This window comes from Plecotus auritus (assembly GCF_963455305.1).
Source record: "Plecotus auritus genome assembly, chromosome: 2".
Classification (NCBI taxonomy): Eukaryota; Metazoa; Chordata; class Mammalia; order Chiroptera; family Vespertilionidae; genus Plecotus; species Plecotus auritus.
This window is the reverse complement of record NC_137771.1, coordinates 221,163,689-221,303,212: the sequence shown is the minus strand read 5'-3', so window position 1 is coordinate 221,303,212 and position 139,524 is coordinate 221,163,689. Positions and strand designations below refer to the sequence as shown.

Here is a 139,524-nt window from a genome sequence, read left to right as displayed (position 1 = left end):
CCCGCTGTGCTCCGAGGCTCCTCCCAGCATCACCCATCACCGCTGTCTGGAAGCCCCCACTCGGGGTTCTCGTAGTGCATGTGTCTTCTTGTGGACGTCTGCACCTTATTCTCGGTGCAAAGTGTTTTCTTTAACTGATTAAAAAACAATGTCTTACAAACCACATTCCTGCCTTTCATTTGAGATTTGAGCTCACCACACAATGTGTTCATTCTGTTTGTAAGACAGAACTCAGTGAATACTGTCAGGTCTGACTTAGGGGATATTTTAAAGCTATATTAGCGGGGGGCTCTTCCTAGAATTGTCTTTTTAAATGCTGGCAGAGGAAACGGGTCTTTTAAAAGCGTTTCCGCTGTCCAAGCCACGCGGAGCCTGTGCTGCAGCGAGGCCTCTACCAGCGTCACTGTGGTCATGGTGAACGGAGCCCCAGCCTGCCGCCTCGCCTCCGCCCCAGCCCACCACCACGACGGGAAGGTTCTGATCTTCGTGCGGCAGGAAGCCCATTCTGCAGGAGGCTCCTTTCCGAGGCTGTGGGGCGCTCGCCGTGGCTGGGACATCGTGGCCTGCAGGTCAGCCGCTGGAGAGCGAGGGCCAGCCCTTCCCAGTGGCACCACCCGAGCCCGCACTGCCAGCCCTGTCCTGGTAATGGAGGTGTAGATGTTAGCATTTAGGGAACTGGAAAGGAATTCCGATTTCCATGTGGACCGGGTGGTGTTTTGAATGTTTTAAGCTTATAGCTGTGCACCTGCTAATCTAGAGCTGTAGTTGGCATTTGAATCAATGATTGCAAAACCGGCCCAGCAGGACGGAGCTACTGACTGGGAGCCCAGCCGACGCTGCCCTTGGCCTTCCAGGAAAGGAGCTTGGATCCGGAGGCTTCTCGGGGGGTGTGGTCAGCCGGGGAGCGAAGCACAGACCCCGGGTCCAGCTGTGAGGGGACGATCTCTGTGAGATTCAGACAGTGGCTGCATTGGCCCCGCGGTGACCAGCCCTGCCCACTGTGAGAGTGGGCACGTGTTTGTAAGTGTAAAACGCAGCTCACCATTGTAGAGGCCTGTCTGTGTGCTGCTCCTGTTGACTTATGATTCTCCACAAATAAATATTTTCATGCAATCGTGGTGAAGCGTGAGGAATTCTTCTCCACAGGATTCCCTTTTGTTAATCATCAGTGCAGTGCCTACGCTGCGTTAACAAGCCGTGGTCGCTGCTCTCCCTTCAACATCTCCCTCTTTGAAAATATATATATATCTATATAATAATAAAAGGGTAATATGGTAATTAGACCGGACGTCATTCCGGATGGCCTTCCTGATGAAGGCAGGGCCAGAGGGCAGCCAGCCTGGTCCTGGGTGCCTGCAGGCAGCCCGAGGGAAGCCATCCTGGGCAGGGGGAAGCACTGCAGGAGGTTCGCTGGCCAGCCCTGCCCCCTATTGGGGTTGGGGGATGCAATCAGGGATGGGCTGGCTGGGGGGAGGGGCTGCGGGCCTATTGTGGGGCGGGCTGATCGGGTGTGGGGCTGGCGGGGGCAGGAGGGAAGGGAGAGGGCATTTGGCTGGCAGCCCTGCTCTTGATCAGGGTGGGAGAGTCAGATCAGGGGCAGGCTGGCAGGGGGGAGGGGCCGTGAGGTTGGCCGGCCGACCCCGTTCCCTGATCAGGCCAGTTCACTGGCCATAGTGGGCGTCATAGCGACTGGTCATTATGGTTGTTATGGCTATTACGGTCACTGGCTTTTTATATATATAGATATTTAATATCTATATCCTATCTAATAAAAGAGAAACATGCAAATTGACCATACCTCTGCTACATTCACAAGCCACGCCCACCAGCCAATCAGGAGCGAGTATGCAAATTAACCCAACAAATATGGAGGTGGCCACGGAGCTGGAGCAAGCAGGAGGCTTGGGTTGCCCCCAGTGATGGAGGAAGCCAAGCTTCCCGCCCACCCTGGCCAGCCATGGCCTCTGCTCAAGGCTACAAAGTTTCAATTATAGAAGATAAATAAATCCCAGATACCAGGGTCTCTGCTTGAGTCGCTGGGGGCATGGCAGGCCTGCAAACGACCACAGGCCCCTAGCCCAGCCGCCCCACGCCCCAAGGGAACCCCCACTCTGATCCAGGGCACCCTTCAGGGCAAACCAGCCGGCCCCTACCCATGCACCAGGCCTCTAGCCTATCTAATAAAAGAGTAATATGCAAATTGACCATCACTCCAACACACAAAGATGGCTGCCCCCATGTGGTCAAAGATCCTGCCCCCATGTGGACACAAGATGGCCACCACAAGATGGCCAGCAGGGGAGGGCAGTTGGGAGGGACCAGACCTGTAAGGGAGGGCAGTTGTGGGTGATCAGGCCAGCAGGGGAGGGCAGTTGGGAGGGACCAGGCCTGCAAGGGAGGGCAGTTGGGGGTGATCAAGCCTGCAGGGGAGGGCAGTTAGGGGTGACCAAGCCGGCAGAGGAGGGAAGTTGGGGGCGACCAGGCCTGCAGGGAAAGGCAGTTGGGAGGGACCCAGGCCTGCAGGGGAGGGCAGTTAAGGGTGACCAGGCCTGCAGGGGAGGGCAGTTGTGGGGGACCCAGGCCTGCAGAGGAGGGCAGTTAGGGGCAATCAGGCTGGCAGGGGAGCAGTTAGGCATCAATCAGGAAGGCAGGCAGGTGGGCATTTGGGAGCCAGCAGCCCTGGATTGTGAGAGGGATGTCCGACTGCCCGTTTAGGCCTGATCCTACTGGCCCCTATTGGAGAGGGTGCAGGCTGGGCTGAGTGACACACCCCCCCGTGCACTAATTTCATGCACTGGGCCTCTAGTGTGTGTGTGTGTGTGTGTGTGTGTGTGTGTGTGTGTATTGATTTCAGAGAGGAAGGAAGAGGGAGAGAGAGATAGAAACATCAATGATGAGAATCATCGATTGGCTGCCTCCTGCATGCCCCCACCACTGGGGATGGAGCCTGTAACCTGGGCATGAGCCCTGACCGGGAATCAAACTGATCTCCTGGTTCATAGGTCGATGCTCAACCACTGAGCCATGCTGGGGAGGCAAACATCTCCCTCTTAAAGAAAGGGCCTGCCCTGCCCTGCCCTGCCCTGCTCACCGTGGTCCAAGTCCCCTCCCTGCCAACACACTCTGGTGTCCTACCCACTCAGGGTTCCTGCAAGACCTGCCCTGGGATCAGGGGGGTGGGGCTCCCTTTCTTGGCCCATCCCTGCTAGATTCAGAGGATAATCTCTGGTCATTGATCAGGTGTCACTGCCCCTTCTGGGTTCCAATTCCTTCACACCTGGGTGGGGACAGCTCCGGTCCTACTAGCCAAGCAGGTACTATACACCCTCCCACATCTTTGTAGATAAATCCTCAGGTCATCCCCAAGTAACAGGCTTTATGAGAAAGGCACCTGTCTCTGCCTCTCAAACCCACTATGACCGCCCTGTGCTGCTCAGCTGTTCCTGCCTGGACAGCTGGAGAATTAGGGCCCGTGACTCTCAAGGGTGGGCGGGTCCCTTGATCGCTGTCTTCTTGGTGCTGGGGAAATGGAAGGCACTGACCATTGACTTGAGTGCTTAGTAAAAGGGATGGGGTGTCAGCACCCCAGGGGGGACATGGAGGGAAGGGGCACTATTACCAGCTTAGCCTGAAGGGCTAACTGGCAGGCCAAGTACCAGAATCTAAAAAGCATCCTGTAAAAGGGAGGTCACTGCCAGGAGACCCCAGGTGGTCCCTGGGGAACGAATGGTGAGGGCGTCCCCACAGGTCAGCACCCAGAGCCCAGGGTGGGCAGAGGAGAGGCTGGGCCTGGTGGGCAGATGGAAGAGCTCAAGCCCAGCATTTGTTCCCCAAATCCTCTGCCAAAGGGTTCCCCCAGACTGGCTCTGGTTTCCTGTCTTGTGCTATGTTTTTAGTGAGGTGAAATTCACAGGAAGTACACTTAAGTATCTTCAACTGCACAGCCCAGGGCATTTGTACCTCCCAGCGTTGTGTAACTGTCACCTCTTTTTTAAAAAAAATGTATTTTATTGATTTTTTTTTACAGAGAGGAAGGGAGAGGGATAGAGAGTTAGAAACATCGATCAGCTGCCTCCTGCACACCCCGGATTGGGGATGTGCCTGCAACCAAAGTACATGCCCTTGACCGGAATCGAACCTGGGACCCTTCAGTCCGTAGGCCGACGCTCTATCCACTGAGCCAAACCGGTTAGGGCTGTCACCTCTTTCCTGTCACAGATGCCTCATCACCCTGGCACAACCCACACCCATTAAGCAATCCCCCATTAATCAGGCAGAGCAGGGCATGGCTGTCAGCTCTGCTTAGCACCCTAAATGCCATCTCCCCCACCGGTCCCGGAAAGTCCCCAGGTGGGAACTGTGTTCGGTCTTCTGTTCAGTGCAAAATTGCTTGACTCTAAGAGGGTGTCATGAAAGCTTTATTCTTCCAGTTCATGGAGGGACGGGGACGCACACAGCTCACTATGCAGATTTCTCACTGCCGCTCTCCAGGCTCCGCATGCTCACCATCCCGCCCTTCCACGCTCCTCATGACCTCAGGACGCAGACAGCCTGACCGTGGCACAAAACGCCACACACCCCCGGGGAGCCAAGTGGGGCTCAGGAATGTCAGACTGACATTAACCCTCAGGAACACACACTGAGTGGCCAGATTATTATGACCACCTGACGTTTGTAGGCAAATTAGCAGTACACTGCATCATATGGGATATGGAAGCTGAACGACTGTTCAAACACCATTGCTGTCTGCAGTTACCAAGATAAAACGTCTCCAATTCGCACAGGAACACAAGGATTGTACAGTTGAGCATTGGAAAAAAGTCATGTGGTCCAATGAATCACATTTCCAGTTGCATCATGCAGATGGCAGAGTGAGAATTTCGCGGAAACAGCATGAAAGCATGCACCCCACATGCATGAGTACAACCCTTCAAGCTGGTGGGGGCAGTGTTATGGTTTGGGGCATGTTTTCCTGGCATGATTTGGGCCCTTTAATTCGTGTGGAATAACGTCTGAATACCATACCTAAGTATCGTTGCTGATCAAGTTCATCCTATCATGTTGATGGCGTATCCCAATGGAGATGGCTTCTTCCAACAAGACAATGCACCATGCCATGGTGCTCGTATTGTGCAGGAGTGGTTTCAAGAACATGAGGGAGACTTTACCTTGCTTAGGTGGCCCCCACAATCACCAGTTCTCAATCCAATTGAGCATTTGTGGGACGAAGTTAAAAGAGCCGTCAGGCAGCTGGTTCCACAACCATCAAATCTCACAGAACTGGACAGTGCTATTCATCAGGCATGGTGTCAGATTCCTCGCATCACCTTTCAACATCTTGTGGAGTCAATGCCAAGAAGAATCGCCGCAGTATTGAAGGCAAAAGGTGTCCCAATGAAGAACTGATGGGGTGGTCATAATAATCTGGCCACTCAGTGTGTGTTCAGTGCATGAATTTGTGCATGGGTGGGGTCCGGCCAGCCTGGCCAGGGGGAGGGGACATGGGCGGTTGGCCGGCCTGCCTGCTGGTCGAACCCCTGGTCAAGGGGACAATTTGCATATTAGCCTTTTATTATATAGGATATACACTGAGTGGCCAGATTATTATGCGTTCAGAGATCATAATAATCTGGCCACTCTGTGTATTCTACCTTGACCCTGAGCCACACAGATAGAAATCTCACCAAACTGTCATTACTCTTATGATGTCAGGGGCACTCTTTAATTCTATTTCACACAAACACGGGGCAAACCAACCAGGTACTGGCTGCACTGATGGGCAGGACCCCTGTTCAAACAGGCAGGCCCTCCCAGATGCTCAGGCTTTGAGCAGGTGCTGCACAGCCCCCCAGGCCGCCAGTGCTCAGGGCAGCTGCACAGCAGGTTTGCACAACACTCTGGTCCCTGCTGCTACGGAAACAGTGTGACTGTCTGAGCACATCTAGAACTCATGGTCTAGAATCGCGTTTCCTCGAATCTTTTTACTTCTGGGGGGCAACCGAGGCCTGGAGATAGGGTGCAGAGTCCAGGCAGCAGGGTGCAGAGCTGTAGTTGGAACAGACTCCTGGGGCCCTGGGTCTACCACCCACTTGCTGGGACCTGGGGCAACCCCACTGGGCTCTCCTCCTCAGGTGGAGGGGTGGCTCAGGCTGGCACGTGGCCGTGAAAGACCTTTGTAAACACGTCCGGACACGTCCATATGGTGGTTATGGTTTCAGATAAAGAAAAAAATCCACAACAAAGGAAATTTGCAAAAACTTAAAAATGTATTTATTTAGAGATCACCTAAGCCCTCTTGGAAAGCAATTTAAGATCATTGATTGGGAGGAAAATCACGCTATTACAGTCAGAAGCAGAGACACCAGATTGGTGCAGAGCAGCCCCTCCATCGAAAGTGGCACAGCACAGAGACGTCGCTCATTTATGACCCCGGCACGCGAACACGTGACAGAGAACCACGTGGCAAAGGTTCAGTTCAAAATCCAGAACTAGAAATAGGTCAGCTCGTCCTGCTTGGTCTTGTTGGTCTGATAATCGTGCAAGGCCAAGGCCTTGTTTTCATGAGGGAGACTTTCAAACACTCGAATGTGCACGAAGTCATCATCTTCAACTTGAACCTGCAAAGAGAGAGTCGAGTGAGGGGGGCAGGTGCTGCCTCTGACCCCAAGTCCCTGTGCCTGGCAGACTGTGTGAAAAAGGTCCCGAGAGCCTGGAGGCCGAGTCCCTTCAAGGCATCAGCAACTAGGGTGGTGACGTTCCCATCTTCCTCCTTCGGGCGCAGCAGACGCCCATCACCCCAGCCAGCACCCTTGGCACGCTACATTCGCTCCTCAGAGCCCTTAGTTGCCTGAAAGGCTCAGTCCTCTCCTCCATGGAGGCCTGCATGAGTGCATGCACACTCATTTATTTTATTATTTTAAAAACGTTTTTATTGATTTTGAGAGAGAAAGAGAGAGGGAGAGATACATCGATGTGAGAGAGACACATCGACTGATTAGCTCCTGCATGTGCCTCAACTGAGGCCAGGGATCGAACCTGCAACCCAGGTACCCGCCCTTAACCAGGAATCAAACCCGAGGCCCTTTGGTGTGCAGGCTGATGCTCTATCCATTGAGCCACACCAGCCAGGGCTACAGGAACCCCCTTAAGCACCCCTGTCTTGGCCCCTAGAGGTCCTCCCTCCCCTCACGTCTGCATGAGCTCCCCTGTAGCTGATACTCCACCTTGATGAAGTAGTTAGTCCCCGCGACCAGCTGGCTCTTGTACTCTGTGGCCTTGAAAGTGGGGTACTTCTTGTTTTCCTTCTCCTCCAGCTGGGACTTCACCTAGGGGGCAGGAAAGAGGGGAAACCAGTGACTTCCTTTCTGCAAGAGTGACTGACACGGGAGCTGCGGGCTCATGTCAGATGTTACAAACTGACCTCTAAGGCCCGCCCTTTACAGATTATTCCTGGCAATGCAGGACCAAGCATGTCAAACACATGGCCGGCCCGAGGCATGTTTCTCACCAGCCGCACGTTTGACATGCTTGTGACTGTTCGCGCTAATGATAAAGTGCAGCAAACAATTCCTTAATTCCACCGAAGTTACAAAGGTATGATTTCAGCATCTCACTTGCCCTTTCTTTTCTAGGTGCGGGAAGTTTTTTTATCTTCATCATTATGACACTACCTACAAGTTTATACCCTGCTTTTCTTTTTTACTTAAGACAAACAATTCATTTGAACACTGTATATAATTTCTAATGACTCTTTTAAAATGAAAAACTTAAAAGTTTACAATTTTAAACTAAAGTTAATTTTAATTTTAGATTTAATCTTCCATCTTATAGATGTGCCTGAACCCTCTTAACTTTCCCCTCCTGGGCCCTGAGGCTGTTCCTAAGTTCTTTTGAAGCAGATGAGGCAGCAGAGAAAGTGCTTTGCAGGTAAAGGTGTTTCCTGCATTTTTAGGTCATTTCCTGAGGATGCCATGCCTTTGGGCAGATGCTGATCCTGATCTGAGTCTCCAACAGGAATCAAACTTTGGGTTCAATCCTGTCTCCCGGGATCTTGGCCTCTTATTAACGGAGTATATTCATGGAGGAAGGAGAGAGCAGGTTTGTTTGTTTTTCTTTTTCTTTTTTTTTTTTTAAATGTATTTTATTGATTTTTTACAGAGAGGAAGGGAGAGGGATAGAGAGTTAGAAACATCGATGAGAGAGAAACATCGATCAGCTGCCTCCTGCACACTCCCCACCGGGTATGTGCCAGCAACCAAGGTACATGCCCTTGACCGGCATCGAACCTGGGACCCTTGAGTCCGCAGGCCGACGCTCTATCCACTGAGCCAAACCGGTTAGGGCTGTTTGTTTTTCTTACTGTAAAATCAAACCTGGTTGCAAGGTCTCTGGCTGCTCTCTAGACTACCTGGTAGGCACTGGAGCATGCTGACTTTGGCTGGAGTGACTAGACTCGGTGTAGAAAGTTAAGAGGACTTTCCTTAACGCAGCTGCAGGAAGCCGGTGAGCTGTGGGAGCCGAGGGGGATGACTCTCATGACATGCCAGTGAGTCACTGGCCAATGGAACAAAGGCTGCATGGCCGCCCTGCGCCGTCAGGGAGGGGCCTCAACTAGGGATAAGAAAGGAGGGGGAATGGAGTCAGCGGCTAAGGACAGGAGGGAGGGTCAGGAAGGGAGAAGGCAGGCCCCTCCTGCCGCTCCTCTGCCCTCTGCATGCGGCCGGCAGGGTTCTCACTGCAGGCCTACCTGTCTCGGTGCTTACCTGTCCTGCAAGGTGCCATGTTTGGTCTGCAGGGATCTGACCCTGCAGACCGTGGACAAGCCTAAGGGGATGAGTGACACACACAAACCCACAGGGGAGTCTGGGAAGGAATCGCTTCCCTCTTGGCCTGTTTCAGGAGTGGAGGCAGGAAAGCAAGGAATGGTGAGACAACCCAAATGTAGGCGATGGGACTGGCCCTGCCCGTGGTGACGGTTCACTGATTTACTGTTGGCCAGGAGAAAGGTGGGCTGTGCTAGAGCCGAGGCGAGCATGAAAGGCCTGGGGATGGTTAGGAAGTTGCCAGTGACTAGCCCTCAAGGGGCCAGGAGACAGCAGAGGGCCAGGGAAGGCCAAGGTTGGGACTGGTGGGTGCTACTTGAGGAGGCTGAGCCAGAATTTGGGACTCTGACATCCTTCTGGCCAGGGCTCCCTCTCTGACCTCTGTTCTCCTCACCTGCAGCCCAGAGAGCTTGGGGAGGAGTCAGTACAGGAGGCAGCAAGACGCTGTCCCTGCCCTGCCCTCTAGGAGCCACAGGCAAAGCCCCGCCCTCAAGAACTGCCTCCCAGCGGCAATGGTGACTGCCCTCTTGTCACTTTCAAGGGACCCACACCACATTAAGGAACCCCGAGACAGCAACCCCTCTCCTGAGGGAGCTGATGCACATTCCAAGTTCAGGAAGTGAGGAATTCCTTAGGCCTGGGAAACCGGGAACCGCAGCAGAGGCTGGGCTCCGGGAGGGAGCCGTGTGGGAGAGGAACCCTGCCCAAGCTGGCTCCCTTCGCAGTCTCTACAAATTCCTCAATTTCAAAGTCTCATGGGACTGACTCACCACGCTTTACTGTGGTCAGATGGTCTACCACCTGAGCAAAGGGAGCGGGGTGGGGGGAGGGGCACTATCGGGTTAGGGAAGGAGCAGGTTTGTTTGACTTTGTGTCGTCTCAGAACCTGAGCCTTCCTGTGGCCCCACCATCTCACCTTCCCCAGAACCTTCGGTGAAGGCACCCCAGTGATGCCCACTTTACAGAAGAGAAAACTGAGGCACAGGAGTCAAGCACTGCCCAGGGTCTGAACCAGGCTCTGCCTCTGCATCCCAGCCTGGTTTCTGGTTCTTTTTCTTTCTTTTTTTTTTTTTTAACATTTACTTGGAGATGACTTCAAACTTACACAAGGAGTACTGGAATAAGGAAGGGTAGAAGTTTAGGACCCCTGCATACCCTTCCCCAGGTTCACTGACCGCTAACTTCCATCGCACCTGCTCTATCTCCCGGTCCCTCGGATTCCCCCCTGAACCGCCCGAGGACAAACACACCAGGCCCTTCCCTCTAAGCCTCGGCGCGCAGTGCCCAGAAGCCGAGGCCCGGGGTTCATGTCTCAGCGTCAAGAATCTCCGCGGCCCGGCGGGCGCTGCCCCTCTGCGGACAGGGCGGGACCCGACCCGGCCTCGGGAGGACCCGACCCGGCCTCGGGAGGACCCGGGCCGCCTACCTTGTCGGCGATGGCCTGGATCTCGGCCGTGGCGGGCCGGGTGGCGGAGGTCCCACCGCACATCATCCTGGTAGCGCTCGTGGCGGAGCAGCGGGCACGGAGGTGGGAGCAGCGAGCACAGAGGAGCAGCAGGCACGGAAGAGCAGCGGGCACAGAGCAACGGCCTGCGAGTGCGATTAGCAGCGAAGACAGAGCGAGTGGTTAGCTGCGAGCACGGCCCTCCGTCTTAAGTCCGCCGGTCAGGTGACGCGGGGCGGAACCACGCGGGGGCGGGGAGGAGGGCGGTCCGGTGGGAGGGGCGGGGCGCCCACGCCGGTTAAGGGTGGGGTGGAGTGTGGGTGGGGTCGGAGTGCGGGGCGTCCAGTGAGGTAGGGCGGGGGGAGCTGGGTGAGGGACGGGCGCCTTGCACAATCTGGTACCCCAGGAGGGCGCCGCCTGGGGACCACTGGCGTGTGCTGCAGTGCGTGTACCATGTTTGGTGTTGGTCTTACTGGCCTCGGAGACACGCTGGGGACCAATCGGCTCTGCACGCCTCCAAAATGTGCCACTTTTGCCTAAACCGGTTTGGCTCAGTGGATAGAGCGTCGGCCTGCGGACTGGGGGGTCCCAGGTTCGATTCAGGTCTAGAGCACATACGTTGGTTGCGGGCACATCCCCAGTAGGCAGCTGATCGATGTTTCTAACTCTCTATCCTTCTCCCTTCCTCTCTGTAAAAAATCAATAAAATATATTTAAAAAAAAACAAACAAAATGTGCCACTTTCGCAGGTTGATTATGTTGAGCAGAGGGCAATCAAGACCCAGCCATTGGGGTGGGGAGAACTTTCCCCTCTCCCTTCATAGCATTTAGGTAAGGCCCTGGCCCGTGTGGCTCAGTCCTTTGTAGCTTTCTCCTGTGCACCAAAGGGTCGTGGGTTCAACTTCGGGTTCCATATCCCCCGTGGGGCCCTAAACTGGAGACAACTGATCAATGTTTCTCTTTCACATTGATGTTTCTCTCTTGCTCTCCCTCTCCCTTCCTCTCTCTAAAATAAAGGGGGGGGGGACAAAAAATAAAATGATTATATTAAAATCATGTAGGTAGGGAGCCTGGTCCAGAAAGAGAGCAAAGATCAGAGGTAATTTATTTTTAAATGTGAGGCTCACCTGCATGGCAGGGCAGACAACTGGTTACCAAACATCTGCTCTTCCCATCTTCCTGCGATTTGTCCTGCTCCCCTTTGAAGCTGAGACTACGACCTCCGCTGCTACACTGCCTGCAGGACAGGTACCAGGTGGGAGAGACCCAGAGATGAGTGGGAGCGGGACCTCAGAGTCCCCAAGAGCAGTAGGGAGAGAAGTCTGTGCTCCAGAAGTAGCTGGGGGACAGAGACGGCCAGGACATCCTGGAGTCCAGGACCAGGCCCTGCCTGGCCTCACTCCCCAGTGCATTGGACTGCTTTGCACTTCTCATCTGCAGGACCTGGTCCAGCACCCAGCTTGCACCAGCCAGGCTGGAGGTCACCAACGTGTGACCCAGGGACATAGTGAAGGGCTGATGTGTGTGAGCAGAGGAGGCACACAGGAGTCCAGTGATGAGATGCCTCCCAGGGCCTCAGGTTGGAGAGGGAGTAGCATTCCAGCGGCACCCTCTTTCCCACTCCAGGGCTGCACCTCAGGGGATGCTGGGCCTCTCCCACCACTGGGTGCTGACTGCAGGAGCAGGCCCAGCCTTGCCTTCTGTAGGGCTCAGTGTGGAACCTCAATGGGAGTGGCCCATGAGCAGGTAAGTGGGAGAGGCAAGCTTTTCTGGTACCTGCCAGGGAGGAGCCTGGTTTGTAATTCAAGGAAGGGTGGGAGGCCAGGTGTGGAGGGCAAGGAGAGACCCCTACAATCCAGTCATAATTGAATGACTGAATGAATGAATGTGTGAATGAAAAAGGGGCTACATAGCAGACCGGACAAGCTCTGGGCGCTGCATGGTGAGCCTGAAAGTAACCACAAAGGTGACTCAATCATAAATTCCTAGCTGGGCAGGTCATGCGGGTAATCACATCCCACACCTATAGCTTCCTGGTAAAAGATCAATCTTTACCTTAAACAAGCCCTGCCCATTGTTCTTATGCATCTAGGAAAGATACCTTTGATAAGTCAGGGTGAATTTCTTTTCCAAACCCCTTGAAGGCATAACCACACTGGCACTGTTGTGGAGCAAGCGCGAGTGAACAACCACTGGAGTCCAGACCAAATTAACATTTAGGGAGCCTTTATTAGCCAGCCGGCGACTACTTTGCCTTTCTCCATGCAGGGAGTCCAGAGAGCAGCCCCTACCCTTTGTGCAGGACCACTTTTAAGCACATTAACCACATCCTGTTTTTGCAGAGCAAGTAACCCAAGACAAAACAGTTTTTCCTAAGCAACGTCAGGATCATGCCATTGACGACCATGTTATTCACAGGGTCATCCTGTTCTTCAGAAAGCTGACAGTGTTCTATGAAAGAAGGCCTACGTGCTGGGAAGGGGCCATGAGATCATATCTCAAGGCCTGGCCTGGTGTCAGCACTGACAACTCCATCTGGGGCATAGTCCACGGCCTCTCTGGAATGGTAGTAGTAAGCGTGCTCAAAAATTCCCACTCTCCAATAGCACCAGTTGCGTTGTTGCCCACATATCATCTCTACGTACTATAGATGTTAACTACCCTGTACTCACCAATGTAAAAGAAGTGGGTGTTTTTCCATTTTGCTTCCTGGTAGTCGACACCTCTCATGTGTTGTCACAGCTCCTTGCTGGGGAGGTACGTGTGGCCTGTGTGACTTCACCTGGAGAGGATTCTGGAAGCCTCCTGCCGGTGTCTCCTGGACTCACTCTATATGACCTCTTCCTGTGCTGATTTGCTGTGTGTCCGTTTGCCATCATAAATCATAGCCCTCCATCCTCGTAGCCTCGTAGATCAACAGGCTTGGGGTTCCCTGGCACATGGCCCTTTACAGAAAAAAATCTGGTGAGTCCATTCTGCACGAACATAAACACTACATTGTCACACCTAAGAAAATAAACAATTATTCTGCACTATAATCCAACATCTAGACTATATGCAAGCTTTCCCAATTGACCCCCAAATGTCTTATAGAGCTTTTTCTTTGAACCAGGACCCAATCAAGATTTGTATATGCAAATATGTAAATGAGTATATCCCCTCCTTTATATAGGCATTCATTCCTTCCTTCATCCATGACTTTAACTCTGTGAAGATATTAGGATGGTTGTCTTGCGAACTGTCCCAGACTAGGGTCGTGATTGTCTTCTTGTGCACCCTGCTCAGCCTTCCTGTGTCCTGAAAGCCGGGGTGCAGCCCTGAAGGCTGGATGAGAGTCAGCTGGATGAGAGTCAGCCTTGACTGCCCACAGGTGCTGCTGCTGCGTGGGAGGGGCCACCCGCCCACAGTGGCAGGCCATTTGGGGCGGGGACTGATAGCTGAGACCACCTTTCTTTAGCCCTTGTGCCATTTTCTGATGACTTTTGCCCTGAATCAAAGATTCACTGGGGGCTGCACAGATTTTTTCTCCAATTCTACCATTCCTTCTATCTGTGCTCGCTGGCATTCTTTGCTAAAGAACCTTCTGTCATCAACCAGGTTAAACTACCGCCCCCCTAAAAGGCGGGCACACGTTTAGTGACCTTTTAATTACAACTGTCTAGTGCTGTCATTGCGGTGTCCTGCCACTACGGGGCGATGGCGTGCGGCCGGGGAGAGGCCCTCCTAGGCGCCTGTAACCAGAGAGCGCGCCCGGGCCAGGCCGGCGCGGTCGTGTGACGTCACACCGCGCGACCAGGCGAAGCGCAGCAGCTCGGTCGCTGGTACCACGGGCACTTAGTGCGATCGCCATGGTTCCGCAGCTCCCCCCTGAGATCCAGCTGGCGCAGCGCCTGGCAGGGAACGAGCAGGTGACCCGGGACCGGGCGGTGAGGAAGCTCCGGAAATACATCGTCGCCAGGACTCAGCGGGCTGCAGGTTGGCGGGTGGCCAGCGGGGCCGCCTTGGGAATGGGCCTGCCGGGTGGGGGCGCGGCGCAGCCGGGCGGGGCGGGGGCGGCAGCGGTCCCGGCTGGGTGGCCTCCGAACCACGTGGTCCGGCGAGCCTACGGGGGTATTTTCCACGGCCCCTCCCCGCGGCATTTGTCATTTGTCATTTGTCACTAATGCTCCTTGTGTAACTATTGGGTTGTCATTTGAGTTTCACAGTAGCGTACGCTCCGCGAGAGCAGAGAACATGCTTGTTAACTGGTCTCGTTGTAACAGTGGTTCTCAAAGTGTGGTACCCCATCGGCAACGTCAGCGTCACCGGGACGTTTGTTGGAAGTGCAATTTCTTGGTCACATCCCAGCCTTGCTGAATCAGAAACTGCCGTAGGGTCAGCGATCCGTGTGTTACGAAGCCCCCGAGTGATTCTAACACTAGTGCTCAGGTCTGAGAACCACTGCTCATTAAACACAGTGCCAGACACAGGAACTCAGTAAATATTTTGAGTGATTTTATGTGTCTTCGTCCCGTACTAGCCTGATGACTTAACCTTTTCTTTTGAAATTTGAAATATGCAGAAAAGTGCGCAAACCCCAAGTGTAACGCTGGATGAATTATCCCCCTAAAATTCACCTGGGTAGCCAGCCACCATCCAACTCAGGACATAGTGACTCACTCAGTTTTGAATCTCCAAAAATGTACAGTGCCTGATACTTGGAGATTCTCAGTTTTTATTGAAAGAATGAAATGGCAGTTACCTGGGGGAGTCCCTGCAGGCCCAGGCCCAGTGGATTCCGAGTTAGGAGGATGTCTTGAGAGGAGAGGGAAGGTACCTTTGTTCCTGGTACTAAAAGGCTGGGGTCCACTTAGTCTGAGTATTGCCGTTTTGATGCAGGTGGTTTCACTCATGACGAGCTGCTGAAGGTGTGGAAAGGACTGTTTTATTGCATGTGGATGCAGGACAAGCCGCTCCTCCAGGTGAGTGAGTGGGAAGGCAGAAGAAGCTGGAGCAGCAGTGTCAGTAGGAGGCCAGATGGGCGTGTGGTTGACTCTGGGCGAAGTTTACAGCTTTTTTCTTTTTTCTTTAGCATTTATTTATTTATGGCAGGAAGGTGAGGGCCTTCGTTTAGAGAGGGCCTTGTACGCGTTGAGTTGAGCACCATAGCCACACAGGTGCTCACCAGTGCAAGTCAGCGCACGGGTGAAGCCTGGGTTATCTGGTGTTTGTGAGAGATCACAAACTGAGCCCTAAATGATGGAAACCAAGGGAGAGGGTCTAAGTTCTCTGAGACACAAATTTCTCCTGAAGGCTTTTTAACTTGTCTTTTTATTTATTTATTTAAAATATATTTTATTGATATTTTACAGAGAGGAAGGGAGAGGGACAGAGAGCCAGAAACATCGATGAGAGAGAAACATCGATCAGCTGCCTCCTGCACACCTCCCACTGGGGATGTGCCCGCAACCAAGGTACATGCCCTTGACCGGAATCGAACCTGGGACCCTTCAGTCCGTAGGCAGACGCCCTATCCACTGAGCCAAATCGGTTTCGGCTTAACTTGTCTTTTTAAAAAGAAAACTATTTTTTAGAGCAGTTTTAATTTATAGACAAATTGAGAGGAAGGTACAGAAATTTCCCATTATCTTCTGCCCCCCTCACATGCACAGCTGCCTTTGTTGTCAACATCGCCCACCAGATTACATTTGTTATAATCGATGAACTAACACTTGACACATCATCATTATCCACAGTCCATAATTTACCTGAGGGTTCACCCCTGGTGTATGGTCTGTGGGTTTGGACAAATGTATAATGACATGTATTCATCACTATGGTATCTTATAGAGTAGTTTCATTGCCCTAAAATGCTAGCCTTTGTAAAACAGTGTTTATTAGAATATGAATTGTTTACTCTTCTTCAAGATCCCTTGGGTGGTGGGGCAGTATTTAAAGTGCAGAATCCTGCACTGTATTCCATGCCTACTAAACTAGAGTCTCAGGGAAGGTTCTGGAATTATCCATTTAGAAAGTGCACTGAGTGCTGCTTGGCCAGTGACACAGGCAGGCAGTGAGAAAGTTACAGGGGTCTGGTTGGCTCCCTCTTTCTGCTGGTCAGGTGGCTGCATGTCCTGCGGCTCCCTGCTCTGGCCTGCCTTCTCTTATTCTCTCCTTTGATGGCCAATCTCTGTTGCTCAGGGCTCAGCCGGATCATGGCCCCAGCTGTAGAGTGAAGCCCTTCACAGCAGGGATGTAGCTTCAGCCCAGATGTCACGCACACTGGGCTGAAGCAGCCGGTGAAGCCTGTCTCATGACGGGTGGCAGTTGAGTGTGTTGCTTGTTGTGAGACTGCATTTCTTCAGGGGCTGGAGGAGATTATTTTACTGTTTCCTGCACAGGAGGAACTAGGAAGGACCATTTCCCAGCTTGTCCATGCTTTTCAAACCACAGAGGCACGTGAGTATCCTTACCCCTTGGGAAGGCCAGAACCACTGAGTCAGTAGCTTCCACGCACAGAAGTCTGGGTTCTAAGATCTAGAGCAAGAGAGAAGTCCCCATTGTAGCTGGTGTCTGCTGGTGCTTATGTGTGAAACACTTCAACTCGTATAAACTCATTTACCTAAAATACACTCAGCTCAAAAGTCTAAAGGGCTAAAACCCTACATTTTAAAATTAAAGTGGCAAGCTAGTGTGGTATTACCAAGCTGCTGGACTGAATCTCATCCGATCGTTGTGAAGTTCCTCAGTGAGCTTTTTCTCTTCTGACCACGATCAGCAGTTGTCAACACTGCCGCTTGCCCATGGGTCACTTGGGAGTCTTGATGTCCAGACCCTGCTGTCCTTACGTGGAATTCTGAGGGGGGTGCCTAGGCACCAGCATTTTGCCTCCCTCTGCTGCCCTAAGGGTGGCCAGGGCCGGGGAGCATCACTGGCATAGGCACTAGGACCATTGCTAGTGGGTTTAGTTCAGACTTAAATAGGCAAAGGATCAAAATTTGCTGGGGGAGGGGGGGCGTGCACAGAAATCACAGAAACTACTTTCTCAACTTGGCAGAGTCTAACTGCATTGGAGTCATTAGTGGAGGAGAATATCTACCTTCTGTACTTTTTACCTTCTAAGAACCTGCAGAAGAGTCTGCTCAGCAAAAGGCAAAGTATAGAGTGTTCATCTAGTGACACTGGAATGAGTCAGTGAACGCAGGCCCGTCCATTGCTGAACCATCTGATCACCCCTTTGCTGTTGGAGAAGCCTGTGAGGGGGGATAAGAGATGCCCCTTTGTGTCCTGATGTCAGGGTGTGGGCAGGGCTGGTTTTTCCTGAGGCCTCTTTCTTTGGCACGTAGATGCTGTCTTCTCCCTGTGTCCTCACGTGATTGTCCCTCTGTGTCTGTGTCCTGATCCCATCTTATAAGGACAGCAGCCTGATTGGATGAGGGCCCACACCAGTGACCTTATTTTATCTTAACTACCTCTTTAAAGACCATATCTATAATAATCTATAATAATAAAAGCATAATAGGCTAATTAGACCGGACGTCCAGCCAGGGCTGCAAGGGAAGCCTGAGTCCCAGGTGCCTGCCGGCGGCCGGAGGGAAGCCAGTGCTGGCAGCCAGGGGAAGGAAGGCCTACTCTTGCACGAATTTCGTGCATCAGGCCTCTAGTATTCAAATAAAGTCCTATTTCTAGGTATGGGGGTTAGAGCTTCAACACAGGCATCTGAAGGGCATAGGTCAGCCCCTAGTACTCTGGCATAGCCATTATCAGCAGGGTTTTGTGTTTGATTGGTTAGTTCGGCTAGTGGGGCAAGTGGCGAGGTCCTGCATGGGTGTCAGACAGGGCCTCAGCCGAGCCACAGGGAGGCTGAGGGCCTGGGGAGGAAGTGGCCTGAGCGGCCTCCTTTCTTGCTGGTGGCTTTGCATGCTCTTTGCACCTGTTCTTCAGAGAATGTGGCTGCCGCTCGGAGTTGTAGGTGAGCTCTGCTTTTCTTTCTGAGGTTCCTCATAGCTCCATTTCTAAGCCAGATTCACAGCTCAGCAAACTCAGACTGAGAATGGCACAGGTTGGTTGCACACAGCGCCCTGACCAGGTTTCTTCATGTTCTGTCTCTTTACTTTCCAAAGTGGCTTCTGTATTCCTCCATGATTCTCTTGTGGCCTGTTTTCCTCCCCAGAGCACCTGTTCCTTCAAACCTTCTGGCAGACCATGAATCGCGAGTGGACGGGCATAGACAGACTGCGCCTGGATAAGTTCTACATGGTGAGGAAGCAGCCTGCGCCCCTCGGCCAGGTCCCCTGCAGTGCCAGAGTGGCGTTGGGGAGCAGGTCTGAGCACCCAGAGAGTTGGGGAGGGAGGGCTTGGGGTGCAGCATAGAGTGGTCTGGCCTTTGAGCCTCCCACCCCAACAGGGCAGAGCTAAAGGCTTCTGGTCAGTGCAGCCACCCTGACCACTGACCCATAAGCCTGGTGGTGTACAGGGAGCCTAGGTCTTGTTCGGGGTGCACCTGCCTAGGATTATGCAGTACTTGACCCATCTCTCAAGGTTGGCAGGTAGGCACAGAGTTCAGTCCTTGAAACACCGTACAGACTCAGTTCAGAGGAGGAGGGTTACAGTTGCCCTCCTGGAGAGTTGTGGGGAAGCCGTGGATGCCAGCGGAGCTGTGGAGCTCGTGCCTCAGTGGAGGCCCTTGGGATGCCTGGGTGCCAGCACTTGAAGTTGGCTTCTTCCAGGTGGGGGCAGCGATACAGCTGTTGTGTGCAGGATCCCCTTTCCCCCTCCTGTGAATTTATGTTACTGATTTGCCTTTAGAAACGGCTCCCCGCCCCCATCCTGTGTTGAACTATGGTGTTGTTACTACAGTGGTGTTCACTGGGACTTGGGACAGTCCCCAGATGAAGGGACAGGGCAGTGGCCGAGCCTCACTGAGGACGTGTCCCCTCAGGGCAGCAGTTCATGTGTGATTCTGTCACTCAGATCAGCTCAGACTTGGCCCAGGGTTACGTGGACACCGCCTGGCAGATATTAAAGTGGACCAGCTGGTGGGCCAGGCAGAGAGCTGAGGAGGGAGGGTGGACACGAAGGCAATGGGCAGGGGAGCAGGGCCGGGGCCAGGCTTTGCACTTTTATAAAATACACGTTTGTCAGGCGGAGGAGCTCTAGGTGAGTCAGCACACCTGGCCTGAGGTGCAGGCGCTTAGGGAGGATGGATTCGGTTGCTTTTTGAGGCCCATTTCCCAGGTCCCCCCTTGTGACCATGTCTAGCAGCACAGCCCCCTTTTGATGGCACTGCAGGTAGGGAATGATGTAGGACAGGTCTCCATTGTCCTGGGGACAGGCATCCTGGCTGCTGGGTGTGCTCTGTACTGTCCTCTCACCTCTGACCGTGACTGGACCCTCTGCGGGATTTGGGGTCAATATGTGGAAGGCAGGAAAACTGGGCCAGAAATGCTGTGAGCAATGTACTGGGGAACTGGGGGGTTCGGGGGCAGGGATTGGGGCTTGATTTAAATGATGAGGTTTAAGGGGAGAGTTTACTGCATGGAGATCAGAAAGAAAGTAAGCCTTTCGCTCTGTTGAGGGAAGATGTTCTCAGGTGTCGGACCCAGTTTTTACAGGGCCTCTGCCGCCTCTGGGGACCTGTGCTTCATTCCCGTTCTTACTCCTGAAAGAGGGCCCAGTCCACCTCAGCTGTTGTTCATGGTACCTCAGTTGCTATCCAGGTATCCTCTATGAGCCTGACTTCCTGGTGCGCTTGGAAAGTTGGGGCATCTCAGCCCTGGGTTCTGAGGGCTTGGTGTTCTGTCCACCTACAACTCTGGGGCCTGCTGTGTGTTTGGGGCTCGCAGACGACCCCGGGGCAGAGGGGCTGTCTGGGCAAGTCTGGGTTGCGCTGCCACTAACGGGGCCTCCTTTTGTGCCACAGCTCATGCGGATGGTCCTGAAGGAGTCCCTGAAGGCCCTGAAAATGCGGGCATGGGAGGAAAGGTCAGTACTCACAGCACGTCCTGAGTCTGCTTCTCGCAGCCAGTCCAGATTTCTGTCGGGGGGATTGGGTTCACGGGTTCTCTCTTAGTTGTTTGTTGTAAAGGAGACGTCAGCCTTAACATTAAAGAGTGACCCGATGGCACTTACAATGAAGGTGTTTTAAAAATTATAGTTTGCGTGTGTTCGTGTAAATGTTTGTTTTCAACCTTGATGGTAAGTTGTGAATTAGAATTGAGTTCTCACATAAAAAATACTGTGTGTTCATGTTTAGCTCTTTTATCTATGATCATTGCTCCCGATTCTAGAAATATGTCATTTGTCCAGACTCCTCACTTTGCCAGCAGCGCTTGTAGTGGGGCAATCTGTGTCCGCTAACCTGCAAGGGGCCTCCATTCCTGCTGGCACCAGCAGAGCTGCTCTGCTGCAGTGGGCGACCTGGGCTCTGCTGGGGCTCTGCTCTTCCCAGCCCCTCTTGGGACCAGGCAGGGCCGGGTCCTGCCACCTGGCCTGGAGCTGTGCGTCCAGCTGATGGGGAGCAGGTTTCTAACCTCGGGGGTGGGGGCAGACTGAGATCCACCACACAAAGTGGGTTTCTGAATGTTCACATTAAAATTTTTTTAAATTAATTTAAAATTTGTTTTTTTTATAATTGTTTTCTAATTTTGAGAGTGATACATGTTCAGAATAAAGAACTCAGAATTCATAAGACATTAAAAAGCGATTTTAACTCCAACAGACACTTTTTAAGATGTTGCATTGCTTTGTGCACACGGTATGAACGTGGTATCATTCAAACATGACATTTGCAGACTGCTTTTTATTTTACTGAGGATGCACCAGAAACATGCTGCACGATTTTAGGGCAGGGGTGGGGAAGACAGGAGGAAAGGGGCTTAGAAATAGTGTATTTTGAATTGACTTATAATTTAAAAGTGTACATTAAAGGAGTTCATTTCAAGTATGTGGATACTAAAACCGGTCCCCAGATGTTAGAATAGCTACTGAACCAGAGGCTTCAGCTTACAGCCCCAGGTATGCGAGGATTTTTTACCTTTGGAAAACAAAGTTAGCAAAACCTTGGCCCTGCCCACTTTTTCCTCATGTAAAAAAGATCAGGAGGAGTTGGACTATAGTTAGCTGATTTTTGTTTGTTTGTTTGTTGAGAGGCCTTGTGGGTGACTTTATGTGGGGGCAGGAGTCCTTTGGATTTGAGTGGTGTCATCCCTAAGTCCCCATGAGGACCTTGAGGCCTGGGGTCTCACTCATGTCAGGACCTTGGGCTGCGGGTTCCCCAGGAGTAGCTAGTGACTGAAGCGGAATTCAGTGTTAAAGGGACGGTTGTACTTCAGTTAACTTCCTGTTGGTTTGTGATTACGGAGGTAGTTTCGTCCTCATTGTTGCTAGTGGTTCAGTGCAGGGATCATGTTGAAGCACTTGGCCTCCCGTTGCCTGGGTGACCAGTGCTGGTGTGCCCTCTTCTACCCTTCTCTGTCCTGACGCAGCATCTGTGACCAGTTTGTATTTTGGTAAGGGTTCGTTAGTGTGATCAGCAGCCCTGGGAGGAGGGCTCTTGCACCTGCTCTGGCTCGACTCCTTTTCCCCACTTTTCCTTCCCTAACGGTGAATCCCTCCTGTTGCCACACACCCACGTCATCCGCGCAGCCCCTTAAAGAACGCCCGTTTTCCAGCTCAGGTGTAGAGATCTGTGTGTCATCAGGTGCCCTGGATGCATGTAGACCCTGAAGATGGGTTTCCGAGCTCTCCGACCGGGGAGCCCAGGCCTCTGTGGTCACTGAAACCAACGTGCCAGGCATGCGGTCTGGTGTGACCTTCACGGGCCATGTACTTGGTGAAGCAGCACCTGGGAGCAAGCTCATCCCCGTCTGTGGCCTCATCTCCTTCCTTGGCATTTGCTGTGCCTTCCTGAGCCGTTCCCAGCGTGGACAGCAGGGAGGGGTGCGGACAGCAGGTGGTGCTAGCCTCCTGTCGCCCCGAGCCTCTCCCTGCACTCAGGACAGGAGGGCCTGTGAGTGCTCACACATCTTGAACTTTGTAGCTGAGCTTGAGTCAGGCCGTATGTTCTGGTGCTGGGAAGGTCACGTGAATCGGTAATTGCCAGGGTCCTTTGTCCTGGAGGACCGCGTGCGGCCACAGGTTGGCGTGCTGGAGGCCTGGGTGTCTGTGTGATAAAAGTAGAGGACACCATGCCCTGGGCCTGTCACGGCTGCTGCGGTATGTGCTCGTTTCTTTCTTCAGGCAGATTGAGCAGCTGTTGGAGCTGCTGACGACCGAGATCCTGCTCCCCGATAGCCAGGCCCCCAACGGGGTGAAGAGTCACTTCATCGAGATCTTCCTGGAGGAGCTGGCTAAAGTGGGCGCCAGCGAGGTGAGGGGGCGGGGGCGGTGGGCTGGGCAGGGTTGGCAGCTGAGCTCCTCCCTGGGTGTTGGTGAATGAGGGCCTGAGGCAGCTCCTGCTTAACTTCCCCTGCAGCTGACGGCAGACCAGAACCTCAAGTTCATCGATCCCTTCTGCAGAATCGCTGCCCAGACTAAGGAGTAAGTGGCAGGGGCTCCCTCCTGCCGGCTCTTCTTTTGCACTGAGTTCTTCAGGGGACTGTCTTTGGGAAGTTGCTGTTCCCTTTTGGGAAGAGGGTACGAGTTGTGTCCACATGACAAATTCACCAGAGGGGCCGTTGGCCGGCGGTTTGGGAGAGATGGTCACAGGAGGCAGCAGGTCTCTTCCTTGCGGATCCTGCCTAACACCTGCCTTCGTGTCTGCCTCCCATTCAGCTCCCTGGTTTTACATAATATCAATCGAGGCATCTTTGAAACGATTGTGGAACAGGCCCCGCTCGCCATTGAAGACCTAATGAATGAAATGGAGGAGGAGGAGGAGGGGGAGATGTCAGAGGATGATGGGCAGGAACAGGGTGTGCCGCCCAAGAAGCTGTTTGAGGAGCCACCTGAAGGTGAGGCTTACAGTGTGTTCAGTACGACGGGTCCGCCCCCTCTGCGCCACCTGCCCTGGGCCTGTCTGATCTCCTCGTTTCTGCCTTTGCCCCCAAAGTCTGTTCTTGGCCCGATGGCCAACGTGTCCTTTAAAAACAAGCACCGTGTCACTCACTCTCCTGGCCCTTACACCATGTGTGCCATCCTGACTCCCCCGGCCCTCTCTCCCACCGGCCTCCACCCTCTGTCACTCCAGGGGCCCTCCCCTGACCACCCTGCCTGAAGCGAAGCCTCCCAGCCCTCACCCTTCCTCACTTGCTGTCTCACTTCCTGGCATAACCCACTCCTAGTTACACAAATCACTTGTGCATTGTTCCCTGGCCCCTCTTTCCCATTGGATGTCGACTCCACCAGGACAGGGAGCTCTATTGACCATTGATGTGGTAGCCTGTGTCAGGATTTGCCCCTTTTTAAGGTCGAATAGTGTTCTGCTGTGTGCATGGACCACATGTTGCTTATCCAGTCATCTGTGGATGGACACTTTGTGTTTTTTTAAAAATATATTTTATTGATTTTTTACTGAGAGGAAGGGAGAAGGATAGGGAGTTAGAAACATCAATGAGAGAGAAACATCGATCAGATGCCCCCTGCACACCCCCTACTGGGGATGTGCCTGCAGCTAAGGTACATGCCCTTGACCAGAATCAATCCTGGGACCCTTGAGTCCGCAAGCCGACGCTCTATCCACTGAGCCAAACTGGTTAGGGCTGAATGGACACTTTAATTCCTTCCAGGTTTTATCTGTTGTGAACATGGGTGTACAGTGTAGCTTTTTTTTTCTAATGAAGTTGAATGTTTTGTTACTAAATGTTATTTTTTCCTGTAAGGCTGTTGCTTCATTGTATAGAAATAGCACGGCGGGGGGGGGGGGGGGGGGGCGGGGCGCGCAGCACCAGCAAACTCAGTATATTGCAAAATTAAGATAGTATTGTTCGTCATCTGACACTAATAACTTTTCTCCACTGCCAGTTATTTCCAGTGGAAGGATCATTAAGTATTTTGATCCAAATGTAGAGAGGAATGTAAGCAGATTACAATATTATATAAGGTAACAATGTTATCTTTGAATCACATACTTTTTATAACTAGGTTTTACCACAGAAAGTGTCAGTAATTCTGATATTTTAATTGTAGCCTAGTCTAAAAACGATAGGGTGCTGTGGAAAAGATGCACATTGTGTGTATCTGCAAGCATTAGAAAGTTAGGGGTATTTTCTTCCAATAGCATTGCTGTAGTTTCTTTTTTCATGGTGTTACTAAAAGTTGCTATTAAAAATCTTCTGTCTACCATTAACTTAAGACAAGACAACTATGTTAGATAAAGTTGTCTCATGCTACTTTATTTAGGGGGTTTTATTTTCATCCTCAGTAGATTTATATTTTTCTCATATGCTTCTTCACTCATTAGTTCTCTAGTTCTGAAGGGTTACTCAGTGTCATCTTGATCACCCAACCATCTTCATGACAAGATTTGTTGACAAGTCCTGGATTTTCTGCAAGAGCTTCATTAATTTCAATTACTTCTAATAGAGGAGAATAGAGTTCACTAGCAGTTTTCACACTCTCCAAAGCACCAAACTCACCTTTTTTATTTATAAAATAAATTATTGATTTGAGAGAGAGGGAGGGCGGGGAAAGGGTGTGAGAGAAACATGGATTTGTTGTTTCACTTATGTACACATTCATTGGTTGATCCTTGTATGTGCCCCGACTGGGGATCAAACCCTCAACCTTATCGGGATGATGCTCTAACCATCTGAGCTCCCCAGGAACAAACTCATCTTGTTTGTTCAGTTTTGTCCTGACTTCAGGCAGGCTGCAGTAAACATTTTCCAAAGCTTCCCGTACAGCATGGCTGTTTCCCATTGTTTCATTACCCTTTTCTGTTGTTACCCATTCATGTTTCTCTGAATTCACCCACCAACATCAGATTAGGGCGGGGCCTACAGTGTATTTCTTTGAGACCTTGCTTTCAATTATTTTGGGTTTATACCCAAAAGTGGGATCACTGGATCATACGGTAATTCTATTTTTTTAAAATACATTTTGTTGATTTTTTACAGAGAGGAAAGGAAGAGGGAGAGAGAGTTAGAAACATCGGTGAGAGAGAAACATCAATCAGCTGCCTCCTGCACACCCCTTACTGGGGGTGTGCCCGCAACCAAGGTACATGCCCTTGACTGGAATCGAACCTGGGACCCTTGAGTCTGCAGGCTGACGCTCTATCCACTGAGCCAAACAGGTTAGGGTGGTAATTCCATTTTTAATTTTTTGAGAAACCACTGTACTTTTTCCACAGTTGCTGCACCATTTTACATTCCCACCAACATTGCACACGGGTTCACTTATCCCACATCCTCGCCAACCCTTGTCATTTTCTGGGTTTTTTGATAGCCGTCCTCATGGGTGTGAGGTGGTGTCTGGTTGTGGTTTTGAGTTGCATTTCCCTAATGATGAGTGATGTTGAGCATCCTTTTATGTGCTAGTTGGCCATTTGTATGTCTTTGGAGAAGAGTCTGTTCAAGTCCTGTGTGCATTCTTCAATGGATTGTTTTATTGAATTTTAGGAGTCCTCTATATATTCTGGATACTAACCCCTTACCAGATGTATGATTTGGAGATAGCTGCTCCCATTCTGAGTTGTTTTTACTCTATCGATAGTCTCTTTTGATGCACAACATTGAAAAATTTTCATTAAGTCCATTTTGTCTATATTTTCTCTTGTTACCTGTGCCTTTTGTGTAACTCAATGCCACATCCAATGTTGTGAAGCTTTTGTCCTGCTTTTCTTCCTAGGAGTTTTATTAGTTTAGGTTTATATGTAGGTCGTGGGTCCATTTGAGCTAATTTTTGTATGTGGTGTTAGGGAAGACCTAGCTTCTCGCTTTCGCTTGTGATGGCCGACTTCCTGGCACCATTCCCTGAAGAGACTGTCCTTCCCCATGGATGGGGCCCTGGCGCCCTTGTGGAACGTCATTTGACCATAAATTAAGGGTTAACGTCTCCCTCCTCCGACTCTTAATGCCCTTGCTGGCCTGCTCCTTGGCTTTCTTGTTAGTCAGCCCTCCCCTTTCCGCCCCTAGCATGTTCTCTGGCCATCCTGCGCGTCTCACCTGCCCCTCCCTTTCTCTCTCACTCTAAGCACCTGAGTGGCCCTGGCCCAGGCAGACCCAGGAGTCTCCTGACAGGCCTGCCCGTGCCCACCTGTGCCTGCTTACAGCCTCGCTGTCTTCATCTGCCACACACACCTGCCCTCATGGCCACCTGTGGTCCAGAGGTTTTCTCTGTAGGCAGTGATGTGAAAGCCCCAAACGGTCTGAAACATCGTCTCCATAGGCCCGCCCTGTGGCTGGACTAGCTGCCCTTCTCCCTGGCGCCCAGAACTCTGGCACCGCATGTACCTAAGACGCCACTCATAATTCCCTCTGAATTTCCCTCCTCAAGGACCTGTCAGGCCTTCACGTCCTCTAGGGCGTCTCCCTTGTTTCCAGGCCTGTGGTGGCCCCACTTCCCTCAGCGTGAGGCTGTCGGGTCCTCCACTGTCTTGTGCTGTGGGCTCCCACAGCCACACCTGTGCACTCTGTGGGCCCTGGCACAGAGGGCTGGTTCCCAGTTGTTTGAGTTGATGCAGCTCTTTTATTCTAGGCTCCTGTGGGGCTACCCCGGGCCTGAGTGAGGAGCAGGGCGAGGACGATGAGGACAGCACTGGCGCCGTCCTTCAGGTGAGTGGCCTGGGCTCGTGGGCTGAGCTCAGCCTCTATCCTCGGCTTTAAAGCTGACTCGGAGCTGGCAGAGCTGGAGGGGAGGAGGCGCTAGGAACGGGGTGGGCAGGCGTTGGCTGAGACTTGGGGGACCCTGCGTCTGCCAGAGCACGAGTCCTTGAAAACGGGTTGGGGGCTGGGCACCTGGAGACGGGGTTCAGAGACTTCACCGTTGTCAGCCGCCCAGCCCCAGGACTGCCCACCGCCTCCTGGGGCTGGGGCCAGTGAGGACCTGTGATTTCAGGTGAATTGGGAATGTGGGATACTTACAACTTTTCAATATTGATTACTGGGGAAATTAGTCAGATTTTAGATATCTTGATTTAAATAAAATTGATCAAAATTAATTTTACTTGTTTTCATGTGGCTACCAGAGGATTTAAATTTACGGAGAGGCTCCCCTCTTGCACTCCCTCCCCCCATTTCTTTTGGGGGAGGCACTGTCCTGGAGTGAGCTGTACAGTCACCTTTGCTGAGGGGACAGAGGGGCTTCTCTCTGCTTGCTCACATTCTGGCAGCACCTGGCACTGACCGACTCTTTGTCTCCATGGTGTCTCCTATGAAACAGTTTGACTACGAGGCTGTTGCTAACAGGCTGTTTGAAATGGCCAGTCAGCAGAGCACCCCTTCTCAGAACAGGAAGCGTCTCTACAAAGTGATCCGAAAGTGAGTGTTTCTCTGAAGGTGGCCGGCCTGTTCTTCCCACTGCCCTAGGTTGCCCCTTCCCTCTCAGGCGGCCTCAGCTAGGGGGCACGGGGGGCAGGACTCCGCTTCAGAGTTCAGGTGGCGAGGGTCCTCACTGAGGGCCACCGTGCTGCCCGCACAGGAAGCAGGAGTCTGGAGGTTTTGGGGCTGCCTTCTCCGTACCGCCTCCTTTCTCCTCCGGGAGCTACAGCCATGGGGAGTGACTGTCTCTTGTTCTTGCAGGTTGCAGGACCTCGCTGAAGGTGAGCACTGGGCCGAGCACTGAGACCGGCCCCAGGGAGAAGGCATCTGTCCCCTTCTCTCAGGAGAGCGTTGGACCTCGTAGGTTCGCCCTCGCAGCATGAATAGTCTGCAGAGAGGGCGGCTGGGGTTCTGCAGCGCGTCTTAGTTCAGTGTGGGGCCCGGGGAAGCGTGGGGCCCAGGAACCTGCATTTCTAGTAAGTTCCCAGCATGCTAAGGCTGCTGGTCTGCAGCAGACCTCTCCACGTCCTGGTGTGTGGCTGATGGAACTGGTACGGTTTATTCAGGCAGTTTTCTGGGAGGTTTATGATTGGAGATGTAGCATTTTCCCCGCCAACATTTCATTACAAAAATATTTACACATATAGCAGAGTTTAAAGGATTTTATCCTGAAGGCCTGCATATCCATCACCTCGACTCTGTCATCGTCATTTCACTGTCCTTGTCCTATCACGAATCTGCCCATTGAGCCCTCCCTCCGTCACCCTCAAATACTTCATGCCCGTTGTGAATTAAAGTCCAGTGTTTCTTAGGTGAAATTTACATACAGTGAAAGGCATGAGTACTGGGCACCTGTGGGCTTTGACTGGTGCAAAACCTTTCATCCAGCTGTGGAGCATCATCGTTGCCCAGGAAGCTCTCCCGAGCGCCTCCCAGCATAAGCATTTTAAAGAAGTAGGCCTGGCATCCTACATGCTCCAAGAACGGGCTCTTCCCTGTTGTGCCGACTAGGGTTTCAGGCTGGCTGAGCTGTGGTGGGCGTGGAGCAGGGCCTCCTGGCACAAGCTTGGGGAGGGGCTGCTTGCTGGGTCATAGGGAGCAGAGAACTCACAAACGGAACAGGCCTGCTTCAGCCCCTGACCTCTGTCTGCCTTGGTCCTCAGGCCTCTTCCCTGAGGAGGACGTCCCAGAAGAAGCCTACAGGAAATTGCAGGAAGGGAGGAAGGGGAGGAAGGCGAAGAAGCGTTTGCCCAAATCCCAGCTGCAGAACAAGACAGGTAGGACTAGTGCCCGCTGACGGTGGAGGGGCTTACCCACTTGTTGTAATGGGAACACCCCTGTCACTGTCTCCGGGGGGCTGGCCTCCAGGTGTGACCCCTCTTGCCTGCCCTGGCTGCCCCAGCACCATGAGTGCCCTGGGCCAGATGCCCTGCAGCAGCAGACTGCCCTGTGCAGCCGGGACTCGGCTTGTCTGGCTTCCGGGCCACTTGCCATCTTTCCCGCTCTCCTTGTCTGCAGTTTCAATCTGTGCTGCTGCTTCCTGATCCTTTTCATCTTTGATCTGTGTGCGTCTGTGGGTTCTGACCCATCCACTCCTCATCCTCGGTGTCCTCCCGAGACCAGTTTGCCTCACCCCTCTCCTTATTCTAGAGGCTTTCCTTCCCCTCCCGCCTCCCTTCTCCCTCCTCAGCTGTCCACACAATTGTGGTGAGAATGCGACAGCCTCACTAAGGACGGCTCTGTGCTGCTGTCACCCCAGGCCCTGCGCCCACTGCAGACCACCAGGCATGGGGCTGCCTGTTGCAGTGAAATGGGCCGTGCCCTTTGAAGGGTCTCTCGATTCACCACTGCTCTGGCCAAGGCCCCGCCATTCATACCGTTTCACATCTGGGCCTTGCGGTAGGCACAGGCCCCACTCGAGCACCTACTCCAGCGGCCCCCAAATGCCATCTCATACCTCTGGTGCACCAGGCTGAGTCCCTGCTCCCGGCCCTGCTTCCGAGCCTGTCCCTTCTGACCAGCATCACCTCCAGCCCCAGTGCACTGAGCCTGGGCCCGCCCGCCCTCTATCATGTCTTTGCCTTGATCCTGTGCTCACCGTTCTTTCTGAGGCTGCCTCTCTGTTGGCAGGAGCCAGCATGTCCACGCTGGTGCGGGCCCGGCTGCTGGTGCGTGTCTGCTCCTGAGGCTGTCGGTGCTTCTGTGCCAGGTGCTCTGTGTCCTCTGCTGCCCTGGGCTGGCACCTTCGGTCAGCATTGCAGTGAAGTAGCCCAGGCCTTCACGCACCTCATTATGTGGCCTTGCTGTTTTAGGGAAAGGTGAACAGGAGGACCCGTGTGCAGACCTGAGTTCCAGATTAGAGAGAAAGCGGCGGCATCAGGGCCCCGGGGCTGACCCCGCAGCGCCCCAGGAACAGCCCAGGGGCCGTGGCAGGAGAGGAGTGCGCAAGAGGCGGCGGCAGCCCCAGGCAGGGGCCAGAGCAAAGGTGCCTGGGTGCCAGGAGCCAGGCATGAAAAAGAAGTGGACACGGGGGAGCAAGAAATGACGTGGCCAGGCCCAGCCCTGGTAGGACAGCGCTGTCTCCGCCACTCCTCCCGGTCTGCGCTGTGTCGAATGAGCAAACAGGACAGGTGGGCCATGCTCCCAAGACTCCAGACATGGTCCGAAGGTCAGCGCTAAATGAGGTTGGCTCTCACTCAGCCATGCCCCAGAGAGCGCTGCTGCTGTGCTGACCCCGGGCAGAGCAGGGGACTAGCCACGCAGCGGGCGGCTGTAAATAAAATGCTACGCGTTCTTAGAAATGGGAGTCCTGCCCTGTGTGCTTAAGCTGGAAGGTTTCCCGTGGGGTGAAATGACAGGTGCCAGCTCCTGAATAGTGCACCGGTGGGGTCCCTCGGCGTAGCCTGTGGGGAATTGGGCTGAAACCAGCAGTCCAATGCCGCCTGCCACTCCTGCCTGCCGCTCCTGCTCATCTTGGCCCCGATATGCCTGCCACCACCATTGCTCTGTAGGCTTGCTGCCGCTCCACTGCGGACTCCAGGCTGCGGCAGCCAGCCATGAGCCCTGTGTCTGGCACCCATTGGTCAGCTGAGCAGCGCTCCCACTGTGGAAGCGCACTGACCACCAGGGGCAGCTCCTGCGTTGAGCGTCTGTTCCCTGGTGGTCAGTGCGTCATAGCGACTGGTCGTTCGGTTGTTTGGTCACTTAGGCTTTTATATGTATAGATACCCATTTTTGTGGGTAAAAAATACATTTCTCAAAATCTGGAAGAGGATGCCACGTGCTGGTAGTGGGTTTCTGGACAGGCTGCTACTGTCCACATTATATATAGACTTGTATTTAGTGCTTGGGGTTGATGTGCCTGAGGCAGGCAGAGCAGCTCCTCTGCCCACCTTCGTCTCTGTGACTCGGAGGTAGAACCTGATCTGGCAGCCAGTGGGCAGACCTGCCCGTTCCCCATACTTCTTTCTTTTATAATTTTTATTGATTTGAGAGAGGGGAAGGTGGAGAGAGAGAGAAAGATGAGGAAGAACCATCAATCACCTGTTTCCTGCACGCCCCCTACTGGGGATTGAGCCCACAACCCAGGCATGTGCCCTGACCGGGAATCTAGCTGGTAACCTCTTGGTGCCTGGGACAAACTCAACCAACTGAGCCACACTGGCCAGAGCTGTTCCCCATACTTCCCTTCAGTGCCTTCAGATTGTCCCAGAGGTCCATCCAGGAGGGTCTGAGCGGCTGTATGTTTGCTGGACCCTGACCAGAGTACCGTGAAGGGAACCTACCGGGATGGTTTGCGCTTTGACAAGCCCTGGCTCCTGAATACCTATTAGAGGGGAAATAGGGATGTGAAATAGTGCTGTGTGGCTCCCAGTGGCCTCTGGGCCGTGCTACAGCCATCACCGCAGACTGTCACGTGGGCACTATCTTGGATTCAGTGCACATCCTGTGTTCCGCTGGCATCCAGGCCAATTGGGCCACTGCTGGGCCGAGGTGTGTGGGTGAGCCCAGCAAGAGGCCCGCCCTGGGGAAGACCCACCGAGGCTTGAACTGAACCACAGTTTACAAAGCCCTGCTGCATGAGCACATTGCCCACCCGTGGGAGCCAGGGCCATGTGGATCCCCTTCCATTCTGGCTGCTGGGCAGGTGAGGTTGGATAGGGGAGCAGGTTCAGGGGACAGGAAGAGGCAGCACACAGCGAAGTCATCAGTTCACAGTTCCCTGTCCCCAAAGAAACTCACAATTTTGTTGTTTCTGTTGAAATCCCTTTTGTCAAAGTAAGGGAACAGTGCGGCTGGAGTTGCTCAGCGGTTGAGTGTCCACCCATGCCCAAAGAGGATTTCCGGGCCCGGCAGGATTTCTCTCCCTCTCCCTTCCTCTCTCTCTAAAAATCAATAAAAACATTTAAAAAAAAGAAAAAAGTAAGGGAACCAGCCATACTATAGATATATCTGATTGCAGGTCCTACACCAGAGCCCTTCCTTGCTGCATCACCACCATGGTTTGTTACTGTCCCCCCGAGAATTTACAACATTGTGCTCCTGGCATAATGGCATCACTGTTAGAGTGCCAGCGGCTGCTGATTGACAATGGGCACTTCTCCCCGTCAGGAAAAGTTCTCATTGGGCAAAGTGGCGAAACCCTGAGAGGAAGTTGAATGTGACCACCAACCACTGTCCCCCAGGAAAGCTTGTGTTCAGAAGTTGGCATTGATTTTTTTTTCCTGTTCTTTTAAAAACGTTTTAATGAGAAATCGTTTACGTACCATGCAGTTCCCCCACCCAAAGTGGACAGTTGGTGCTTTTAGTATATTCAGAGTCACCGCAGTCAATTTTAGGACATTTTCACCCCAGAGGACATCGTTAGCTGTCACCCTCCCAGTCCCTGGCTACCACTGATCTTTCTGTCTGCAGATTCCCTGATTTGGACTTTGAAATAATTGGGGTCGTATGGCGTGGTGTTCTGTGTCTGGCTTCCTTCACTCAGCACGTTTTCAGCGTTCATCCACATTGTATGTGTCAGAATCTCATTTCCCCAATGGCTGGATGACATTCCATTGTGGAGATGGGCCACGCGTTTGTTTATTCATTTGTCCACAGGGATTGCCCCTCATCCTTTCCCTGCCCCTGGGAATAATGCTGCTGCGAGCGCTCACGCACAGGTTTCTGCGTGGCCTTGCATGTCTCGCTGTATATCTGGGAGTGGAGTTGCTGGGCCAGGAGGTAGGAGGTGACCATGTTTAGTGTGAAGAAATGCCAGACTGTCACATGCCCACACCAATTTATGTTTCCACCCTGGGGTTGGGGGTCCCTCTCCAGGTGTGACCTGCTCATGGGCGCAGCCTCAGGTGAGCACTTGCTGGTGCTCCTTAACCTGTAAGCCTGTGGTGTGGCCGCCACAGTGGCACAGCTGGCCGGAGCACTGGTGCCCAGCAGAGCCCTCTGCTCACCCGCAGGGATCACCCCCGAGTAGGGATGCACACTGAGGAGGCCCACCCCGGCTCCTCCCATCTCTGCCCCAACCTGGTGCCTTTTAGGACCCCATGAGGTGACTCTTCTCAGGAGACTTGGCTCAATCAAGTGTGTGACCTTGGGCCTGCAACCACTGAATCTTCACTTCCTGACCAGTGAAATGGGGATAATGGGGCTGTGATGAGGGTTGTGTTGCTTTTCTTTTTGAAACATAAACTTACAGGAAAGTTGCAAGTACAGAGAGGTTCCCACCCCTCCCCCAACCGTCACAGTATGTGCTGCCTTGATGTGCATCACCCCAAAGGCTTAAGGTGAGTTTCCTACAACAGGGACATACTGCTAACCACAAAACAACCATCAGGTCAGAATAGCACAGGCCCCTCATTGATGCCTAACCCACAGGCCTGTTCAGGGGCCTTTTTCAGCCAGTCTTTTCCCCGTTAGGAATGGGTCTCGTGTCTTTAGTCCCCTGCCATCTGGACCAGTTCCTCTGTCTTTGACATTTGAGACCAGATAGCGGTTACATCTCAGGCCCATGATGCAGCACCCCCTGCTGTGGGTCTCTGAAGGTACCCCTTGTCTGGACTCGAGAACTCCTCTTGGCCGGGAGCACCACGGGAAGCGATGAGGGCCCCGTGTCCTGCCTGGGCTGCGTCCTGCAGAAGGTCTTGGGGAAGTGGTTGAGTGGTGGTCTGGGGTTGTTTCTCATCAACTTCTCATTTAGTCATTGACCTCCATCGTGGCTGTGGTTTCTTGTTTATTCAGTAGGTTACAGTCCATTACTGTCACTTACTTGACTACTCAGATTGTACCGGTTTGGCCATGGGAGCCTTCAGGCTGGCTCTGTTCTCTTTAAGGAGTCCCACCATGCCCCGAGCATTCCTTGCTTTTATTAGGGTAAGAAGCCCAGGCCCATCTAGACTCTAGTCTGGAGGCAGGCTGACCACTTTGATTCCACAGTGAGGCCCGGGGTGGGAGTGGCAAAGCAGGGAGCAGCTGGGCCCAGGCTGCATGGGAGGGGGTCATTAGGGGAGAGGGGTGGGGAGGTGGGGAAGGTCCTGTGTGCCGGGCAGGGAGTGAACCAGGTGGTTTGGACCCAACCCTCCAGTAGTTGGTTGGAGGGTGGAACCGGGGACAGTCCTGCCAGCAGCCCCAGTGGGGTACTCAGACCAATGTTTTGGGGAGCTCCAGCTTTTTCACAAACTGCCTTACAAAAATAGCCTCTTAATTACTTAGGGCCAGGCAGCAGGAGACTCCCCTCACCCTTGGCTGGAAGTTAAATGGGCAGCAAGACTCAAGACCCAGCGTCCAGGTGGTCCATGTCGAGGCCTGGACTACGGAGGCAGCAGGGGCGGGGCAGGTAAAGGAGAGACACCACTCCCCATCCAGTGCCCTGCACCAGCTGGAGGGAGAGGTGCCCTAGTGGGAATCCACGTCAGGTGGCCAGCTTCAGCCCGAATGCAAGGACCGAGGCAGGGGGCCCAGTGCCATCTGAGTCCTCCGGGTCCCAGCCTGCAGTCCGGAAGGACCAGTTAAATCTCGGATGGGAACATTCCCCAGTGGACTTTCATGCTGCGAAAAGAACAGGCCAGTCAGCTGACCTGCTGGGTCAGGCTTGGAGACTAGATTGTAATGGGCCACTTAGCCTGTAAACCGGGCCAAATGTGTTTCCCACACTGGCTTTGGCTGGAAGGAGCTGTATCCGGAGGTGCCACGTCTCCTTCCCGCAGCAGCCGTCCGGGGAGTTTGGAGGGTTCCCTCTGAGATCCGGCCTCCTGGCGCTAGGATTTCTTTGGCACCGGCTCCTGAGCTGTTTCTTTGCCTTGAGCTGGTTGGTGACTAGCCAGACATGTCCACTCAGGTTGTGTTGCAGATTGTCTGTCCCCACAAAACCGTGTGTGGGCGTGTTTGCAAATGAACACCCAGTGACATCGCTATCTGTCTATCCATTCGTCCACCTCTCTAGCTGCCCACCTACTCACTTATCCTCTCTTCCTACCTGCCATTCATCGATCATCTCTGCTACCTGCTTATCACCGTCCACCTCACCCCCCCCCCCCCCACCGCCGCCTCCTCCTCACCTTAGAGAAGAGGTAACTGAGTGAGAACTGCGGTAACTTTATCTTCAAAGTAGCCCATCCCCCTCAACAGTGTCATTCCCCCTGGGTGCCATCTCCGCGTTACCCCCACAATGGCGTCCTCTGTGGAGATGCCTTATTTGTGGGGAGCCCTCCACTCTTGCTGTGGATGGGGGCAGGGTGGAGGTCCAGGGGGCCACCCAGCCCTCTCTGGCCCTGATCCTGGAGATGTTGTTGCCTCTCCCCACCCCTTCCCTTGTCACCTCCCTCATCCACTCCCATCTGGGTCTGGCCCCAGGGAGCAGGTGCAGTCCCACCATTGGCCTCTGGGGGGCGGCCGTGGCATCTCCATTCCCTCTCTTCAGGGTCAGAATGCCATCCCACCCCTGCCAGTGGCCAACTCCACACTCCACCACACCTCCGCCTTATTCTTTTCCTCAAGCGCAGCCTCCGAAGGCACCTCCCAGGGTCTGAACCCCGCAGCCATGGCCCTCCCAGAGCTGTCCATCCCTATGCCCCATGGGTGACCAGGGCTCTTGAGTGTGTGGTGGGCACGGGCTGCTTGGTCACTCATCCAGCCTGGCACAGGCCTGGGGGTCCTTGGAGCCGGGTTCAGCTCTTGGGCAGCCCATGTCACATGGCTGGCTCGGAGGACTTGGCTTCTCACCACCAGCCTGGCTGGCTCACAGGTGCGGCTCAAGGGGCTTCCTTCCTGAGGGGTCTCAGGGTCTCAAGGCCCCTCCCCAGCTGTCCAGGCCCCTCCCTCCAGGGACCACCAGGGGAGTCTGGGAAAGCTCCAGGCTGCTGTGATCCACCCTCCAAGTCCCTCATTTCCCACTGCTTGGAAGATAGGACCCAGGAAGACACTGCACCCCTGGCCTCAGGCCAGGCCAGCCCAGCCCCAGCTGCCCGGGGCCCTCAGCCACTGCCCCCACCTGGGGCTCCTCTGTGCAGTTCAGGGGACTCCCAGGGGTTGCTGTACTAGGGTCTCATGCAGACAAACGCCTGTCCCCACCAGGGCCTGGCACATAGGGAGTGACACGGGTCCATTCAGCACACCCTCATGTATCTCACCCAGGAGCCTGGACTGAGGATTTTGAGTTAAGACAGTCGGTTGTTTGCGGTGCCCAGCTACACCCTGGGCCTTCCATGCCCCATGCCCCTGGCAGCCCAGCTCACACCTCTCCCTGCAGTGAACGCTTCTCCCTCCTGTTCCCTTCCCTCTTCTCTCTCCTTTCCTTCCTAAGTGATTATTCAGTCCCGTGTTAGATGTCAGCTGCGTAACCAGTGACTAAACACCAGGCTCTGCTTAGGGTCTCAGGCCAAAGTCCAGGTGTCAGCTGGGCTGCCATCATGTGAGACTCAGGGTCCCCTTCTCAGCTCACCAGTTACTGGCAGAATTCAGTTTCTTGCAGCTGTAGGCTCAAAGTTCCTGTTTCCTGGCTGGTTGGCACCCAGGGTCACTCTGAGCTCCTCTGGCCACCCACAGTTCCCTGCCTCGTGCCGAGGCCAGCAGGAGACATCCTCTACTGCCGTCTCGTCTCTGAGCTCCAGCTCGCCTGCAGCTCATCTGGTTAGGTCTGGCCCACCTGGGGGGTGGGGATCGCGTGGGCTGCAGCAGGGCAGGCATCTTGGGTCCCCCAGAGAGTCTGGCCCCCACGGTTCTCCTCTCTCTCTTCTGAGTCTTACACCTCAGGGCTTGACCCAGAGTGGAGATCCGGGGGCCCCTTCCCTCTTCTGCCCCTGGACAGTTCCCTGCTCTAAAAGGTTTGCCAGAGAGTTAAAGGAGGAGAAAACACTGGAATGTTGGGGGGCGGCGTTGGGGTCAACTAAGCCAGAAAGTGGCCCCCAACTCCTTGGATGCCCAAGCTGGTCTGCCTTGCTGATTTCCTTGGCCAGGGGCCAGGGCAGTGAGGCAGGGGTGGGGAGGGATATTCGAGGTCACCCCACTTTACCCACAGCCTCAAAGCCACCATCTCAGAGTCAGCGCTTCCCTGCTCACCCTCAACTGCAGTACCCCCAGGTCCGCCCTGCCCGCCTGGCCTGCCTGCCATCCCCAGAGCCCGGGGCCGGCGGATGGGCTGACAAAGCAGTTGGGCATCCAGCCCTGGCTGGATCAGCGGGGAGCATTGGAGCTCATGGAGTGTAGGACAAATGGTGCTGGGTCCGGTTTGGCACCTGACTTGGTCGTGGCCCTGCAGCCCAGTCTCCTGCGTGCGGCTCACATCACCACCACGCTGTGCGTGGCCGGCTCTGTCCTTTCCTGGGAGGGTGCAAGGTGGACTCCTGTGCTGGTGCTTCTATCACTGCCCTTGACCTGAGCTTCCTGGGGTGGATCCTGCCTCCAGGCCGGAGGGCCAGGCCACGCACAGGACTGTGCCCAGCACCCTCAGTCCTCCCTGCTCCACCCTGTGGCCCCAGGGCCTCGCACCCCATTTGCTTTGAGGCACTTGAGCTGCCTGAGCCTTCTGGGGTGTTTCCTCCCCAGGTGGGAAGGCGGTGTGGACTGTCTGGTCAGTGCCCATCTTGGCAGCCCTCGCACTCTGAGAACAGAATGTCCCCCTGTCCCCGGAGGTCTGCATGCCCCACAGCTCCATCCCAGGGCACCCATGGGAGCAGGTTTCCCACCCACTGGCCAGGGCCAGGCCCCTTCCCTTCCACTTCTCTCAGCTTCCTGGTTTCCAAGCCAACAACTTTCTCACAGCCCTTCACTTTGTGCCAGTCATTCAGATTTATCTGGAACCACCAACCCCCCTCCCCATACCACCCCATTCCCAACCCTGCGATTCCACTCCCCCGTTCTCCCTTCCTGGGGACCAAGGAGCAGGCTGCTGTTCTCAGTGGTGATCGGTGGGCTTCTGATGTCACGACTTTGTGTCCTTTTTCCCGGGGCGGGTGGGCAGCCTGGGAGAGAAGGAGCAGCCATACCCTCTGCTTTGCAGCCAGACCTCTATAGCCTCTTGTTGGACAATTGATGGTTTATTTTCATGAAAATCTATATATATAAAAGCCTAAGCGACCGTTCGACCGGTAGCTATGACATGCACTGAACATCAGGGGGCAGATGCTCAACGCACAGACATGGAAACATGGAACAGATTGATGAATCTCAGAGGGAAGCGGGGAGAGGGGAGGGCAGGAAGAGATTAACCGAAGATCTTATATGTATACTAGAGGCCCGGTGCACGGATTCATGCACTGGTGGGGTCCCTCGGTCTGGCCTGTGGGGATCGGGCTGAAACTGGCAGTCCAACATCCTCCAAGGGGTCCTGGATTGTGAGAGGGTACAGGCCAGGCCAAGGGACCCCACCAGTGCATGAATCTGTGCACCAGGACTCTAGCAGTTATTTTTTTATTATTTTTTATTTTTTAAATATATTTTATTGATTTTTTACAGAGAGGAAGAGAGAGGGATAGAAAGTTAGAAACATCGATGAAAGAGAGACATCAATCAGCTGCCTCCTGCACGCCCCCTATTGGGGATGTGCCCACAACCCAGGTACATGCCCTTGACCGGAATCGAACCTGGGACTCTTGAATCCACAGGCTGACGCTCTATCCACTGAGCCAAACCGGTTAGGGCTCTAGCAGTTATTAAAATAATAAGTTCTGCTCTGATACAAATCCAAGATGTGCTTGAATTTCAAAAATGGGGCCAGTGTGAATCTGAAGGACAGAATTCACCGGCTCTTGGCCCCGAAGACTTCTGGAAGCACCGGCCTCAGGTGAGGTCCCTTTTCCACCTACGGAACAGCAGCTCCAGGGCTCCCATGTCCTCGGTCACCCCCTCTGAGAAGTTCACCTGGACGGGGCCACCCTGCCCTGACCAAGCAGGAACCCAAGTCTTCACCTTTTCTTGGGGTAAAACTCCTGGCAAAGTGGAGACATGTCTTAACACTAAGAAGCACCATGGTCACAGCCTCAATGGCCACCTTTCACCCCAACCCCTTCCCTGGATGCCCTCACACTGCGTGACATCCCACTTGGGTAGCCAGGGGACCTGGGTGCTGAGGGGCTCCTCAGGCTCTGGGCACAAAGATGAGCATTTCTGCCCACCCCTCCCCTGCCTGGGTAACCCTGTGTCCCTCAGCGCTGCACCCACCGGGCTGGGGCCTGGGCAGGACGCCCAGGTTCCTCACTGGCTGCTTCCTGCTGGTCCAGATCACAGGTCAGCCTCCCCACCTCTCAGAGGCCCCACCTGGGCGTCTTGGGACCCCCAGCTCCACCCCGACTCTAAAGACTCCAGTCTCCAACTCCTAGGCCTGAAGCTGCCTCCTGCCACCTGACCTCCCCATCACGGGTCCTCAGCAGCTCCTCCTGGGCCAGGCCTTGACCTTGAGAGGAAAACCGCACAGCTTATGTACTTACCTATTAGGTGACCAGACACCCCGTTACTTCATGTGATTGACTTGAGAAAGAGCCGGAGTTCAGGCCTCAGCACATTTCTCTCCAGGCCCGAGCTGAGGGCTGCTGGCCCCGAGCTGTCTGTAGGGCGCCAGGCCGTGAGAGGGAGCCAGACAGCCGTGCCTCAGCTTCCCCCTCTGTCACACAGGGATCAGCAGTAGGTCCTGCCTCAGAGACTGAAGATTCAATAAATCAATGTGTGTCGAGTATTTGGGAGCAGCCAGAACAGAGCAGCTGTGGGAAATCGCTAGCCATCTGATTTTTTATCCTGTTTTCCACTCTGCCTGTGCTGGACAAAGGCCACCCCCAGGCGTTAGGAGGACATCGGGGAGCGGACAGGGAATGGGAGACTCTGGGCAAGTGGGAAAGGCCGGGATACTGTAAACCTGTGTGTGGAGAACGACCTTGCCCGCCTGGCTGACGGTGACCAGAACAGAGCCACATGCCTGCCCACCCGCAGGGAAAGGGCAATTGGCGGTTTACTTCAAGGAAGTGATATTTTTGGAGAAGCCTCTTGCAACATAAAAGTACACACATTGCTTAAGAGAAAAGAGGCCGTTTTACTGCCTAACCTGCCAGAGACGGAGGCCCATTAGCCCACGTTCCAGGCCTGTCGGTAGCGCTCTCTCGGAATGTAAAGGTCACGTTACGGGAGTAATTGGTGTCTTAAATAGTCACCTATAAATAGGACAGATGGAGTCGGAAGCAGCAAGGAACGAGGAAAGGTGCTGGGAACAGCAATTACCCTCGAGTGAATCACGTTCGAGGTGATGGACGCTGCTGGAGGAGAAGGGGGCGCAAGGCCATGGTCCCTGCCGCCAGCCCTGCAAGAACCAGGTGCTCCCGCCAGGCGGCTGCAGGGGCTGACCCCGCGGGGTCCATGGAGCTGCCTTTGCTCTCTAGATGGTCCCTGCCTGCGGGCTGGTGGGGGCGGTTCTGGCCCCAGAGCCCACCTGCCCTCCCCATGGCCCTGAAGAGCCAGGTGACCAAGCTCTGTACAGACCACAGTCCACCCAACGAGGTGGGGCTTCTCAGGGACGATGCACAGCAAAGGGTCACCTCTGCTTGAGCAAAGGGGTGAGCCCTGACCCACCTGGGGAGCCTGACCCCTTCTTCCTCCCCTCTTAAGGGGTCAAGCTGCCCACGAGCTGGGCGGGGTCGGGGGGAGGTGAGTGAGACGAGTAGGCAAGCTCAGGACCAGATTTTGAATTTATTTAAAATTTTGACATTTTGTTTTTGTTGTCGATTTTCTGGCATCAGTTTTGATTTGGTAAAATATTGTGTTAAAGCCCTAGCCGGTTTGGCTCAGTGGGTAGAGCGTTGGCCCACAGACGGAAGGGTCCCGGGTTTGATTCCGGTCAAGGGCACAAGCCTCGGTTGCAGGCTCGATCCCTGGCCCCTGTCAGGGCACGTGTGGGAGGCAACCAATCAATGTGTCTCTCTCAGGTTGATGTTTCTCTCCCCTCCTTTCACTTTCTCTAAAAATCAATGAAGCCCAGCTGGCGTGGCTCAGCGGTTGAGTTCTAGGTCAGGGCACATGTCCAAGTTGCAGGCTCGATCCCCAGTGCAGGAGGCAGCTGATCGATGCTTCTCTCTTATCGATATTTCTATCTCTCTATCCCTCTCCCTTCCTCTCTCAGAAATCAATAAAAATATAAATAAATATTTATTTATAAAAAATAAAATTAAAAAAAGTGTTAAAGTTCTATTGAATTGACCTCAATTGCTGAGTTTTTGGTGCCTCTTAAATTTTTTGCCCAAATGAGCAAGGCCCCTCCTTCCCCACACCTGGCCCTGGGGGACACCAGCCCAGTCCACCCTCCCTCACTCCCTCCCTAGCACGAGAGTTTCGGTTCTTTATACACACAGTTTGATGGTGACACAGTCACACCCTTGGGCTTAGTGAGATGGGAGGGATAAGAAGAAAGGGCCCTGCCCTGGCTGGTTTGGTTCAGTGGCTAGAGCATAGGCCTGGGGACTGAAGGGTTCTTGGTTCAATTCCAGTCAAGGGCACATGCCCAGGGGCTCGGTCCCCAATAGGGGGTGTGCAGGAGGCAGCTGATCAATGATTCTCATTATTGAAGTATCTCTCTCGCTCCCTCTCCCTTCCTCTCTGAAATCAATAAAAATATATTAAAAAAAAAAAAAAAGAGAGGACCCTGCAGTGGGGGTGGGGCTGGACCCTGCAATCACCCCCCACCCTGCTGGCGAAGGGTGATGACTCCTGCTGTCCTCACATGCCTGCGCCCCCCTCCCCCTGCTTCAGTGGTGGGCCAATCAGTTCTATTTCCTACAAAGTGAAGTAAAACAAAAACCGCATGAATGCCTTGTCAGGGTGACAAGCAGAAGCAGCAAAGATTGAGCAGTTCAACAGCAGGTGGAGAACAGACTTTATTTTATTTTTCTGCCTCAAGTTCATCTTTGAGTATCAAAGCCAAGGAGCATAAAGGGCCAGAGGGTGAGCTCAGACCCTGAGTGTGCATGTGTGAGTGTGAGTGTGCAAATGTGAGCATGTGCGTGTGCACTTGAGTGTGAGTGAGCATGCAAGTGTATGTTTGTATTGTGTGAGTATGTGTGAGCATGTGAGTGTGAAAATTGTGTATGTGTGCGTGAGCATGTGAGTGTGTTTGTGAGCATTGTGTGAGTATGTGTGAGTGAGCATGTGAATGTGTGAGTGTGTGAGTGAGTGTGAGAAAGACAGCTGAGAGGAGCCCAGAGGAGAACCCACAGTGAGATGCTGTCTCCATGGGGAACGTTTCTCAGTTCTAGTTTCTCAGTTCTTGCAGCCAAGTCCCACGTTTCCCTGAACAGAGGAGATGCCATGATGGGCATGGGTTGTGGTGTGCTGTGTGCTGTGTCACAGCCACGGAGACCTGAGAGATGTGGCTGGGGGTGTCCTCTTCCACAGCCGGGTGGACTCCTGCCTCAGTGCTCTCTCCTCGGCACCTCACCCCCCAACCCTGGGGCTTGTGTGGGTGCATTCAGTGTGGCAGGGCCTGACACTCCATCTGATCTCTGGAGGAGCGGGTACACCAGTTGGGGTCCTTACTTGACAGCAGTAGAAGCTGGCTCATTCCGTTTGAAGGGATATCAGAGAGTGCAGTGCCATGGGGAGGTCAGAGATGCTTCCAGAAGCAGCCAGCACCCCAACCTTGCTGAGACCTGGCCCACTAGAATCAGCCTGAGCCCAGTAGCACCCACAAACACAAAGGTTTTGTGCTGAGCCTGGCCCTCCAGTCCCCCACCCCAATCGCCGTCTCCAGGGCCGCAGAACAATGCCATCCAAAGCGGATCACAGCGGTGCTTCTTGCACATTCGAGAAGTCTGGCAGCTCCAGGGTCAGTACACTGGCTTATTTATTTTTTATTGTTTTTAATTTTCCCCCTATTGATTGATTGATTGATTAAGGTATTACATATGTGTCCTTATCCCCTCATTTTCTCCCAACCCCCCGCTTGTGCCCTCACCCCCCCTAGTGTCTGTGTCCATTGGTTATGCTTATATGCATGCATACAAGTCCTTTGGTTGATCTCTCCCTCTTCCCCCCATCCTCCCCTGCCTTCCCTCTGAGGTTTGACATTCTGATTGATGTTTCTCTGTCTCTGGATCTATTTTTGTTCATCAGTTTATGTTGTTCATTATATTCCACAAATGAGTGAGATTATGTGATATTTATCTTTCTCTGCCTGGCTTATTTCACTTAGCATAATGCTCTCCAGGTCCTTCCATGCTGTTGCAAATGGTAGGAGTTCCTTCTTTTTTACAGCAGCATAGTATTCCATTATGTAGATGTACCACAGTTTTCTAATCCACTCATCTGCTGATGGGCACTTGGGCTGTTTTCAAATCTTAGCTAATTTTTGATTACTTTTAAAAATATTTTTATTGATTTCGGAGAAGAAGGGAGAGGGAGAGAGAGATAGAAACATCAATGATGAGAGTCATTGATTGGCTGCCTCTTGCACGCCCCTTACTGGGGATGGAGCCCACAACCCGGTCATGTGCCCTGACTGGGAATGGAACCAGGACCTCCTGGTTCATAGGTCAATGCTCAACCACTGAGCCACACCGGTTGGGCGGGTCTTATTTTTAATCTTTTCTTTTCTTCAGTTTGCCAGTGTTTCATGTCGACTGTGTTCGCAAAGGAGCATGATCACCTGAAGCTCTGATGCTCCATGCTCGGTGGGAGCAAGACAGAAGCCGTGTTGGGTGGGGGGAGGGCACATCCCTTTGCTGACGTTGGCGTGGATCTGGGGTTCCACTGCCCTCTCACTCAGGGAGGAGCTTCCTGGGGCCCCGCCTGCCTCCTCGGCAGGAATGTGGCGTCTGCCAGATGCAGACCATCCAGGCGACCAGATGTCTCCTGATTTGGGTCTCACTGTCTGACTCAGCGTCCCCAGCAGACGTCACCGTGCAGGTGAGATTCCAGCGTGTGAGGCTCTGCATTTTCGCCTCGGGTTTAGCTGACATGAGAGAGGGATGGAGCCAGAGACTCACCGGGGACCACACAGCAGATGCCGGACACAGCGAATTCCAGCCACTGGTGTCTCCTGGTGGCTTACAGCTCAATCTGCTCACTTCTCCTCACTTATTTTCCTTCTGTTTATGAGTTGCCGGCACTGTGTGATTTTATCTGCTTGCCGTCAGAGAAGAGTGAGGATTTGACTTTAGAGCCGTCAGTGGAACAAGCATCGCTGTCATCTGGTGTATCTGCTCTCTCTATCTGGGGCCCAGCGCACATGGCCAAGAACCTTCCCTGCATCCAGAGGGCCGCCATCCCTCAGAAACCCTCCTGACCCGAGAAGCCTTCCCCTGTTTGCCGTCTTAGCTGTGTGTGCTGAGAGCGAAGAGTTTGGAGAGGGTGAGGAACACAGGTTTTAGAATTAAAAGTCCAGTGTTTGACTTTAGGACTTACCTGCTGTTTACACTTGAGCTTCCCCAACACTGTTTGGGGAGGTCCCTTCACATCCCAAAATGGCCCCTGGAGCTCCAGGCATCACAACCAGATCCCAGGCAGGAAGAGGAGAATGAAGGGGGAGAGTGCACCTCTCAGCCGAGGCAGTCCTCTCGAAGGAACTTTCTAGAGTGTGGGGAAGCAGGGGACTTGGTTGGAAAGTCTGTAAGGAGGATTCTCCTCTGAGGGGACCTTGCCGAAGGCGGCAGCCCCGACCGTGACTTTTCCAAACGAGTCCCATCCCCCGGGGTGTTTTGCTAGAATCTCAATGTTTAGTCTTTAAAGACCCGACCTCGTAGAAGCATGTGCTTTCTCAAGGATGCTCACCCTGCTGACTGTATCCAGAGGTTAATTTTTGTTCGAGCTGTGGTGACAATAAAAGCCCAAGGAGGCAGGCGAACAGGGTACTTGGTGGCGATAGCCAAGCAGTCCCTTTCCTTCTCTTTCACAGAAACGTGTGTCAGAGCGATCTGTTCATCCGCCGCTCAGGGTCTGCGGTCAGCCCGGCTCTAGAGTCTCAGGCCATCATTTATATCTCTCCCTCCCTCCCCCCCCCCGCCCCCGCCTCCGAGTTGGCAAACCCCACTGCAAGGGGCGCTGAGGAATGTTTTCAAAGCTGCGCTCGTAGCTGCATCACCAACACGGGGACTGTGCTCCAGGGAGGGGGGAGCATGCGTGTTGGACAGGTGGCCCTCAGAAGGAGGCTCCCCTGCCCGGTCTGTGTTTTGGTTTTAGCTCCTGTTTGTTTTGTTTATGGCACTAACCACAGATCATAACTATGGCTTTGGTTTGCCTCCCCATAAGAATGCACGCTCCATGAGAGTGGGGCTGGGCTGATCTGTCCGCCCAATCCTGGCTGCAGCCCCTGTTGGCCTACAGAGCAGTGCAGTGTTTGCTGGAGGGTGGGTCTGAGCCTGCCACATGGGGCCAGGTGGGTGGAGACCTGCAGCAGCGACTCAGGGGCTCCCCCCTCCCCCCCCCAGCCTGGGGCCTCGCTTCCCACTGGGGTCAAATCTCCGTGGCCATGGTATGAGGGTGAAGGAGAGAGGACTCACCGAAGCCCTCCGACCAAACACACGCTTTGACAGAATTACTGTTTAGCCCCAGTTGCCACAGCTGTTCAGGAGGAGGCCGGAATACAGTGGGGCTCCATCAGCCCTGAAATTAGTCCAGAAATTTCATTTCCTTTAAATTCAAATAATGTCAGTGGAAAGCATGGAGGGTTTTTGTTTTTTAGTTTCTATTATTAAGTTAACCCCTGATCATTGATTTAAAAAGCCATGACTGTTCTCAAGAGTCACCACTGTTTTTTAATAGACTTGTTCGTTTTTGCTTTAATCACCCATTTATTTGTCTGCTGTTGTCTGAGCTTGTAGCCAGCTAGGTGCTGGCTGTGGGCACGTGGAAGGAGTACAGACCAGGAATGTAGACCCATCTGCAGGGCATGTGGCTGCTGGGGGGGAGGCTGAGGGGGAGGTTGGGGGGCAAGATGAGAAGGGAGGGCTCAGGGAACACCCAGCTGGACAGGGTCGGGCAGGAGTTAGGGGGATCTGGCACCCCCAGCAGGCAACACGGGAGTGTTCCCATTTTCCCAGCATGGGCTCCTGGTGCTGGCAGGGGTCCCAGTGAAGGGGGCCCCCAGTTCCACCTGTGCTGAATTGCTGTGGCCCCAGGCTTCTGGCCATCAGAAACCCTCAGTCCCCATGGTGGGCATCTTGATGGGTTCCAGGGATGAGCACGCCAGTCAGAAACAGGGAAATGGCATCACTGGCAGAGTATTGATCTCCACTGAGAGCAGACGGGCTTCTAGAACCTCACCTTGGCACTCTCGGAAGGGAAGTGAAGACATCCCGTGGGTGCAGAAGTCCATGCCTAACTCGTGGCCCCGTCTGCCTTCGATGCTCCGGGGCCTGCCGCTTCAGACCAGGTAAGGGGAGGCTGCCCACACAAGTGTCATTGTGCGTGGGCCTGAGGACAGGTTCTCCAGACAGTCTCCCCTTTCAGGCTCCTGAAGGAGTGCCTGCCGGGACCTCGCTCTGGCTGTTCTGGTTTGAGGTGGTTGGGGTGGCATAAACTCTTTTGCTATCTGGAAAGCAGGCACATGCCCGGGTTGCGGGCTTGGTCCCAGTGGGGGGTGTGCAGGAGGCATCCGATCCATGGCACTGTGTAATTTTATCTGGTTGCAGTCACAAAGGGAAAGAATTGCTCCCTAATTATAAGGAGGTTAAGCAATTAGGACCCAAACAGAGGCCCCAGGGCCTAGCTCTCAGACAGGGTCTTTGTATCTTCTAGAATCCTCCAAAGTTTCGACTTCTGCTCCTTTTTATGCAAACAGGGAAAGTGACCCAGAGAGAGGTGTGGATGTGTCCCAGGTCCCTCAGGTCATCAGAGGCACAATGGGTTCTCCTCCAGGTGGTGAGGGGGCGAGGGGGGGTTCCCCGAGGATTCCAGGCTGGGTCTCCCACCCACAAGGGCCTAGGGGGTCCACTGCCCCCTGAGGCCTCCTGGCTCTGTCTGCCCCCAGGTGACCTTGGCCTCTGCTTCGTCTTGGACAACACGCTGGGATCTGCTGAGAGGGCCAAGGAGAGCCCTGAGCAGAGGGCAGACCTTCAGAAACGTGGTCCTTCCCCATCAGGTTCTGTCTCTCTCGGGACCTTTCCCAGTCCATCATGAGACACAGAGCACCCTGGCCTGCAGTGGCTGAGCAAGGAGCACCCGAGTGAGGGGTCCACCCGTCGGAACAGCCCAAATCCTCACAGGGACCCCCTGCTCCGATGAGCACTGGCCCTGAGGATGTGGCAGGAAGGGCGGGTCCCCGTGCCCACCTCTCCTGAGCGCCGGGCTCTCAGCGTCTTTGCTCTCCCTCCATGCCTGTAACAGCCCCGCCAAATTCCTCTTTAGAAACCGCTTTCTAGAGGAACTCAAAATATCTGTTTCTATAAGTGTTGGCATTCGGAGCTGAGATTGACTCACATCCCAGCCAGGGTCTCCGTCCCCGGTGTCCACACCACAGGGCCTATTTTCAACCACCGGGCTGCCTGCGGTGTTGAGGAAACCTGGGTTAGCCAGCGTCACCCTCTCGACCAGACTGTCGATCGGTTTGTCCCAAGTTCAAGGAGGACTGTCTGCAGCCGTCCCTGAAGCCACGAGCTTTCCGAGTGATCACAGACAGGTTCTGTTCCGTTCAGTGTCGTCTGCCCTTACGTTTTAAGTGTGTCTAATTGTGCCCTGGGAGATTTTTGTTTAAATGGGCGAGTGGAGTGTGGAAGTAGGAATAATAGCAGCAGGTCACGCCCGTGCACGGCGTCAGGAGGATGCACATTCTGAGCCCTGGCACCTGCAGAGGGCCAGGCGGCTGTCATCCTCCTCCCTAGGGATGAGGAAACAGGGTCGGAGTGTCACCTGGCTTAGGTAGTAAGGGGTCTTCAGCTCTTTCATTCCATCTATCCAGACGTTCTCATCACTGCAGGGAAGATGATGCTTTAAAGTAACAATGCTTACCTTTGGGGATTGTTTTGAAGGTGACTCACTGAGTGCATGCAGCAGGCGCTCATTGTGTGCAGGCCCCTCCCTTCCACTGTGTGTGTGATTGACCCCAGATAGCTGCCCCGTGTGGACGCGGCTGGGATTGCAGCTCCCCTGCTCTGCCCTCTGTGCTCTGGAACCCTCAGGGCCTGGGGCCTCGGGCCTGGGGGGTGGGCGTGGGGAGAAAAAAGGTTCAGCTGGAGCTCAAGGTTGGGCTGCAGGCTTCAGGTGATGGTTCCTGACCAGGTGCTGCTTGTGACGCACGTCTGACCACGGGGTGAGGGAAGCTTGGGTGCTTACAAGAGGCGTCAGGGCATCGGTGTGGTCTGCAGGTAGCAGAAACCTGATGGGGAGGCTCGAAGGATGAAATGCGGATTCCCTGAGCAATGAGAACGTCAAACCAACCATGTAGCTTCTCAGTATAAGTTTTTCCCCTGCAATATCTGAGACATTCTTGTGCTAAAAATTTACTTGTGGTTTATCTGAAATTCCAACTGAACTAGGTGTCCTGCGTTTTTCCTTGTTAAACCCTGAAAACATGGTGCTATGAAAAGATGCCAGACTCAAAGGGACAAACACGGACTGGTTCCACTTCTAGGAAATGCCCAGAACAGGCAGATCTGCACGAGGGGAAGCAGATGGGTGGTCATCGGGCGGGGGTGGGGGGGGGAGGGTCAGGAAGCGGGTATCTGCTTAATGAAAGGGTCTGGAACCAGATAGTGGTGATGGTCCCACACACTGGAGGCTCTTAATGCAATGGCTTTTATACTTATTTTTTTTAAAGATATTTTATTGATTTCAGAGAGGAAGAGAGAGACAGAAACATCAACCATGAGAGAGAATCACTGATCGGCTCTTCCTACACGCCCCACACTGGGGATCAAGCCCACAACCCCGGGCATGTGCCCTGACCGGGAATTGAACCGTGGCCTCCTGTTCATAGGTCGATGCTCAACCCCTGAGCCGCGCTGGCTGGGCTGAATTGTGAGCTTCACAATTAAAACGTCTTGCTGCATCTCCCCTCCACTCCTAGCAGTGGGCGGTGGTCCCTGTCATTGGTGAGGGGAGAGGGGCAGGCTTCTCCACTCTCTCACCAGGACCCCAAGGCTGACAGACATGGCTGTACCCGCACCACCCCCACCCCCTGGTGGGGAAGAGCCCCTCTTGGTCCCTCTACTGAGATGTCAGCGCTGCCCCCGCAGCCACCCTCTCTCTCCCTGTGGGTGTCAGGCTCTTCCTCGTTGCCGTCGGGAGCCTGGAACAGGCCCTGGTCTGCCTTCTGTCAGGGTGGGAGACCTCCTCTCCCCGCAGGGTGAAGGGCAGGGTGCAGGTCGTTGCTGTGGATTTGAATCCAGGAGCGTTGCTTGGGAATCTCTCACGAGCTGGCCCTGGTGTAGACACAGTGGCCAAGGCCAAGACAGGTCCTGCCTTCCCGAATCTGCAGTCTGTGAGGTGCCCTAGAGGCAGAGCCCCCCCAGAGGAATAATCCCTCAACGGCTCCATGGTAACCGAGCCCTAAGGGAGGAGGAGAAAGAGATGAGTGTGTGTGTTATGGAAGGTGTATTCCTGGCCACATGGCTTGACTCAAATGGTCCTGGTTTTGTCAGTCCTTGAGATTTTAAACAAGTCATGTCAACTTCTGAGCCTCAGTTTTTTCACCTATAAAGTGGGAGCAGGACAGTGATATTTAAGAAATAAGACCTACTCTTAGAGTCTGTGTGAGAGGGTGTTCTCATGTCCGTGTTCGCAGCCCCAGCCAGCTCCCTGTACGTGCATCTAGTGACTGGTCCTGCCTCACCCGGGAGAGGCCTGGGGTCTGAGGCACCTCCGCTCCTTCCGGCCTTGGGGTTCCCAAGTCACAGAGCACAGGCAGGACCTGGGGGTGAAAATGGTCCCAGTCACTGTGGGGGAGGGTCCTCGGTCTGGGGCAGTCCCTCATCTTACAGACAGGACTGACACCCTGTGTCACTTCTGTCTTTCCTCCAAGGACCCGCATGACGAATTCTTGCCGATTTCACTCTAGGAGAGACCTGCTTTTCTCTTTAGATAAACGCATTTCCCTTATGTTGGTGGAAACCCGAATCTATGCATGTGCTAGTGCTTCTGCCTTAGCTGCCAGAACACATCGGCCGGCCCGGCCAGTGTGGATCAGTGGTTAAGCTCAACCTATGAAGGAGGTCACGGTTCAATTCCCATTCAGGGGACATGCCTGGGTTGGGGGCTTGGTCCTCAGTGTGGGGCATGCAGGAGGCAGCCAACCGATGATTCTCTCTCATCATTGATGTTTCTCTCTCTCTCTCCCTCTCCCTCTCTGAAATCAATAAAAATATATTAAAATAAATAAACTAAAAATGCTGCAGCTTTTAAAAATAATTTTTAATTACCCAAGTGGTACAGAAACTTATTCTCCTTCTAAAAAATTAACAATAAAGAATGACCGAGCAGGGAGCTCGGGGGTTGGCCAGTGCATCACGTGCTGGGGGCAGCTCCCACCTCCACAGGAACAGAAACCCCACGTCAGGACCCTCCGACCTCGCTGGTGTGCTTCCGCCTGGAGTTCCTCCTCTGTATCCTTTGTAACACAGTGGGACGCGTGCTAGAAGACCCAGCGGTGACAGAGCAGGCTGCCCGCCCCGGTCTGTCTCCCCCAGCCTGGGAGCGCGCGGGGCATCTGTCCACATCTTCCGTCTGTGCTGATGTGGAGATGGATGTAGCCAGAGTACATACTGCCGTGCAGGGTGAGCTTTCCCCCATCAATATCACCATGCACATGTCCTTTGGATACTTGCTTTTTATATTAACTCCATGCCTTGGGAATCTTCTGAAATGTCAAGTAACAAATGATGTTTGAAGTGATACCAACAGGCTTAACCCAGAGTCAGGGACCCCCATCGGTTAACATACGTGGATGGTCTCTGGGGGGCGATGTAGTCCAGCTGGCGTTTCTATTTTGCCCGTTGCCCTGCGTGCGCTCCTGTGGGGTTTTGCTCCCCGAGGACCAGAACTGTGCCTCAATCCAGTAGCTCCCCTTGAGCCTGAAAGGAACGCTTGTCACAACAAGCTGCAGGAACAAGGTGACACAGTTAAACTCACGGTGGCGCTCAACGGGCCTCTCGAGTTCCCGAGGAATGACGGTCCCCATCCAGCCTCATGCTGTGTCTCCCAGGGGCCCAGAGTTTAGTGTCACAGGGTGAGGCCTTCTGGCAGTCTCTGCTCAACAACCTTGTCTGAGGATGACCCAGACACCCAAACTCGGGGACTTGAACCCACGCTGGGGGTGTGGGCAGGAGTACACAGGCAGCGCCCAGAGAGCTGACACTCGGCAGGAACGGGGGCTGCGTCAGAGATGCGAGGGGAGTGGATGGAGTCCGAGAATGCGGGACACGGGTCACAGGGCCAGGAGAGGGGGATGGGAGGCCTCTCTCCCCAGTGGGGCTGGTGCCAGTGCCTGGTGCTGAGGGCAGGGGAGGTCAGCTGGGAAGGAGAGGAGGGGGGCCAGATGTGGAGTCCTCAATTTTCAGGGAAGCTCCAAAAAATAAGGATCTGCCCTGAGAGTCTGCTGGCCCGTGTGGGTGCTCACTTGGTGTCTGCTGGGTGAGCTGTGGGTGGGTCTTGTAAGCTGGGCCCCTGCCAGCCCCTCCCCTGCTGGGCATTGCTTCAGCCACTTGGCCGGGAATCTAGAACAGAGGAGCCGCGAGTAACCCTGCCTCTCCGGCCCGCAGCCCTGGGAGTCTGCGTCCCTCGGGTTTGCGGACGCCTACAAGCAGAGGCTGTGCCTGGATAACAAAGCCAGGCCTGGGGCGGGGCCCAGATCAGGCCACCCCTAGACATGTCAGGTGTTGAATTGTGTCCCCAAAAAGATGTGAAGTCCTGGCGTCCGACCTGTGGCCTGGTTTGGAAATGGGGCTGCTGCAGATGTAACTGGTGAGGATGAGGTCACGCTGGGGCAGGGCGGGCCCCGATCCGGTGACTGGTGTCCTCATGTGGAGGCCCAGTGATGGCACAGATCAGGGAGCAGCCACTTGGTGACGGAGGCGGAGATGGGGTGAGGCACAGCCAGGGACCTCGGGAGACACCAGAAACGAAGAGGCAGGAAGAACCGCCCCCCCACCCCGCCCCACCCAGGAGCAGGGCCCTCCACTCCTGGATCCCCCTCAGGAAGCCGCTCCCAGGCGTCGGGCCTCCAGAACGGTGAGGGTCAGCTCGCTGGCTCTCAGCCGCCCAGTGTGTGGTGCCTTGTCACGGCCGCCCCAGGACCCTCAGACCTCAGGTAACTTAGCTCACGCAAGTGACTTCCCCTCATCCTGACCTCACCCCCAGCCCCAGACATCCCTGGAAACGGAGAAGCACCGAATAAGCAGATCTGTGACCCTGTCTCTTTAGCTCAAGGCCACGAGAACCAAAACAGTAAACTGCCCAGCCGGCCGGTGTGGCTCTGTGGTTGAGCGTCGACCAATGAACCAGGAAGTTGCCCCTGGATTCCCGGTCAGGGCACATGCCCAGGTTTTGGGCTCAATCCCCAGTGGGGCGTGTGCAGGAGGCAGCCAATCAGTGATTCTCTCTCATTATTGCTGTTTCCATCTCTCTCTCCCTCTCCCTTCCTCTCCCTGAAATCAATGAAAACATATTTAAAACAAAAATAAAAACAACAGAGTAAATTTGAAGCACCTAAGGAAATAGGAAGCTGGTGGTGTAGACACAAAAAAGTTTCTAAAAGAACCCACCTGTGGATGCCTTCCTTCTGGATTTGGCAAACGGGCTCACGGGGGGCCTCTTGGTGGGTGACTCTCGGGCTTCGGGTGGGCCTGGCCCCGTGGACTCGGCTCCGCGCTGTCCTTGCATCTCCTTGCAGCCCAGGGCTCCCACTTCCCAGCTCCAGTGGGAGGGGGGCCAAGCTCTCTCCTTCCTGAGGCCTCACCTCTGTCTACACCGGGGCCGCCACCTTTCCTTGGGTGTCTTTGGCGCCCCATCTAAGCCAGGCCACTGCCCCTGCGCCCCGGGACTTCTCAGGCGGGCCTGGCCCCTGGAGCACAAAGCTGGGGCCTGGCTGGGCCACCTGTGTCCTGTCAGGAATTGTCCTTGGCCTTGAGGTGAACGTGCTGCTGGGCCCGTTACTTTGAGGACGGCTGGGGCCAAAGAGGTGGGGCAGGCCCCTCGGAGGCCTCCCAAGAGACCAGGCGCCTCCACCAGGCACCGTGCCCCAGCCCAGGGGACACCCTTGATGGGGGGTCTTGACCTGTGGATGCTGGCCTCTTCCTTCCTGAAAAAGAGCCCCAGGTGGAATATGTAACTCAACCCCCAAGGGGCTTAGGTGGGACCAACGTGGCTCCTGACCTTAAACTGGTGTCAGGAGGAGCCCAGAGGAGCCCAGAGGAGCCCAGAGGAGCCCGAGTGAGTTAGTGAAACCTGCGGGTCAGGGGAGACCGAGGCCAGCTCACCCCTGGGCTGATGTCTGCGGCTTTCTTGTTTCAGACGCCAACACAAGCTCAGGCCAGTATAATAGTGCTGATTACCTTAGTATATAGATCATGATTATTTATAATTAGCATTTCAATTTCTGTGAGGAGATCGCTTCTAAATTGCTTGAAAATGGTCCTTGAGTATTTTAAACATTCCCTCAGCAATTTTACTTACTCTGTCATTGCAGTAAGCTGCAGCACCGCACAGAAAGTGTGCAGGAAGTGGATCAGCCCCGTCCCCGGGTGAGTGAGGACCGAGTCCCAGGCCTCCCTGCCCTGCTCATTGGTGTTTGCTGGGAAGCTGAACAGTGGAGAGGGGAGCTTTCATCGGCGAGAGCATTTTGGGGTCTCTCCGTGACCATTAGGTCACAGAGCGAGGATCACAGAGAGTGGGATGAGGAGAACACGTAGGGCCTGATCCTGTCCCTCCGCCGACCCCTGTGGGGTCCGAGGGGCTGCTGGCCACATCTGTGTGCTCCAGAGCCTATCCCAGCATCCGGCCATGTCAGGTGCTGCGCAAACACCTGCTCAGTGGAGAAATGAGGGGACACACTGGGGTAGGGGGACATCGCCCACTGGCCACTGGGGAGGGAAAGCAAGCCGCCTGCCAAGCTGGTGGGCAGAGCCATTCCACGGGGCAGGAACTAGGTTTAGGGAGGACAGAATGTCACTCACCAGGTTGTTTGCTTGGGCTGCCCAACGAAACACCACGGAACAGGAGGCTTAGACAGCAGACCAGCTCTGGAGGCTGAACGCCCAAGACCAAGGTGTGGGCCGGGCAGTTCCCCTTGGGCCTCTGTGTGGTGTGTAGACGGCCCTCTTCTCCCTGTGTCCTCAGGTGGTCGTCCCTCTGTGTGGTCTGCCCTGATCGCCTTTTTTAAAAAATATATATATATATTTTTATTGATTTCAGAGAGGAAGGGAGAGGGATAGAGAGATAGAAACATCAATGATGAGAGAGAATCATTGATCGGCTGTCTCCTGAACACCTTCTACTGGGGATCAAGCCCGCAACCCAGACATGTGCCCTTGACCAGAATTGAACCTGGGACCCTTCAGTCCACAGGCCAACGGTCTATCCACTGAACCAAACCAGCTAGGGCTGATCCACCTCTTTTTATAAGGACACTCGTCATGAGGCATCAGGGCCACCCCAGTGACCTCAGTCTAACTTGGTCACTTCTGTAAAGGCCCATTTCCAAATACAGCCACCATTGGATGCACCAGGGGTCGGAGCTTCCACATTTGAATTTTGGGGACACAATCTGGGCCTGGCTGAGTTGTGTCAACTACAGCTGCAGGTGCGTTAGGATCCCCACTTGGGATGGGAGGTGGAGGAAGCAGGATGGGGCAGAGCTGGGGGTGAATTGGACGCAGGCCCCACAAGACCTTGGTCAATGCCTCCAGGAGCTCTGGATGGACACTGGCCATGAAGGTGTCCCAAGATGGGCTGGGATGGCTGGGCTCATCCCACTCACCCAGTCCCCAGAAATAGCTCGATCTCTGTGAAGCGGCTCTCTGGCGAGGCTGATCCCAAGAAGCTGGTGGCCATTTGCTTTGGAGACAGGAAGGAGTCCAGAGGTCAATGCCCTCGTCTCCCTGCCTCTGTGGATGGCCTCAGGCACAAGAGCTCTGTGTACCCAACTTGAGGCAACTAACCTGGAAGGCCAGACACAGCCTCCCCCTGTCCTCACTCCTGTTCCCCTCCCCCGCAGCGGCCCTGGGATGGGACCCCCGTTGAAGCATTGTGCTCCAGCCTCCCTCAGCCTCTGCGCTCTGGGACCTCCAGCCTGGAGAGCCTGGACTGCAGGGCGAGGGTTTCACCTGCCCCTGGCACGGGGTCACCAAAGGCTTCTGGCGTGAGGGATCTGGCCAGCTGCACCTCAGGACAGTGACTCCAGCCACAGTGGAAAGGGCAGGGGCACCCAAGTGGCCATCACAGAAACTGAGGTTGGGGTGCTGGCAGCAGCGGGGGGACAGAGGGGCAGGGGAGGGAGGTGCCCTGTAATTTATCTGACGCAGAACCAAGGACTGTGATTAACTTGGATCTGCTCCCAGCTGGGCTACTCAAGCCATCCTGGTGTCCGACACGTCGTGTGTGGATTCGTGGACATGTGCCCCAGACGCCACCTTGAGTTGACCTCCTTGTCACAGCTCCTGGCTGGGTGGTACGCGGACAGCCCTGGCCACTGAGTGTCTCACACTAAATATCAGCTTGGGCGGCAGGACTCTGTCTGCAGCTAATGGGGTGGGCAGTGTGGGCTGGAACAGAGTCTGGGGCCACTGTATTCTATAGCGAATAGAAACCCTGCCCCAATTCCCGATTTTATCCTCTCTAATGTGAAACTGTAACAGAGCGGTGGTAATTTCGTTCAGCTGGTCCTGAAAGCAGCAGTGGGAAGCTCCCTGTGTCGTGTTTCCACAAGATTACAATTCTCGGCGCCATGACTCAGGCAGCCTCCCGCTGGAGTTAGGACAAAGGAACACCACTGGCTCCATTTCTTTTCAGATTAACACGAAGGTAGCACAAAAGCTTGTAGCAATTTGAAACACATCAGCTCATCACAGCTATAAAGTAGCCAGGATGCTTCTTTATTCACAGACACATAAGGTGTTAGTTGTAACTTCCCCGTGGATTTTGGAAGTAGGGCGTGCTGAGGCCTGTCTGGGTGTGAGCGGCAGAGAGGGTGGTTAGCTGGGTGTCAGTTATCTGTAGCTGTGTGACCATGAGCCTCGGGGGCTTCAAATCACCATTTATTTAGCTCTTGTTGCTGGGGGCTGGCAGTTAGTGTGGGCTCAGCTGAGTGGTTCTTCTGCTGGGTTTGCCCACACCTGAAGTCAGCTGGTGTCCCGGCCTCACTCTCGCGACTGGCGGTTGGCTGGGTGATGGGTGACTGGCTGTGTTACTCTTAGCATCCACCAGCTTGCTGCTCATATGGTGGGATCCCAGTCTGGCCAAGAACATCAAGGCAATGAGCCCCATAAGCAAGACCTTTTATAAAGCCACTCATTTTTAAAAAATCCATTCATTTGTTTTAATCATTTATAACATAAATGTATCATTTTGACCACTTTTTAAAATATATATATATTTTTATTGATTTCAGAGAGGGAGAGAGGGAGAGAGAGAGAGAAACATCAATCCTGAGAGAGAATCATTGATCAGCTGCCTTCTGCATGCCCCACACTGGGGATCGAGCCCACAACCCAGGCATGTGCTCTTGACCAGAATCGAACCCTGGACCCTTCAGTCCGCAGGCTGACGCTCTATCCACTGAGCCAAACCGGCTAGGGCTCATTTTGACTACTTTTTGTTGTTGTTTTTGTTTTTTAATCCTCACCTGAGGATATTTTTTCCACTGATTTTTAGAGAAAGTGGAAGGGAGGGTGTGTGTGATGTGTGTGTGTGTGTGTGTGTGTGTGTGTGTGTGCGTGAGAGAGAGAGAGAGAGAGAGAGAGAGAGAGAGAGAAACATCTATGTGAGAGAGACATACTGATTGGTTGCCTCCCTGGGTCCTCCTGGGATGATCATGCCCCTAACCCCCACCACTCTGTGTCCAGAGGCAAAACCCCAAGCCCTAAGTGGCCTGGAGGGAAAAGCAGAAGCATGGATTTATTTTGCAACTACGAGATTCAGTCTTCAGCCCATCCTGATGCTAAAGGATCAGGTTGTTGTTGTTGTTTTTTTTTTTTTTTTTAATATTTTTATTGATGTGTGTGTGTGTGTGTGTGTGTAGAGGGAGAGAGAGAAACATCCACCATCAGCGTGTGCCCCCGGGCATGTGCCCTGACCAGGAATCGAACCAGCAACCTTTTTGGTGCACGGGACAATGCTCAAACAACTGAGCCATACTGGCCATGGCAGGATCAGGATTTTTGGGTGTTTTTTGTTGTGTTTTAGTGTGATGATGTGAACAATGATGTTTGGAAACGGAAACTGAAAGGAAAGACCCAGGTGTTCCCCCTCTCCTAAGTGTTTCCAAGAAGTGACACTGAGCTTGTTTTCAACGCCTCGGGTGATGGGTAGACCAGTTTTGTCACCATGGCCAGTGCAAGCATTGGGGTCTAAGGGCACTTATCCACACCTCTTTTTTTCAGAAAACAACTCTTCTGTTGTCATTCTGAGTATTTGGATTTTATATATTTTACTAGTGGCCCGGTGCACAAAATTTGTGCACATTAAAGGGGAATTAACACATTAAGCGCCCTGTCAGTCACTGGTGACTGACACTATACTTTCTGTTGGAAGACAAAACAGTCTGGGCGCTTAAAGTGTTAATTAGAGGAAATATTTAATATTGCTATTTGCCCTTTCTCTATAATAGAAGTGTCAGAGATGAAAGAAAATTAGTAAAATTTATATGAAAATCTCCCTCCTTTCACAGTCTGGGTTGTGTTGTGGGACCCAGAGTAAGTGCCTGCCCACCTGTGTGTGCCTTGAAATCACACAAGACCCAGACCCAGCCGGCCCCACCCCCATCAAGCCCCACAGGGTGGGGGGTGGTCCCCCGGCCCAGCCTCAGGTCTCCTGGCCCCAGTGCGAGGGTGTGATGACCATTTGCATATTAGCTCTTTATTATATAGGATTCCCAGTCAAATCAAATCAGGATCTGTGCCTATGCCTACATCCTATGCCTGGGGCATTTAATAGCCTCCCCAAAAGCTACCGAGCTATTCCTCCCCTTCATACTAACCCACTGGGTTGTTGTTTTTTTCTGGAAGCATTTCCTTGATCCCACTAGAAATAGTCCCGAGTAACTCCTTTTCCCATTTCTCAGGAATCGAATGGTGTAGTGGGCCTGCGGGATGGGCAAGCCTTTTCCCGCATGCATTAGCAATACCAAGTCTGAACGGGTGAATTTTTAGAAATAGCATGATTTTTTTTTAAATCCCAGAGAATATTTGAAAAAGGATTTGTAAGAAGAAAAAAATTAAAAATTATGCTTGCTTGCATGGGTGTGTGCATGTGTGAGGTGGGGTGGGAGGGAGACTATTCAAGAGGTTACACTGAGGTCACACTTACTGCGAGTTTCCCTCCCATGGACCCTGTGGACAAGAGCCTGCCCAGGGCGGCAGCTCCCACCTTTACCAGGGGCCTGGAGCACTGTAGTGATGTAGAGACCCACAGCCTTCAGGTCAGAGGGTCGTCTGCAGAGTTGGTGTGCAGTCCTGGGAGGGCCTGAGCACGCAGGATTTCTAAGTGGGGGGTGGGGGAGGGTAAGGTCTCTTTTTCAGGTACCTGTGTCTGGTGGGGGCCTCCAGGGAGTATCTACTGAGCAGGGTTAGGGTGCAAGGGGCTTTGCGGGGGTGCTGTAACACCTGTGAAAGATAAAGGGGGCAGGACTGGGTAGGTGAAGCCTCAGACCTCCACAAAGCTGGCCGGCTCAGAGCAAAGATTGCCTGTCAGGGGCATCTGGTTCCAGTACCCCACCTGCTCCTATTGGCTGAGGCTGCCTGGAGAGGGAGGCCTCAGGCTGTACCCCACAGCCCTGTTCTGGCCTCCTGTCTCTGCCATCAGCCTGTCCTCTGGCCCCGCTGCCCTGCTCTCTGCCATCCTCAGTTCTTCCGTGGGACTCACTAGTAAAAGGCTGCTGCTGTTGGTTCAGGCTGCTGCTAACAGCTCAGTAGCTCTCGATGAGGCAGGCCCTGTGCTCCGGTCGCAGGTCCTCAGTCCTTATAACATGACAACTGCACACAGCGGTTACTATCTGCAGGGGGGGCTCTGGTGCTGAATAGTGCACCTGCCCTCACAGCCATGCAAGAGGGGGTCCAGGTTCAGACGAGGCTTTACCCCTGCTTCCCATGTGCTGGATTCCTGCCCCGTCTGTTCTCCGAGCAGCGCTGGCTTCTCCTGCCCTTGGGGCTTTGACTTTGACCTCCAGGCTGATCAGGCCAGGATTCTCTCTAGTGCCCCTTCTGCATGGCATTTTTGTAGTTTCAGCTGATGTGGCTGAAAGAGATTTCTCAACAACCACCTTGAGGGCGGGCTCTCAGGGTGTCCTGGGGGCCTCCAGTCTTTACCGCAAAAATTCCTTTTATTCTTTTTGCCCTTCTAGAAGCCCATGTTTAAAGTAATTTGTTTCCTGAAAATTGCATTTATCACTGTTTTAGTTAAAAGCATGTAACACCTATCTACCAGTATTTGAGATTAGTGACAATGTGCTGGACTTATAAATCTCTAGCAAAGTTATTTTCTTTAGCTATGGGATATTTTTACATCTTGGATAAATGTAAAGTTCGCCTTAGATTGTTAAAAATGCCAGAAGTAGCCCCAGAGCTGTGACTTTCTTGACCTATTCTAGGAGATCAGGGAAGTCCCCAGTGGGAACTTCCTTGTTTCACAGAAAAGGAAACCAAGACCCAAAGGGATAATGACCTTGTCCAAGGTCACAGGCCAGCTGGCTCTAAGTTCCCTGGGCAGTGGTATTGGGCTGATGTCCGTGTCCAGCAGCCCTGGGAAGCCTTCCTGGGTTGTCCACCGGCCAGTAGTCCTCTCCCAGGACCTGCCCAGAGCCCATGCCATTGGCCATGCACCTAAATGTACCGTGACGGGCAAGTTCGCCAATGAGAGTCTCAGATCTAGAAAATCACCATGTGCTCAGAGGTGGGCACCTGCCTGCCATTTGACCTTGGGATCACCTCTGGGGCTCTGGCTTACTTATCAGTAAAATAGGATCCCAGCAAGTTTGTTCTAAGAATTAGAAGTCATGAACCAGGGATGCCCCTGCTCCCCAAAGGCCCAGTCACACTCACGGGGGGCCCTTAAATGTCGTTTTCCTTCTCATTCATGGCAGAGATGCCCTCTCTCTATAGATCTGTGCCACATAACACTCTAGGCAAGAATTGTCCTTTCCCTATTTTAACTTAGGCACGGGGGTCCGTGGTTCTCTCCTAACAAGGAAGCATCAATCACTAATGGGGTCAGGAGAGGCCCCAGCCCTGTGGCCAAGTCAGGGGGCTCTGCTGCTGCCTGGATTCTGGTGGGAAAGATATGTGCCTCAGTTTCCACAAATGTAAAATGGATGCCTTGTTTCCATAAGTAAGTGAAATGCTCTCATATAATAGGCTCTCAACAAGCCTGAACAATGACCACATTTCCCATCAGTCTGCACACCGCAGGGCCCAGCCAGCAGCCAAGGGCTGGTTGGCGGACTTCCAAGTTCCATTTAACTGTTTACTCTGTTCATATGAGCTTTTCCTGATCAGCTCAGGTATGAGTGATCATAGATTCTAATTGAATGTAGATTAGCTCATACTGATGACACTTGGTGCTGTTGAGAACAATGCAGTATTTTTTTTTTGCTGATATAAAAGCTCAAAGTAATTTTGTTGTTGTTAATTCTCAGGGGAGGATATTTTTTCCATTGATTTTTAGAGAGAGTGGAAGGGAGGAGAAGAGGGAGAGAGAGAGAGAGAGAGAGAGAGAGAGAGAGAGAGAGAGAGAGAGAGAGAGAAACATCAATGTGAGAGAGACATCAATTGGTTGCCTCCCACACCTGCCCTGACTGGGGCCTGGGGATTGAACCTGCAACCCAGGTACATGCCCTTGACCAGGAATCGAACCTGAAACTCTTTGGTCTGCAGGTAGATGTTCTAACCACTGAACAAAAATTCTGTCCAGGGCGTTTTTATTTATTTATTTTTTTTTTTAAAAATATATTTTATTGCTATTTCACAGAGAGGAAGGGAGAAGGATAGAGAGCTAGAAACATCGATGAGAGAGAAACATCAATCAGCTGCCTCCTGCACACCTCCGACTGAGGAAATGCCCGCAACCAAGGTACATGCCCTTGACCGAATCGAACCCGGGACCTTTCAGTCCGCAAGCCGACGTTCTATCCACTGAGCCAAACCGGTTTCGGCGTCCAGGGCGTTTTTAGTGTTTTAAATTTAAAATAGTATTAAATGAATATTCTGGAGTGCATTTAACCAGGTCTCTGTCGGTTATGTTCAGGTTTTCTGTAATTCTATGCTGTAAGTCGGAATGTTTTGTACACACACCTGCGGTGCTGGTGGGATTTATCTGTGGGATGAATGCCTGGAAGTGGCTGTGCAGGGTCCAAGATTTTACATTTAATTTCTACAACATTGCAAACCGTAACTTTCTTTTTTCCAATTATAAGGGAATCGTGAATAGAGCAGGTGCATGTATGTTTATTTCAATCTAGGTGTTTGAGGAGGCTTAAGAACAGGCACAGCCAGCACCTGACATTTTAAATAGCTTTCCGTGAAACCGGTTCAAGCTCCGGAGGGACAGGCGGACCTGAGGACCTGCACAGGCTTCAGGTCACACCCAGGTATCCAGCAGAGACAGCAGAGTGGAGGTGACCCTCTATAATGGCCATCGATTAACGAGGCTGCCTCAGGACACTCCTGCCTGCCACTCCCTCTGGAGGCTCAGCCGTAAGGCAGGAGATGCTGGAGATGCAGGAGATGCAGATGTGGGTTCGGCCAGGCCAGAACAGACAGGGGTCAGGGACCACCGGCGAGGGGCGGGGCTAGTGAGGCCAGGCCAGGGGAGGTTGCTGCCCCCACCCCAGTGGGGAAACTTCCTCTAGGGTCAGACATCAATACAAGCCAGAGCCAACGATAAGAGCACGTGGGTCTCTGAAACACGATCCGCCCGTGGAGTCAAGGCTCCCAGGACACTCCCCACGGTGACCCCACTCCCGCGGTGAACCTCAGACCACAGCCCGGATCCAGGACCGGGAGCTCACGCCTGGAAACACCCCCAGTGCCCTCACGGGGTTCCCCGGGGAGGTGGGGGGAGTCCAGGCGAAGTCCCAGGGCCCGTGGCACTGTCTCCACGACCCCGTCTGCCCGGACCCCTCCCACCACGCTGTGCCCTGGCCCTAATCCAGTTCCCCATCTGTGCCTCTGCCAGTTGGCCTGCCTTCACCCCTAATCCGGCCCCTCCATGGGGGCATCTCCATAGTCCCAACCCCATGTGCCCTCCTCCCCGATCCCGCCCACGCATGTCTTATAGGCCCCGCCCAGTCCCGCCCCTGCCGCCCGCCCCCCATCTGTGCCCCCTGTCACCCCATGTCTCCCCTGCCCCTCCCAAGTGCTCCCCAGCACTACACGGACCCCTGTGTCCCCCACGCGTGTCCTCCCCGCATGTCCCCCTGTCCCCCGTATCCGCCGCGTGTCCCCCGCCCCACACGTGTTCTCCCCGCGTGTCCGCCCCACGTGTCCCCCTGCCCCCCGCGTGTCCCCTCGCGTGTCTCCCGTCCCCCCACGGCGTGTCCCATGTCGCCCCACGGCGTGTCCCATGTCGCCCCACGGCGTGTCCCGCGTCCCCCCCCCTCCCGCGTGTCCTCCGCCCCGCGCCGGCGGAACTGTGGGAGCGGCGCGCACAGGAAGTGGCGGGGCGGCGGCGGCGGCGGGCGCGGGGGGATGGGGGCCGGGGGCGGCGGGCGCCGCACTCGCTGAGGCCCGACGCAGGGCCGGGCGCCCGGGGCCGAGCGCAGGCCGGAGCGGCCCGGAGGCGGAGGCGACGCCGGGGCCACGCGCGGACCAGCAGGTGAGCGGCGCGGACCCCGCCGAGGTCGCCCCCATCGCCCGCCCGGGTCGGCCCCCGCCCCGCCGCCCGAGGTCGCCCCCTCCCGCCCCGCCCCGCCCCAGCCCCAGCCCCAGCCCCAGCCCCGCCGCAGTGGCGGCTGCGCTCCCGGCTGCGGCCTGCGGGAAGGGGCGTCCGCGGCCCGGGTTCCCCACCCCCGCCTCCCGGGCCTGGTCCAGCCGAGGTCCAGGCCCCTTTCCCACTGCCCGCCGCCGGCCCTGCAGCCGGGGGCTCTGGTCCTGGGAGGGGGCACCCCGGGAGGGCCTGGCTGCTCGGAGGGTGCGCCACCCCCACTCCTCACCCCGGACTTTGTGGGGGATCCCCTATGCTCCATCGTGGACGCGACGCGCCCCCTCCCCGGCGTGTGGGGCGCTGGTGACCTGGGACCCTGGGCGCCCGCCCCTCCCAGGCACGCGGGGCCGGTTTCACGCCGCGGGAGGGAGGGCTGCAGGTGGACTGCAGGGAGGGGCGCCGAGTTTCCAGCCTTGACTTTGGCGTTTGGACCCGAGGCTGACTGCAAATTTCCATGGTTCCCGTCAGGTGATGGGTCCATAACCCAGAGCCCTGGGAGGAAGCCACCTCCACCAGGGCCACCCGGAGGACATGCGGGCCTTGGGTCCCGGATCCCAGGACAGGAGGGTTACTAGCAGTGAAGCTACCTTGAAAAATTGTGCTGTTTTTCTTTCCACCCCCTTTAACTTTGAGAGAAGTTCAGTGAAATAGGAAAAATGCTTTTATAAATGGCTTCCCAGCCCTTTCCTTTTAAAGCATAATGTAAGTCTTGCCTAAGAGAATACTTGAGCAGTTGGATTCCTTTCATAGGAAATCTGATCTCTCGAGAAGGGAAAATGAGGGCTGCTGGCCTGGAGGCGGCCTGGAGTGAGCGGTGGCCGCCTGTGTTAAAAGTGAGAATCATCCCAGACCCGTGCCTGGTGAGCTGGTGCTGATGGGCCGAGTTGCTGCATCCAGCCCAGAGGCTCCCTACGCGTTAAATTACAGCTCTGCAGGCTGATTATACTCATTTAGGGATTGCTAATCAACGCTTTTCTCCCTTTAAAAGCTTCATAAGAGGTCAGTCAGATTCTGAACATTCTCTAATTTGATCACTTCCTTTTTGTCCCCGCCCCCTACTTTGTCCCTCCCCTGCCCCCCTTAAAGTTTCATAGTTACAGTTCACTTCTGTATCCATTTCTTGGTGACTCTCAGAGATTGTCTTAACTGTTTAATCAAGAAGCTACATGTGCTTGACATTCAGCACGCACAGGGCCTCTCCTGGGCCGTGGAAACTGTAAGGCGCCTTAACGTTTTGAACCAAACTTTATGCGCTTGGTGGAGCCTCTGTTCACCCCACCTGCAGGGCCGGGGGGGGGGGAGGGGAGGGGGCCCTACCTGGGCATCTCTGCCCAAAAGCCCGTGTCTTAGCAGTAGCCTGAAGAGTTGGTGAGACAGGGCTAATGCCAGTGTTGCGGGTGGTGAAGGAAGACGTAGCAGGGGTCTTTAAACTGGTGAGTCCTGATTCCGGGAAGCTGCGCCCAACGGGGGTGCCCCTGTCCCTGGGCTGGCCCACTCTCTTGCAGAGACGCTCCCTGTGTCTGTACACACGGTGTGTCAGGGCTGCGGACGTAAACTGGAAGTTGCTTTATTTTGGAAGTTAGAAAAAGAGCATCCATCAAAGTGACCATTTTCACTCCACTCCCCCTGTTAGCTAGCAGTGGGTCCTGATACGCTGGGTTACCCTTGACCTGTGTTATCCCCGATCAGACTCTGACCTTGTAAAGAGTGGTCGTGGAAAAACAGTGAGGTTCAGTTACCTGCTGAAGGTCAGATCACAGATCAGCACGGCCAGAATTTAAATTAAGCTCCACGGGACTCTCATCTTTTCAGATTCATGCATCAGCTGAAAGTCCGTAAACTTTTATCTCTGGTTAAATCAGAGGTAGGAGGGAATGTTGAAACCCTTACACACCCAGGGAAAATGAAAAACAGATGTGTTTGAGCAGAGCCAGATGGACTGGGGTTTGGCTTGGGAGGGTCTGGTTAATTTGTCCAGTCACATTTGACCCTGAAACACACACGTTCCATTGACTTTCAGTCTGACTTGAGAGGGGGCTGGCCCCTCACTGTTAGCTGCTCGCCCCCTTTGTCACTGTCAGTATGCACCTGTGGCAAGAGCGATGGCTTCCACTCCCATCCTTGTCTTCCCCCTCTCGCCTTGTCAAAAACTAACATTTTACTGTTACAGGTTGTGGCTGATGGATGTGGAGAGAGCAAAGCATTGGGCGGGTGGGTTACATTGGTCTGTTTCTTTTTGAACGATTTGTACAACTGAGATCTTCATTACTTAGTCTTCTCATTGAGAACATTTACCTCAGGTTGACTGAATTTTGTAAAAACAGTTGCTAAGAAGTTGTATGGGTTTTACTTTGGCAAACCATTCTTTGGTCAGTCAAACAAGGCTTGAAGTTTTAAATGAGTTGTTTCAAATGGTAAAGGGAAATGACTGTGACTTCATCTTTCGTTCCTGAAACCACTTACTGATCATTTAAAAACTAATCCTAAATTACTAATTTTAAAATCCTGCATCTCGGGCAAGCACGCTAGTGGCTCATCCTCTGACAGTCTTTCGTGTCTAGTTACTTATTTAGTACTGTTTGATTATCTTTATCAAGCAGGGTGTGAGAGAGACTGTGACACTGGTCACGGTGGGGGCCGTCTGTGTGTGTCTTCGGAGGTGGGAGCGGAGTGGAGGGGAAACTGGGGCTGTGCTCTCTGACTGGCCCTGGTGCTGTGGTCACACTGGCCCTGTCTTTTCCCCAGGAGCCAGAGGGTTGCAGACACATGTTAGATGTTGGTGTCACCACACTCAAAGGAACATGTGTCCTTGAACATGTGACAGGCAGAATTCTTCCTGGCCAAGTGCTTTGGATGGCGTGGGACTAAACGCTGAAGCTGGGCGCTCCGGTGGGAGCGGCGAGAGGCCTGTCCCAAGGCGACTTGGGAGGCCACGTGTCATTCACATGGAGGGTCTGGATCCCTCTCGGAAAGCCGTGGGGAGTGAAATCAGTCATAAAGAGCAGAGTGATGGATTCTACAATGAGCAGTAGTAAAAGCTGCTGCCAGGAAAGACCTCGCCCAGACCTGTGGCTCCCGGGGACCTGCTCCCTAAAGGTGGCACACCAGGCAAGGGGCTGGGTCCTGGAGCGCCAGGAGGGTGGCTTTCTCTCTTCATCACGTCGTTTGCTGACCTGAAAACTGTGGGCGTATATGCCGACATTAAATGTGCCCCCTCCTGCGTCATTTAGGCTCTGCGTATTGTTTTTGTAGCAACAGCTACAATTCTTGCACCTGTCCGGCATTTTATGTGCTTCTTTTGTTGTTGGATTCTCAAAACAACCCTGTAAGGATAGTAGTGTTGCCCCATTACACAGATGGAGAGACGGAGGTGGGCAGGCTTGGCCAGGGTCGCTCAGTGAGCAAGTGGTGAATCTAGATTAAAACCACATCGCCGTGATGCTCAGAAAACTCAGTAAACGAAAGCCTACATTTTAGAAACAGAGACTGAGTGAATGGCTTCCCAGAAGTACTCACTCACAAACTTCTCACCTGTGGACAGAGTCAGAAACCCCTCTCTGGGATGATAGAAACAGACACGAGGCAGGTAAGATGCTGCATCGGAAAGAACAGAACTTCAGTTTATGCAGCTTCACTGTGCCCAGCGTTTCTGTAGATACGAGGTAGGGCTGAGCGGAAGAGCTGTCCACTGACCCATCGCATAAGAACGTGCTGATGATTGCGTGAAACTCCCCGTAGATCGATTTCTAACCTAGATGACTGTCCTGGTCTAATTGGAGCGATTGATTGAGCGCAGGGATGTAACTTTTATTAGGAAGATGCACGTAATTCTTACGTTCAGAGAGAAGTCACTCAATGGATAGGCTTTGCAAAATACAGTTCAGTATCAGCAATTTTTGCCAAATGAGACAGCAGTCACATCGTTAAGTGAAGACGGCCTCAGTTTGGGTTATTCGGGAGGTGGACGTCAAGGTGAGCAGTGCCAGGAGGTTTCAGAAAAGCCCCTGGTTTCGGCAGGTCTCCTTGAGCTGTCACTCAGGCCCCTTCGCTGCAGCGCCTCCGAGGCTGAGTGTCCCGGCAGGTGCTTCCAGACGGATGACAGAGATCAGCACACACACGTTAGCGTGGAAAGGTCATTCTCGGTTTTCTAAACGGAGACACATGCTGCTGTAACTGAAGTTCTAGATATTCGCTCGCACACGCACCGGGTGGCCTGCAGGTCAGCTCCAGCTCCAGCTCCAGGCGAGCGCCCGTCTTCCCGCAGCCCCACCTGCTTGGTGCCTTTCACTACTTTCCTTCACACTTTAGAGTTATTGAGTATAAACACTTCTTTTTTTTTGGTGAACAAAGCTACATGGGAAAGTTGTAGACACAGATTCCGACAGGGGCCAGGCAGGAAGGTGAGCCAGCGACGGAGCGGTGGTGGCCGTGTGAACGTGAGTGATGACCGAGCGCCTCTTCTGGGGCCCCCTCACCTGACCCAGCACTGACGCCCAGCCAGCAGCACCGGGTGGGAGCAGGACCAGAGTTACTGACCTTTGGTCTGCTGGGACAAGCCAGGAATCTGCATTTTTATATGCAGTTATTTTTAACAGACCATGCAGGCAAATAGAAAATGTTCCTGCTTTAATTCAGCCAGTAGACCCTATTTTTTCAACCTCTAGCCTAAAATATATGTTTAATTTTTGAAATACAGTAACTGAGCTAATTAAACGAAGACACAATGGGCACTTCCCAAATGCATGCGAGGGAAGCAGGACACGAATAACGGAAGCCCAAGCCTTTATCTGCAGATGAAAACCAAAGAATACTTTTCTACTGGGTTATGCCTTTTTCGTGTATATTCCTTGCAATTAGGCTTTATAATATTCCACATACTGTCTTAGACTCTGCAATTAAATTTATTCCCAGACACTCATAATTTTTGTTGCCTTTTAAGTGGTGTTTTAAAAATTGATTTTTAATTAAATTGGTTTCTCACTTCTTGTGGGTGTTGCACAGAAAGGCAGCTGATGACATGTTTCCTCACATATTCGTGATACCAATCCTGTGTCGTAGTGGGTGTATCTCTATCACATGCCTTTCCCAGTCGCGTCATGTGTTTTTACTTTATTTTGATGAATAGAAATTCCTAATTGAATGCAGACTTTATCCATCTTTCCTTTCATGGGCAATGCCTTTGGAGTGTTGATAAGAAGTCCTGCCCACCCTGGGGTCTCCTGCATCTTCTTGTAGAAGTTTTAAAGTTTGTTCTCCACACTGAAGTCCTTACGCCCCCGGAGTTGGGTGGTGGAAGTAGGGCGTGGTTCTCTCCTCGCCCCCCACGGAGAGCCAGTGGCCCCACGCCGGTCCTCAGCGAGTGAGTCCCTTTTCCCTGCTGGCCTGCAGTGTCCCAGTCCCCTCCGTCTGGTTGTCTGGCCCCCTGGTCAGTGTGTCTGCATGGATTTGGTTGTGCCACTCGGCTCTCTACCCGTCCTGCCCTCTGGACGTCCTCCCCCTGGGTCTCTGGGGCCCCTGGCTGTCATTGTTCTTTGCTTTCCTGTGTAAATGTTCAGATCAGCTTGTCGCCCGGCCTGCGTGGCTCAGTGGTTGACCTATGAACCACTGAGGAGGTCATGGAGGTCATGGTTCGATTCCCAGTCAGGCACCTGCCTGGATTGTGGGCTTGATCATCAGTGAGGGGTGTGCAGGAGGCAGCCAGTCAATGATTCTCTCTCATCGTTGATGTTTCTATCTCTCTCTCCTCCTTTCCTCTCTGAAATCAATAAAATACACTGAGTGGCCAGATTATTATGATCTCTGAACGTATAATAATCTGGCCACTCAGGGTGTATCCTATATAATAAAAGGCTAATATGCAAATTGTCCCCTCGACCAGGAGTTCAACCAGCAGGCAGGCCAGCCAACTGCCCATGTCCCCTCCCCCTGGCCAGGCTGGCCGGACCCCACCCATGCACGAATTCATGCACCGGGCCTCTAATACACACACACACACACACACACACACACACACACACACACACACTGAGTGGCCAGATTATTATGCGTTCAGAGATCATAATAATCTGGCCACTCAGAATATATATATTTTAAAAAATCAGCTTGTCAAGTTTCATGAAAACTTTGTCAGGATTTTGATTGAAATTGTATTAATCCTGTAGATCCGTTTGGGGGGATTTTTCATCTTTATGATATTCAGTCTTCCTGCTGTAAACATAGTATGTGTCTCCATTAAGGAAGATCTTTTTAAATGACTTGCAATTAGGCTTTATAATATTCCACATACTGTCTTAGACTCTGCAATTAAATTTATTCCCAGACACTCATAATTTTTGTTGCCTTTTAAGTGGTGTTTTAAAAATTGATTTTTAATTAAATTGGTTTCTAACTTCTTGTGGGTGTTGTACAGAAAGGCAGTTGATTCTGGTTATCAGTTTTATAGCCAGTCACTTTAGCCGTCTCTGTTTCTATATTTGTGAACTTGGGGGTTTTCTGCGCAGACATCCCTATTGTCTGGGAATGGTGGCGGCTTTGTCTCATCCTTGTGCCTTTACTGTCTTTCCTTCCCATTTGACTGCCTGGGCCTTCAGGACGGTGTTGGATGGCAGCGTGATAGGGTGTTCTCGTCTGGTTCCCGATTTCAAGTAAAGGATGCTATTGTTTCCCCTTGGGCTGGTTCAGACACAGGCCGTTTGGTTCTGAATTGTCCCATTGCGCCTCCTGGGATTAGAGGCCAATAAAGAGATTAAAGACTTACCTCCATTGGTCATCAGGGACATGCAAAAATATGGCCACAGGGAGGTGCCGGCCTGCCCACCAGGGTGCCTAAAATGTATGGCGGCCTTGGCCCAGCCTTGTAAACAGGGCAATGCTTCAGAGATCCCATGGCCAGATCTGCAGGCGAGGCCATTGCACGTGACCCAGTGTGCGTGTCAGGACCCCGAGCAGGACAGGATGGCCACAGCCACTTAGTGGGTGGACCCTGGAGAAGAAAAATGTGGTGTATACTGTATGTACAACGCAATATTGCTTCAAATAAAATTCACATGATGGGAAGGAGATGAAGTAGCTGCAACCACCGGCAGATATGTGTGGCTCTTACAGATGTCGGAGCAAAGGGCGTGAGGCACAGAGGTGTGTGCTGCCTGATCCACGGGTAGGAAGCACAAAAGCAGGCAAGAGCAGGCCGTGCTGCCTGGAGTCAGGGTGTGGCCACTGAGGGGCCACTGGGGACGGGAAGGGATCATGCAGGGCCTCCTAGGGGCACTGGGAATGCTTTCTGTCTTGATCCAGGAGTTGGTTACTTGGGTTTGTTTAATAGTTGCAGATCCATTCAGGTTTTCCAATCCTGTTTGAATATAACTTGGTAAGTTACTTTTCTAGGGAGGCATCTGCATTAGTTACCTGTGCTGTGTGACAAATGACACCAATGTTTGTTGGCTTTAAAAACAGCACTGTCATTTCACAGTTTCTGTGATCCAAGAATCTGGGCACAGCTTAGCTTTCATGGGCTGCCATCGAGGTGTCACTGGGCTGTGGTCTTATCTGAAGGTTCTATGGGGAAGGGTCCCTTTTCAAGTTCACTCATGGGTTGTTGTCAGGATTCTGAGGGCCTCCCCAACATGGCAATTTGCTCATTGGAGCACGCAAGCATGAAAGGAAAGAGAGGAATAGAGAGGGAGGGAGATAGAGAAAGTTGCAGTCTTTCAAAACCTCATCTCAGAGGTGACCTTCCATTACTTGTGCTGTACTCTTTTTTTTTTTTTTTTTTTTTTTAAAAAAACCCACATGTTTTTCTTGATTTCAGAGAGAAAGAGAGAGGGAGGGAGATGGAAACATCAATGATGAGAGAGAGTCATTGATTGGTTGCCTCCTACACACCCCACACTGGGGACTGTGTCCATACCCCGGACATATGCCCTAACTGGTAATCAAACCGTGACCTCCTGGTTCATAGGTCGATGCTCAACCACGGAGCCACACCAGCCGGGGATGCTGTATGCTTTTTGTTAGAAGCCAGTCACTAGGTCTAACAAACCCTCAAGAGGAGGGGATTGCATGAGGGTGTGAACCCGGGGGGGTCATCTCAGGGCTGCCTACTGTACTATCCATTTCATTAAACTGGCCATTTCCTTGGTACAGAGGTCATTATATTTTCTTAATTTTAAAATATCTACTGTGTCTGACATTAAGTTCCCCTTTGCATTCCTAAAATTGCTCTTGCCTTTCTTTTTTCTTGTGTCATCTCTATTTATCTATTTTATTACTGACTGCAGAGCTGGCTTTAGTTTTGTGGACCATCTCCATGGTCTCTGTTTTCTGTGTCATTAATTTCTGCTTTCGTTGTCATTATTGCTTTCCACGCTCCTCCAGTTTATCCTGGTGTTCTTTTGCTAGGTTATTGAATTGAAAGCTTTATTTTCTTTAATATTCTTTATCCTTTACTTTTTATTTCTTTTTTCTTTATTATTATTCTTTATTTTTTCTAAGCATCGTTTCTTAATTTTCAGACTTTTTTTCTATTGTGAGCATTTAAGGCTGTAACTGTCCGTGGCTCTGCTTTATGGTAGCCTGTAAATTTTGGTATATAGCATTTTCATTGTTCAGGTCTCAGCATTTAACAATTTCTGGTGTTATTCTTCTGTGACTCATGAGTGATATAAAAGACATTTTTATTTTCTAAATGTGTGAGGGTTTTAGGTTAATTAATTTTTTATCCTTGCCTGAGGATATGTTTATTGATTTTAGAGAGAGAAGGGCGAGAGAGAAACATCAATGTGAGAGAATTGCCTCCTCTATGTACCTGACCGGGAATCGAACCCACAACCTTTTGGTGTATGCGATGATGCCACCCTTGCCCTCTGAAAGGGTCACGCGGTTTCCACTCACCCTAGTCGCATTGGAAAGAACGACACCCTTCCAGGCGCCTAACAGTTTTCTCATTTTCCGTTATTTTCTCATTTTGAAATCCAACACGCTAGGATCTCGCTGTGAACTGCGACAGTGCCATGGTCAATGCTGTTGAGGACATGCGGTGAGAATGGGTGACTGGCCTCTCCTCTGTGGAGGTGTTGGGGCGCACCGTCGGCTTGAGGCCGAGAGCATGGGTGACAGCGGCTCTGGCAGGTGAATCCTTCTCTCGGTCACGGCCTCTGCTCCTCTTCTGCTCTTCCCCGTGAGGATCGGAAAGGCCACGTGTGAAAGCGCTTTGTAAAGAGGTGTGCACACACCACGCACCTCATGCGAGGTGGAGAAGTGACGTCCCACGTGGTGGTGTGTGTGAGTCCCGGCCGCCTGCCCTGGGACGCCAGCACTTAGGAAAAGGGGCTCCGACTGGCAAGCGCTACAGGGAGAAGAGAGCAAGAACAGAAACAAGGCCTGAGCTTTGCACGGATTCATCCCCAAACTGGCCACGAGCCCTTGGACACCCGGCAAGGGTCCCTCCCGCGTGCCTCTCCTGCTGGTGTTGGCTCTCCTGCTCTCCCCGTGGGTGCCAATGAAGGAGACGTGGGCTTTGTCCGTCCCTGTTCTCTTTGTCTGGAAGAGGCATGGCGGCATTGCAGCCCAGTGTCTCGCAGGTTCTGAGTGTGGTAGCGGCGGGTGCATTGGCATTAGCTGTGCCACCCACCCGCACCCATACTGGGTGTCTGCCTGTCCACACAGCACCGTGTTCTGTGCCAATGTTGGGTTTTCCTTGTTGCTGAATCATTTCATGGCTCAGCAAATCTGAGAGTAGCATCTCTTCTTCCCCTGAGAGCCACTAGCCTGAGAGTAGCCGGGGCTGCTAGCTGTTGTGTTCCCTTTGTGGCACTTGGGCGGCTGATTGGCAGGAGTAGGTGAGGCCACCTGTCCTGGTCTCATGTCCTCAGGCTACTCTGGGTGTGAGGGCTGCATCTGGGAGCCCCTGGAAGAAAGCTGCATCAGGGACTTTGTAAGGCGACTTCAGGTTCAGGGGGGCTAATGGGCTCAGCTGGGGTAATCTCCCCTTCCCAGCGATTTTGTTTATTGCCATTTGTGTGTGGGGGAAGGGAGGGTTTGAAAATAAGTTTTGCCACCACATTTAGGGTAGGACAGGTTTAGGTAACAACAATTGTACCAATTAGTCTTTTTATTCCCCCTCACATATATCTGCCAAATAATGACATAAGCACCTAAGTGGAGAGAGGCGCCTGGCCCAGCATGGAGTCAGCAGCAGCGGCCCGGAGCATTTCAGATGCGCTTTATTTGTCGTGGCGTGTAACTTGACATGTGTGACATGTAGTATGTCAACTGTACAGAACAAGAAAGATTTGTACCAGGTGGGTGGTTTGATGACCGAGATGGTCCTTCCTGTTGTTGGGAGTGGGGCTAGGAGGCACTGTGGGTTGAGAGACAGTCTGATAGAGAGACAGAGAGAATATAAATAAGAGAGGGGCTGCTTATAAATAAGAACTTGTTTCTAGAAAAAAAGAGAAAGTTTAAAAGGCAATGATGATCATTACGAATTGTTTATGCTTGGTCATTTGTACTTATTTCCAGAAAGGGTTCAGTTTCTTCTTCCCCTTTCAAAGTTTACAGAAGTAGAAAATTGGGAGTATTTGATAATTTTGTCATTTTTTATTTTATAACTTGTGATGATTATATTTTCAGAAATGGGTTAGTTTACTTTTCTCAAATTAAGGAATATGAAAACAGAATATTGAATCCCCACACCTACCATCCAGTGGAAGAATTAACCACTGTAAAGTCATTTGAGGTCAAAGAGTTCATGAAAGTAACATTCGTAACTTGTAAACGGAAAAGGGAGACGGGGACCCTCAGAGGGCATGTCTGCCTGCGCTGCGCTGCCCCACCCGGAGCCGGAGCCTTGGTGGCTGGTCAGGGTTAGGAGGTGCTGTCAGTGACATGCACACGATTTCCAAGAGCATGAGAGAGAGTGAAGACACCTCCCTAAGATGCTTTTACACGGACTGGATGTTGGACATATTGGGTTAAATAAAACATATTATTACATTACTAGAGGCCCAGCGCGCGATTGAAATCACGTGAGGAGGCGCCCCGCCTCCCGCCATGCGAGGTAGCACCCCGCGGGTTGCCACGGGAGTCAGGCCTGACTGGCACCACGGGTGGCTGGGACCTGTGCCTGACTTCTGCCCCAGGCCCCCCCTGCCTATGTCTGCTCTGGGCCACCTGAGCTGCCACACCGGCTCGGGCAGGCCTCCCTGTCTCTGTCTCCGTCTCTGCTCTGGCCTCACCTGCGCGCGCAGCCTCCTCCTGTCCGGTGGTGACCCGTTATGGTGTCCTGGCCTAGTTTGCATATTACCTCTTTTTTTTTTTTTAAATATATTTTATTGATATTTTACAGAGAGGAAGGGAGAGGGATAGAGAGCTAGAAACATTGATGAGAGAGAAACATCGATCAGCTGCCTCCTGCACACCTCCCACTGGGGATGTGCCCGCAACCCAGGTACATGCCCTTGACCGGAATCGAACCCGGGACCCTTCAGTCCGCAGGCCGACGCTCTATCCACTGAGCCAAACCGGTTTCGGCATACCTCTTTATATATTATAGATATTTGCCTGTTTCTTTTCACTTTTTCACGTGGCCGCTAGAAAATGTACAGTTGGAGGAGCACTTCCCATTGTGGCTCGCGTCAAGCTCCCACTGGACAGGGCCGTCGAGGTTCCGAGTGCCCTGTGACCTTGGCATGTCCCCCACCTTCTCACCACTTTTATCCAACCTTATACTAGAAAAGTAAGAGAAGAAAAAGAAAAGACATACATGATGGAAAAGAGAAGTGAAATCTTTATTCACAGGTGTGGAAAACCCTATGGAGTCTACAATAAGCTACTAGAACTAATAGGTGAGTTCAGTGAGTTTACAAGATACAGGTCAGTATAACACTGGACAATATAGTAGCACTGGACAATTAAAATTTGTAATAAAACACCATTTACAACAGCAGGAAAATTATGAAATTCTTAGGAATAAAAGTAACCAAAAAATGTACCAAGAGAAATTAAAGAAGACCTATATAAATGGGGAGATATACTATGTCAATGAACTAGGACACCCAATGTTACTAATCTGTCAGTTCTACCAAAACTGACTTGGAGATTCAGTGCAATCAAAATAATAATCCTGGCAAGGTTTTTGTTTGTTTGTTTATTTCTTTTAGAAATTTACAAGCTTATTTTAAAATTTAATGGAAATCCAAAGACCTAGAATAGCCAGAATGATTTTGAAGAGACAAACAAAAGACAACCAGGTTTTAAGACTCTGTTGCTTCACTAATTGTGAAAAGGTATGCATGAAGATCAGTGGGATGGAATGATTCCAGAAACAAACCTGCACATCTAGAGTCAATCAGTTTCCAACAAAAGTACCAGCGTAATTCAATGAAGAAGTGATAGTATTTTCAACAAATGATGCCAGGATTATTGGACACCCATATGCAAAAACAATGAACCTTTGTCCTACTTCTTCACATTGTCAAAAAAACCAACTCCAAATGGGTCATAAGCCTAAGTGTGGAAGCTAAAACGACATGATTGATAGAAGGAAAATGTGGTGTATACATAAATGGAATATTATTCAACCTTAAAAACAAACATGCTTATAACATGGATGAACCTGGAGGACATCACGCTGAGTGAAATAAGCCGGTCACAAAAGGTCAAGGACTGTGATTCCACGTATATGAGATGCTTAGAGCAGTCAAATCCGTAGAGACAGAAAGTAGGATGCTGGGTGCCAGGGGCTGGGGGATGAAATGGGGGGGAGGAGAGGAGGGAGTTAGTGTTTAATGAGGAGAGGGTTGCAGCTGGGGAAGGTGAAAAGTTCTGGAGATGGATGATGTTGATGGTTGTACAAAGTGTGAATGTGCTTAATGCCACTGAGCTGTGCACTTAAAAATGATTAAAATGGCCTGGCCATCATGGCTCAGTGGTTGAGCGTCGACCTATGAACCAGGAGGTCAGGGTTCGATTCCCGGTCAGGGCATATGCCTGGGCTGCAGGCTGGATCCTTAGTCAGGGGCTTGCAGGAGGCAGCCCATCAATGATTCTCTCTCATCATTGATGTTTCTATCTCCCTCTCCCTCTCTCTCTCTGAAATCAATAAAAATACATATTAAAAATGATTAAAATGTGAATTTTATGTATATTTAACCACAATTTAAAGCAAACAAAAACAAGGAGTAAGATTGGCCAGTGGCCCTGGAGTTTCGCTTCATTGGTCACAGCCTAAGGTTGTGCTAGAGGGAGGGGGGACTGGCTGTCTGGAGGGGAGCCCAGTGTGCAGGGTTTTGTCGGGTTTGGGAGGGAACAAGAGTGCAAACGAGGTCGGGCAGCACTGCTGTGCTGGGAAGGACAGATCCTGGCATCCAGAGGGCAGAGGCCTGGGGGCTGTTTGGATCCGCGTGGCGCATGGCGCATGGCGCATGGCGCTGTTTGGATCCGCGGGAGGAGCCCATCTTCAGCTGCTCCTGAGAGCCTGCAGGGAGGTTGAAGTTGCTTTGTGGTCCTTCCTGGGGTGTGTTCATTTGTGAGCCATCTGTGGGGCCTCCCGATCAGGCAGTGGGAAGTAACGGCTTGGAAAGGCCCCGAATGGGCCATGGCCTTGGTATTTGCTGAAGGTAGTGGAGTGTTCAGTTCACGGGGAAATAAAGTTCGTTCATGGCGGTCAGCTTCCCTGACGTGCAGGAGTTTGGTCACCGTGTGTTTTTCCCGCGTAAGTACGTGTGTTTGTGCCTTTCACTTTTAGGCCCTCAAGGTGAAAACCTCTCAGGACGATTGCTTCCCCTGGCTGTGCTGACCCTGAGCCTCGGTAAGTTAGGAGAGGAGGCACCCGGTGTGTGTGTGTGTGTGTGCGTGTGTGCGTGTGTGCGTGTGTGCGTGTGTGTGTGTGTGTGTGTGTGTTTCTATTCCCCGGAACGGCCCTGGAGTGGGTCCTGCCCTCGTGATCTGGGCTCAGCTCTTGCTGGCAGACCCAGAAGTCCATCTGCCTTGAGAGCCGGGCTCGCTGAGTTAGCTTCAGTGACATTGAAGGGACCTTGTGGAGCACAGTTGGGCTTTAGTGCATGTTGATTGATTTTCTTAAAGGGGTATATGCTTTGAAGTTTTCTTAGGTATTTGTTAATCAGTTCCCATTTATCCAAAATCCAAACGAGAAAGTTCAGGTGTGGGGTCTCCCCTTCTGTTCTTTCCTGGGGGGCCAGACTAAAGATGCCGCTGGGTCCCAGTGTGTCCGCGGGGGAGCAGCAGTGGGCATCACCCCACAGAGCTGGCCTGGCTTTTGTTAGCAGACCCCGAAGACTGAGAGGCTCCCTGAGACAGACATGGCTGTCCAATTTAGATGTCCAGGGGTGACGTGACCCCGAGGTCTGTGTGCGTGTTTGCCAGGAGGAGGACCCAGTTCGCCATGGGGCCGTCAGCTCTTAGGGTGCTCCCCTGGGAGCCCAGAGTTAATCGGCAGCTCTGGCGGAGAGCACTGAGTCGGGGGTGTGCATGGGGGTGCCCAGTTCATTGGAGTCCTCAGGTCCATTTCACAGAGTGGCCTCCAGTCACCCGCACCCCCTCTTCTGTCCCCTGTGTCTTGGCTCCAGGCAGCCCGGGACCCTTCTTTTAGGCTCCATGCTGACCACCGCCCCCCTGTACCCACACGCAGTCTTGAGATCTACTAGTGTTAGGTGAGTGAGCGACAGGTTCCTTTCTATTAATCACGCCGCCACCAGACGGCCTCCTGCCATTTCTTCTCCGGCCTGGAGTCACCTGTCTTTCAAAGTGTTGTCTGCGAAGAGCGGGTCCCAGCCACCATGTCTAGAAGTTTGCGCATTTAAGTAATAGTTTCCAGTTCTCAGGCAGGATGTTTAAGCTCCTGTGTAATGATTATAACAAACAGCGTGCTGAGAGCTACTATTTGGTAAAAACAAACAGTTTTGGCGATACGAGTTAGTTGATATAACCCAGTGCCAATCTCATACTTTTTGTATTTGTAGTCTTGACTTGTTTCAAATAAGATTGCTTACATATATGAACTGAGCACTGCAGTCCTGCCTTCCTTTTCAAGTTAAAATTACTTTGTTTAGTGTCGCTTTAGAAGTGAGTCTTTTCTTACAAGTGCCTGTTTAGTAACTGTTACCATAAATGTGACACAAGTGGCAGCTCCCGGTACTCTGAGGAGCTTGTCTCCAACACGCTGACCATATCGTGGGTGTGGTATGGCTGTAGACTCTGACATTCTGAATCAAACGTATATTTGCTTTCTTTGCTCATCATTGATTTAATACGCAGCTTAGGGTTTCACTTGTCAAGTTGTTGAGAGCTGCTATTGTGTACAAAAGAAAATCACAGTTACATTGTATCCTAGGGTTGAGCTCTCAATGCATTGCTTTCTTTTCCTGTCGATTATTACCTGCAGCGACTGGAGGATGCTTGGGGCCGAGAGGATTCTCTCCCTCACAACTGCCAGGGGAACTGGGGCGCAGGGCCTGCAGCGCTGCCGGGGCTCTGGGTGACGCCGGGAGCCTTGCAATCCGGGAGGCGCATTGCACCGTGCACAGCAGGTGTGTGTCCTCCGCCACGGTTTGTTCCTGGGCTGGAGGGGCCCAGGGTCACTAGTCAGCAGCCGGACCTCTCCCGGAAAGATGGCATTTGGGGAGACTGGAGACGGAAATCAGGTTCCTGGACCTGGTTCCTTTCACAGAAAGGGGCGTCTGTTTTCTGGTACATCCCACCCTGTGTTCTCCCGCTGGACACCTGAAGGGCTGTGTGCACACGGGTTCACATGCCTTTGTTGTCCGGGCCGTCCGTGCTCCTCGGAAGGGCTGCCTGCCTCCAGGCATCTAACACCAGGCGCGGCAGAGGCCACCGTGGCGGGCGCCGTCTTGTCTCACAGACACCGCCTGCCTGGCAACTCCTTATCTCTTGGGGACTAGAACTGAAAACTGAAGCTCTCCTCTGGAGTGGCCGTGCCTGGGAGCACCAGGACCTCGTGTGCCGTTGGTTTGGCTCCGTATCAGGGGGTTCTGGCTGGAACAGAGGACGGTGGGGAAGGGCATCGGGAGGCCACATCACATGTATCGGGAGGCCACATCACATGTGTCTGGCCACGTCACATGCAACCCGAGTTGTCTTGGCTGCCTCCTTGACTCGGCGCTTGGCGTTGCCTGATGGTCTCCCACTCGCTTCCAGTGAATTGAAGTTAAGAGGTGAGTCCATAAAACACCAGGGCTGAGCCGGGCGGGATGGCCCAGCCCCAGACGCTGAAGGGAGGCACCAAGCAGGCCTGGCACCGGAGTGAATGCCACGCAGTGTGGCCCCTTCTCAGTTTCAGTGCCACTTTGCTCTCTTCACTGGCCTTCCAAAGTGGGCGTCTGTCGAGGAAGCGTGCGGGCAGCTGGCAGCCCTGGAGGAAGGGCAGGCGGCTGCCGCGGGCCGAGCAGCGTCTATGTTCTACCACAGTCTCCTGCAGCTCTCCGTTTTCCGTAATGTGCCTCAAGAACGTCTTGGATTTCCTCTGTAGACAATCATCTCATCTACCAATGGCAAAAGCTGTGTAATTTCTCTTTCTCTTATTCTTGGTAAGTTCTCGGTGGTGGGATGGCGTCTCGATGGTCATTCCTTAAGTATGAGTGGCATTGCACTTCCCATCTGCCTTTCCTGAATCCAGTGAAATAGGCTTGTTTTCTTCCTTTTTCTCTTATTGCCAATAATTAGATTAATTGATTTTTTATAGTAAACTGTTTCTGTGTCCTGGTATAAACAAAATTTGGTCATGATTTCACTTTTTAAATTTTGGAGTATTTTTTAAAAATATATTTTTATTGATTTCAGAGAGAGGGGGGAGAGAGAGAGAGAGAAACATCAATGATGAGAAAATCATTGATCAGCTGCCTCCTACACGCCCCCTACTGGGGATCGAACCTGCAACCTGGGCATGTGCTCTTGACCTGAATCGAACCTGGGACCCTTCGGTCCCGCAGGCTGATGCTCTCTATCCACTGAGCCAAACCAACTAGAACAGTCATCTTTTGGTTTTTTTTAAACTGCACGGCTAGAATCAGTCTGCTAATACATATTTATTGTGAGTATTTCATCTATATTCTTGTCTACGTTGGGTTCAGTAATGGGCATTTTGTATGGCTCCTGCTGTTTCCTGGAATGCCTTGACCGTTTCTCGTTCAGGAAATGCTGACTTTGGGGCTAAGAGGTTATTACCTTACAGGGGAGTCAGTAGTGGGTGTGTCGCCTTCAGGGGAAGCATATAATGAGTGTCTGTAATCTTTTAAATTGCCTCCACTTTATGGAGTGTTTTTATCATGAAGTGAGGTTGGATTTTGCTTAATTACCTGACCAGCCTTCTTCTTAAAGAAATAGAATGAATTTTATTAATAGATTTCCTACCGTGAAATCATGTTTGCATTCATGGAACAAACCCTTCTCGGTCTACATGTGTTATTTTTTTTAAAATATGCTATTAGATTCTCTTTGCTAATTTTTAAAGGAATTTTTATATTTATATTCATAAGTGAAGAGCAGTGGTTCTCAAACCTTTGATCTCTTTACACTTGGCAGTGTCAGGACATGTTTTTGGTTGATAAACTGGTGGTGGTGGTGATGGTGGTGTTTCTGTTGGCCTCTGGTGGGTGGAAGCCAGGCATGCTGCCAGTATCCTACAGTGCACAGGGCGGCCCCACCACAATGTATCTGGTCCCAATGTCAGTAGTGCCATGGTGGAGAACCCCCCAGTGTTGATGTATATCCTGTTTTAGAAACTAACACCAAGAACATTTAAAAATCATTAGTAATTTATTTAAAATAGCAGCAATAGCTCTTTTCTGGTTTTGGCCGTGCGAGGAACCATGAACAGCAAAGTCTCCTGGGACACCCTGCACTAGGCGGTGCGGGAAGTCGCGCACAGGAAGCAGCGCAGGAGGTTTTTGCAGACGGTCGGGCTGCAGATCAGCTTGAAGAACTGTGACCCTCAGAAGGACAGGCGCTCCTTGGGCACCGCCAGGCAGAAGTCCACTCCTGCCCCACTTTCTCCATATGTGATCTGGGGGACCAGCAGTCCTGTGCTGAGGCCAAGGCCGTGCACCTCCCGCCCACCTCCCCCCCCCCGCCCCCCCCCCCCCCCCCCCCCCCGCTGCCCAGGGACATGAGGCGCTGAAGAAAAAACTCAAAAAGAATACGAAGCTGGCCAAGAAGTATGCTGTCTTTTGGCCTCAGAATCTCTGGTCAAGCAGATCCCATGAGTCCCGGGCCCAGGCCTGGATCAGCTCCTGTCCTTGCTGACCCACAACGAGAACGTGGTGGCCGAAACGCTGAGGTGACAGCCAGATGAAGAGGATGCGTGTCTGGCAGGGCTGTTGGCCACGTGAAGATGACGGGGAGGAGCTTGTGTGCAACATCCACTTGGCTGTCAACTTCCCGGTGTCGCTGCTCAGAAAGAACTGGCAGAACGTGCGGGCTTTGCACACCTGGAGCCCCACGGGCCAGCCTGGCGCCTGGACTGCGGCACAGCTCAATAAGCCACACTGCTACCATAAAGAAAGCAGTAAGCCCATTGCCCATTAACATCAGTAACATTTTTTAATAATGAAAACCATGTGTTTTCAAAACTGTAAAACAGTGTAGTGAGGAGAGTGGCATTGGTTTACATTTTTGCAACATACTCAGTCTCTTTCATGTCGGACTAATGGGGGACGGCGAAGGGATCTGTGTTGGCAGTGGCTGAGGTTCCTAAAGAAACTCCTGCCTCACCCAGCACAGCCTTGGGGGGGGGGGGCGGGGACTCCCAGACCCCCTGGCGGCCCTCCCATCCCACTGAGAACATGGACCAGTGGTTCTCAACCTTCCTAACGCCGCGACCCTTTAATACAGTCCCTCATGTTGTGGTGACCCCCCACCATAAAGTTATTTTCGTTGCTACTTTATAACTGTAATTTTGCTACTGTTATGAATCGTAATGTAAATATCTGTGTTTTCCGATGGTCTTAGGCTCTACAGCAGCGGTTCTCAACCTGTGGGAACCATGAGCAGACGGTTGCGACCCACAGGTTGAGAACCGCTAGCAGGGTCGCCTAAGACCATCGGAAAACACAGATATTTACATTACGATTCATAACAGTAGCAAAATTACAGTTATGAAGTAGCACCGAAAATAACTTTATGGTTGGGGGTCACCACAACATGAGGGACTGTATTAAAGGGTCGCGGCATTAGGAAGGTTGAGAACCACTGGGTTAGACGAACCTCCGCTGCATTCGTTTTCACATTGCGAATGTCATGTCACACTTGCTTTGTGCGAGGCACTTGGGAGCTTGCCTTCCTTGTCTAGGCCCCGGAGGAGGTTAAATAGTGTTCAGATGCTCTGTTGGTACAGGCTTAGTGGAGTCCTCCTGTGAAGTCCTCTGGGTCTGGTCTCTTGCATCAGCTATGGCAGATAGCTCTGTTAATTCTACAAAAGCAGGGCTGCTCAGGCTGTCCATCTTTCCCGTGTTCCTTTTTGTGTAAATTTCTTTTCTCTAGAAAAGTATACACTTGATCGAGGTTTTCAAATTTATTTGCATAGAGATGTGCAATCACTTCCAGGATTTAAAATAATATTTTCTTTTGATGCTTATTCCCTCTTATCTTAATTTATTCATTTTATTCTCTTTTTTTTTTCTTGATTATTTATTTATTTATTTATTTATTTTTTGCTATAGGTGACTGGTCTGTTTTATTGATTTTTTATTGATTTTATTTTTTTATTTTTAAATATATTTTATTGATTTTTCACAGAGAGGAAGGAAGAGGGATAGAGAGTTAGAAACATCGATGAGAGAGAAACATCGATCAGCTGCCTCCTGCACACCTCCCACTGGGGATGTGCCCGCAACCAAGGTACATGCCCTTGACTGGAATCGAACTTGGGACCCTTCAGTCTGCAGGCCGACACTCTATCCACTGAGCCAAACCAGCTAGGGCTGTTTTATTGATTTTTAAAAAAGCAACCATCTTTTAAACATGTATAACTAATTAGAATGCTTTTCTCTAACTCATTATATTTTACTTTTACCTTTATCAACTCCTTCAGTTACTTTGTAATTTTCTTCCAACTCTTTGTTTCCATGCATTCTCTTATTTCCATGCTTTCATTTCTAAAAATTTAAAGCATTTAATGCAGTACATTTTCCTCAGAGCCCTGCTGTTGCTTTCTTTTTTTTTTTTTAAATATATTTTATTGATATTTCACAGAGAGGAAGGGAGAGGGATAGAGAGTTAGAAACATCGATGAGAGAGAAACATCGATCAGCTGCCTCCTGCACACCTCCCACTGGGGATGTGCCCGCAACCAAGGTACATGCCCTTGACCGGAATCGAACCTGGGACCCTTCAGTCCGCAGGCTGACGCTCCATCCACTGAGCCAAACCGGTTTCGGCCCTGCTGTCGCTTTCATTATGTTTTCTAGACATTTTCTACTGCCCTGGAGAGGAACATCTGAGAGGAGAATGTTTACATTTCAGGGAAGAAGGCTTTTTCTGTTTTCTGATTTTGTTATGAATTTCTAGAGCATATTGTTTGTATTATACTTACTGTTTAGAATGTGTCGAAAACTTCTTTGTTGCTTCATATATCTGGACACTGTTTGTGGATGTTTCTATGAGCCACAGGGAGAGGGGTGTTCCTTCTTAGCAAGTGCAGATCGGCTGTGTCTCAGGCCACGGCACCGACCTTGCTCTGCGTCTTCTGGACAGCCCTTCTTCCTTCCCAACCCCTTGTTCTTCTTGATGGAGATGTGGCAGCATCTCTCATGGTCAGCTGTGGAGATTCATTTCTGCTTCATGACACGGCTGGCTGCTGTGTTATTTGGTACATAGGTATTAAGCCATCAGATCGTTAAGGATTTTAGTTCTAGCATTTTAAATATCCCTGCTTTGTCATTTACTGTCACTTGCCTGTATATTCTCTGATATCAAGCATTTGAACCCTTTTTTTACTTGCATTTCCCCGATATACATCTATTCATCCTTTTCGACCCTGCTGGCTGGCTTTGGTCAAGGTATTTCTCTGTGAAGTAGCTCCCTTTGCTGGTCGGTGATCTCCGCTGGATTGAAGTGATGGACATGGTCCATGTTTTGATCCGTGCTGTTGGTATTTGTGTGTTGGGGGTTACAGATAAAATGTGTTCCCATTCACAAACACACTCACGGTGCACATGGCCTCTGTTCTTCGCCCTCCTGGTGCCTGTGTTTTGGTGTGGTTGACCTGAGAGCTGGGGAGGTGTGTGGTTTGTCTTAATGGTTACCAGATCCTCCCTTTCCTCCTTTGGATGATGTCTAGTGTTTCTGCACTAAGAGTGACAGTAAAGCACCCTGTACCTCCCCTCCCAAGGCACTGCCTCCCCGAGCACTTGATCTGGCACCTCCACGCGCCTGAGCCTTTCTTGCCCACCTGTCAGATACTCGGCTCTCAGTTCCCACTACTGCCTCCTTCTCTCCCACCTCCCGCCCCGCCTGCCCCTTACGCGGGTTGGTTGTCAGAGCATCGAACACTCAGCCCTCTCTGCTTAGGCTTCTTTCTCCGGGTAGACACATCACAGCTCATCCCTGGGCCTTCTTGGTGCTTCAGGTGGGGCCCTGCTCCGTCGTGGGTGGAGGTTTGGACTGTTAGCAAATGGAGCGCTTGCTGGTGTGTCCCAGCCGTTCCTCTCCCCAAGCCTTTGCCTTCAGGTCAGTTTCACGATCCTACTTTGTTGTCCAGCGTTTCTTGGTGAGTGTTTGTTTGTATTTCCCTTTGATTTAGTTTCCTTCTTTCTGAGACACACTGTTTTAGCCTCGTCCTTGTAAACCCAGCAGATGGCTGGATTTTCGCTGCTGCTTATACTTACTGTGGTGATGAATATATTTGGACTTTCATCATCATCATTATTTACTATCTCTTTCCTCTGTGTTCCCGTCTTCTCTTAAATATAACCTGTTAAATCTGTTTGCTTCCACCCTTGGAGTGGTACCTTTATACATTGGGATGCATGGTCGACTTAGCTAAAGCTCATTGCTGTCTCTACTTCCTTCCCAAATAGTATCAAGGCCTGAGAACCAGGACTGGCTCCACCATTTTTCAAACCCACATTTCCTGGGCACACACAGCAACGTGTGGGTGTTTGCACCTCTGTCCTCTGATGGAGTCCTGGCTGTGGAAGTGACCATGATCCTGCAGAAGTGACCATGGAGCCATCCAGAGGACATGTGGGGACCAGGCTGTGCTGCTCTGCATGGCCGCTCAGCACTTTCCGCCCCCGCCCTCCCAGAGCGCGTGGCCACGCCTCCTTACACAATCACTTCTCCATTCCCAGGGGCACACAGCTCTGATGTGGCAGACCCATGGCGCTTGTCAAGTCCACGCTGATAACCATCATCACCCCGCCCACACCCCTGAGCGTGGGGACCCTTCCTGAGGCAGCTTCCTGGACTGGCTGGCAGGTGTGCTGTGGACACTCAGCACACCTGTGTGTGTGTACGCATGCAGCTCCCTGCGTGAGGGTGGACTGGGGCCGAGCGGGCAGTGAGCTGCTGGTTTTGTCCCAGCTCAGGTGACTCTAAGAACTTGAAGAGACCTTGGACTTCATCAACGTCAGGGAGAGCTTTGCAACGGTCAGTGATCGGTGCCTTTGACAAGTTTCAGTGAGTAATAAAACTAGGGGTTGATGGCTGTCCTTCGTTAATGAGTAATTAGCTCCACGCTGCCGATTCTCTGAGCTGACTTGTCCAGGGTGAGGGCTCATTTTTAAAAAAATATTTTTATTGATTTCAGATTGGAAGGGAGAGGGAGAAAGAGATAGAAACATCAATGATGAGAGAAAATCATTGATCGGCTGCCTCCTGCACGCCCCACACTGGGATCGAGCCCACAAACCGGGCATGTGCCCTTGACCGGAAATGAACCCGGGATCCTTCAGTCCGTAGGCCAACGCTCTATCCACTGAGCCAAACCAGCCAGGGCGAGGGCTCATTTCTTGAGGAGACCCTGAGCTCTAGAGTCTGGGGTTCTGGTCGGGGCTGGCGAGGTGGGCGTGCCCTCCCAGCCTCAGTGTGGACGAGCCATAGAGGATACTCCATGAGACCAGCGGCAGGTACGGTGTCAGGACGTCTTTTTACCAATTTCTCTGTATTTTGATGCTGTTTTTGTGAAGGTTTAACAGATACTGGATAGATTATTGTGAGAATCTAGGCTTCTTCATTTGGAGTAAATGCTGTCTAATGAAGATTTTCTGTTGGAAGTTAAAATTCTTAATCCCATGGTCTAGTCAGTGGTCGGCAAACTCATCAGTCAACAGAGCCAAATATCAACAGTACAACGATTGAAATTTCTTTTGAGAGCCAAAATTTTTAAACTTCTTCTAACGCCACTTCTTTAAAATAGACTCGCCCAGGCCGTGGTATTTTGTGGAAGAGCCACACTCAAGGGGCCAAAGAGCCGCATGTGGCTCGCGAGCCGCAGTTTGCCGACCACGGGTCTAGGTGAGGAGCAGGGACCTGTGGGGAGGGGGAGGTTGAGGTTGTCGGGACCAGGAGGATGTGTAGGGAGGTGAGACGCTTATGAATGGGCTTGGGCGTTTGTTCTCTGGTGTAGGTACTTAGGTCGTACATGCCTTCAGACGTCAAGTTGCTTATAAAGAGCCATGGCGTTCCCTGCTTTGGAACCCACATAGCTGTGACTAAACAGAAGTGAACACGTGCTCGTGGTTGCTGTGAAGTTGGATCTTGGGGTTGGGAGCCTTGGGGTCCCGTGAGGTTGGTTGGCTAGGAGAGGACCTGGATCGCCATTACATGGGCTCCCCAGGTCCCTCCGCGGGGCCCCCAGGAGGTCAGCTATGCCGTCAGGTAGCGTAGACCTTATTCAATAATTACTCAGTTGAGGGCCCCCACGTGCCAGTGCCCCACTTGGTGCTGGGGGCAGAGGGGACCACCACTAGACCTCACACAGACTACAGGAAGCATGTGTGAAGTCCCACTTTCAGTCATTTGTTCTTCATGGATTTATAGAGCCCTGAGGGCTACATTTCAGTGGGCAGCCGGGAGGCGCGGTGACAGTAATGAACACGTAAACACACTCGAGATGCCAGATGAACTGGGCTGAGAGGGACCTGCGTGGCGCTGTGCAGCATGATGGGCAGTGTGGGTGCCAACGGGGAGCAGACGACCCTCACGGGGTGTGGAGGAAGCAAACACCCCAGCACCAGCAAGCTTGGCAGGCGGGCGGGCGGGCGGGCGGGCGGGCGGGCAGGCAGGCACAGTGAGGTTGGAGAGGGCCGGGAAGTGCAGAGGGCAGGCCCAGGAGGCCAGGGCGCCCGGCTTAGTAGACATGAGGGGGTGGCTTCTGTCCTTGGTTCTGTTCAGCGGAAGGCACGTGGGGTCACTGGGGCATGGGTCAGCGTGGCATGATCCCCAGTGGGTGGAGAGAGCTCTGGCTTCCCCATGGATTGCAGGGGACAAGAGTGGAAGTCGGGAGAGGTGATGGGGCTGGTGACACAGTGGTGGAGAGCAGACAGGCTTGCTGGCAGGTTGAGTGTGCGTGTGGGAGTATGTGGGATATGTGTGTACATGTGCATCTGCGTATGTGCCTGCAGGTGCCTGCATGTGCGCACATGTGTGTGACTGACAGAGGCAGTACTGGGAGGAGCGCACTCATCCCAGGAAGCATGAGTCGTCCTTGGAGTTTGTGTCTGTCTTAGACCTTATGCGGCTGCTTAGCAATACAACAGTCACCTCGGGGACAAATGTCTAGACAGCGCCCAGGCCCTGGCCAGGTGTGGGCTCTTAGCCTCAGTGTTTAGCCGGACTTTCGAGATGTCTCTCTGCCTGGCCTTTGGGCAAGGCCCCTGGCTGGCCGCACCGCCCTCAGGATGCTGGGTGGAGGGTCTGCACCTCCTTGGGGTTTGCAGACCTGCCCCCATCCCTACAGGAACAGGGGAGGCAGAGCCAGGTCTGACTAGGAAGAGGGGAGGGCCGTGTGCCTTGTCCTACTTCCCACCAGGATGGCGGGACGGCCTCACAGCGGAAGGCACATGGCGAGAGGCTCCGAGCCTGCAGGATCCCGGTCATGTGACCCATGACCAAAGGCTGGAGGCTGGGCAGGAGGCTCCTTCTCCAGGGATAAATGGATGTGAAGGGTGGCCCCGGCTTCCGGGACCAGTGGGGCTGAGGAAATGTCCCAGCTCCAGGGCAGGTCCAGGAGGCAGCTAGAGCAGGGTTCCCACACCCAGTTCGTGTGTCCAAGACGCGATTTATACCCACAGCACAAGTGCACACTTCACACACACACCATATACACACCACACACCACACACACAGGGTTTTGTTTCTTTAAAGATACAGCGCTGAAGCAGTTATGGCACATGTTCCATCTCAGTGATGGGCGTCTGAGACACTGTTCTTTGTGTTTGCCTCTTTAAAATTAAAAACATACGTAAGTGCTACGAGAGGGACATAGGAAAGGGCTCCTCCCCGGGACAGAGCTCTCCTGCAGGGAGGCTGCCCTGAATTCGGTGAGAGGACAGGTGTCAGCCATGCATCAGGTGAGGACAGGTGTCAGCTGAACCCTGCTGCCAGCAAACCTTGGGTGAGGGGGGGGTCTCATGGGCCCGTGGGCAGGGTGTTGGGTCTGGTCAGCATGACCTGGGCCCCAGGGTGCTCTGTGCACGGCTAGGCCAGGCCCTGGTTGGTGAGAGTGTCTGTTCCCATCGGGCCTCTGCTTTTCTTCCCAATGCTTTCAGGAGAGTGTGCTCCCGGGAAAAACAGCTGGTGTAAGAAGAGAGGCCAGAAGAGCAGGATACATGGCAGAAGGAGGGTGGGGACCACTGGAACTGGGGCCCTGCTGGGCGCAGCCTCCATGGCTCTGTGGTAGGAAGCTCACTCAGACGGGAGATTTGGGGTGGAATGGGGTGCAGCGAAAGTCAGAAACAGCTCAGGTAGTTTTCACCGACTCCAGGATCTACTATTCGATACTCCTTTGCCGTAGAGTTCTACATGTGTTAGGAGCAGGTTCAGCCCATGTGGGCAACAAATCAGTGCAGGCCAGTCTCCCCTCTCCCTCTCTCCCGCCAACACTGAGACAGCCCAGGGCTGGGCAACGGCTCCACACAGCCACAGGGACCCAGGCTCCCTCTGACATCCCTCTCAGCCTGCAGCTCTGTCCTCTTGGTTATGTCTTGTGGCTTCAAAAAGGCTGCTCCAGCCTTGCCATTTCATGTGCATTCCAGGCTGGAGGGGGAGGAGGGCACAGCTGGGCTGTTCCCTTTTGAAGAGCTCCACCCAGGGGCTTTCAGCTCCATCTCCCTGGCCGAGGTGGCTGTCCCAGCTGCAGGGTGCTGCTGGGACCTTACCCTTTGGCTGAGCCTGCGTCTGCTTGACAGCATGTCCATCCTGTTGGTATGAAGTGAGGGACAGTGAGTTTTGGACTGGCAGTGTGTGAGGGGAGCACTTTCCTCTCCCCTCAAGGTACTGCCGGCTGGTCTAATAATCAAATCCACGTGAGACAGATTCGCCCTAGAAAATGGCCAAATTTAATACAAATGTCCACATGGAACCCCACATACATGAGAGGTTCTGAGACAGACAGGGACAATGAGGGATAGACATTCTGAGCTAGGGGTGAGGTAAGGTTCCTGGGAGCCTCAGCGGGCCATGGCAGGATGACGAGAAGAGCTGATGTTCAGTAATTAGTTTGTCCTGCCCTATAGAGAGGCCAAAAAAGGTTCTCTCTGATCATCTCTCATTAAGTGCAAGGCCCCTAATTCAGTTCTTCTAGGCTGGTGGGGGTAGGGACAGAAGTTTCTCTTGAGCCCACAGGGTCTTGGTTGTCTTTGGCTCAAAACAATCTACAAACCACAGAAGCATATCTTGGGGTGCTCATTCTGAACCCCTATAGCAGCCATCTCCTTCCTACCACTTCACAGGGTAGTCAGTATTCCAGACGTCAGGTGTAACCTTGACCTTTGACCTGAATGTGATAAAAAGAAGGCATCTTCTCCCTCTCTCTGTGCTTCCCTCTTCGCTGCACTTGGCACACATTGGTGGTTCTGCAACTGTTGCCTGCATTTCTGGTTTTCGGTGTGGGGGCTGGGCAGGTCCTGGCGTTCAGTCTCCGTGAAAATAAAAAAAGTCAACAGCCACTGCCTTGAGCAGGACCTCTCCCTAAGTGCTCCCCCGACTTGAGTGGTGCCCACCCCCTGGACGTGGGCAGCTGGGCACTCTCCCCTGGACCCTGCAGCGGTTGCCCCAGGCCACCCACGCTCCTGGCTGCTCTCACCGTCCTGGTGAGCAGAGATTTTAACTCGGGGTGAAAAGGAAAACTGGTGAGCCCCTGCCCCCCTACAGATCCTGCCTCCCCAGTGGGGAGGGGCTGAGGGCAGGATAAGAGCTGGGCCACCTCCAGCGAGGGAGCCGCCCTGCAACTCTGGCCGGGGACACTCACAGGTAAGGGCAGGGCTGCTCTCCAGCAGAACCCCGACCTCCCCTGATGGAGCGAGGCACTGAATGGTGGGGGGAGAGAGAGTGGGAGTTGAGGGCTGTGCATCTCAGGCCCCACAGTCTCCGTCCGAGTCTGCACTCTCTGTGGGTCCGACTCTCCCTAAGCTCTGGCCACAGAAGAGTGGGTGGGTGAGTTATTTATCCCGGACCCTCCACCTTTGCTTGCCCGGAACAGCATCTGTCCCTCTAACATGTGGGAGGTCCCCGTGGCTGGCGTCTGTCCTTCTCCACCCTGAGCTAAACTGTCAATGTAGGAAACGCCCAAACCTGTAGAGAAATTTTTGTAAGAGTTTCTCTGAGCCAAACTGATGACATGTGCCAGCGAACAAGATCTCAAAAGCTCTGAGATTTTGCAGCTTCTTATACACAGTTGAAATCAAGAGAGATTACATGAAGGTGGGGAAAGCAGGGCAGGGATTGGATTACAGTACAGTTAACAAGATTGTTCTCTCTCTCTCTCTCTCTCTCTCTCTCTCTCTCTCTCTCTCTCTCTCTTTGTTGTTGTTAATTATCACCTGAGAGTTTCTTTTCCATTGATTTTTAGAGAGAGTGAAAGGGAGGGGGAGAGACAGGGAGAGAAACATTGACAAAAGAAAGACACATCAATCGATTGCTTCTCACACACACCCCAACCAGGGCCAGGGATTGAGCCTGCAACTGAGGTATGTGCCCTTGACCGGAATCGAACCTGCAACCATTTAGTCCACAGGCTGACACTCTAATCATTGAGCAAAGCTGGCTAGGGCAAGCTTGTACTGTCTTGATGGTTAATACTCCCTTCCAGGGGTATTACTTTTGGTGTTTCAAAGGTGTGTTAACCTAGATGCAGGAGAACAATGGACAGGGCTGGCTTAAAACCTTCCACTAAAGAAGTTATAGGCCTGGGCCGGGCTACCCGCCATGAGCTGCCCAGCTAGGAATTTATGATCGGATCATCCGGTGAGAATACTTCACATAGAACCCCGTTTTCACCCACAAAACAAAGGCAGGACTGGGTGAATAAGACGTCTTGTTTGCATCTGCCTTACAGTCATCTTCAGGGCCTCCAGTTCAACATTGCTGTTGGTCAGGATTTCGACAGAATGATTTCTTGAGTCCATATTATCTCCCAGTCAGGGTGAGCCAAAGCTTTTGTCTGCCACAGATGTCATGTGACTAACTGAAACGACAGAGCCAACCGTCCCGTGTCAATGCCACTGCCCAGGTGGCTGGTGAGCCCTTGAGAGCAGAGAGGCCAAGCTGAGGGGTGCTGAGAGTTAAAAGACATGGGAACTGATGGACTGAAAAGCCCAGATGACAGGGTGACACAGAACATGGCATTGACTTATTCTCACTGTTGGCTGCACGTTGACCTGGTGGCATTTGGGCTGTGTTGGGTTGAACCAGCCGTTTCTTTTGGGATTACCATCAGTTAACACGCAAGGGGCAGGAGGAAGCAGTTCCGCAGGTGAGCACATGTTCAGGACCGTGTGGCAGGATCGGTGCCCGAGGTGGGCTTGGGCATTAGGCTCTGAGAACAGGCCATGCACAGGGACCACACCTGCGCGACAATGAACTTAAACCAGCAGCTTCCTGCGTGTGGTGGGGTTTATGCTACAAAATCTGCACCAGGCATTTGAGAGCGAGGAGTTCTCTGTGGTTGTGCTAGTGGTTTAGTTTCTGTCGATTAGGTGCGGGGAGTGTTGCGCAGGGTGAGACCCGGGCCCTGCCCAGCAGCCCCGTGTGACGCTGGAGTGGCCAGGCAGGTGGCCAGGCCAGGGGTCCAGAGGGCTTGGCACAGGCCCTACCTCGGCACAGGTGGCAGGAGGTGGAAAGATTTCCTGGTGAATTAAGTTGTACACCCGGGTCCCACCAGACAGATCTGCGTGAGAGAGAGAGAATGCTCACCTGTGGCGGAGCTGGCGGTATTGCTGTACCCGGTGTTAGGACGGCGAGAATTGGGATCTGGGAAAGACTCGCCCCAGGAATGACTCAACATTTGACTAGACACCCGTCCATCTGTTCATTTCACAGATAGATGTTCGGTTACTGTTACTGCCAGGACCTGTGGTGGCAATGGGGTACAGAAAACCATAAACGGTGTGTCTACCCTGGTCTGTCAAGGAGCAGGTGTGGCGATGCCTGGCCCCGGTCAGTGGGCCACGCCTGAGCTCCCACGAGAGTGCATCTCTGGGCACTGTCCAGCCAGGGCACCGGAGAAGCTGGTGCAGGGAGGGATCTTAGAACCTGTGTCCAGTGGTCTTGGGCAGCAGAGCCAGGCACGGGGGTGAGGGCCTGGAGCCACCTCTGTGGTGGTCAGCATGCATCTGCCCAGGCGCTGTCTTGTCCTGGGTCTGGACTGCAGGCCTCAGCTGGCCAGGTGGAGCCAGCTGCCCATGACGGGAGAGAAGATTCAGCAAAACGGCACCAAGCTCTCAGCCAAGGTCAGGGTCGCACGCGAAGTCCCACATGAAGACCACACGAAGTCTGTGTCAGAAAGGGATCTCTCCAGGTGAAACTCGTTTTGTGCTGCCCTTGGGAAGGTGCTGGAAAACATATTGTTTAAGGTGCTCAGAGGGCCAGGGGAACTGAGCACCTGTGGATGAGACAGGTCACTGCAGGGCAGAGTGACTGTGAGTCGGGGCTACTAAACCAGCCCATGTCCTGTCTGGTTTGGAACCAGGGGGGGTAAAAGTGTCAGCTTTTCACTGATCTGTTTAAGAACATGTCTTACATGTGCATCCACGCGGCTCCCTGATCTAAGCCCCAGGGTTAGAGGGCGTTCCCACCAGGTACAGTGACTGTGCCCGCCCTGCAGGTGGGGTTGGCCTGGGGTCCTCTGGCAGGAGGGTCACAGGATGGGGACCCGGGGCCTGGGAAGGAGGGGCTGACAGCAGACCACCCAGTGCTCAGTGGGCAGTGGGTGAGCAGCAGCTACCCAGAGATGGCTGGAGGGTCAGGTGCGACCTCCCAGTGGTCAGAAAATGCAAGTTCAACCCCAGGCAGTCATGACTCATCCCGCAGACCAGCAGACGCCATGGTCAAGGGGCCTAAGCAGGAGCTGGAGGGCTGGATTCCAGCCCGGAGTAGCTGTATGTGGGCCGCTTACGGTGGGTGAACAGTCGTCGGTGAAGACACCTTCTGAGCACAGATGGGTGGGAGGGTCCCGGAGCGAAGGTTCCTGGCCGCCTGGTGCCCTGGGAAGGTGGACGAGCCGAGTCAGCTCCAAGGGGTGTCCCTCCCCACAGAGAGCCCACGGGTGGCACAGGAGGAGGTGGCCGTGGTCGAGTGTTGGGAGGGTGAGACTGCCAGTGTCGCTGATGTACGTCTCTCAAGCCCCCTGTTCACAGCTGGTTTGTGCAGGTCGACAGGATTTGTGGGGACATTTTTTGTTGATCCAGGCACATGGCATGTGTAAGGACTAGGCCGTGGGCGCTGCCGGGCTTGGCAGGCTCCAGGGCTGCCTAACCCCTGCAGGCAAGACTGTGAGGTGGGCCGTGGGCGCAGTGCCAGGTGACCCGCCCCCAGAAGGCCCAGCAGCCCGCAGCTGGCACTTGCTGTGCCTTGAGAATGGTCCGGTGTCTTCTTCCTGAAGTAGCCCGTGCTCTGCCCTTTCTCCAAACAGGAGGGCAAACTGGCTGGCCCTTCTCATTGCCCTCGCCGCCCCCCCCCCCCCCCATTCCTGTGCTGTTCCCCGTGGCATTTTGTCTCCTGGGAGCTGTGTAGGTGAAAGCAGAGGGATTTCATGCCAAGAGCAGGTCTGCATTCTGCTCCCAGCTTCACCACTAGCTTGGGCTGTACTTCCTTCTCTTCCCTCCAAATGGGAGGTGCAAATGGCCATGCCCCCTGGTGATGGGCACTTCCCCCTGTGCACCATCTCGTCTGCATCTCGAGTCCTGGGCCAGGGCTGCTGGAGTGGGAAGGGCTCGAGAGGCACTCTCTGCTCGCAGGGAGACAGGGTGCCAGGCCAACGGCAGGACCCCAGAGCGGACCTGCCCTGCCAGGCCCCGTCAGTCCGTCCATCTCCTCTCAGCTCTCACAGCACTGTTTCTGCCCGCCTCCTCAGGGGCGGGGCCAGAAACCAGTGCAGCTGGTCAGACTGGGAAGCTCAGACTGGTGTCCACCACTGGAGGCCTGAGGGGCTTTTCTGACCACACTCATTTTTGAAGATCATAAAAATAACGCATCCCCATTTCCCAAGATAAAATCCATGAGGCTTTCGTAACCGGGGGCTCTGAGCATGGGGACTGAGTCGCTCATGGTGGTCGGCAGCCCAAGGAACGCCCTTTGGTTGTTGGGGCATCTGATATGCCCGCCAGGGACTCAGCATAACCTTGTTGGCAGGTGCGCCGTGAAAATGACGACTGGCCAAACGCACCTTTCCGGGTCTGTGGGCGTAACTTGGGGTCTGCACTCATCTGTAACTAAAGATGCAGCAGAGATTGGATGTCATATCCATGATTCAGAGGAAGGCTTGGCTTCTCTTCCGTATTTTTTCTTGATCTGTTTTACTGCTTAGGAGGAAATTTGTCTAAGGAAAAAAATTAACTTACATTTACTTTTGAAACTTTTTATTTTGAAATCTAAAGAAATTTCTATCAGGAAAACCAGACGCAGGCTAATCCCAGGTGTTCAGGCTGACATAGCAGAGAGCCAGGTTGGAAGCCAGCATCTGAAAAGTCTCCTGCACGTTGAGGCCTTCCGGTGGATACCATTTTGTAAAACTGCACGGTAGAGACCGTCTCTGTTAGAGACCTTGCTGCACACTGAGGGAGGGTGGAGAGACCTTGTCCATCAGGTCGCACTTCAGAGCCCTGGTCTCACACCCTTGTCCCTAAAAGCCAGGTATAGCTCATGCAGGTGCGCCCGCTGGGAGCCGTGTGGGAGGCTGGAAGGATCTGGGCTATGCCCAACCCCAGCAGCCGGTCTGACGACTGGCTCAGCTTTCAGTTGTTTGAGGTTGGAGGAGCCGGGCTGAGCAGGCGGGGAGCCCGCCCTGCAGTGGAGGTGGCAGTGCAGAGAGAAGAGGAGCCGGAGGAAGGGCAAGGAGCTGGACAGGACCTGGGAGCGCAGGGCGGCAGCTGGCCCTCCGGCCCTCCAGGTAATGCCACTGTGGAGCCTGCAAAGGTGTGGTTTTGGTTGTCGGCCGTAGTTTATGTTTCTCTTTACTTTTTCTGTCTCTGCCTTTTCTGTAAGGTTAAAAACAATAGCTTGCGTCCTCTCGGGAAAAGGTCGAAGTGTCATTTAGCAAGGTCCAGGTCAGGACCATAATAGCGGCCACCCCAGCGTGGGCGGTCCAGGCATCACAGGCTGATCCCTCGGGACCTCACACACCATCCGAATCCTTGAGGCTTAAAAGTGGAGCAGGTGACCAGGAGACGGTCCACCTGTGGAAACCAGCCAGCAGCTTCTCCTGTGGAGAAGGAGCTGGCCCAGCCTGGCCAGTAACCCCCATGGTGCCATGCATGTGCTCATGTCCCGGGCGAAGGGTGGTGACTGTATCCCACAGAGCAGGCAGGCAGGCAGGGTGCCGTGGGGGGAGCCCGGAGCCTTCTCCATGGTTACACATTCACCCTGCAGGACTCACGACGTGGGAACGGGGCGGGGGAGCGGGGGCGTGGGCAAGCTCCACCTGAGCGAGAGGCTACTGAGGCTAGAACAAGGTGGATTCCAGCCGGACACAGGCAAGTGCCCCAATAGTGGGGCCACCGCAGAGCACTCGGTTCTTGCCAAGGAGCCCGAGGCGATGGCCCAGAGTCCCATTGTCACATCACAGGCTGGGCACGCGATGATCTAAGTGTCCTGGGCAGGAGAAGGGTTACCTAACGTTTAATACGTTCCTCCATTGAAGTACTCTGCAGCCAGTTTTACAAGAATGAAAGAGGGCAGGGATGCTGATGATAACAGCACTGAGCCCTGCACCAGTCCCCGGTCTAGTGCTTTTCACAACTCGCTCATTTAACTCTCGTAACCTAGTGGTGTAGGAAGTACCCCCACTCTACAGAGGAGGAAGTGGAGGCTCAGAGAGGCTCAGTCCTTTCTCCAGGTCACACAGCCTGGTGTTGGGGAGGCCAGGATTTGAACCTGGTCGTGTGCTCCTATTCGCTACTACCCCTCCCAGAAAGGCAAGGCTTGCACTGACCCAGCAGGCTTTCCTGGTGGAGTGTCTGAGTCTGTTCAGGCTGTTATAACAGAATGCCATACATAGATCAGGCGACTTTAAAGAAACAGACATAGATTTCTCATCGTTCCTGAGGCTGAAGTCCCAGATCAAGGCACAGGTGCCTGGAGAGGCCTGCTTCCTGGTTCATAGACAGTGCCTTCCTGCTGTGTCCTCACGGGGTGGAAGGGTGCAGGAGCTCTCTGGGGTTTCTCTTATAAGGACACTAATCCGTTCATGGGGGCTCCGCCCTCATGACCTAAGTCATCTCCCAGAAGCCCCTCCTCCAGGACCTCCACGTGGGGCATTTGGTTTCAACATATGAATTTGGTGGTGGGGTGGGGGACACAAACATTCGGTCCACAGCATAGAGCAAGCATTGTGGGAGGAAATCAAGTTATAGTCGCACAACATTGCCACCTGCATCAGGAACAGACCCCAGACCCCGCGGCAGTCTGTGGGGGCGGTGGCAAAGGTTCCTCTTTTGACCATGTACTTCTGTGAGGTTTGAAACTTTTGCAACAAGAATCTATTACTTTCTGCTAACACACAGAATCTATTTATAAAATCTTTTTTTTAATTGATCTTAGAAAGAGGAAGGGACAGGGGGAGAGAGAGAGAAACATCAGTTGGTTGCCTCCCGCATGCGCCCCACCTGGGGATCGAACCCACAGCCTGGGTGGGGATGTGCCCTAACTGGGAATGGAACCCGCCACCTTCTGGTGTATGGGATGACACTCTAATCAACTGAGCTACACTGGCCAGGGCTTTACAAAACCTTTTTAAAAACACGGAGTTCAAAAGTTGGGGTGTTTTTGCTAGAAATGTTTCATTTGGTCACAGAACGGGCAGCCAGTCTACACCAGTGAGTGGCCGCAGCGTCTCAGTCTTCCGGGTGAACAGGGGGTCTTTGGAGTTCCTCACTCACCACCCCATCCATTCAGACCTGGTTTAGAAGGCAGCGAAAGAAAGCTGCTGCCCTTATCCTTCCTCCCTCCTCCCCAGGCCGCTCCTCCTCGGCTCACAAACCAGCAGGCTCCTCTCCGGCTGCGAGGCTCAGACCTTCTCTGCCTTTGAGCGGAGGGATGGATGGCTGTTTGCAGGGCATTTGGTTGGATTTTGCTCCGAGGCTGTTTAGGACCTAGTTCCTGTTCATGGAAGCCCGAGTCCTGATCCCGCCACTTGCTTGCTCTGTGACTCTGGGCTAGTGCTTAACCTCTCTGTACCTCAGTTTCCGGTCTGTAAAGTGAAGCTCATAAGTGTGCCCCCTCCTCTGGGTGGTGGTGAGAGTGGATGAGCTGATACATAGGGCCATCTGGGTGCTCAGGGACGGTGACCAGCGTGCGTGCAGGGACATGCTACAGACATGTCACCCTGCGCAGCACTGTTAGGATGTCCTGCCTGAAATTCTAGACCCTGGTCTTCCCATCCAGGGAGCTGGGGCTGGCGGGCCCATGCCAGGGGCTGGTGGTGTGTTCGGCGGTTGAAGGTATTCCCTGTGCACCGGGCAGCTGAGCCACTGGGCACTGCCTGCACTCAAAATGCAGCAGGAGCCCTGAACAGCCACGCGGCCGGCCAGGGAGGACAGACCGCTGCAGGCGGGGAAGGGAGGCTGGGGTGCAGGTGGTGTAGGCCCGGCCCAGCACGGAGAGCTGGGGGTGGCTCCTCTCTGGCTTCCAGTCTAGTGTATCCCTGTCCCAGTGCCTGTTCTACGGAAGGAAACGCGGCTGCACAAACATACTGTTCTGAAAATGCAAATGGGAGCAAATGGAAACAGTATCAGGCGGGCGAGCTGGGGGCCCCGCACACGTCCCGACGGGGATGGAACCTGCAACCTAGCCCTGACCGGGGATCGAGTCCGCAACTTTTTGGTGTGCCGGGGCCCACCAGGTAGTTCTCACAGGTGCTTCAGAGCTGTGTGCACCTGCTTTCCTCACTGTCACCTACCCCTGGGCTGTGACTGCCTTCTGAAGGCTCCCCACCAGTCCTGACATGCAGTCGTGAAAAAAACAGTGTGTTCACATTATCTGAACGTGCCGAGGGCCCAGAACCCGGTAACATGTCCTGAGGAAGCTTTGCAGGCTGACCTGTCTTAGAGCAGAGCAGGTATCTCTTAGTCCACCCTGAACAGGTGAGGCCCCGCCCCCACGTGGCAGCGTCACCCCAGGACACCTGTGTGAGCTCATCCCGCGGCCTGTGTAAAAGCCACAGAGTAGCTGTAAGCCACACAGATAGCGTCTGGCATGGCGCTCCCGACTGCACTTCAAAGCACTTGAGAGCTGGCCGCTGGCCTTCCTGGGCTCACACCTCGGTTGTTTACTTGTGTTTGGTTTGCATAGTAACCCACGTTCTAGTGCGCGTCCCCGTGTGGATTGGAAGGGCATGGTATCAGCTGGTCCCTGCGAGCACCCGCCTTGCTCCTGGAGTTTCTGCGCATCTCACTTATCCAGAGGGAGTCACAGCAAGCAGCCCTTCCACAGGGAGCGTTACTTTGTTATTTACTTAAGTATTTGTGCACTTAAAGCTGTGGAAGGGCGGGTTGGGTGAGGTGTGGAACCCAAACCAGCAGCCTCAGGTGCGGGAAGTGGCCTCCTGCAGGTGCCACCGTCGTGTGTCGGGAGAGGCCCCCGCCGAATGGGCACGCCCTCAGCTGTGCCCCCAGCCAGTGTGACAGGAGCGGGCCTGGAGACTGCTTGTCTAGGCCACACTCGGGCTGCAGACTCTGTCTCGCCTGCTTCTTCCTGGGACCAGAGGAGAAAGCTCCAGGGACTCAGAGCCGTTTCAGAGGCCGCTGGGAAGCACCAGGAGCTCAGGTCAGTGGGAAGGACGCTCTGGGCATAAGAATGAGGTGTGAGGTGGGACCCTGTCAACAGCCAGGAGCCCAGTGCGGCTTCAGGGCCGGGGGTGGGGGTGAGGAGTGGTTAAGTGAGTGCATTTGGCAACTTTTCTTCTATTGATGGTCCTGTAACATGTTGCTGGCATCCTGAGGGTTCTCTGGGCCTAATGCTGAGCTCAATCAGGATAAACAGGCTGGCGCGATGGTGTGTTCCCAGTGGGCGGGCAGCATCTCATTAACCTAATAAACGCAGTAGGGCTGAGCCGAAAGGCAGGGCGAAGAGCAGCGAAGTAACTTGCTCAGCGTCTCTCCTCTGGAAGCTCAGCGCCTTGCCGCCGCCGTTCTGTGGTTCAGGCAGGACCCGCTTTCTTGAGGCCCGGGATGCCAGGAATTGACACAGTGCCTTCGGGGACACTGTGGGAAAGAGGGTGATTAACTGTGAGTTAACAAGAGTCTGAGGCATGGAGACACCCTGGCCCCTGGGGACTGCTGGAGACCGAATAAGCCACGAGTCACTGGGGGGTTGGTGGCTTGTCTGGGTTGAACCGGCTGCACCAGGGCCAGTGAAATACTCCGAGGCCAGCGTCGGCCAAACCTGGTTCTCATCCTGGGTCGGCCAGTTATTTGTGAGCCATGCAGTTGGTCGTGGTACCGAGAGAGCAGGGCTGTTGTGGTCATTAAATGAATAATGCGTGTTTAGTGACTATCTCTCAGCACAACCTTGGCGTGGTCTCCCTGATCGCTCACTGGCTTGTCTGGGTGTGGTCTCCCCGATCTGTCCCCAGTGCGGCTCGGCGTGGCCCGTGGGCCTTCCTTAGTTTCCCTATGGATTCTGCCCTTCCAGACCTCAGCGTTAACAAGCCCTCGTGGTCAACTCAGAGGCCGTCCACACCTGGTTCTGGGTTGTTTCCAGATGGGGTCCACGGTGGAGGGCTGGGACCTGGAGGTGAGGCTGGCAGAGAGGGGGTCACAGTTCCTGGGGGGCCGGGGTAAGGCAAGGGAACTCTGACCTGGTCACACCTGGCCTGAAGGTGAGTGAAGAGAACAGGTCAGGGCAGGGAGGTGGCCCCAGAAAGAGCAGGACGGCCAGGACCCGGGCGCTCAGTCCGGCAGCCAGCGTGGACAGGGCTGTCCTGTGTCCGTACCTGCCTCTCCCTGGAGGCAGGCAGATGGGATTATATGTTTGTCCTGGAAGCTGGAGACACACAGCTCCTGCAGGCGCCACCATGGAACCTGCGACCAGGTGGCCCCTGCGGGACCCGTGGGTGGGGTCCTCCCCTGGAGGAGGGCCGACAGCGGGTTAATGAAGAGCTTCTTCGAGAAACTGCATAAACTGCACCTACATATGTGCGTTCACCTGTCCTCATGCCTGATGGTCGCAGCATTGCCTCCTTGAACAGGAATGATTCTTACACCTGCAGCGCTCTCAGTTGTGTTCGAAAGAGAATGTGGGAATTCCATGAGAAACTTGCTGAGTCTAAAGAAAGTTAAGTTTTTAGAACCTTCCTTTAATGTTGCTGCTCTGAGGACACCGCCAGGAGGTTCTGTCAGCGCACTCCTGCTGTTCTCTTTCATATTTAGCATAAATCAGTCATTTTGGGTCCAGGGAAGTATCTAGACATACAATGTTCCTGTGACATGTTCTTGTGTAATACCTTCAAGTTAGCTTTATTCTCTTTAACCTTCAACGAAAGACTCAGAATGAAGTCAATTAGTAATCCAGGGGCAGGAGTGACCTCACTCGCACACGTGGTCTCAGCACGGGGAGGCAGGAGTGACCTCACTCTCACACGTGGTCTCAGCACGGGGAGGCAGGAGTGACCTCACTGCACACGTGGTCTCAGGATGAGGCAGGAGTGACCTCACTCGCACACGTGGTCTCAGGATGAGGCAGGAGTGACCTCACTCGCACACGTGGTCTCAGGATGAGGCAGGAGTGACCTCACTGCACACGTGGTCTCAGGACGGGGAGGCAGGAGTGACCTCACTCGCACACGTGGTCTCAGGATGAGGCAGGAGTGACCTCACTCGCACACATGGTCTTAGGACGGGGAGGCAGGAGTGACCTCACTGCACACGTGGTCTCAGGACGGGGAGGCAGGAGTGACCTCACTCGCACACGTGGTCTCAGGACGGGGAGGCAGGAGTGACCTCACTCGCACACGTGGTCTCAGGATGAGGAGGCAGGAGTGACCTCACTCGCACACGTGGTCTCAGGATGAGGAGGCAGGAGTGACCTCACTTGCACGCATGGGCTTGAGGACCAAGAGGGCCACGGCCATGGGCCCTGAGCACGGCCAGCAGACAGGTGCACTCAGGATCCCACGGGGAGTTTCCCATCCACAGAAATACTATTGGAGGAGGATTTTGGCGAAATTCCTATGCCAACCTTTATTTCAAAATCAATAAAACCAAGATTCTAAGCATTCTAGGTTTTCTGTGTTTCACACAAGTAATGGAAAGGGCATAGTAAAAAGTGAGAGCTATCTCAGCATTCCTGCCCTGGCTGGTTTGGATCAGTGGATACAGAGTTGGCCAGCAGACTGAAGGGTCCCGGGTTCAATTCCGGTCAAGGGCATGTACCTGGGTTATGGGCTTGATCCCCAGTAGGCGGCGTGTAGGAGGCAGTCAATCAATGATTCTCTCTCATCATTGATGTCTGTCTCTCTCCCTCTCCCTTCCTCTCTGAAATCAATAAAAATATATTAAAAAAACACAAAAAACATTCCTTACTGTTCATAGAACCCAAACCAGGCCTGAGGCTTAGTTTCCGTTCTGCTCCATCCTGGAGAGAAGTCCTTGGTATTTCTCCCCACCTCTGCCGGCCGGTCCCCTCTGTGGGCCTGGTTCAGGAGCCATGATGACGTCATCATGAGCGCTAACCATTTTTGGCATTTACTGTGCCAGGTGTTTTTCCAGGTACTTTCCCTGTACCAACCCCCTAAACATCTCGTGGGTAGAGGGATTATTCCCACTTTACAGTAAACTGAGGCTTAGCTTGAAGGAGGGGGTGCTAGGATTGGGTCCAGTCCGTGCCCAGGGCTGTGCTGTGCACCCTCTCTCTGGGGTGATCACAGAGGCCCCCCGCGATGTGGCTGGGAGAGGAGACTCCTGTGACACTCTGAGGTCCAAAGGGCAAAGTGAGACCGAGGGCCAGGGCCCCCTTCGCCAGAGAACCCCTTTCCGGGGCAGCTGTGTGCTCAGCGTGGAAAACCGGGAAGGACGGGTTGTGGAGCGACTCAGCCTGGCTGTCCTCTGTCCTCATCCGGGCGCCTGGGGAGCTCTGTGCACAGGCCCTCGTCCCTGCTCCCTAGGGGCTCAGAGTCCAGGGGAGAACAGGAGAGAGAGAAGCAGGAGCAGGTGACATAAAGCTGGGTGCTGACCACAGGCCCGCAGAGCCCCTGGGGGAGCCGTCCGGAGGCTGAGCACTCAGAGGGGTCTGTGCCGTCCAGGGTGTGCAGGAATCCCTCGGCCTGTCCACTGTCTCGCCCGCCGAGGCGCCAGCCTGGCTCCTGCCCTGTGAACTTGGCAGGAGTCCGGGGACGAGGACAGGATGTGGCAAGTATCTCGAAAGCCTGTAGTTGGGAAGGTGGCTGCTGGGCTCTGGCAGTGGCAGCTGGGGGTGGGCCAGGACCCAGTTTCTATTCTAGAAGAGTCTCTCTGGCTGCACTGTGGAGGAGGGGGCCGGCATCCTGAATTACTGGGGGTACTGGCAAACAGAAAGTCCTCACAAATACCTTTCTAAACAAGCACTGACCTCAGGGCAAAGGTTGGGCCCAGGTGCTGCCACTCAAGTCAAGGGCACCTGCCACCCTTTGTGGAGGAGACCCCTGTGCTCAGCGATGGACTTCCCAGCCGCAGGGGCCAGCATCCTGGAGGCTCAGGTGCCCGAGGCCTGGGCCGTTAGCTGCATAGGCAGACGTGGGCTGGTGGCTGGGCAGACGTGGATCACCACACAGCTGTCTGAGAGAGGGGTTTCTTTTCACCGATTATTAGAAAGGCCGAGGTCCGGGTACCTGGAGGGAGAGGACCTGTTCCTCAGGCCTCAGGTGGGGACTGTCCTCACATCCCCGGGGGAGCACACACCGCCCTGCAGGGGCAGGTCCTCCCAGGTCAGCAGTTCCTCTGGCTGCTTTGGGGATTACGGAGTTGGAAAGCCTTAGGCAGCAAGACACTGCTCAGGGCAAAGCCCCTTCCCGGCGGGCTAAGCGGAGGAGTGGCGACCTGCCTTCCCTCCCGATGGCTTCTCGGGCCACAGGCCTAAGTGTAAGTCACAGACGGATGCCTCTAAAGGGGCTTGCAGTCGGTCTGAAGGCCCCAGAGCCAGTGGCCCAGGTCACCTCAGACCGCTTATGAGATCAGGGGCAGGGGCAGGGGCAGGGGCAGGGCAGGGCAGGGGAAGGGTTAAGGGCAGGCTTTGCCAGCTGTGGGGCTCGCCCCCGGGCAAGACACAGGAGCACAGGTGCTGGAGGGGGCCTCGGCCGGGCAGGCAGGGCAGCGGGGCCTTCCTGTCTGGAAGTGGGTCTTTCGTGTCATGTGCAGGGAAGGTGCACAAAGCAGTAACTTTCCGGTCACCCAGTGCCGCGTGATGACCCTGAAGCAGGGGTGGGGAACCTTTTCTCTGCCAAGGGCCATTTGGGTATTTATAACATCATTCCTGGGCCATACAGAGTTACCCTCTTAAAAACCAGTCTGCGGTATTTGGTCAAACATGTAATTAACTCACCCCTAATGCCTGGGCAGGGCCAGACCACATGATTTTGTCAGCCTTATATGACCTGCAGGCTTGGCGTTCCCCACCAGGCCCTGAAGGAAGGGGTATTGGCCAGAGGCCCCTCGAGGAGCTCGCTCAATAAAATCTCTCTTCCCGCTTCTGTGTGTCTGTCGGGGACTCTGCACAGCGAGCAGCTTTCGAGGGTGACACTTCCGCCTGCATCTCTATCTCTTCTCAGCTCCGTGCAGATTCAGAGTCCAGGCGGGGTCACATGAGAGACAACAGTCCTTCGCGCGTCTGGTCGACTTCCCGCTGTTTCCCAGGGAATAAGAGCCGTGACTCTTCCTGGAGTCTTCCCCGGGGCAGTGCCCCGAGAGTCATTGCCCAGGGTGTGGAGTAGGAGCTGGGCCTCTGGTGGGAGTGCAGCAGCCTGCTCTGGCCCGGGGGACCGATGGCCGGGGCATCGCCCCAAAGAGGGGATGTCTGTCCAGCACTGGGAGGCCTTCCAGGGGTTTTCCCGGCCCGAGGCCGAGCTGGGGCCCACCTCACTAGCTCACCCCACGTGTGCTGGGTTGTTGTGCTCTTGGGGTTTCTGTTGGCTTCTGGGTCTGAGGTCCCGGGTCAGCTGCTGGGCGGGGCCCGCTGGCCTGGTCCTGTCCGAGGCCGTGATGCGCCTGTTTACAGCGGCTCCTGCCGAAAGCCGCTTATTGGATTAGCAGGAGCCCGGCAGCCCCGAAGTGGGCCGAGGGGAGGCCGTGCCCTCTGTGCTGCTTCAGGGCCCCGTTTTCATTCGAGTTGGCCTTCGAGACTTGCAGGGTGCCTCTGGGTCGGGAGGCAGCATCCCAGAAGTGCGTGTCCCCCTCGTTCTGCCGAGCAGATGCTCTTAGTGGCCCAGGCCCGTCCCGTGTGGGAAGTGTGGGCCTGGTCATAATCCCGCTCCTTATCCTCCGGCCCAAGGTGACACTCGCTGCCACCGCCAGTCTCCGCACCAGCTCTTGGAAGCCGGGACAGGCTGTGAAGATGCTGGCCCGCTACTCGACCTGCCTCTTCTCGGGCGTTTGTGCCGCCCTGGTGGCCGTGGCTTTGACCTATTACTTGTACTGGTGAGCGTGGCTGGTGCCGGGGTCTGGGCTGTCGGGGGGAGGGGCTCCCAGTGCTGTAGTTCGCCCCACTGTCCCTGTAGGTCCACACTCTCTCCACTCCCCCGTGGGGACTTCGTGGCGGTGGGGAAGGAAGCAGTTACTTCCGGAGCACAGTGCGTGCTGGGGATTATCCTGCCCTTCCATGAATGCTCTTTTGTTAGAACATTCCCAAGGGAGGTTCAGGGGCTTGGCGCCCTGACGCACAGTGGGTGCTGGGTGACTGGGAGGAAGCCCCTGCCCGAGCCCTCGCCATCGCTTCTGCCTCCCAGCCCAGAGCGGGGGCAGCGGGGGGCACAGGGTCTGTCAGTTGAACAGAAAACAGTAGCTTCCATCAAAGGGATGTTACCCTGTTGTGCCCATAGGTGATAGATGGTTTATGGGGAGTCACCAGTGACCCTTTGCAGCAGTGGTGGCCGGAGTGCACTCCAGCGCTTGCTATGAACATGTGGGGGAATCTGCGGGGTGCCATGGGCCACCCTGGCCTGGGGGTCCGGAGGCTCAGCTCCTCCAGCCCCTCACGAGGCTGTGACATGAGTGCTCTGGGCCCCAGGTTCTGTCTGTAAAATGGGATGTTGACCGTATCTCTGCAGGTGGCCTTTGCACACGGGCAGGTACCGATGGCGCACAGGGCCCGCTCCCTCCTGACAGGCTGTTGTTGGGGTGGCTGTGGGGAAACCCCAGCCCGCGTCTGGGGTCACTTGATTGGCTAGTGCTGGAGAAGGAGCACTTTCCTGCAAAGAGGCAGGCTTCCCGGAGCTTCTGCCTGGCATATTCTTGTTCCTCCCACGCACTTGGTTGGATGGAAGTTCTGCCCTCTGATCTGGAGGCTTTCTCTTCTGCAGATCCGATTAATGCTGCTTTTGTGTCTGGTGATGGGGGGGTGCTGCAGGTGGGCAGGGCTCCCTGCTGGCTCCGGCCTCTGAGGTCCCCAGGTGTACCCCAGGCCTCGGCAGCCCTCTCCTGCCTCACAGCCCCCTTCCACCTGAACACTCTAGTCATTTATTTGCCTCTTAGGGGCCTGGTGGCACTGGTCAGTCAGCTGGACCCCAAAAGGGGCGGGTCTGCCTCACCACGCAGCAGGCCGCCCACCTCATCAGGGAGGGGCATGCTGGTTTTCTTGTCTGTCCTTGGACGTTTCCTCTTCCAACGCTTGTCCTGGCCACTAAATAGTCCTTGTTCCACAAATGGGAAGAGACCTGTTGGAAGAGACCCCTTTGGAAGCTAGCTGTGATCTGACGGAGGACTCCGGCAGCCCCCGCCGCACCCTGCTGAGTCCCTGTCCTCACTCCCAGTCCTGGGAACTGGGAGAACATGCCAGGTCTGGGTTCCCTGAGGTTGCAGAGCTGTCCCCTCCCCAGTTAGGACTGACTCACAAGATGCCTTTTCAGCTGCCACGCTCCCTGTTGACGGGATGAGTGCCAGAGCTGGTGTGGCCAACCACAGGGTGGGCTCACCCCTGCCCCCCTCCCCGCCTCCCCGGCTGTGACCAGCAACCTGCTCAGCTCAGTTCTGCATTCAAGGCACCAGGAAGAGCTCCACTGTTGCAGGGGCTGCCAGCACTTTTCAACTCGAAACACTTCATGGAAAGACTCGAGGACTCCACTGGGAGTTGGTTCCCACCGATGGGGTCAATGAGAGTGTCCTCGGGAGGCAGCTTCCCTGGGTTCCTGATGATGCAGCGGCGCCTCTGCCACTGCTGACAGCACCGCACCCCGTGGCCGGTCCTGTCTGCGTCTCTGCGGCAAGGACTCTCGGCAGGTCCTCCTTGTGCCCCGAATGAACCTGTCACAGCATGGGGCTGGGGTGGAGAGAGGATCTTCGAGGGGAAGCCCGACCCAGCGGCAAGAGGCCACACGGAGCCTCTGACCGCCACCTGCAGGTCTCTGCAGCCGCCACCTCGGGGCACACTGGCCAGGGACAGAGCCAGGCTTTTCTCCGTGGGCCTTGCTTCAGACCTTGTGTAAGACGTGTAAGGAAATGTGGGTTCAAACACCAGCCACACGTCCAGCATCGCCTGCAGGTCACTTTTCTTTTTAGTCAGCAACATCGCCAGCCACTGCTTCCAGATGTGGCACTGTCACAAAACTCGTTATGAAATGCACCCTGGGCTGTACAGTCAAAGTGCGGCTCTTTACATTGTGGAGTAACAGCAAGGTTAGCATAACCTGCTCACCACAGGCTGCCTGGCATGACCCAGAGCCCAGTCACACCCGCTGTGGCTTCCCCGTCCAGAGGACACAGACTGGGAACGTGTTACTTTATCTTGGCCCAGTCAGCAGGCTTGTTGCTGGTGTATACGCCACGATTTAGAAAAACCAGGCAAAGGGAGCGAGGCAGTTATGTGGGAAGGAGGAAGGCCCAGCTAGAGAGACCGATCATTTCGGGTGCTTTCCCACGGGGCGGAGTGCAGGGCGCTTAGTGCGAGGTGGCCGCAAGCGGTCCTCCTTGGTGACAACTTTCCAACAGCAGTGCCGGATGGAAGACGGAGAACTCGGGGTTTCTACGCCAATTAGAAGGAATTAAAAATTAAAAGCGATTAAAATTTTTAATATTGCAAAAGTATTCCTGAATCGGTGGCATTTTTCAGAGACAAGCTGCCTGTGTCTTTGAAAGATTGATTTGATGTAGAGCTTGTGTGCCGGTCTCCCAAGCATTGATGGCTCTGGAGGTGCCTTTGTTGACCATTTAATTGAAGACACTTCTGGTGCCAGCGAGTTCTACGTTTTTAGTTTCATTTAATCTTGGAAATCCCTAAACTTAGTGCAACAGATAATCTACCTCTTGGTAGTGTTCCGAAGCCTTTAAACATTCCCCCCCTGCCTCCTGCCTCCTCCCGCGCACCCCCACCCCCAACCCCTTCAGGCAGGCCTTGAACCTTTTCCCAAGAGGAGTCCCAGTTCCATGAACTCGTCACATTGCTTGGTGGCAGAATGCTTGCCTAATAGAAAGAGCCATTTTATCAGAAGAGAAACCTATGGAGTGACAGCAGTTGGCATCAGCTGCCGTCCTGCATGATGCACACGCCAGGGTCGCTGGCACAGGCCAGGCATCTGCTGTCAGCCCTGGGCCTGTGGGCAGCCCTCAGACTGGCTCAGACACAGTGAAAGCACAGGTGTTGGTGCTAGGGCCTTCTCATCTTCGTCTGCTATACATGACTCTTCAGAGCTTTTCACTTCAAGGATACTGTTTTGTTTTTAGTAACGTTTTTATGATTATAAAAGTAATCGTTATTCCATGCCAGAAACTTAAATGAAAACGAGAAAAGCATTTTTTAAAAAGGTCATATTATTTCATTACCAGAGACTTCCCCAGGGCGTAGGTTCAGTCTCTCCCGGGTGTGTGTGTGTCACGACGTGTGTACCTCTGCTCGGCAGCCGTGTAAGCAGTGTTCACGTCACCGAGGCCTCGGTGCAGCCAGGTCCTGAGGGACAAATGCACCTGGAGGCGGTGCGCCAGGTTCACCAAGGATGCCCCTGTGTCTCCGGGTGTTCGGTATCATCCATCACTAGCCGCCTGCCCAGCACTCACCTTCCCACTTGTCTCCTGGTCTCCATAGGATCGGTTCCTTACCGCTGAACCCGGGGCTGAAGGGCGTGGCCTTTGGGGTTGGCTGGAGCGCGTTGTGCCCAATGGCCATGCAGAAGAGTCATCTCCAAGGGCTGTCACTTCACTTGCTCGTTCTCACCCGATGGCAAAAGTGAATTCGCCCTTTTTGTGTGGATCTTTCTAGATCTTAGGGAAGGAAGTTACTTAGGGAATTTGAGGACTCGTGGGATGTCTTCGGTTACAGAAGCATATGCCAGGTGCCACTCCACTGAGCTCCCAGCACAACCCAGACACTTCCAGAACCCACGGGCTCTGCAGTCTCTGTACCCGTTTGACCTGGAGGGCCCTGTGGCGGGTGGTTTTGGGGATAGAGATTTGGAGGCTCAGGCTGTTGCTTGGCCCTCGGTGAGCAGCGTCTGTGCTGGGCAGCACCAGGGCTGTTAAGAAGCGACCTGGACACATGCCTCCAGGTGCCCTCGGTCAGTTCCTTCACGGAAACAGGAAGGAACACTGTGATGAGGGGGTGCCAGGTGCCGCGTGCCCTCGGCCAAGCCAGCTGTCGTGCGCGGTCACCGTGGAGGCCACGAGGGTCTCACCTTGTGAGTTTGCTGTTGTTTAATGGATGCTGATGGACTGAATTGTGCACTGTTCGTTCACCCCAATTTCTCAAAGTGCCAGTCGCCATCCCGGGTGACAGGGCAGGGAGACTGTGAAAGTTGCCTCTGAAGGGCTGGGTCACACTTTGCAGTTCTTCCTGGAGACACCCCCCTCCTTCCCTGGGGTGGCTGTGGGTTCCAGTGCGACACGTTCCAAGTACTGGGTTCTAGACCAAGAGTTCCCTGTGCTCACTTCCAGGGAGGAGACAGGAAATAGAATCAATCCTGGGGAACTGCTCTCCATGGCTCAGAATGAGGAGCAAGTCCAGGCCAGGCGGGTGGATGCCCAGCTGATGGCTAGGGACCTCCCCACTCCTGGGGCCAGGCCTGCAGTGGTCAGCCCTCATGTCCTCCTGGAGTTTAAAGTCCTCTGGGGCAGCTTCCTGTCCCTGAGCCAGCCCAGCCCCCCCCAAGCCTGGACTTTTCATCCTTCTCTGGGAACCCCCACCAGCATGAGTCGGGGGTGGCTCGCAAAGGAGCGTGTGGAGAGTAAAACGGGCCGAGCTGTGGTCCTGCTGTTAGAGGGTGCTGGTGTTGGGGGAGCAGCAGCAGCTCATTCACCACCATTAGGAAAGGCGAGGCTGGAAAATAGTTCTGTTTAAGACCAAGCATGGTGGGCAGCAGGCGAGGTTTCTGTGCTGCGATCACGTTATGTGACCACTTTCTCACCGAGACTGACGTTCCCCGAGATGGAGCCCCAGTGAACGGGCGGTGTTAACAGCTGGGCCCGGAGCCTGGAGGGGCTGGCCAGGCTGCGCAGAGAAGGGGCCCCCCGCGGAGTTTGAACCTTGATGTTTCCTGCCTTCCCAAGCTCTGTGGGCCTTCCACTCTCACCCCATTCTTCTGTTGACCTCAGCGCCAAGTCTGAAAGTAAGCTTGCAACACAGCGATGCCCCAGGCCCTAACATTTCACCTACTTGGCAGCACGCTGTGCCCCGTTGGCTCCTGTGACTGATGCCCAGAGCCCTGCTCAGAAATGCAGGCACGGGAGGCCCCTCACAGCTCTGCGGCCCACGGACGGTTTTACACTCTGGAGGTCCATGCTACGTGGGCCTGGGCTGTCCCTGCGTCCTGCTGGCTGAGTCCTGGGAGGGACAGAGGTAAGGGGCTGTGGTCTGGGCTGTCCCCTTGGCCGCCCTGCAGGGTCATGGGGTGGGGGAGGGGCAGGGCAGCGGCCAGCCTGGCTGCTGTGGGTTTTCTCTGACTTTTGGGAAGGAAGTCGTGGGCACAGATGCCTGTGGGAAGGCAGCTGTCTCCCTAAGCAGGTTCCCCGGAGGGGTCACAGGAAGAAGGTTCTCTCAGGGGCCAGGGCACCTCTGGTTCCTTCTCTTCCAACGTCCCGAGGTCGCCACGGAGACGGCTGGGCACGGGCGCCTGTGCCCTGGACCAGAGCAGCCTTGTTAGGGATAAACTGAGCAGCGACCTCCCAAGGCAGAGGCGGGGCTGCCCCATCTCCCCGCTCTCCTGGGGAAACTGACTCAGAGAGAGGAGCTGCCATCCTGGGACCCAGCCAGAGGGGAGTAGAGGTCACGTCTGGCCTCGGCGGCTGCTCCCCCACAGGCCAGCGTGTCTTCACAGTCCAGACCCCTCCTGGTGCCCCAGGGGGGTCGGGGGGCTCCTCGTTGCCTCTGTCTCATCCTCACGACCACAGTTCCGAGTATGCGTGATAGGTTGTTGTGTGCCCTTGAAATCACAACGCCAATGACAGTGGGGACGGAGCAGCCCACAGGACAGAGCAGGGCCGGCCCTGGGGGTGGGTCGGGCAAGGTGTACGCCATGACCTTGAACTGCCCACGTCCAGCACCTCGGCCCAGACCTTTCCATGTTCCAGTCTGAGGAGGGTATCGACTGGTAGCAAGTGAGGAAGCGGGCAGGGCCTTGCTCCTGGGTCCCGGGGTCACGCTCTGTGCCAGTTGCTGGGCAGATGGCATCACACATGTTTGCTAACTGCCGGCAAACCTGTGGGTACACTGTGTTCACTGATGGCAATCTTTATTTCACTCTCGATTGGATAGTACATTTCCTGGATCTGAGTCATGCTTTTGGAGACCATCCTGTATGTTAAAACGTGTGTGTCTGACATGTTCTGAGTTTACATTCAGATGGAAGCTCAGATAAGAGACAGGTGCTGAGTGACAGGTGACCCTCTTTCCATGACTCGGGGTCAGATGGACCTTTTCCAGCCGCACCTGGGTCAGGGCTGCGGTGGGACTGTGAGGGACGTGTGGGGGCTCTCCCACAGCTGTGAGCAGAGGCCAGGGATGGGTATTTGAAACCCAGTTCGTTTGTTCCATTTTGAATCCCTAACTTTAAAAAAATCTACTTATTAAGTGTGTGACTCATAAGGCCTCTTTAATGACAAATGTGACATTTTTTAATCTTTGTCAGAGCCTTGGTTAAGGCTTGTTTCTCATTATAAAAACCACCCTGTTTACCGACCAGTTCTAGAGTTTGAGCAGGTGGAGCTTTCCCAGGAATCTCACTGTGTGTGTGTGTGTGTGGGGGGTCACAGAGGAAAAGCCGGCAGGAGGGTGAGGGGAACCCCCCCCCCCCCCGCCCTCAACAGCTCTGCAACTTCACACTCACTTTCCCAGCTGTGCAGACTCACCTGGTCTCTGCTGTTCCAGCCGAAATCCTCTGCAGCATCCTGGATCTGCCCCGGAACCTGAGGGCTCAGTCCCGCTCTCTGCAGGCCCCCGTCTTGCCCCCAATTTCTTGTTAGCTGGCTGTCCTGTGACCGCAGGTCTCCAATGGGGCTAAGGAAAGTCATGAACTTGAAGTTTGCTTGGCTCTATTCTTGTTGTAAGGGCGGGAGTGACAGGCTCTCTGCATTCCCAAGAGGAAGCCAGGACTCCCATGTAATTTGTGAATTTGTGAAATACATTGTACATGCAGAAAAGTATGTCAGCCACCAGCTGGTTGATAATCACAGAGCAAACCTCCATCCATTTCTTGGCGAGTAAAACGTTATTATAGCGGGCGGTTCATTGTCACAAAATTAGGTCTAAGTCAACTTAGCTGTCACTGTTGTGTGTGAGTGCATGTGTGTGTGCATGTGTATGTGCATGGTGTGTGTTTTGGAACTCGGCCCCCACAGCCTGCCCCGTAGGAGAGCTCTCCTGTGCTGCGGCCCCACCAGCCCCCTCGGGGTGAGCAGTGCCCGCTGTGTCCTGCAGGCCAGAGACCTGTCACAGGCCTATTGTGCAGTCATCAGGTCCCAGAGCTTTTCACATCCCTCCCCCCTGCCCCCTCCCCTTCCCACCGCCAACATCGCCACTACAACCACCAGAACAGCCTTGAAAAGGCAAAAGATTCTGGGACTCGGAGAGTTGGGGTAGGTAGGGTGTGAGGGGTCCCTGGAGGTGCTTCACCAGCTGCCTCCTCACCTGGTGGCACCGTGGCTTCTGTGTCCCCAGGGTCCCCACATCCCCGCTGTCCACAGATTGGAGCAGGCTTGCACCCTCCTACCAGGGTTCTGCAGGTGTTTTTTTTTTTAAGTTTTTTTAAAAAAATATTTTTTGTTGATTTCAGTGAGGAAGGGAGAGGGCGAGAGATAGAAACATCAATGATGAGAGAGAATCATTGGTTGGCTGCCTCCTGCATGCCCTCTACTGGGGATTGATTCTGTAACCCAGGCATATGTCCTTGACCGGAATCGAACCTGGGACCCAGTCTGCATGCCAGCACTCTAGCCATGGAACCAAACCGGCGAGTGCTTAAAAAGATTTAAGCACCGTTTTTATAGAGAGGAAGAGAGAGGGAGAGAGAGAAACATTGATGGGCTGCCTCTTGCATGGACCCTACTGGGGACTGAGCCCACAGCATAGGCAGGTGCCCTGACTGGGAATCAAACTGATGACCTCTTGGTTCATGGGTCAAAGCTCAACCACTGAGCCACACCGGCCAGGCTGGTGTGTCATTTAGTTGTACCTTCATTTCTCACTGGTGGAGCAAATGTCTAATGCTAAAAGATTCACTTAGTCCAGTAATGGTTTTAAGTTCATTTCGTATTCTATTTATTGTAATAGTATCTGAATACAATAGAAGTACCAATTTGCGCAAGTTGAAATAAATAAACGTGAATACATATATGGGGGTGTGTGTGTTGTTCCTTAGCCTGTAGTACTGTGCAGCCCACGCACAGCCTCCCAGCACACAGAGGGCCATACCTGTGCAGGTGCCCAGGCACTCCCCACGGCCTCTCCTCTCACTGGTTCACACGTCTGTGCATAGGCCAGGACCACACTCTTGATTTTCGAGGCTTCGTGGTATGTTGTGACCTTTTATAGGCCTATTCCTTGGTTCTTTTTCATGGTTTCCTTGGCGGGTCTTTCTGTTGGTTTTTCCATATGAACTGTAGGATCTATATGTCTAGTTCTGGGGGTAGGACTATTGGGATTTTAATTACGGTTCAATTACATTTATAAACTAACTTAGAAAGTATGGTTTGTGTATCGTTATGTATTTCTGTCTAACAAACCACCTCAATATGTAGCAATTTAAAGCAACCATTGTTTTGTTGGCTCACCACCCCGGGCTCTGCAGGCTGGTTCTTCTCCTGGTCTCACTTGCAGTCCTTCACGTGGTTGTAGTCAGCTGGCAGCCAGCCTGGGGCTGTGGGTCCATTTCTGCTCCATGTGGTCCCATTGTGGCAGGCTAGCCCCAGCTTCCTCCCTCCGTGGCCCTGGGGTGCCCGGGAAGCTGCGAGGCCTCTGAAGGGCCAAGCTCTGGAGTCCAGGACGTTACTCCCACCACATCCCATTCATGAGCCCTGAAGCCAGCCAGGGCCCAGGGGCTGCAGTACCCGTGCCTGCCAAAGGCACTGGTGAGAGCAGGGAGGGCAGTTAGTTGTTGCCACCTGTTGCCCAGTGTTTTTGGATTTGCTTAGTTCTACTTTTGTAACTTGCAAGCTGTTGTAAGGTTTCATTGCATAGGCTTTGTTTAATTCTTCTGAAGTTTGGGAGTAGGTGTTTTGTCTTTTTATTGCAAATGTACACACTGTCTCCTCCACTGTGCCTTCTGCTTTTGTGTGTTTGTGTGGATCCGTGGCTGCTTGGACACATGACAGGGCCGCGTGTCCTCATCCTCCAGGCCACTAAGTGCTCAGACTCTGAGCTCGCATTCCACTTGCAGGAGAGGAAATCCCTAGTCCTGACTTCCAGTGCTCTCCCCTTCTGCCTCCTGGAGAGGGACAACAGAGCCCCCAGGAAGCCGTGCACGGAGGGCAGAGGAGTCCCAGCAGCCTGGGCCCCACGTGACCCAGTGCATGGCTTCAGTGCATGGCTTCAGTGCATGGCTTCCTAGGCCGCTCCGTTGTCCCAAATGAACATCAGGTCCAGGGACCTGGAACCGTCAAGAAATAAGCTCTATTGTCATCGTCCCTTCTAGTTACTTCAGTTAGAACTAGTTATTGAGCATTAGGAGAATGTCGATTTCTACATGTTTTTACTGATTTATTGATTTTAGAGAGAGAAGGGGGGGGGATGGAGAGAATGAGAGAGAGAGAGACGTTGATTTGTTGTTCTACTTATCTATGCATGTGTGCATTGGTTGATTCCTGTCTGTGCCCTGGCTGGGGATCGAACCCACGACTGGTGTATCAGGATGACGCTCCAACCAGCTGCGCTGCCCGGCCAGGGTTCTGCATGTTGTATTTTATTCCTTTCAGCACTGCTGCCGTTACTTATTGTTTACAGTGGCATTCTGGTTGCAGCGGATTCTCTTGGGTCTAAGGATCCAAACCTGCTCTCTGCACATAATGATGTTGTTATTTCTCCATCCTGATGTTTAGACTTCTTGGTGATTCCAAAGGCTGATGAGGCTGGACTGGCAACAGATTATTATTAGCAAAGAAATATGTCATCTTTTTCAGTCTTATTGAAAGATAAGATGGTCCCCGTGAGTGAGTTTACCCAAGAACTAAAGCTAGAACCTTTAAACCTCAAAAATAGGATTCATCTATTCTAAAACTTCAGTTGGAGTTGTAAATAATACCTTCGCTGCTTTCCAGCCTTCTTAAATAACACGTTGAGTGTGGTACAGCCCTTTCTCAGCATTTTAGTGAGGTCAGGGTGGACCACAATTGTTGTATTATGTTCTCATTCATGATGTCATTGAGGTGCTGCTGGGTCTGCAAACCTGCTCCCCAACACTGGACACCCTCGGAGGTGGTGCTGATGGAGTCACCAGCTTGTCTCTGCCCCTTTGTGCTGCTGTCAGCAGGCTATCTGCCTCCAGCACCCCCCTTCCCCATTGTGTAATCTGGTGCTTCCCATTGGCTGTGGGCCAGGAGACCACCCAGTCACGCTCATCAAAACTGTGCTTAAAGCGAGAGTAATGGAGAATAATATTTCAGTGTCCTCTCCCTTCACCAACCACTGTCTCCTCAAGGTTAGACTGACTGCTGGAAAGACCACACAGACAGGACAAGGTGAGGTGTGCTGTGCGCATGGCTCGGAAGGGGATTTGGTCCCTGAGCGGTTGTCTCCCCAGAGTTCAGGAACCAGGGCCTCAGGTCACCTGACGTGGCGGCCCTGGCACTGGCCAGCTCCTGCTCCAGCACAGAGTGAGCCACGTGGCTGTGGGGCAGCCCGGACGTTGTAGGGGATGGTGCAGCGTCAGGTCCTCTCCGCTCTCCCGCTGTATGATTGATGCGCCATTGGCAGAGGCATGAACGGCACCCAGATGGGAGGACTGACGTTGACCTCGTGTATAAATGAAAGAGCCGTCCTCCACATGCAAAGAAAGCCATTACCTTCTCTGCAGAGAGCAAAGCCATGGAGACGCCTGGCCACACTCTGGCTAGTGCGGAGGTGGTGGGCACGTGACTTCCATTTCCATTTCTGTGGAAAAGATGTGCTTTCCACAAAGATCCTCAGGAGGATCTCTGAAGGTCAGACCGTCTGACTAGCTAGTTCTTGAGGTTGAGAGGGACAGAGGGGCCAGAGCTGGGGAGAGGGTCCTGTGGGCGTCTGGTGATGGACTCCTAGGCAGGGGATGGGCTCACCCTTGAGCAGGGCGAGGCCTGGTCAGGGTTCACTGCCAGGCTGTGGGCCACTTGGGCAGCAGGGCCAAGTTTATAGCAGGACATGGGAGGGGCCTGTGCACTTCCAGGAAAAGGCCTGAATACTTAAAAGAAGTGTATTCCTTCGCTGGGGCTGCTGTCACAGTACCACAGGCGGAGGATGTAAGCAACAGAGATTCATTCCTCACAGTCTGGAGGCTGGAGGCTGAGATCATGGTCATCACAGGTCTGGTTCTTCCTGAGGCCTCTCTCCTCGGCTTATGGACGCTGTCCTCTCCCTGTGTCCTCACATGGGCGTCCCTCTGTGAGTCTGTCCTCATCTCCTCTTATAAAGACATCTGTCCAGTGGGATTAGGGCCCACACCAGTGACCTCATTTAACTTGGTTACCTTTGTAAAGACCATATTTCCACCTACAGCCACAGTCTGAGACACTGGAGTCAGGGCCCCCATGTTTCTTTTTGGGGGACACAGTTCACCCATAATGAGGTGCCAGGGTCAGGTCTGAGAATGGCCAGGGCTCCTGGCTCCCAGCTCTCCCCCTCACCACCGGCCTTGAGAAGGAGCAGTGGGTGACAGGAGCCGCAGGTGCAGAATTAGCAGAAGCACCTGGAGGGAGAGCATCAGAACCGCGGAGGGTCCCGCTGCTCAGGGCGCTGCAGCTGGGAGGAGATCTGGGTCTGGTGCCCAGTCCTTCCTGCCTGACTGGAACTCTCGCTGGCTTCCTGGAGCCGTGCCTCGGGGCCTGTGAGGCTTACCTGCTGTGGAACTATTTTTAGCACGGCCTTGCTGAGCCACCTGGCTCACTCCCTCTCTCTGAGTGGCCAGCAGCCTGTCCCCAGGGGGTGGGGTTGTGTGGGTGGTGGTGACACCTCCCTGTATCTCCCTTTGGGGAGGGTGATCATGCAGCTGAGAAGGTGGGGTCCTAGTGGCTTGTACAGAGGCCACAGAACCCAGGAGGCAGCCACCTCAGCCAGGGACCAGGTTGTGCAGGTGCCAGTCTCCTGGAACAATCTAAACCTGTTATCTACTGACGGGACTTAGAAACAGCTCAGGTTTCCTCGCTATCTCCGAGGACAGCGTCTGAGCATTAATGAGAAGGCCATGTGGACGGGGTGGGCCGGCTGTCCCGCCTTCCAGGCCCGGCCTGGCTCTCCTCTCAGGTAAAGCAGCAGCAGGGGCTTCCCCATGGTACAGGGTTTCCCAGGCTGTCCTCCAGAATCATGGTGATTGGGGAGGAGAAGAGCTGGGGTCCAGGCCTTTTCTCAAGGGAACCCTTGTCTTCATGCATCAGACACAGAAATCAGGAGCAGCTTGTGGCCAAGGGCTCACCGTGGCCTCACCCGTCCTGAGCCGCAGGCCCTAATGCCTCTCGGGCCCCTCTGGTCCTCAGTTTCCCCAGATGTAACACAGGGAGGTTAGAGGCCAAGAACCGACAATATTGAAATTATGACGTTATAGTCATCTGATCTGTGGAGTCTTGTCTGCTGTTGGTGGACGTGGGTGTTGGCAGAGTCCGTTAGTTACTGTAATCGTTAGAGTAATGAATTCTTTTCTGATGCTGTGTAACAAGTGTCCCCAGCACGGTGGTGTAAGACAACCCGAGGCCTTCATTGCCCTCGGCTCCTCAGGGTCACCACTGCAGGCAGGCCTGGCTGGGCGGATCGGGTGCTCACAGGCTGCGGGCATCTGAAGGCTTGTCTGGGCCTGGAGGGTCAGCGTCCACGGTGGCCTCTCTCCTGGCACAGGTCTTGGCTCCCTCCACATCCAGCACCCCCTGGTCCAGTGCCCTCCCCTGGCAGCTGCTTCCCCTGAGCCAGCCAGGCAAGGACCCCTCTATGACTCAGGCTGGGAAACCCTATGGCACCATTTCTGGCAGTCAGTCACTCTCCAGGCACAGGGATACCAGGGGCTGGGGCGGCTGGTCCCTGGTGGGCTCAACTCGCCAAGTGCGGCAGGGCGCTCAGCAAGGGAGCACACAGCACCATCACGTGCCAGCTCGGGACTCACCAGGGGCTGAGTCACAGCTTCCCTGTTTCTCTCCTCACAAGGGGAATTGTCAGGCAGCACCCAAAGCAGGCACAACCCCAAAATGTGAGATCTGGCTTCACCTTCGGAACTAAGAAGTGCACGTGGAAGAGAAGGGGAGAAAAACCAGTTAAGTTCTTGGAGGAGTTGCCGCTTTTGTGTTAGAAACCAAAACAAAAGCCTTTTAGCTTAAAAAAGTGCACAACAGCCTGGGAATTAAAAGGCAGTTATGTGTTTTATTTCATGTGCAACTTAATTTTTTAAATAAGATGCTAAAAAAAAGTTGAAATTACCCATAATGCCTTTACCTAGAGATCATCACTATTAATATTTGGGTGCATTTCTTCTAGTCTTCTTCCTTTCTTACATGCCTGGGTGTGTGTGTGTGTGGTTCATGTGTGTGTATGTGGTGTGGTGTGTATATGTGTGTGATGTGTGGTGTGAGTATGTGTGACACATGGATAGATGATGTGTGCCGGATCCCTGTATGCCCTGTGTGCTGACCTGCAGAAGCTCCTGAGTCTGCCATTGGTGAGCCCCTCACCCTCGGGCTGCAGATCTGGGCTCTGAGGCAGGGACGGTGGGTTTGCCTTCCGCCTGCAGCTCTGGCCTCTGGGCCCTGGCACATGTCCTGACTGCTGTCCCTGTCCCTCCAGGACGGCTGTACTCAGTGAAGGACCTTGCTCTCGCTACTGAGGAGTGACCATGGGCCTGCTCGCCTACCTGAAGACCCAGTTCGTCCTGCACCTCCTCATCGGGTTCGTCTTTGTGGTGAGCGGGCTGGTCATCAACTTCATCCAGCTCTGCACCCTCGTCCTCTGGCCCCTGAACAAGCAGCTGTACCGCCGGCTGAACTGCCGCCTCGCCTACTCGCTCTGGAGCCGTGAGTACCGCGGCGCACCGCTGGGCGTGCTGCTGTGAGGGGGCCTCAGGAGGGCTGGGGGTTACTCACGGGCGTGTGCAGAGATGCTCAACCCACACTCGTCATGAGGGCGAGCAAGTGGCATTCCGACACCTGGCCTTGGGCCCGCAGCGGTGGCAGCTTCGTGAGGTTCAGCCCAGCGCTTTGGGACTTGGAAACAGTCAGAAACTCAGTCCACCAGTAGCAGCCCTAGCAGCTGCCTGTCCGTCTCACTGCTCCCCGGGCACCCTCCCCAGGGTTGGGAAGCACCCCTCTCTCAGGGGGCCTGTCATCCCACTTGCCTATGTCACCTCTCTGAGTCAAGTACCTGTGTGCGGACGTGCATGTCTGTTACCTGTGCACTTGTGTCTGTGTGTTTATACATACGAAATCAGTCCATCTTGGGCTGTCAGATGGCACAGACGAAAAGCTGTTAAATGGAGTTAATGTCACGTGCTGTTCTCCCAGTGGCCCTGTGAGGAAGCCACTCTTATCTCCTTTCTGTAAATGGGGAAACTGAGGCTCAGAGCCCCGGCTCTAACCACTGGGCTGTGTTGGAAGCATTCCCTGGCCTCCATCCCCAAGGGTTGGTGCCCTCAGAAAACAGAGGGGCAGGGGTTCAGCACAGAAGGAACGGGCTGTGCTGTGTGACCTGCCTCAGCCCTGTGCCTGGAGCCTCACTGTGAGGCCGCCCTGCTCAGCCATGCTGCTGACCACAGGACCCGGCTGGCTGTGCCCACACCCACCCCTCCCTCCATCCTGTGGATGAAATCGGCACTATTCCATAAACCCACAGCACATGTGGAAATCTTAACTGGACATAAAATAACCATCTAAAATACGAGTTTTCCTAATTATTTTTCTGCTACCTTCTGGAAGTTTCATTTGTCTTCTCCCCAACTTTTGCTTAGAGAAGGTAATTATAAGTTAGGAAAACTTATTTTATTAAATGTAAACCACCCAGACCCATTGGTAGCCCAAAAGCCCAGTCCGGATGAAACACTGGGAGAGCCCCGCCCGTGGCCGAGCCGGGCCTGTGCTCCTGCCCCGGGGAGGCCGGCCGGAGCGCGGCCGCGTGTGCCAATGCCCTCCCCTCCCCGTGTGCCCGCAGAGCTGGTCATGCTGCTGGAGTGGTGGTCCTGCACGCGGTGCACGCTCTTCGCTGACCAGGCCACCATAGACCGCTTAGGGAAGGAGCACGCCGTCATCATCCTCAACCACAACTTCGAGATCGACTTCCTGTGCGGGTGGACCATGTGTGAGCGGTTCGGGGTCCTGGGGGTGAGTGATGTGGGGGGCACAGGGAGGTGCTGGCCTGGCTCTCTGGGGCCTGGGCTTCCCCTCCTCCAGTTTCAGCTCCTGGCCCTGAGCGGGGGGCGGGCACATGGCTGGCCTCAGGTGCCTCGATGGCAGGCTGCCCAGGCTCTCCTGAGCCTTTCCTCTCCTAAGCCTCACTTATTACCCTGTGAATCCCTAGAGCAGCCGTGGGCAAACTACGGCCCGCGGGCCGGATCCAGCCCGTTCGGCTGTTCTATCCGGCCCGTGGAGCCGAAAGAGCAGAGAGTTCTCTTACTCTCCCCTCCGCTTCTTTACTTTGAATTTATATTAGTTCACACAAACACTCCATCCATGCTTTTGTTCCGGCCCTCCGGTCCAGTTTAAGAACCCATTGTGGCCCTCGAGTCAAAAAGTTTGCCCACCCCTGCCCTAGAGCCTCAGTGAGCCGGTGCCCGATGCAGTGTGAACATCCTGAGCCAGGCCAAGGGGTCCCACCGCAGTGAGCGCCGTGGGTGGCGTCCCTGCCCTCCTCAGGAAGGCCTGGCCTTGCCGCCTGTTCCCGTGGCTGCGTCCTGGGCACCCTCCCTCTGCCAGGCCGGCGCCTTGGTTTCCTCATCTGTAGGAAGGCACGCCTGCGCTCTCGGGTCAAGCTGGTCCCAGGCCCACACTCAGGGTCAGGGGGCCCCTGTGGACAGTGTAGTCACGACCACCACGCCAGTCCTGGGGCACCCGGGGCACCTCCAGCCGAGAGTGCACTACCTGCCCCCTCCTCCCTGCAGAGCTCCAAAGTCCTGGCCAAGAGGGAGCTGCTGTGCGTGCCCCTCATCGGCTGGACGTGGTACTTCCTGGAGATCGTGTTCTGCAAGAGGAAATGGGAGGAGGACCGGGACACCGTCATCGCAGGCCTGAGGTGCCTGGCCGACTACCCTGAGTACATGTGGGTGAGTCCGTGCACATACGTGGGCCCTGGCACGGGAGGCTGCACTGGCTGGTGCCACCTTACACGTATGACCGTGACCTGCATCACAAGTGGGAAGGCCAGGCCGATTCACAGCAGGGCCTGGGGGCCACCTGCTCCCACTGCCCCCATTGAGAGCCAGAGCCGGGAGGGAGGGGGCACCTCCCTGCACAGCAGAGTGGGGTCCCCTGGGAGGAGTGGGTGCCCAGCCAGCGCGCAGGCTGAGGAGCCCCCTCTGCAGGGAGGGTCTTCTTTAGAGGTGGTTCCAGAGCGACCCCTAGTGACCTGCAGGTCTGGGTGAGTTCATCCTTCAGGGCGTAGAAGAGTCACAGGGCACGGGACGCGGGACACGGGACGCGGGACACCACCTGTAGCAGCAGCCAGGGCCTGGGGCTCGGGAGGGCTCCCACGCCCCTCAGATGCGTTTGACGACACCCGCCCGGAGCCATGGTGTCAGGCGGCTCAGATCTGTTTCTCGGTCTCGCCCTCTCTCTGGCCTCTGAGAGCCGCCTCCTTTCTGAGCGTTTCCACCTCATGTGCTTTCCGCTCCAACCAGAAGGCTGCTCCCGGGGACCTCCACGTTCCTTCTCTCTGTTGCATGCTCTGAGAATAAGTGCAGTGCTCTTGGCTGTTGGTGAGGGGTTTGTGTGTGGGGAGTATTTTAGGGCAGTTGTAGCCCTAAAATAAAAACATTTCAAAGTGCTTGTCCCTGGAGTAGTGCTGTCATTTCTACAAATCGCACAGCGAGCGTTTTGCTGCCAGTCAGGTTCCCTGTGCGCGGGAGTCCGTCGAACCCCTGTCCCTGTGTTCCTGCCCTAGTTTCTCCTGTACTGTGAGGGCACACGCTTCACAGAGAAGAAACACCGCGTCAGCATGGAGGTGGCCGCCTCCAAGGGGCTGCCCCCCCTCAAGCACCACCTGCTGCCTCGCACCAAGGGCTTCACCACCGCGGTCCAGTGCCTGCGCGGGACAGGTAAGAGCCCGTGCCCCGGAGCCGGGGACACTGGTCCTCCAGGCTCCATGCAAAGCAGGAGGTGAAAGCAGCCAAACACTCGGTGAGTGAATTACATGTAAACCACAGGACAGAACAGGGAGGGCCCTGTAAGCGGAGTTAACATGTCGTAAGATCCTGGAATCATTTTTGAGGTGATAAAATGCTAGTTAGTGGAAAAATAACTAAAATAATCAAAAAGTATAAAACTGAAAACCTTATAAAGGAAAAAGAAATATATATCTAACTAACCCCAGAAGAGACAAAGTAAAAGAAAGGGGCAGAGAACAGTTAGAAGAAGAGGGCAGGGAGTGGATTTAAATGCACACACGTCAGTAAGCAATCAGTGAGCACAGGAGATGTGATCAGTGAAATGCCCAACTAAAAGTGGAGAGTTGGCAAAGAAAAAATGACCCGCGGAAAGCCCGCTGGGCTCTGCCCCCATTGAGAGCCAGAGCTGGTCAGTTGCCCGATGCAGTGTGAACATCCTGAGCCAGGGTGGTCAGTTGGGGTGAGGAGTGAGCGGCGGCCTGGCTCACCCTGCACCCCGGCCCCCACAGTTGCAGCCATCTATGACGTCACTCTGAATTTCCGGGGAAACAAGAACCCGTCTTTGCTGGGGATCCTCTATGGGAAGAAGTACGAGGCGGATATGTGTTTGAGGTGAGCTCCGTACCCAGTGGGCACCCCATCCTGCCTGGTGCCCCCTCCCGTGCCGTCCCAGTCCCAACACATGGCTCCCCTACCCCGGGCTTGATGCTGTATTTCTGTGACCTTTGTTGGCACCCGTGATTTCAGCCCCAGGATCTAAGGGATCTGAGTCTGTAAGAGTCCAAGGGAGGAGGGTCCGTCTTGGGTTTCACCCCGAGTGGCTCCTGGAGCCAGTGAGACGTGACAGAGTGAGGCACCCAGGTGTCCATGCTGAGCTGGGCTTTGTTCTGAGAGGCAGGCAGTGCCTCTCACGGGGAGCGACCTTCATTCCTGTCGCACAAGATGGAGGTCAGTGACCAGGAGAGTGGTCCCCGGATGGTGACTGCATGTCTCATGGTCACGCTTTGACTCTCAAGTGTCTCTGGCTCATGAAGAGAAGATAATCGATCCCCCAAATATCTTTTAAACTTAAAACAGTCTGGGGATTACTCTGTTAATAAAATGGTGTTGTGACTTTGATTCCAGCTCAGGACAGAAGCCCAGGCAGGGCTTCCACGGCTGTCTCCTGTCTGGGTCTCCCTGGTTGAACGGCCAGTCCCCCGTGTCATTCAGACATGCCCCGGAGGCAGGCCCTTCCCTGGTGTAGAGACCACACAGATGGGCTCTGTGTTAGCGCCCTTGCCTGCCATCCTGGCCAGTGTGATTGGCGAAAGCTCAGACAGGCCTCTCCATTGCCGCCTGGAGAGCTTGAGCCAGCACAGCTTTTAAAGAAAATACCACCCAGTCGTGGCCGGGTGGTCAGTTGTCAGAGCATTGGCCTGTGCAGCAAAGGGTTGCAGGTTTGATTCCTAGTCAAGGGCACGTACCTGGGTTGCAGGCATAACCCACATACATCCAAGTTCTCAATTTTTAGAGCAAAAAGTTTGAGGTATCTTGAAACAGGACATTCAGTTCAGGCCATGGACCCTTCGCCTGGCTCTCCTTCCCCTGTGGGCCCCTCTGAAGTGGGCAGCCAGGCCCTGTGATGAGCTGCATCTCACCTGTGTCCCCTGGTGACTTATTCTAGCTCAGGTGTGTGCTGGTGATCTTGAAGTACAACAGTTGCTGTGAAAGTGGTTCTTCACCCCAGCCGGTTTGGCTCAGTGGATAGAACGTCAGCCTGCAGACAAAGGGTCCCGGGTTCAATTCCGGTCAAGGGCATGTACCTCGGTTGCAAGCTGGTCAGGGCCCCTGGTCGGGGTGTGTGCAGGAGGCAACTAATCGATGTGTTCCTCTCACATTGATGTTTCTCTCTGCCTTTCCCTCTCTCTTCCACTCTCTCTTCCACTCTTCCTAAAAATCAATGAAAAAATATCCTCCGGTGAGGATTAACAACAAGAAAAAAGAAAGTGGTTCTTGTCCTGCTAAGCTTCCAGGTGGACCTCCTCTCACGGGGCTGGCGATCTAGCTGGTGATTAGGTTTATAAATAAGTTAGTGTCCTAACCGAAGTCAGCTGTTTGTTCATTGAGATTAAAGTTCTAAACCTCTGTTGTTTTTCATATTTGAAGCAAGTAGATTTCATTTGTGAAAGACACAATCTTCTTTGCCTAATGAAAGACTCCAAGTCATAATTATTTCCAAAGAGTGAACTGATAAGAGAGACAAAAACTCGTGCTCAAGTTAATAAAGGGTCACCCTTCGCAGAGGAGCTGGGGGCACGGCCTGCTCATTGCACGGCTCCTGGGGACCCCTTGTGACATCCTCCCACTATCCCACGGACGTAGACGCGGCTTGGCCCCCTCCGCAGCGCCCTGCAGGCCCGCAGAACCCAGGCCACCTCTGGGGGACGCCCAAGGAGAAGTTACTTGGATGTTTGTGTGTTTTTGGAAAGTGAGAGTGAGATTGATGAGCAAAAGCAGGCCAGCAGGTCACCCCGATGCACAGGTGTTCCCCCATTTTCAGTTTGCTGTCACCTACGTATTCACTTTGCTCTCGATCTTCTTCATGAAACAGGAGGTTCCCTCTGGAAGAGATCCCACAGGATGAAAAGGAAGCGGCTCAGTGGCTCCATAAGCTGTACCAGGAGAAGGTAAAGGCGAGCTACCCCGGGCTCTCAGGGAGGCAGCTGGCAGGCCGACTCCCCGTGGGTCAGGAGTTCCCAAATGCTTCTTTCTAATTCTTTTCTTTCATTTTTCTTAACTTTTGAGAAATTAACAAACTAGAGGAAAATATAAGGGTAACAGTGCTTATGTAACTATGGCGGATAATAATTGATCACCTTTGTTCCATTTTTTCATGTAAAAGAAATAGATACACTAGAGGCCCGTTGCACGATATTCATGCAAGAATAGGCCCTTGGCTTCACTCCCAGCCGTCCGGGACCCAGCAAGTCCCCGCTCCCCACCCCAGCCACCCGAGAGCTGGCAAGTCCCCGCTCCCGGGCTGCCTGCAGCTGGCAAGTCCCTGCTCTCGCTGGGAGCCAGCAAGTCCCCTCTCCCCGGCCGCCCGGAGCCGGCATGTCCCCGCTCCTACCGGGAGCCGGCAAGTCCTCGCTTCTGTCTGGAGCACCACTCCAGTAGCTCCCTCCGCCGCCCTGCTTCCCCTCATAGCAGGCTTCACACCGCTCTCTGCGCCTACATATGCAAATTAACCTCCATCTTTGTTGGGTTAATTTGCATAATCACTCTGATTGGCTGTGAGCGTAGCGGAGTGATGGTTAATTTGCATGTTTCTCTTTTATTAGACCCTTCAGTCTACAGGCCAACTCTCTGTCCACTGAACCAAACTGGCCATGGCTCTTCTTTTCTTTCTTTCTTTTTAACATTTCCTTTTCTTTTTCGCTTTCATTCATTCAACATGCACTGAGTGGCCAGATTATTATGATCTCTGAACGCATAATAATCTGGCCACTCAGTGTGTGTATGTATTGGTGTGTGTGTTTCAATATATATATATTAGAGGCCTGGTACATGAATTTGTGCATGGGTGGGATCTAGCCAGCCTGGCCAAGGGGAGGGGACATGGGAGGTTGGCCGGCCTGCCTGCTGGTCAAACTGCTGGTCAAGGAGACAATTTGCATATTAGCCTTTTATTATATAGGATAACAGATGTATATATGTGTATGTATATGGTTTGCAAGAAGAAACACACTATAGATGACATGACAAGATTCATATGATCACACCCAGCCCCACCTCCATTCCCGCATGGCATGCCTCATCCCTGACTCTTAATTCTGTTTTATTTTATATATACAAACATACAGGACACTAGATTTTTGTTTTCAGCACTGAGGAAGGCTTAGATAATCAGAAAATCCTTTCAGTATATAACAAATATTTTGTTAAATGCATTGATGAGCTTGCAAGAAAATAAGGGAAATCTGTAGGAATAAAAAAAAAAAAGGAGATGGATGCCCTAGCCAGTTTTGTTCAGTGGTTAGAGCATCAGCCCTTGGACTGAAGGGTCCCGGGTCCGATTCCCGCCAAGGGCACATACCTCAGTTGCAGGCTCAATCCCCAGCCCTGGTTGGGGCGCCTGCGGGAGGCAACCAATCTATGTGTGTCTCTCTGTATCTTTCCCGCTCCCTTCCACTCTAAAAACCAGTAAAAAAATATCCTCGGGTGAGGATTCACAACAAAAAAAGATGGAACTGAGACCTGTAGTAAGCCTGGGGCTGACACAGCCACATTCTCCTGGTGGAGTTTGCTGGTCTCCTTAACCTAAAGTCTGCCTACCTGGAAACAGAAGGCAAGGGTTTGACGTTATTCAAGGCAGAAGTTGGAACTGGAAACGCTACTTAGAGCTGGAGCCCTCTGAGAGCTTTACCCTCAGAAAAGTTAAACAAAAACATTTACCTTCCAGCACAGGGAAATGACTGAGTTTTCCTTTCTTGGTCTCAAAATGTCCCCCTGGTAAGTCACAATCACAAGCCTGCCTGCAAACAGGTTTGGGGTTTGAATTTACACTAATAACATAGTTCAAGAACAAAGAGAAAATATCAACATAAAAAGTGGTTCCAGGCAAATCTCTCTGGAGTTCCTGGGAGAAGCATGGGCAAAACTGGAAGAACATGACTCCAAACCTAAGCTGTCCATGATTTGCTCAGGTAAAATTGTGCTGGAGATGAGCTCAGAGCCAAAATCCATCATGGGCAAGAGACAGAAAAACGAAACTCTCCAAAAACCTCAGCTAAGGGAACTATCAGCAGAGACTAAAATCAGTATTTTTGAAATGATTAAGCACAAAAGAAGGAACTGAAAAGAAAAAGCAAGACCTATGGAAAAAATGAGTCAGATTTGGGAAAAACCAAGTGGAATTTACAGGCATGAGAAATCTTGTCATTGATAGTAAAATCTTAACAGATTAAATACCAGATGAGATACAACTAAAGAGAAATGAGTAGGAAAGATTTAGGGGAAATTACTCAGAATGCAGCCCGGAGGAAGTGTAACTATGAAAAGAAGGCTAAAATGTGTAGAGAATAGACTGAGAGGTCCAGTAGGTAACTATTAGAAGGTCCAGAGAGAGAAAGTAGAAGGAATGGTGAAGAGCAGTTGTCACAGCTAATAACCATAAAACTCCTAGAATTGATGGACATAGATTTCATCAGGTTCATGAAGTACAGTCTGGGATAAGATAAAAAGAAAAAGAAATTCATCCCTGCTTGGCAATGAAATTCCAAAACACCAAAGACAGAAGGAGATCTTGGAATCACCAGAGAGAAAAGACATACTGCCCCCAAAGGAATGACCAGGTGGTTAGCAGGGACATATCTCTTACTACGTATCAGGATCTTTAAAAGTATTACACATTTTATCCTCTTAATAACCACTCACACATTATACATGCACACACATGTACACACAAAACATAGTAAACCTCAGAGGCGAACAAATGAAAAATAGCATAAATGATTTAAACAGGAAGAAAAGCTACAAAAGAGTGAATCAACAGCACCAAAAGCTTTTCCTTTAAAACTATTATAAAATAGAAAGCCTTGGGCAAGACTAACCAATTAAAAAAGAGTGATGACATTAATAGGAATAAAAAAGATGACCCAACCAAAGAGCAGAGAGTGAAAATAATATGAGAGCACTGTGACTGGCTTTATGCTCACACATTTGAAAACTTAGATGAAACATATAATATACACTAATAAAAGAAAAACATGCAAATTAACCATCACTCCGCTACACCCACAAGCCACGCCCACCAGCCAATCAGGAGCTAGTATGCAAATTAACCAAACCAAGATGGTGGCCAGCCACGGAACTGGAGAAGCAGGAGGCTTGGGTTGTCCCGGCAATGGAGGAAGGTCTGCCTGCCTATCTGCCTGTGTACACCAGGTGGCGAAGGAGAATGTGTCTCTGAATCTCCATCAGGTTTAAAATTTTTGAAACTCTGTGTAAATAAAGTGACAGGAGCAAGCAACAGTATTTGTTCAGCAGGAAATGAGAAGTGACTTGAGAAAATGAATACACAAATGCAATGTATCTATTTCCTAGTAGTATACTTTTATATACGGTGGTGTTCTTCTATATTTTTCTTTTTTTTTTAGTCATCATTGTTTCCTTATATCTGTTGACAGTAACATAAATGGGTCAAATTCACCCCTTTTAGATGCTGCATGGTGTTCCGCCATCTGCTGATACCCTGTCCCTATCTGTGAACATTACTTTGTTCCCACTTTGCTGTCCCCAGTGGGGCAGGTGCACGTGAAACAGACTAGAGTGGAAACATGTACGAATGCTCCCTGTGGCCTGGGTGAGCTTGGTTTCCTCCCAAAACGGGTTGTGTACGTGGACACTGGATCGCACTATAAAACGTGGTCCTAATTCAGAAAGGTGGTGATCTGCTGCCGGGGAGGCGTGGACAGGTCCTGCCTTCCAGTTTTGCAGTGTGGCCTCGGCCTTGGTTCATCTTAACCACCACCTACTGTAAACACTCAGTGGGATCCCGGCAGCGCTGGGCGAGAGAGGGAGGCAGGTCCCGTCTGCTTAGGGTCGGGTGGCAGAGTGGAGGTGGCCAAATGAGCTTGAAAATGGCAGAAACGTGCTGGGGGCTGTGAAGGGCCGGGCCTTCCGTCACCCCAAGTTGTATGTGGGGCATGAAGGTCATAAGTGCTCCAGACCACGCGTGAGGTTGGACGAGGCTGTGAGACTAGGTGTTTGTTAAGCCCCTCCCCCATTTTTATATAACACAAAACATAACTGTAGAAAATACTTTTCTTTTCTTTTTTTCTTAATAACTAGAAAGTTAAATGTGGAAAATAAAATGGAAAAAATAAAAACAGATGACATTGCACTCCTCCGCGATCACATGGGTGCATCCTTCTAAGCATGGTCCTACCCACATAGTCAGTCCTGCATATGTTTTGTTTAAATGGAATAACCTGGCACTTTAAATGTCACAGTGCACCCCTTGTTAACAAGTCGGAGTGGTGGCTGCGGAGAGGTATGCTCCATTGGTGCCCCCTATCCCGGCCAGCCCTGCTCAGTGTTCACAACACATTGCCCCCCCCCTCCCCGTGCCACTGCTGACGATGCCCGCCGAGTGTCATCTCCCGTGTCTTCAGGGGCTGCTCTCTCCCTGTCATTAGCCTATAGGCATCAGAGGAGGAGAGGTGAAGTAACTTTCTAGGGGTGAGAACTGGCAGGGGCGACTGTCGCCTTTCCACAGGTTGTGCCTTGGCCACTGCCACCCGTGCCCCTGAGACATAGCGGGAGATGATGAGGGTCCTGGCTCACACCACCAGTCCTGGGGTCGCAATGTGTGCCAGGCACAGACTCATTCTTTTCCTAGGAAATGTGTCAGGTCACAGGGTTTGTGGTTTTGTTTGTATGTTTTTTTCAAATATAATTTTATTGATTTCAGAGAGGAAGGGAGAGGAAGAGAGAGATAGAAACATCAATGATGAGAAAGAATCACTGATTGGCTGCCTCCTGCATGCCCCCTACTGGGACTGAGCTGCAACCTGGGCATGTGCCCTGACCAGGAATTGAAACATGACCTCCTGGTTCATAAATTGATGCTCAACCACTGAGCCACACCGGCCGGCAAAGGGTTTGTGTTTTTACAAGCTTTTGGTACAAGCAGCCAAGGTCTGTGGGAAGGTCATGCCCCTTCGTCTCCCACCCACAGCGCACGATTCTCCAATCCCTGGGGTACTTTACAGGAGGAGCCATGTTTCAGACACCATGTTCTCTCTGGGTAAGAGCACAGCATGTAATGACACCGCTTTTCCTGTGGACTCTCACAGGATGCTTTGCAGGAGACGTATAACCAGAAGGGCGTGTTTCCGGGGGAGCCTTTCAGACCTGCCCGCCGGCCGTGGACGCTCCTGAATTTCCTCTTCTGGGCCACGGTTCTCCTGTCTCCTCTGTTCCGCTTTGTCTTGGGCGTCTTTGCAAGCGGCTCTCCCCTCCTGATCCTCACGTTCCTGGGCTTTGTCGGGGCAGGTAAGGAATATGAAGGCTGCCACAGCTCACGGCCCCGGGCCTGCCATGCCCCCGCGGAGGCGCCCAGGCCTGCAGACCATCGCGGTGCCTGGGAGGCATCAAGGAGCCGGGATCCAAGCAAGGCCTCGGGGCCTCAGCGTGGGCTCCAGCCACTCTGCTGCGGGAGTCAGCTGCTCCGTGGGGACCGGGCGTGCGCGGGGCAGAGGGCGGGCGGGAGGGGCCTGCCTGCCACCCCATGGGCCTCCCAATAATGATTTTCCCAGTTGATCCATCTAACGCACCTTTCTCCTGTTTTAAAGCTTCCTTTGGAGTCCGCCGACTAATAGGAGTAACTGAAATAGAAAAAGGCTCCAGCTACGGGAACCAAGAATTTAAGAAAAAGGAATAATTAATGGCTGTGATTGAACACACTTAACTTGATGGTGGTGTCCGATTAACTCAATTAAAAACAGAACCACACACACAGAGGAAAAAAAGACACTTAGAAACTATTTTCTTATTAACTGGTGACTAATATTAACCAATAAACTTGAGCCAAGAGTAAAGAAATCAGAAAGCCTGCCGGATGGAAACTTCGCAGCGCACCACCGCAGGGCCACCTGTCGCTGTGGGAGACCGGGGTGCGGAGGGGGCATCTGCTCTGGGCGGTGGCCCCTGGGGTCCGGGATTCACCCAGCGCCATTGCTCAAGGACTCTGCTGGCCAGAGAGAGCCTCTGATGCTTTCTCTTCTTAAACTGGGGTCCCTTTTTTGTTTTTACCTGTGATTTCGGGAACTCGCCCTGGCCCCTCGCCGCTCCCCTGCACCCCCAACAAACTCTCTTCACGACTCTTCCCCAGACCTCCCGGGTGCAGATGTCACAGCGTCTCTGGTCCCCAAGGCAATCAGCATGTTGGCTTCCAGACAGTAGGGTGGGGAGCTGGTGGGGGCGGGGCACCGTGGAGAAAGCGCTCTGGGTGATAAGCACACACTGGGTGTCAGATGGATGGGGCCTGTCCGGAGCCGGCAGCGGGCAGATGCTGTGCAGTTTCCTCCCGAAGCCTCGGTGTGAGTACCCGAGGGTGCGGTGAATGTAGCTCCTCTGCCCTTTCTCCCTGTGGCCCTGACTGCAGTCCCTCTGCTGGGTGCTGGGAGGGGCCACGCTGGGCCAGTGCCCTCTCCCCGCAGCCCCAGGACCCGTGATGCTTCTTAAGAAGCAGTGTCACCACCCAGTCTGTCTTCTAAGATGGTTGGAGACTGTTCACACAGGGCCTGTTAGCCTCTAGAGATGCTATTCTCACAGTTGATCTGTTGGTGGCTCTCAACTCCCTGATGAAAATGAGCCGTGGCGAGCCTTCCCCCATCCTGCCACCCTCCCTGCCCTGAGCAGGCACACTTGTCTGGCAAGGGCCTGCTTCTGACCAGGTGGGTGGCCTCTTGGCCTGGCCGTGCCCACACCCACAGGTGCCTGGTGAAGTGTCTCCCCAGGTCCCCACGGCCTGTGCTTGACTTATGTCCTCTCAGCATCCTTTGCAGGCTTGGCCCTGGAGGGAGGTTGATCCCGCAGATGGAGCCTGGCCGGCTGGAGGCTGCTGGGCAGGCGGAGTGGGAACCAGGGCGTCTCCCGCCTCCCGCCTCCCGCCTCCCGCCTCCCGCCTCCCGCGGCTCCGCTCAGCCATCCCACCGCACACGGCTGCTTTGGACTTTCTTCTTAAACCTTCAAGTTGGTTTTTTTAAAGTCACATTTCCCGCCTCTTTTTTTAGCAAGGGAAAGAAAACTAATGGGTATTATCTCTGACACACTGTAACCAGCATTCCGAACAGAGGCAGGTTGGATTTTCTAGAAAAACGGAGGAAAGAGAAATAAGAGGAATTAGAAACTGAATTGAAAGAAGAATAATGTACTGGCCCTAAGTATGTATTGGGGGTATTTGTCAGGCTGGCATCAATGCTTTGTAACAATGATGCTCTCCTGAGGTTCAGGTTTGGTGGCCGTGACGGGCAGGTGCAGAGACGTGCGCCCCAGTCCATGCTGCTCGTGTCCCAGGGCGAGTGGATGCAACTCCTGTGAGGCTGAAGCGTTAAAACAGTTCAAAATGCTTTTGTTTCAGAACTACGCGTGCTTGCCTCTGTCCTGAAGCACATTCCCCGCTCCCTCAGGGTTAGTGGCCACCTTAGAGTTGATTTGTCTTCATACCACGCTGCTCACCTGTCTTCATGCGTGTTCATCTGTGTCATTTGCTGAGTCACAAATGCCTAAATCAGCTTAAAGGAAACCAGAGGGAGGGTCCTACTGGACGGAGCCCCACCAGGAAGATGCAGATTTAGATCTTTTACCACTTAATTAATAGTCTTGGTTTCCCACATAAGTCCGCTTCCCCTGAAATTAATTCATAATACGCGAGTTCTACATCTAGTCAATGAATGAGCCATGCAGACTCCTGTAAATGGAGCCTGAGACCAGGGTGTAGGTTTCCAATCTCAGTGATTCCTCCCGATTTAACATGGATCAGCTCGTGCATTGAACACTGAGCCCTTTGGGAGCAATAAAAACTACACCAGGAATGTGCAGCCTTTTTTTTTTTTTTTTTTTTTTTTTTTTTGAGATAGAGGGTGGATTTTGCTTTTCATTCACTTCAGAAGGAAAGGGGGAGGGGAGCTCTTTTAATTTTTTACCTTAAATTAATAAATTGCAGAATTGTGCTGTTCTTTATTCTTTGCCTTTACACCCACTACTGAGTGCCATCTGCTGCTGATGGTGCCATGTCACATTCCGGCTGAGGGTGGGACAGGCTGTGCTGGTTGCAGTTGCGGTGTGCTCTCTAGGCGTAAAGGGCGGGTCCCGGGTCAGTCAAGGCCGGGAGGTGTTTGCTGCCCCGGGGTGGGGGGGGGGGGCGGTCTGCTGGCCCTTCCTGCTGGGGGGTTCTGCTGCCCCTTTCTGCTGGGGGGGGGGGTCTGCTGCCCCTCCCTGCTGGAGGGGTCTGCTGCCCCTTTCTGCTGGGGGGGCGGTCTGCTGCCCCTCCCTGCTGGGGGAAGTGTTTGCTGACTCTCTGGAGTAGGCTCTGCCACTTGCTCTGTGCCTGGGAACCAGCCCCCTGCTCCTGCTGGGGGGTCGCTGGCTGCATGTTTCTCAGCTCAGGCCAAGGCCCCACTCTCAGGTGCACGTTTCCAAGTCCTGTGTCCTCTTCCACCTCTGTATCCTGCCCCTGTCCCTGCCTGGGACGTGGAGTTTGGCCTGTGGTGGGCCTGCCCCATGTGTCTAGCTGGGGGCGGTCGCAGTTCTTTGGGCCCCCTCTGGGGAGTTCCAGGGGCTTCTAGGGTGACTGTGATATTTCCATGGTGACTTTGTAGCAGCTACTGGGGGACTCTCTGGCTTCCCTCTCTGGGGTCCTGGCGACAGCACCGTAAGCAGTGACTGGGGAACAGCGTGGCTGGTCAGAGGGCGAGCAGGGCATCGATTTGTGAATGCTCATTTTCCGTATGCCCTCCTTTTCTCCAAACCTGGTGGAGGGTTTGAAATAGCTACCCATTGACAAGCATTTTCACCAGAGAAAGCAGAGGGACAGGCCGCCCCGTGCTTGGTGACAGCACTGGATGCACGGCCCCATTGGAGGGGCCCTGGAGCCCCTGTCCTCGAGAAGCACAGGATCCGTGTGAAGCGATGAGCTCTGAATGTACAAACCACGAAACCATCACAAAGCAACAATAGACACCGCCCTTTTTTGTACAGAAACAGTGCAGGTGCGGTCACTGATCAAGTCTGAATCTGCCCGTGCGTCCCTGTCACCGCCTGGTGTGCCAAGGCAGGAGAACCTCCTTACCCTAAAGTATGGAGCATGATTTGGTCTGAAGGGAAGCGGTGGGTGCAGTCAAGTGCAGTTCAGGTGCTGTCTGGAGGCCGCCCCGCACCCACGTGACTACGGGTTGTGTCAGGTTTGGGGTGAAGGAGGAGTCACTCTCTGCATGTTGCTTTGTCTCTGCCCGAGACACCTATAGGATAAGCCAAATAGAATCTTTTCAGCCCGGCTGATTTTCAGCTGAATTGTGAACTCATGCTGCGAACTTCTCACCAGTAGTGCATGCTTCCCCCAGCATGCAACTCTTAGCGTCCAATGGTGTGACGTGGCTTCCAATCCTCCTGCCGTCTACCGAGGCTGAGGGTTGAAACATTGGGCCTGCCATGCCCACCTGCCTTCTCTCTGGAGACAGCACGTCCCTGGCCCACGTGCCTGCCCCTCTGTGTAGTGAGTTAGCTCCCAAAGCAAGGGCCAGCCTCTCCGAACGTCCAGGCCTGGGTGCCCCCCCACACACACACTCCTGGCCATACCACCCACTTGCACTGGGCCAGGTTTTGTCCCAGACCCTGCTCGGGGCTGCCAGGTGCATGCAGACATTCGGGTTTCACATTCTTGCATATCAGGGCCAGGACGCAAAAACACAGAGACAGCTTCTGGGTAGATGCCTGTGTGACTGAGGAGTGGACACACGTGAATTACGTTTCAGCACAAGCATTTGCCCACTAGCTGATTCAGTGAAAATGGTGGCCTTCTCACACACCACTCGGGGAATTAAAGGACAAGAACACTTTCAGGGAGTCCAGGAAATTCCCAGAGATGCTGACACCAGTCAGCCCCAGTGGCAGCCAGGCATTCTTTTCAAAGACGATTGGATCGCTTTAAATTTTTAAGCTTTGTAATGGCAAGTTCACCTGGAATTTTCTTTTCTCGTAAACTTTCGTTTCTTAACCTTTTGTTGCATAAGCACTTGGACAGAAGTCAAAACTGTGAATGAGATACTGAAATGCACTAAATTGTATTAAATTAAACTGGAATTACTTGATAACAATGAAGAAATGCATCTGATCTGCTTGTATTTATTGTCTCGGAGCTGTATGTTGTGACAATCAAATGTTACTTGTTTCCTAAATGCCAGGAAATTCAACTGGCTTCTTAATCATAAAGACCATCGGCAAGTAATGTACCACAAACTAACCATTACACACGAAGACCATCGGCAAGCACTGTCACTGGAGATGAAAACCTCTCTGGAAAACCTCACAAACCATCGACTCAAGTGCATGTGACAGATGTTGGGGTCTTTTTCTATTGTTGACAATCTGCCATAGCTGACCATCGGCCAGTTTAAAGGGTGATACATTGTATACAGGGTGCAAATATGTTATATGGACGTTCCTTTTGTACTCTTCATTTTTACAAGTTTGCTACTCACAACGTTTATGTAGTTGAGGATAGAGGTATTTTTGGTCTATAGGAGCTGGGGGAGGGGGAGCAGCTAACTTAGACTTTAAAAGCCTGTGTCCCAAAGACTGACTGTGTTTGCCATGCTCCGTGAAGATCACTTTGTAATGGGCGTGCGTGAGCCTGCCTGCGTGGCGGTATTTTCTAGATCAAATGCTGCAGGCGTCATACTTGTTTATTAAAGTTGCTGCTGTGAAAGAGAGGGATAAATATCCACAATCTAAGAGAAAGTGACTGTCTGCCTCCTTCTGTTCCTTTGTTTCTAGTCTGCATAGATTATCACCTCCTCTATCCTGACCCCACCCCCACCCCCCAGCTGCCCCGGGAAGTAAAGGACCTGGGCTCGCGGGCCTGCGGGGTTGCTGCCTGCACAGGCCGCTGACCTGTCCTCCACCGTCCACTTCCTGCTCAGTGCACTTTGCAAGCCTCTCCTTTGCATGTCGGTTGCCTTTGGGAGAGAATTGGAGAAAGAGCACCACCATCTGGCCAAGGCCAGGGAGGAAGCTAGTTGGTGCATGAAGTCTCCGGTATGACTCTGCCTAAAAATGGGTCTTAGAGCCATCAAGGACGAAAGAGTTTCTGAAGTGGGCCTATATACAGCCAAAGCTATTTTTCATAAAAATTTATTCTATGGAGAAAACCAAGGGACCGTTTTTCTCCTTTATAAAGAACTCTTTTAGAACCAAGTTAGTCCAGGGTCACATTTGTTTGAGGAAAATAAATTGAGCTAAAAGAGCCGTGGCGTCACAGGAACTGCCGTGATGACATGTGTCTCTGCTCTGTGTGGGTCCCAGTGGTGGTGGTGGGAGCTGGGCTGGGCCCTGTCCACACTCAGCTCAGCCCCTTGAGAACTGGAGAGGCCGGGAGCAGACGGGCCATCAGATCTAGCCGTGACTTATTTTTAAAATACATCCTGAATTCAGAGCATACGTATACCAGCAAAGCACACCTGTGCACCTGCAGGCATGTATACACACACACACGAGCCTGTGTGCCTACACATGCACATGAACAACACGCATAGGAGGGGAATTTGTGGAGGTATTAAGTATGGGGGGCTTGGTCAATTCTGCCACGCTGTGTGCTTGATCCTGTTTGAATACAAATGTCCAGGGGAGAAATGACTGGCAGTGGATATCACCCCTGAACCCCCACAACCCTGAGTTTCACAGATCTCTGGGACACCCAGGTGATGGGCCAAGCCCGCCTGCTTCTCTGGCCCAGATCCCACCTCTGCTTTGACTGCCGGGTGGACTTGGTGTGTAGGAATCAGCCCCTGGCCACCTGACGTGATGAGAAGTGTGTGCCAGAATGCACACACCCATGTGCCCGTGAATATACATACCTGGACACACATACCTACACAAAGGCATATGTATACATGTGCATATACATGCACACAAACCCATGGAGGCACACAGTGCACACACACGCGCACCTATACATACACATGCACTATGTGCATGTATACACACATACTTATGCACATACACCAACACGTGTGCACAAACACATGGATGTGCACACATGTACAGGCACACCCCAAAGAGTAGGGGCAAAGCTTAGTGGTCATTTAAGCACAAGCCTATTAGGAAATGGGGTGAAATCACAAGCCTATGCTCTTCAATCATTCTTCTCACGTCCCTCCCGGTACAATGCCTGAGAACACCAGGGTCCAGGTGACCGTAGGCAGTGGGATTTGTGGAAAGAAAAGCTCCTCTTAAAGGAAGTGCTCCCCAAATGCTAAATAAATCAGCTTGTCCTGTGACATCTCAGAGGAGTTAGGGATGTCACTTGATCTGGGCTCTAGCTCCATCAGGGAGCGGGGAGAACATTACACCCATAGGCACTTTATTCCAGGGGACGTGGTGTGGAAAGTGGGCAGAAAGTGTGACCTATGGAGGCATTGGGTGGTATTTTCAGTCCCTCCTCCCAGGGAGGGCCCTGCCTATAGCCAGCGGGTACCCCAACGGTGTGGAGTGGAGCCTGACCCCCTAAAATCAGAATGCGGAGTCTGGTGAAGCCCTCAAACTACCTGCTGGAAGGGTGTGTCTGGAAGAACGGGGTGTAAGCTTGGCCAGAGATGATGGCTCTGTCCAGGAGAAGGGAGATCCAGTGCTGTCCCAGGTCTGTCTCCATCTTCTCTGCAGGCCCAGAGTGTGAGGTGAGCCTGGGAGTCAGAGGCGGGGATTCAGGGGACCCCAGAGCACTCTGAACCTGGAGGTGTGTGCAGGAGCCTGGGGGTGTCCTTAGAGACCTTTAACAGGAGCTGGTATGGGGGAGGGGACAGCCAGCTCTAGCTAGATGTGTCCAGCCTGTTTGCAAAACCACAGTATACTTTAAGCCCCCACCACGGAGGGCCAGGAGCCCAGCAGCCAGACTTCAAAGGACTCGGTGCTGTCTGTCCCAGCAGATGCAGACCTGGGTGCACCTTTGCCCCACTGTCTGTGCCGGTGCCGCACACCTGCCCCGGGCTTCATGCAGCTTCTCCCAGGTCCTCAGGCACTATTCCTGACCAGAGAGCCTCCAGAACACCCCACAGGCTGTTCCACCAGCTCACTTTCTGGGAAAGCATCTGACAATGTCTCTAAGCCGTCAGTTCCCTGCCGGACTTTGCAAGGAGCCTGACCCACGGGGCCAGCCCAGGGCCGTCGGATGAGCCTCCAGACTTACACCAAGTGGGGAGGTGGCCGCTGCCTCCAGGGACCCTGCCTCTGGGACATGACTCAGGAGCTGCATCTCGGAAGACGGCGGGGCAGGTGTGAATTACTATCCACTCCTGCTCAAACCCTCTTCTGCTGCCTCCAACCATAAAATAGAGGCGGAGGCCCAGCTGCAGCGCCCCCTTGAGCAGGGGCAGGTTTGGTGTGGAAGGACATGTGCCCACCTCTCGGGCCGCACGGGACTCTGGGTTTGGAGGGTGCCCTGCCTTACGGTGTGTGAGGTTCGTGGTCCTGAATGTACCTCCTTGCCCCTCCTGGTCTGTTTCTCCAGGACACAGAGCTCCTGAAACCCTTGGACGTTCCTAAACCGTTAGAGCACTAGGCGCCTCTCTTGTTCTAACGAGGTGACTGTGGGGGGGCTCCTGGGGGGCTCCTGGAGGAGGGCTGGTCACCAGAGAGATCAAACTGTGACTAGATACAAGCTTGGAACTTTCAGCCCCTCCCCCACTCCTCAGACAAGGGAGAGGAGCTGGACGGAGATGGAGGTAATGCTCCACCATGCCTAGGGGAGGAAGCCGCCACAGAACCCCAATAGCGCGGGGTTCGGGAAGCTCCCGTGTATCAGGACGGTGAGGC

At 53.4% G+C, this 139,524-nt stretch overlaps 4 protein-coding genes across 15 annotated transcripts in view; 3 read left to right on the top strand and 1 right to left on the bottom strand.

The window, feature by feature from the left end:
- Positions 1 to 1,118, top strand: part of PDXK (pyridoxal kinase) — a 29,673-nt gene extending 28,555 nt beyond the window's left edge. Inside the window, exon 11 of the mRNA XM_080656891.1 lies at positions 1 to 1,118. This exon is cut by the window's left edge and continues 4,020 nt beyond it. The gene's annotated coding sequence lies outside the window, so the exon portion shown is untranslated.
- Positions 1,119 to 6,247: 5,129 nt separating this feature from the next.
- Positions 6,248 to 10,678, bottom strand: CSTB (cystatin B). Its single transcript, XM_080655501.1, has 3 exons — positions 10,249 to 10,678; positions 7,224 to 7,325; positions 6,248 to 6,617 (listed from the first exon to the last, which is right to left on the bottom strand). Exons 1-3 carry the CDS (start codon positions 10,312 to 10,314, stop codon positions 6,489 to 6,491), a joined length of 297 nt encoding a protein of 98 aa, XP_080511627.1. The 5' UTR covers positions 10,315 to 10,678; the 3' UTR covers positions 6,248 to 6,488.
- A 3,357-nt stretch (positions 10,679 to 14,035) lies between these two features.
- Positions 14,036 to 32,051, top strand: RRP1 (ribosomal RNA processing 1). Of its 2 annotated transcripts, none has more exons than XM_080656889.1 (13): positions 14,036 to 14,241; positions 15,145 to 15,227; positions 16,647 to 16,704; positions 18,419 to 18,504; positions 20,168 to 20,229; positions 22,486 to 22,615; positions 22,721 to 22,785; positions 23,020 to 23,198; positions 26,884 to 26,960; positions 27,568 to 27,665; positions 27,927 to 27,946; positions 28,829 to 28,942; positions 29,978 to 32,051. In XM_080656889.1, the coding sequence occupies exons 1-13, from the start codon at positions 14,115 to 14,117 to the stop codon at positions 30,208 to 30,210; spliced, it is 1,332 nt and encodes a 443-aa protein (XP_080513015.1). In that variant the 5' UTR covers positions 14,036 to 14,114; the 3' UTR covers positions 30,211 to 32,051. The 2 variants fall into 2 exon arrangements, with proteins under 2 accessions (XP_080513015.1, XP_080513016.1); XM_080656890.1 differs by lacking the exon at positions 14,036 to 14,241 and adding an exon at positions 14,655 to 14,694.
- A 30,896-nt stretch (positions 32,052 to 62,947) lies between these two features.
- AGPAT3 (1-acylglycerol-3-phosphate O-acyltransferase 3) lies at positions 62,948 to 133,680 on the top strand. Of its 11 annotated transcripts, none has more exons than XM_080657865.1 (10): positions 62,973 to 63,080; positions 76,933 to 76,995; positions 119,427 to 119,653; positions 120,783 to 120,952; positions 121,729 to 121,890; positions 122,727 to 122,880; positions 123,459 to 123,561; positions 125,543 to 125,618; positions 130,791 to 130,989; positions 131,289 to 133,668. In XM_080657865.1, the coding sequence occupies exons 3-10, from the start codon at positions 119,476 to 119,478 to the stop codon at positions 131,375 to 131,377; spliced, it is 1,131 nt and encodes a 376-aa protein (XP_080513991.1). In that variant the 5' UTR covers positions 62,973 to 63,080; positions 76,933 to 76,995; positions 119,427 to 119,475; the 3' UTR covers positions 131,378 to 133,668. The 11 variants fall into 11 exon arrangements, with proteins under 11 accessions (XP_080513989.1, XP_080513991.1, XP_080513996.1 ...); XM_080657870.1 differs by lacking the exon at positions 62,973 to 63,080 and adding an exon at positions 76,491 to 76,804; XM_080657862.1 differs by lacking the exon at positions 62,973 to 63,080 and adding an exon at positions 76,521 to 76,672.
- The last annotated feature ends 5,844 nt before the right edge of the window (positions 133,681 to 139,524 follow it).

Excerpts from the sequence above, each read along its gene's own strand:
- CSTB (XM_080655501.1), bottom strand. The coding sequence starts at position 10,314 with ATGATGTGCGGTGGGACCTCCGCCACCCGGCCCGCCACGGCCGAGATC. Across the intron at positions 7,326-10,248 it reads TCCAGGCCATCGCCGACAAG|GTGAAGTCCCAGCTGGAGGA; the intron begins GTAGGCGGCCCG and ends CCTGCCCCCTAG. Across the intron at positions 6,618-7,223 it reads GGACTAACTACTTCATCAAG|GTTCAAGTTGAAGATGATGA; the intron begins GTGGAGTATCAG and ends CTCTCTTTGCAG.
- RRP1 (XM_080656889.1), top strand. The coding sequence starts at position 14,115 with ATGGTTCCGCAGCTCCCCCCTGAGATCCAGCTGGCGCAGCGCCTGGCA. Across the intron at positions 14,242-15,144 it reads CAGGACTCAGCGGGCTGCAG|GTGGTTTCACTCATGACGAG; the intron begins GTTGGCGGGTGG and ends GTTTTGATGCAG. Across the intron at positions 28,943-29,977 it reads CCAGCTGCAGAACAAGACAG|GGAAAGGTGAACAGGAGGAC; the intron begins GTAGGACTAGTG and ends TTGCTGTTTTAG.
- AGPAT3 (XM_080657860.1), top strand. The coding sequence starts at position 119,476 with ATGGGCCTGCTCGCCTACCTGAAGACCCAGTTCGTCCTGCACCTCCTC. Across the intron at positions 119,654-120,782 it reads CGCCTACTCGCTCTGGAGCC|AGCTGGTCATGCTGCTGGAG; the intron begins GTGAGTACCGCG and ends GTGTGCCCGCAG. Across the intron at positions 121,891-122,726 it reads ACTACCCTGAGTACATGTGG|TTTCTCCTGTACTGTGAGGG; the intron begins GTGAGTCCGTGC and ends TTCCTGCCCTAG.